This window comes from Oncorhynchus keta, chromosome 22 (assembly GCF_023373465.1).
Source record: "Oncorhynchus keta strain PuntledgeMale-10-30-2019 chromosome 22, Oket_V2, whole genome shotgun sequence".
Lineage (NCBI taxonomy): Eukaryota > Metazoa > Chordata > Actinopteri > Salmoniformes > Salmonidae > Oncorhynchus > Oncorhynchus keta.
Window position 1 is genome coordinate 58,349,985 of NC_068442.1, and position 143,854 is coordinate 58,493,838.

Consider the following 143,854-nt stretch of genomic DNA (forward strand, 5'->3'; position numbering starts at 1 on the left):
AGACAAAAGAGTAGAGATAAAAAGTGTTAAAACGATGTGCAGGTGAAGTAGAATCCCTAAAAGGCTGATATGAAAACCATACCACTAATATAAGTACAAAGAAAGTTAGTTCAACCAGTTAAGCAAAGCATATGAATTATAATTGTACATGAACAAGAAAAACAAGAAAAACCTTGTTTGATTATATGTATGTGTATGCGTACGTGTTTGTGTGAGTCCAAGAGTTAGGCTACATGTTAGGGGATTAGTTTGGTTCATCAAGCTGACTCTGAGTCTTTGCTTAAAGTTCAGAAGGATTATGACATTTTGGCAATGTGAAGATAATAATTCCAGAGTATGGTACCTCTGTATCTGACGGAGAATTGACTATGTGAGGGTGAAGGTTACCACAGTGTCTTGTGTTATATATATGGATTTCAGAATTAACCTGGAAGAATCCATTGAAGGGTTTAGGTAAAGTGGGACCTGGTAGAATCCATTGAAGGGTTTAGGTAAACTGGGACCTGGAAGAATCCATTGAAGGGTTTAGGTAAACTGTCTGGGACCTGGTAGAATCCATTGAAGGGTTTAGGTAAACTGTCTGGGACCTGGTAGAATCCATTGAAGGGTTTAGGTAAACTGGGACCTGGAAGAATCAATTGAAGGGTTTAGGTAAACTGTCTGGGACCTGGTAGAATCCATTGAAGGGTTTAGGTAAACTGGGACCTGGAAGAAGGGTTTAGGTAAACTGTCTGGGACCTGGTAGAATCCATTGAAGGGTTTAGGTAAACTGGGACCTGGTAGAATCCATTGAAGGGTTTAGGTAAACTGGGACCTGGTAGAATCCATTGAAGGGTTTAGGTAAACTGGGACCTGGTAGAATCCATTGAAGGGTTTAGGTAAACTGGGACCTGGTAGAATCCATTGAAGGGTTTAGGTAAACTGGGACCTGGTAGAATCCATTGAAGGGTTTAGGTAAACTGGGACCTGGTAGAATCCATTGAAGGGTTTAGGTAAACTGGGACCTGGTAGAATCCATTGAAGGGTTTAGGTAAACTGGGACCTGGTAGAATCCATTGAAGGGTTTAGGTAAACTGGGACCTGGTAGAATCCATTGAAGGGCTTAGGTAAACTGGGACCTGGTAGAATCCATTGAAGGGTTTAGGTAAACTGGGACCTGGTAGAATCCACTGAAGGGTTTAGGTAAACTGGGACCTGGTAGAATCCATTGAAGGGTTTAGGTACACTGTCTGGGAGGTATGAGTATTGATGAAGTATTGAAGTGCATAACTGGCGTACACTAATGTTGTAAATAGACAAAATATTGAGTTTCTTAAACAAAGGTGCAGATGGAGCCAGGAAATTAGAGGAGGTGGCTAGTCTTGCTAATGTATTTTGTATGATGAGTAGGTACTGACCCATACAACATTACAGTAAATTAGATATGGGTAAATGAAGCTAAAGTATAGAGTTAGGAAGCAAGCTTGATGAAACAAACCGTTAATCTTTCTGATGATACCAACATATTTCATCACTTTGCTACAGACAAATTGAATATGATCTTTCCAGGATAAATGTTAATAAATTAGATTCTACGCCCTCTCATCTTCTCTCTATATGCCAAATCATTCGGCTCCGTCATATCCTCACATGGTCTCTCCTATCATTGCTATGCGGATGACACTGTAGTGCTTTTCTCCTTTCCCCCTTCTGACACCCAGGTGGCGACATGCATCTCTGCGTGCCTGGTAGATATCTCAACTTGGATGTCAGCTCACCACTTCAAGCTCAACCTGGACAAGACGAGCTGCTCTTCCTCCCGGAGAAGGTCTGCCCGCTCAAAGACCTCTCCTTCCCAGTTGACAACACAGATTAGTGTCACCCTCCCAGAGTGCAATGAACCTTGGCATGAGCCTGGACAACATTCTGTTGTTCTCTGCAAACATCAAAGCAGTGACTCGCTCCTGCAGGTTCATGCTCTACAACATCCGTACATCACACAGGAAGTGGCACAGATCCTAATCCAGGCACTTCTCCTCTCCCGTCTGGACTACTGCAACTCGCTGTTGGAAAAAGCCAGCAACCTTCCCACTAGCCATGATTGGCTGAGATAATAGGGGGCTGGACATGCCGAGAGAGGAGTTCGGATTTGTCTGCCATATAGAAGGCTTCTGTCTGTCTATTTGAGCTGGTCAGTCTGTGTTTTTAAAAAACTGTATTGTGTATATGAGCTGCATAAGTGTTACTCTCCACTTTCTGGAGGATCAAGTTTTGAAAACAGTGTAATTATAGTATGATAGCTAAAGAGATGAAGAAAACACCTGTCTCCGGATTACATCTTCAAACTAAGGGCAACCGTGGTATGGCATCCACGACAGAGAGACGCGTCCATCATGCATGATGATGTATACAGGTAAGCTTGTCTAGCATCAGCTAGATACATTTTCAGATGTTTCTAATTTTGACAGAAAGTGGTTTCATTTCAAGCTAAAGTTTACCGTTAGCTCGCTAGCTAACGTTATCTGGCTGGCTCCCTAGCTAACATTACGTGTATGACGTTATTATTTGTATCCCAGAGCCGTTTGCTTTGCTAGTTAAAGCCTAATGTTAGCTAGCTAATGTTGAACCTGGTTGGTTAGCTCCCAGCATATTCATGCAGGGTAGAGAAAGACAGAGCATAATGAAATTGTTGGTTAGGCTGTTTTCATGTTATCCAGAGGTAAACAAATCGTCGGCCAGAGCATCAAGTGTGTGCTCTGAATGCTCCGAGAGCGAAACGAGATGGGTGGGGTTAAAGCTTAAGAGGATGTGAATGATGCTGAATGGGTGTAGACAAAGAAGAGATCTTCACTAGAAACCAAAACATTCAAAGGCCATTTTCTCAAAAGTGAGTACAAGTTTATCAACTTTCAAAGCACAATTACTTTCCCATTGCTCCTCAAAAATGCAGTGTATGATATACCATTTTGTAGTCTACTTTTATTCAATGTAAAAAAACATTATTTCATTTTTTTTCTACATTTTTTTATTTTATTTTTTTATTTCACCTTTATTTAACCAGGTAGGCTAGTTGAGAACAAGTTCTCATTTGAAACTGCGACCTGGACAAGATAAAGCATAGCAGTGTGAACAGACAACACAGAGTTACACATGGAGTAAACAAATTAGCAAGTCAATAACACAGTAGAAAAAATGGGCAGTCTATATACAATGTGTGCAAAAGGCATGAGGAGGTAGGCGAATAATACAATTTTGCAGATCAACACTGGAGTGATAAATGATCAGATGGGCATGTACAGGTAGAGATATTGGTGTGCAAAAGAGCAGAAAAGTAAATAAATAAAAACAGTATAAAAACAGTATGGGAATGAGGTAGGTGAAAAAGGGTGAGCTATTTACCTATAGACTATGTACAGCTGCAGCGATCGGTTAGCTGCTCGGATAGCTGATGTTTGAAGTTGGTGAGGGAGATAAAAGTCTCCAACTTCAGCGATTTTTGCAATTCGTTCCAGTCACAGGCAGCAGAGTACTGGAACGAAAGGCGGCCAAATTAGGTGTTGGCTTTAGGGATGATCAGTGAGATACACCTGCTGGAGCGCGTGCTACGGATGGGTGTTGCCATCGTGACCAGTGAACTGAGATAAGGCGGAGCTTTACCTAGCATGGACTTGTAGATGACCTGGAGCCAGTGGGTCTGGCGACGAATATGTAGTGAGGGCCAGCCGACTAGAGCATACAAGTCGCAGTGGTGGGTGGTATAAGGTGCTTTAGTGACAAAACGGATGGCACTGTGATAGACTGCATCCAGTTTGCTGAGTAGAGTGTTGGAAGCCATTTTGTAGATGACATCGCCGAAGTCGAGGATCGGTAGGATAGTCAGTTTTACTAGGGTAAGCTTGGCAGCGTGAGTGAAGGAGGCTTTGTTGCGGAATAGAAAGCCGACTCTGGATTTGATTTTTGATTGGAGATGTTTGATGTGAGTCTGGAAGGAGAGTTTGCAGTCTAGCCAGACACCTAGGTACTTATAGATGTCCACATATTCAAGGTTGGAACCATCCAGGGTGGTGATGCTAGTCGGGCATGCGGGTGCAGGCAGCGATCGGTTGAAAAGCATGCATTTGGTTTTACTCGCGTTTAAGAGCAGTTGGAGGCCACGGAAGGAGTGCTGTATGGCATTGAAGCTCGTTTGGAGGTTTGATAGCACAGTGTCCAATGACGGGCCGAAAGTATATAGAATGGTGTCGTCTGCGTAGAGGTGGATCAGGGAATCGCCCGCAGCAAGAGCAACATCATTGATATATACAGAGAAAAGAGTCGGCCCGAGAATTGAACCCTGTGGCACCCCCATAGAGACTGCCAGAGGACCGGACAGCATGCCCTCTGATTTGACACACTGAACTCTGTCTGCAAAGTAATTGGTGAACCAGGCAAGGCAGTAATCCGAAAAACCGAGGCTGTTGAGTCTGCCGATAAGAATTTGGTGATTGACAGAGTCGAAAGCCTTGGCGAGGTCGATGAAGACGGCTGCACAGTACTGTCTTTTATCGATGTCGGTTATGATATCATTTAGCACCTTGAGTGTGGCTGAGGTGCACCCGTGACCGGCTCGGAAACCAGATTGCACAGCGGAGAAGGTACGGTGGGATTCGAGATGGTCAGTGACCTGTTTGTTGACTTGGCTTTCGAAGACCTTAGATAGGCAGGGCAGGATGGATATAGGTCTATAACAGTTTGGGTCCAGGGTGTCTCCCCCTTTGAAGAGGGGGATGACTGCGGCAGCTTACCAATCCTTGGGGATCTCAGACGATATGAAAGAGAGGTTGAACAGGCTGGTAATAGGGGTTGCGACAATGGCGGCAGATAGTTTCAGAAATAGAGGGTCCAGATTGTCAAGCCCAGCTGATTTGTACGGGTCCAGGTTTTGCAGCTCTTTCAGAACATCTGCTATCTGGATTTGGGTAAAGGAGAACCTGGAGAGGCTTGGGCGAGGAGCTGCGGGGCGGAGCTGTTGGCCGAGGTTGGAGTAGCCAGGCGGAAGGCATGGCCAGCCGTTGAGAAGTGCTTATTGAAGTTTTCGATAATCATGGATTTATCGGTGGTGACCGTGTTACCTAGCCTCAGTGCAGTGGGCAGCTGGGAGGAGGTGCTCTTGTTCTCCATGGACTTCACAGTGTCCCAGAACTTTTGGAGTTGGAGCTACAGGATGCAAACTTCTGCCTGAAGAAGCTGGCCTTAGCTTTCCTGACTGACTGCGTGTATTGGTTCCTGACTTCCCTGAACAGTTGCATATCACGGGGCTATTCGATGCTATTGCAGTCCGCCACAGGATGTTTTTGTGCTGGTCGAGGGCAGTCAGGTCTGGAGTGAACCAAGGGCTGTATCTGTTCTTGGTTCTGCATTTTTTGAACGGAGCATGCTTATCTAAAATGGTGAGGAAGTTACTTTTAAAGAATGACCAGGCATCCTCAACTGACGGGATGAGGTCAATGTCCTTCCAGGATACACGGGCCAGGTCGATTAGAAAGGCCTGCTCACAGAAGTGTTTTAGGGAGCGTTTGACAGTGATGAGGGTGGTCATTTGACTGCGGCTCCGTGGCGGATACAGGCGATGAGGCAGTGATCGCTGAGATCCTGGTTGAAGACAGCGGAGGTATATTTGGAGGGCCAGTTGGTCAGGATGACGTCTATGAGGGTGCCCTTGTTTACAGAGTTAGGGTTGTACCTGGTGGGTTCCTTGATGATTTGAGTGAGATTGAGGGCATCTAGCTTAGATTGTAGGACTGCCGGGGTGTTAAGCATATCCCAGTTTAGGTCACCTAACAGAACAAACTCTGAAGCTAGATGGGGGGCGATCAATTCACAAATGGTGTCCAGGGCACAGCTGGGAGCTGACGGGGGTCGGTAGCAGGCGGCAACAGTGAGAGACTTGTTTCTGGAGAGAGTAATTTTCAAAATTAGTAGTTCAAACTGTTTGGGTATGGACCTGGAAAGTATGACATTACTTTGCAGGCTATCTCTGCAGTAGACTGCGACTCCGCCCCCTTTGGCAGTTCTATCTTGATGGAAGATGTTATAGTTGGGTATGGAAATCTCTGAATTTTTGGTGGCCTTCCTGAGCCATAGTCATACATAAAACCAAATCCAGGTGGTGAGTCACAAATATAGTTTCTATGCCTGTGATATGTAAAATGTTACAATGTAGAACTCTGAGGAATCTTAATGGATGTGACTTGTTCCATTTCATTCCCACCAATTGGGATTCTGGCTATTTTTTATTTATTTTTTACAATATTTCTCATTCTTACTTGTGAATACAAATGTTGGATATTTGTACATTTAAAGATCATTTGGTTATCTGGACCCATTTAGAAAATGTGGCCATACCTGAATTGGTTTCATTAGTGAATAAAAATTATTGTGTTATAAAATCAACAGCAAAGCAAATAGGAAGTACTGTAGAAGACCCAGCAGTCTGGTTATTGATATAGATCAGTATGGCAGAAGACCCAGCAGTAAGGTTATTGATATAGATTAGTATGGTAGAAGACCTAGCAGGTCATTGATATAGATTAGTATGGTAGAAGACCCAGAAGTAAAGTTATTGATATAGAATAGTAAGGTAGAAGAGCCAGGAGTAAGGACATTGATATAGATTAGTATGGTAGAAGACCCAGCAGTAAAGTTATTGATATAGAATAGTAAGGTAGAAGACCCAGGAGTAAGGTCATTGATATAGATTAGTATGGTAGAAGACCCAGAAGTAAAGTTATTGATATAGAATAGTAAGGTAGAAGACCCAGGAGTAAGGTCATTGATATAGATTAGTATGGTAGAAGACCCAGAAGTAAAGTTATTGATATAGAATAGTAAGGTAGAAGACCCAGCAGCAAGGTCATTGATATAGATTAGTATGGTAGAAGACCCAGCAGCAAGGTCATTGATATAGATTAGTATGGTAGAAGACCCAGCAGCAAGGTCATTGATATAGATGAGGAATAATAAAGGTCCAATTATCCAACCCTGTGGCACACCAGGATATCCTGGTAGATGCACAGCCGTTTGCATAAACACACTGTTGTCTATCGTAAACATAACTAGAACAAATATATTGGTAAAACCCTCACCACTAACCCTCCACTATAAAAACTAGACTGGCTAAACCATGACCACCAACCCTTACCCTCCACTATAAAAACTAGACTGTTTAAACCCTACCCACTAACCCGTACCCTCCACTATAAAAACTAGACTGGTAAAACCCTCACCACTAACCCTTACCCTCCACTGGTTAAACCCTCACCACTAACCCTTACCCTCCACTATAAAAATTAGACTGGTTAAACCCTACCCACTAACCCGTACCCTCCACTATAAAAACTAGACTGGTTAAACCCTACCCACTAACCCGTACCCTCCACTATAAAAACTAGACTGGTTAAACCCTCACCACTAACCCGTACCCTCCACTATAAAAACTAGACTGGTTAAACCCTACCCACTAACCCGTACCCTCCACTATAAAAACTAGACTGGTTAAACCCTCACCACTAACCCGTACCCTCCACTATAAAAACTAGACTGGTTAAACCCTCACCACTAACCCGTACCCTCCACTATAAAAACTAGACTGGTAAAACCCTCACCACTAACCCTTACCCTCTGCTATAAAAACTAGACTGGTTAAACGCTCACCACTAACCCTTACCCTTCACTATAAAAACTAGACTGGTTAAACCCTCACCACTAACCCTTATAGATGAGGGGATACAGATAGATGGAGTATAAAGTATTCAGTCTGTGGGCTTATAGATGAGGGGACACAGATAGATGGAGTATAAAGTATTCCGTCTGTGGGCTTATAGATGAGGGGATACAGATAGATGGAGTATAAAGTATTCCGTCTGTGGGCTTATAGATGAGGGGATACAGATCTTGGAGTATAAAGTATTCAGTCTGTGGGCTTATAGATGAGGGGATACAGATCTTGGAGTATAAAGTATTCCGTCTGTGGGCTTATAGATGAGGGGATACAGATAGATGGAGTATAAAGTATTCAGTCTGTGGGCTTATAGATGAGGGGATACAGATAGATGGAGTATAAAGTACTCAGTCTGTGGGCTTATAGATGAGGGGATACAGATAGATGGAGTATAAAGTATTCAGTCTGTGGGCTTATAGATGAGGGGATACAGATAGATGGAGTATAAAGTATTCAGTCTGTGGGCTTATAGATGAGGGGATACAGATAGATGGAGTATAAAGTATTCAGTCTGTGGGCTTATAGATGAGGGGACACAGATAGATGGAGTATAAAGTACTCAGTCTGTGGGCTTATAGATGAGGGGATACAGATAGATGGAGTATAAAGTATTCAGTCTGTGGGCTTATAAATGAGGGGATACAGATAGATGGAGTATAAAGTATTCAGTCTGTGGGCTTATAGATGAGGGGATACAGATAGATGGAGTATAAAGTATTCAGTCTGTGGGCTTATAAATGAGGGGATACAGATAGATGGAGTATAAAGTATTCAGTCTGTGGGCTTATAGATGAGGGGATACAGATTGTCATGAATCCCGTTTCCTGAGTCTGTTTTTTGCCTGTGTTCTGTCCTGGAGTGTTTTTTCCGGCGTCCTGGAACGCACCCTGTCTGGTTGCCGGGCAATGTAGCCAGTTGGGAGTTGTGATTACCCGCACCTGTATCCCATCAGCTATCTGCACACCTGGTCCTGATCATCATCTCTCCTCTTCATAAGCCCGGACCTGACATCCATTCCCTGCCGGATCGTTAGCCATGAACAGTATGTTGTGCCATAGTATCAGCCTCAAGTTGGATAGAATTTGTTTTGTTGTTTTTTATGTATTGCTTGCCTTAAACCTTCCTCCGTTTGTTCTGTCTTCAGTTACTCACCCGGATCATTTACCCCATTCCCGCCTGGTCGTCGGAGGATTCCGCTACCCCATTGGATCCACCTATTTACTCCCATCAACTCACCACCGCTGCCCGCTACGCCACCTGGATATATCTACCCATTCACATTCACCTGTAAATAAATAATCACCTTCTTCCTACTCTCCTTGTCCTGGTCTGCTTCTGGGTTCGATTTTGAAAGAACGTGACACCGATAGATGAAGTATAAAGTATTCAGTATGTGGGCTTATAGATGAGGGGACACAGATAGATGGAGTATAAAGTATTTAGTCTGTGGGCTTATAGATGAACAGACATAGATAGATGGAGTATAAAGGATTCAGTCTGTGGGCTTATAGATGAGGGGACACAGATAGATGGAGTATAAAGTATTCCGTCTGTGGGCTTATAGATGAGGGGATACAGATAGATGGAGTATAAAGGATTCAGTCTGTGGGCTTATAGATGAGGGGACACAGATAGATGGAGTATAAAGTATTCCGTCTGTGGGCTTATAAATGAGGGGATACAGATAGATGGAGTATAAAGTACTCAGTCTGTGGGCTTATAGATGAGGGGATACAGATAGATGGAGTATAAAGTATTCAGTCTGTGGGCTTATAGATGAGGGGATACAGATAGATGGAGTATAAAGTATTCAGTCTGTGGGCTTATAGATGAGGGGATACAGATAGATGGAGTATAAAGTATTCAGTCTGTGGGCTTATAGATGACACTGTTGCGCTAGAGGACACTAAAGACCAGCGCCACAGGTAACTTCCACAAAGCTGTGAACCATCTAAGAGACAAGGCAAGAAGGGCCTTCCTTCTACTCCATCAAAAGGAACATAAAATGATACCAATTAGGATCTGGCTATAAATACTTGAATCAGTTATAAAACCCATTGCCCTTTATCATTGTGAGGTCTGGGGTCCGCTCACAAACCAAGAACTCACAAAATGGGACAAACACCAAAATGACACTCTACGTGCAGAATTCTGCAAAAATATCCGCAGTGTAGAACGTAAATATCCAAATAATGCATGCAGAGCAGGATTAGGCCGATGCCCACTAATTATATAAATCCAGAAAAGAGACAAATTCTATAGCCACTGACTCCCAAACCTTCCATGAGAAAGCCATCACCTTCAGAGAGATGAACCTGGATAAGAGTAAAGCAAGCTGGTCCTGGGGCTCTGTGGGGTGTGTTTGTGAACAGCAACACAATTAGACCCAACCAAATCACGACAAAACAAAAAGATAATTTCTTGACACATTGGACATTTTTTACTAGAATGCTATTTTGCCCTAAACAGTGAGTACACAGTGGCAGAATACCTGACCACTGTAACTGACCCAAACTTAAGTAAAGCTTTGACTATGTACAGACTCAGTGAGCATAGCCTTGCTATTGAGAGAGGCTGCCGTTGGCAGACCTGGCTCTCAAGAGAAGACAGGCTATGTGGACACTGCCCACACAATGAGGTGGAAACTGAGCTGCATTTCCTAACCTCCTGCCAAATGTACGACCATATTAGAGACACATATCTCACTCAGATTACACAGATCCACAAAGAATTCCAAAACAAATACAATTTTGATAAACTCCCATATCTATTGAGTGAAATACCACAGCGTGCCATCACAGCAGCAATATTTGTGACCTTGAACTGCATTGTTGATTTAGGGCTTGTCAGTCAGCATTTCACTGTAAGGTTGTTGTATGTGACAAATGAAATTAGATTTGATTGGACCTGTTACCACAAGAAAAGGGCAACCAGTGAAGAACAAACACCTATATTTATGTTAATTTTCCCTTTTGTAATTTAACAATTTGCACATCATTACAACACTGTATATAGACATAATATGACATTTGAAACTTTTGTGAGGGTAATGTTTACTGTTAATTTTGTATTGTTTATTATACTTTTGTTTATTATCTATTTAAAATCAAAATATATTATATTTGACACATGAGCCAAATATAACAGGTGTAGGTAGACCTTACAGTGAAATGCTGACTGACAAGCCTTAACCAACAATGCAGTTCTAAGAGAAAAACCAACAAAAAAAGAATAATAATTAAAGAAAACTTGCTTTGGCAATGTAAACATATGTTTCCCATAAAGCCCATTAAATTGAAATTGAGAGAGAGAGCCCTCCTTGGACTAAGTTAACTGAACGAGTTAATTCAGAATACCTAAACTCCAGCTGAGAAATAAAATCTAATCTAATTAAAAAATTAATTTCCCTGGATTAACTCATTTTTTAAGAAGAATCACATAACTAACTCCCACTGAGATTTGTCACAACCAGTATTCCATTCTCAAATTCCACACTAATCACTTTATAGTGCACTACTTTTCACATAGAGCTCTGGTCAAATGTTGTGCGCTCTATTGGGAATAGGGTGCCATAGGGAATAGAGACGCAGCCCCAGAGAGCTGGGTATGAAGTTTTGGCACCACACTGAGAGGTGCTGTAAAGTTAATTTCATTCACGGCAGGGTCCAACAACAGGAGCAACATAGCAGGAAGTGATTTCAATATAAAAATCTATTTATTATGAAATTATATGCAGTAACAATACAGTACAGCTGCCACATTCTTTTCACTTACATTTAAAAAAAAGTTATTTTACACATGATGACATTCCAAAGATTTCATGAACTTTGTCATGTTAATTTTATTTTATTATTAGCCTGTGTTTAACTGCGGAATCCATTGAGATCAGGGTCTCATTTGTAATGGTGCCTCGAGAATAACAGTTCAAGCGTGATCACTACAAAATTACAGTTACAACATTTCAAATAAATTAGGTTGCAAATATATACAATCAATCAAAATAATTGCAGTTCTCATTAGTCACATTTATCAAAGACCAAAATATAGATCACTGCGTCTATGCACTTGTCAAAGCTGTACTCTAAACTTCAACAATCATTCAACAATCATGCTAAAATGATAATTTCACAGAGAGAAGGGGTTCTATGGTTCTGTTTTCCAGTGTTTTATGGGTGAATTCGGATTCCCCACCCTTCCCCCAAAGTGTGTACTTCCACATTTTCTTGCATGTATTAAACAATGGCAGAAACTCTCTCCAGCCAATGCTTAAACCAATTCTATGCTTTTAAATCCACGACGGGGAGTTTACAAGTGCCTGTTTGTCTGCCCTCTGTCCTAAAAGTCTTCATCAGCCTGGAAGGCAGGGTTGTCTCTGGTCTCCTTGTCTCCATTCTCTAATATAGACTTTAGACTTATGGGTGGCCCATGTAGAGGGCCCTTGTCGTTCTCTCCACTGACTGGCTTAGCCCTGATAACATACCTGTAGCAGAGGAATAGGAGACCGCCAAAGATAAGGAAGATCGAAGCACCGACCCCGATCCAGATAGCTCCGCCCACTTCCTGTCTGAGGGGGGCAGGAGGGAGGTGGAACTCTGGGGGGAATGCTACAGTCTGATTAGTCAGGACAGATTTCACGTTCCAGACGAGAGGGACAAGAAAGCTGACCCCTGTCAGGACGTACAGCCCCCCGGCCCCTGAGAAAGTCAGTCTGATAAAGTCATGATTCTTCTGACCAAAATAGATGTTCCTCACTGCGTACGCACCAAGGATGTTTCCCAAGAGTCCAGTTATCACTGCTACCATGATGACCACCTGTGCCACGGAGATCTCCACGGGAACAAACAGGTCGGCAATGCTGATTGGCTGGCAGAACTCTGAGTCGGGTAGAGTGTGGCTGTAGAAACACGCCCGCCACACGCCCACCCAGGCCACGCCAGAGGTTACCACGGAGACGTCCTCTACGTACCACAGCCTCCACTCATTGTGGCCCGCGGTGGCCATCGTCAGGATCCAGCCTACACAGCCAATCACTAGGCCCAGGAACTGCCAGTGAACCGTGTGGGCCAGGTACACCATGACCCTGTCAGAGGGTTGGTCACGTCAATGATCCGGGTTTAAGATGGACTCCTGACTCAGTTCTCCTGCCCAAAGCCGGTCAACTCAAATACCACTGCAGAGTTCTGCAGCGTCTCTGGTCCCATGAAACCTGATGAGAGAAACATATTAGATCCGCATGTAGTGTACAGCATTTCCCACAGTATATCACCAAAGGGGCCGATTCAGACTTAGGAAATGTGTCCTATACACTTCTCAGTAGTTGGTATTCAGACTTACCTTATGCAGGCGCGTAACACGCTCTGCAGGTGGTGCTCCCTTGCACACAATGAATACATTTCATTCAACCTCTGAAAACCCTCCTATTTGCTGGCCAACATATTTTCTTGTGAAGTTTTCATTCAATAGGTTTTCAGTACATTAATCTTAAGACATCCCTTTAAATATGCTGTACCTTTAATCATCATTTTGTCTACAGACACACTAGAATATATCGACAGAACTGGTTTTGAATATTAGGAATCAAAGAAAGAAAGCAATCTATTGTAAATATGTGCATATTTGTCTTAGTTTCCACACCAACTGGTAGATTTAGAATAGATTGTAGATTATTTAGGGTGAGGAAAGTATTTACAAACCCTAAACAGATTTATAGATTTATATGTCTAAGCCTTTATGTACAAAATGTATTGATGAATAAAAAAATACAGTGGTGTGATTCATCCTGAAAGTTGAAGTTCAATCTATTAAATATTTGAAGGTGAAAAAGGTGTACAATAGGGGTTGGACAACAGTCCAATAAATCTACCCTTATCCTCACTAATCACCGAAATGTATGACAACAGTCCATTCGTCATGAACTGTGTGCCAGAATCCAAACAGCTAAGTGTGGTCTGAGTTCCATAATGATTAAAAAGGCTACATGTATGAAATTATTACACAACTTCAACCTAATATGATTCACTATTGCCAGCGACCCTCAGGAACAACTTGTGACCGAGGAAAGAAAGGTAAACGGAATGGATTGGAATGATACAAAATGTAAGCAACAAATTGAAGGAAACTAACATGAGAGTGACAGTTATAATTGTATGTGGGTATTACTGATGGTGGCTAATATTTAACATTATACTAATTATTTTTTTAAACTACAGAAAGCCTGGGCATATAATTAAAACATTCTAGAGAGCATAAATCAACTCGGTGGGTTGAGCACTAGAGAAGCCTATAGCTAGGGTCATCAGATGTAATCCCCGCCATTTATAGCCTAATGTACTTCACTGTGGAGGCAATATATGTCATATAGATATGATTTTCAGTTTCCTTCCACATGACTGGTTTGACATTCGTCTTCAGTAATCATAAGGAAAGGTTGGCCATGTCGGGTGTTTGGAGAATGTCCTGTGCGTCCTGCTTGTTTAAGAAAAATCTTTGTCTAATCCGAGGTGAGTGATCGCTGTCCTGACATCCAGAAGCTATTTTTTGCCGTAAAATACGGTTGCAGAAACATTATGTACAAAATAAGTTACAAATAATGCACACAAAAAACACATAGTAGCACAATTGGTTGGGCGCCCGTAAAACTGCTGCCATTTCTTCCGCCGCCATTTTGAAGTTTGACCAGAACAATGATATTTTACAGTAAACAAATTCACAACAGACTTTCAGCATTTACAGCACTTAAACAAATGACTGATGATTGGCTGAGAGAAATTGATGATAAAATGATTGTGGGGGCTGTCTTGGAAGACGTCAGTGCAGCTTTTGACATTATTGATCATAGTTTGCTGCTGGAAAAACATGTGTTATGGCTTTACACCCCCTGCTATATTGTGGATAAAGAGTTACCTACCTAACAGAACACAGAGGGTGTTATTTAATGGAAGCATGTCCAACATAATCCAGGAAGAATCAGGAAATCCCCATCTTTACTAATGACCTGCCATTGGCTCTGAGTAAAGCCAGTGGGTCTGTGTATGCGGATGACTCAACACTATACACGTCAGCTACCACAGTGACTGAAATACTGCAACACTTAACAAAGATCTGCAGTTACTTTCAGAGTGGGTGGCAAGGAATAAATTCGTCCTAAATATTTCCAAAACTAAAATCATTGTATTTGGGACAAATCATTCAGTAAACCCTAAACCTCAACTAAATCTTGTAATGAATAATGTGAAATTGAGCAAATTGAGGTGACTAAACTGCTTGGAGTAACCCTGCATTGTAAACTGTCATGGTCAAAACATATTGATACAACTGCAGCTAAAATGGGGAGAAGTCTGTCTATAATAAAGCGCTGCTCTGCCTTCTCAACAAGGAAGGTCTACAGGCCATAGGTTTGTCGCACCTGGACTACTGTTCAGTGCCACAAAAAAGGACTTGTAATTGGCTCAGAATTGGCTCAGAACAATTGGCTCAGAACAGGGCAGCACGGCTGGTCCTTGGATATACACAGGGAGAAAATATTAATAATATGCATGTCAATCTCTCCTGGCTCAAAGTGGAGGAGAGATGGACTTCATCACTACTTGTATTTGTGAGAAGTATTAACATCTTGAAAGCACCGAGCTGTCTGTTTAAACTACTTGCACACCCATGCATACCCCACAACACATGCCACCAGAGGTCTCTTCGCAGTCCCCAAGTTCAGAACAGACTGGGAGGCGCACAGTACTACATGGAACTCTATTCCGCATCAAGTAACTCATGCAAGCAGGTAACATTTGATTTAAAAAACAGATAAAAAATACACCCTTTTTTACCTTTACTTAACTAGGAAAGTCAGTTAAGAACAAATTCCTATTTACAATGATGGCCTACACCGGCCAAACCCGGACCAAGTGTATGTCGCCCTATGGGACTCCCAATCACGGCCGGTTGTGATACAGCCTGGAATCGAACCAGGGTCTGTAGTGATGCCTCTAGCACTGAGATGCCTTAGACCGCTGCACCACTCGGCCGTGACGACTACAACAGAGACCGTCCCGAGATGGCCATGGCGACTAGAACAGAGACTGTCCCCGTGATGGGCGTGACAACTACTATACATTGACCAATTATCCAAAGGATTATGATGTTCTGGTAAAAAAAAGTGAAGGTGCAAAAACAAAAGTTTTCACCCCCTATTTTCATTTTCTCCATGGCTCTTTGGCTCATCTCAGTCACGAAGATGAACAACTTGTAGCTGTTTCTGGTAACATTCCAATAAAACTCAGGCCTGAACAAAACGTAGGCTGAAATAATAATGTCATATCATAGGAAATAGGAATAAGAAAAGACAACTCATTCATACAGATTTTCACGAAGCAGTTCGGCTTTGTCACAAGGATTTATATCACCTCCACCTTACCCGTCACCCAGACCCAGAGGTGAAATGAATCCTTGACTAGTCTTTCAAAGCACGTCATGATGACAGATATGAGTGCTACGGGGCGATCATCATTTAGTTCAGTTACCTTTGCCTTCTTGGTTACAGGAAAAATGGTGGCCATCTTGACACATGTGAGGACAGCAGACTGAGGATAACACAGTGCCACCGACGCAACCCGCTACCAAGGACTGTGGGCTCTCCTTCTCCGTGGCCGACGTGAGTAAGCCATTTAAACGTGTTAACCCATGTGCAGACCATCTGGCTGGTGTGTTTACGGACATATTCAGATTGAATGTCAAGTAAGGATTCTCTCAAAGACTATTCCATGGCTATTTAAAACATTACTTAGTTCTTATAGACGAAAATAATGAAACACAATTCTAGCCCGGTTATGGATTGTAATAATACAACAAAAAATACAGCTTTTCTATATAACTTCACATAAAACTAATTGGAACATAAAATCACTAATTCAACATGGTGAAGATAAAAACACAGTAAACAGAAGGCACAGTATGTGTGGATGGTGTGGTGTGTGGTGTGTATGTGTATTTTATGTTTGGGAAAGTGTGGCGTTGAGTGAGAAAGGAAATGGTTGCATATCCCAGAACCAATGTATTGCTGTGACCGGAGGCTTTCAATGTTGTTCAGATGATGGATATACTTTTTATAATGAATTATACAACTTATTTATTTATTTAGTTATTGTCCTATCATGGTGGAATAGTGTTTTAAAATAAATGATACATTTAAATGATTTATTGTCCTTTCATAGGGAACTTCATTTTTTAAATAAATGATATATCTTATTTATTTATGATCCTATATTGACAGAACGGTCCACAGCCCTATACCATAGACACCCACCTGAATGACCCAGATACTAAAGAGAAGTCCTAATGTAATGGTACGGTCCACAACCCTATACCATAGACACCCACCTGAATGACCCAGATACTAAAGAGAAGTCCTAATGTAATGGTACGGTCCACAGCCCTATACCCTAGACACCCACCTGAATGACCCAGATACTAAGTCCTAATGTAATGGTACGGTCCATGACCCTATACCCTAGACACCCACCTGAATGACCCAGATACTAAGTCCTAATGTAATGGTACGGTCCACAACCCTATACCATAGACACCCACCTGAATGACCCAGATACTAAGGAGAAGTCCTAATGTAATGGCACGGTCCACAACCCTATACCCTAGACACCCACCTGAATGACCCAGATACTAAGTCCTAATGTAATGGTACGGTCCATGACCCTATACCCTAGACACCCACCTGAATGACCCAGATACTAAGGAGAAGTCCTAATGTAATGGTACGGTCCACAACCCTATACCATAGACACCCACCTGAATGACCCAGATACTAAAGAGAAGTCCTAATGTAATGGTACGGTCCACAACCCTATACCATAGACACCCACCTGAATGACCCAGATACTAAAGAGAAGTCCTAATGTAATGGTACGGTCCACAGCCCTATACCATAGACACCCACCTGAATGACCCAGATACTAAAGAGAAGTCCTAATGTAATGGTACGGTCCACAGCCCTATACCCTAGACACCCACCTGAATGACCCAGATACTAAAGAGAAGTCCTAATGTAATGGTACGGTCCACAGCCCTATACCATAGACACCCACCTGAATGACCCAGATACTAAGGAGAAGTCCTAATGTAATGGTACGGTCCACAGCCCTATACCCTAGACACCCACCTGAATGACCCAGATACTAAAGAGAAGTCCTAATGTAATGGTACGGTCCACAGCCCTATACCCTAGACACCCACCTGAATGACCCAGATACTAAGGAGAAGTCCTAATGTAATGGTACGGTCCATAACCCTATACCATAGACACCCACCTGAATGACCCAGATACTAAGTCCTAATGTAATGGTACGGTCCACAGCCCTATACCCTAGACACCCACCTGAATGACCCAGATACTAAGTCCTAATGTAATGGTACGGTCCATGACCCTATACCATAGACACCCACCTGAATGACCCAGATACTGAGGAGAAGTCCTAATGTAATGGTACGGTCCACAACCCTATACCATAGACACCCACCTGAATGACCCAGATACTAAAGAGAAGTCCTAATGTAATGGTACGGTCCACAACCCTATACCATAGACACCCACCTGAATGACCCAGATACTAAGTCCTAATGTAATGGTACGGTCCACAGCCCTATACCCTAGACACCCACCTGAATGACCCAGATACTAAAGAGAAGTCCTAATGTAATGGTACGGTCCACAGCCCTATACCATAGACACCCACCTGAATGACCCAGATACTAAGTCCTAATGTAATGGTACGGTCCATGACCCTATACCATAGACACCCACCTGAATGACCCAGATACTAAAGAGAAGTCCTAATGTAATGGTACGGTCCACAACCCTATACCATAGACACCCACCTGAATGACCCAGATACTAAAGAGAAGTCCTAATGTAATGGTACGGTCCACAACCCTATACCATAGACACCCACCTGAATGACCCAGATACTAAAGAGAAGTCCTAATGTAATGGTACGGTCCACAACCCTATACCATAGACACCCACCTGAATGACCCAGATACTAAAGAGAAGTCCTAATGTAATGGTACGGTCCACAACCCTATACCATAGACACCCACCTGAATGACCCAGATACTAAGGAGAAGTCCTAATGTAATGGTACGGTCCACAACCCTATACCATAGACACCCACCTGAATGACCTAGATACTAAGGAGAAGTCCTAATGTAATGGTACGGTCCACAACCCTATACCATAGACACCCACCTGAATGACCCAGATACTAAGTCCTAATGTAATGGAACGGTCCACAGCCCTATACCCTAGACACCCACCTGAATGACCCAGATACTAAGTCCTAATGTAATGGTACGGTCCACAGCCCTATACCATAGACACCCACCTGAATGACCCAGATACTAAGGAGAAGTCCTAATGTAATGGTACGGTCCACAACCCTATACCATAGACACCCACCTGAATGACCCAGATACTAAGTCCTAATGTAATGGTACGGTCCACAACCCTATACCCTAGACACCCACCTGAATGACCCAGATACTAAGTCCTAATGTAATGGTATGGTCCACAGCCCTATACCCTAGACACCCACCTGAATGACCCAGATACTAAGTCCTAATGTAATGGTATGGTCCACAACCCTATACCATAGACACCCACCTGAATGACCCAGATACTAAAGAGAAGTCCTAATGTAATGGTACGGTCCACAACCCTATACCCTAGACACCCACCTGAATGACCCAGATACTAAAGAGAAGTCCTAATGTAATGGTACGGTCCACAGCCCTATACCATAGACACCCACCTGAATGACCCAGATACTAAGGAGAAGTCCTAATGTAATGGTACGGTCCATAACCCTATACCCTAGACACCCACCTGAATGACCCAGATACTAAAGAGAAGTCCTAATGTAATGGTACGGTCCACAGCCCTATACCCTAGACACCCACCTGAATGACCCAGATACTAAAGAGAAGTCCTAATGTAATGGTACGGTCCACAGCCCTATACCATAGACACCCACCTGAATGACCCAGATACTAAGGAGAAGTCCTAATGTAATGGTACGGTTCATAACCCTATACCATAGACACCCACCTGAATGACCCAGATACTAAGTCCTAATGTAATGGTACGGTCCACAGCCCTATACCCTAGACACCCACCTGAATGACCCAGATACTAAATCAAATCAAATCAAATCAAATTTTATTTGTCACATACACATGGTTAGCAGATGTTAAATGCGAGTGTAGCGAAATGCTTGTGCTTCTAGTTCCGACAATGCAGTGATAACCAACAAGTAATCTAACTAACAATTCCAAAACTACTGTCTTATACACAGTGTAAGGGGATAAGGAATATGTACATAAGGATATATGAATGAGTGATGGTACAGAGCAGCATACAGTAGATGGTATCGAGTACAGTATATACATATGAGATGAGTGTGTAGACAAAGTAAACAAAGTGGCATAGTTAAAGTGGCTAGTGATACATGTGTTACATAAGGATGCAGTCGATGATGTAGAGTACAGTATATACATATGCATATGAGATGAATAATGTAGGGTAAGTAACATTATATAAGGTAGCATTGTTTAAAGTGGCTAGTGATATATTTACATAATTCCCATCAATTCCCATTATTAAAATGGCTGGAGTTGGGTCAGTGTCAATGACAGTGTGTTGGCAGCAGCCACTCACACTGTTAGTGGTGGCTGTTTAACAGTCTGATGGCCTTGAGATAGAAGCTGTTTTTCAGTCTCTCGGTCCCAGCTTTGATGCACCTGTACTGACCTCGCCTTCTGGATGATAGCGGGGTGAACAGGCAGTGGTTCGGGTGGTTGATGTCCTTGATGATCTTTATGGCCTTCCTGTAACAACGGGTGGTGTAGGTGTCCTGGAGGGCAGGTAGTTTGCCCCCGGTGATGCGTTGTGCAGTCCTCACTACCCTCTGGAGAGCCTTACGGTTGAGGGCGGAGCAGTTGCCGTACCAGGCGGTGATACAGCCCGCCAGGATGCTCTCGATTGTGCATCTGTAGAAGTTTGTGAGTGCTTTTGGTGACAAGCCGAATTTCTTCAGCCTCCTGAGGTTGAATAGGCGCTGCTGCGCCTTCTTCACGACGCTGTCAGTGTGAGTGGACCAATTCAGTTTGTCTGTGATGTGTATGCCGAGGAACTTAAAACTAGCTACCCTCTCCACTACTGTTCCATCGATGTGGATAGGGGGTGTTCCCTCTGCTGTTTCCTGAAGTCCACAATCATCTCCTTAGTTTTGTTGACGTTGAGTGTGAGGTTATTTTCCTGACACCACACTCCGAGGGCCCTCACCTCCTCCCTGTAGGCCGTCTCGTCGTTGTTGGTAATCAAGCCTACCACTGTTGTGTCGTCCGCAAACTTGATGATTGAGTTGGAGGCGTGCGTGGCCACGCAGTCGTGGGTGAACAGGGAGTACAGGAGAGGGCTCAGAACGCACCCTTGTGGGGCCCCCGTGTTGAGGATCAGCGGGGAGGAGATGTTGTTGCCTACCCTCACCACCTGGGGGCGGCCCGTCAGGAAGTCCAGTACCCAGTTGCACAGGGCGGGGTCGAGACCCAGGGTCTCGAGCTTGATGACGAGCTTGGAGGGTACTATGGTGTTGAATGCCGAGCTGTAGTCGATGAACAGCATTCTCACATAGGTATTCCTCTTGTCCAGGTGGGTTAGGGCAGTGTGCAGTGTGGTTGAGATTGCATCGTCTGTGGACCTATTTGGGCGGTAAGCAAATTGGAGTGGGTCTAGGGTGTCAGGTAGGGTGGAGGTGATATGGTCCTTGACTAGTCTCTCAAAGCACTTCATGATGACGGAAGTGAGTGCTACGGGCGGTAGTCGTTTAGCTCAGTTACCTTAGCTTTCTTGGGAACAGGAACAATGGTGGCCCTCTTGAAGCATGTGGGAACAGCAGACTGGTATAGGGATTGATTGAATATGTCCGTAAACACACCGGCCAGCTGGTCTGCGCATGCTCTGAGGGCGCGGCTGGGGATGCCGTCTGGGCCTGCAGCCTTGCGAGGGTTAACACGTTTAAATGTCTTACTCACCTCGGCTGCAGTGAAGGAGAGACCGCATGTTTCCGTTGCAGGCCGTGTCAGTGGCACTGTATTGTCCTCAAAGCGGGCAAAAAAGTTATTTAGTCTGCCTGGGAGCAAGACATCCTGGTCCGTGACTGGGCTGGATTTCATCTTGTAGTCCGTGATTGACTGTAGACCCTGCCACATGCCTCTTGTGTCTGAGCCGTTGAATTGAGATTCCACTTTGTCTCTGTACTGACGCTTAGCTTGTTTAATAGCCTTGCGGAGGGAATAGCTGCACTGTTTGTATTCAGTCATGTTGCCAGACACCTTGCCCTGATTAAAAGCAGTGGTTCGCGCTTTCAGTTTCACGCGAATGCTGCCATCAATCCACGGTTTCTGGTTAGGGAATGTTTTTATCGTTGCTATGGGAACGACATCTTCGACGCACGTTCTAATGAACTCGCACACCGAATCAGCGTATTCGTCAATACTCCCATCTGACGCAATACGAAACATGTCCCAGTCCACGTGATGGAAGCAGTCTTGGAGTGTAGAGTCAGCTTGGTCTGACCAGCGTTGGACAGACCTCAGCGTGGGAGCCTCTTGTTTTAATTTCTGCCTGTAGGCAGGGATCAGCAAAATGGAGTCGTGGTCAGCTTTTCCGAAAGGGGGGCGGGGCAGGGCCTTATATGCGTCGCGGAAGTTAGAGTAACAATGATCCAAGGTTTTACCACCCCTGGTTGCGCAATCGATATGCTGATAAAATTTAGGGAGTCTTGTTTTCAGATTGGCTTTGTTAAAATCCCCAGCTACAATGAATGCAGCCTCCGGATAAATGGTTTCCAGTTTGCAAAGAGTTAAATAAAGTTCGTTCAGAGCCATCGATGTGTCTGCTTGGGGGGATATATACGGCTGTGATTATAATCGAAGAGAATTCTCTTGGAAGATAATGCGGTCTACATTTGATTGTGAGGAATTCTAAATCAGGTGAACAGAAGGATTTGAGTTCCTGTATGTTTCCTTCATCACACCATGTCCCGTTAGTCATGAGGCATACGCCCCCGCCACTCTTCTTACCAGAGAGATGTTTGTTTCTGTCCGCGCGATGCGTGGAGAAACCCGTTGGCTGTACCGCCCTGGATAGCGTCTTCCCAGTAAGCCATGTTTCCGTAAAGCAAAGAACGTTACAGTCTCTGATGTCCCTCTGGAATGCCACCCTTGCTCGGATTTCATCAACCTTGTTGTCGAGAGACTGGACATTGGCAAGAAGAATACTGGGAAGTGGTGCGCGATGTGCCCTTTTTCGGAGTCTGACCAGAACACCGCCGCGTTTCCCTCTTTTTCGTAGTCGTTTCCTTGGGTCGCTGCAAGCGATCCATTCCGTTGTCCTGTTTGTAAGGCAGAACACAGGATCCGCATCGCGGAAAACATATTCTTGGTCGTACTGATGGTGAGTTGACGCTGATCTTATATTCAGTAGTTCTTCTCGACTGTATGTAATGAAACCTAAGATGACCTGGGGTACTAATGTAAGAAATAACACGTAAAAAAACAAAAAACTGCATAGTTTCCTAGGAACGCGAAGCGAGGCGGCCATCTCAGTCGGCGCCGGAAGTATTATCTAAGTCCTAATGTAATGGTACGGTCCATGACCCTATACCATAGACACCCACCTGAATGACCCAGATACTGAGGAGAAGTCCTAATGTAATGGTACGGTCCACAACCCTATACCATAGACACCCACCTGAATGACCCAGATACTAAAGAGAAGTCCTAATGTAATGGTACGGTCCACAACCCTATACCATAGACACCCACCTGAATGACCCAGATACTAAGTCCTAATGTAATGGTACGGTCCACAGCCCTATACCATAGACACCCACCTGAATGACCCAGATACTAAGTCCTAATGTAATGGTACGGTCCATGACCCTATACCATAGACACCCACCTGAATGACCCAGATACTAAAGAGAAGTCCTAATGTAATGGTACGGTCCACAGCCCTATACCCTAGACACCCACCTGAATGACCCAGATACTAAGGAGAAGTCCTAATGTAATGGTACGGTCCATAACCCTATACCATAGACACCCACCTGAATGACCCAGATACTAAGTCCTAATGTAATGGTACGGTCCACAGCCCTATACCCTAGACACCCACCTGAATGACCCAGATACTAAGTCCTAATGTAATGGTACGGTCCATGACCCTATACCATAGACACCCACCTGAATGACCCAGATACTGAGGAGAAGTCCTAATGTAATGGTACGGTCCACAACCCTATACCATAGACACCCACCTGAATGACCCAGATACTAAAGAGAAGTCCTAATGTAATGGTACGGTCCACAACCCTATACCATAGACACCCACCTGAATGACCCAGATACTAAGTCCTAATGTAATGGTACGGCACACAGCCCTATACCATAGACACCCACCTGAATGACCCAGATACTAAGTCCTAATGTAATGGTACGGTCCATGACCCTATACCATAGACACCCACCTGAATGACCCAGATACTAAAGAGAAGTCCTAATGTAATGGTACGGTCCACAACCCTATACCATAGACACCCACCTGAATGACCCAGATACTAAAGAGAAGTCCTAATGTAATGGTACGGTCCACAACCCTATACCATAGACACCCACCTGAATGACCCAGATACTAAAGAGAAGTCCTAATGTAATGGTACGGTCCACAACCCTATACCATAGACACCCACCTGAATGACCCAGATACTAAGGAGAAGTCCTAATGTAATGGTACGGTCCACAACCCTATACCCTAGACACCCACCTGAATGACCCAGATACTAAGTCCTAATGTAATGGTACGGTCCACAGCCCTATACCATAGACACCCACCTGAATGACCCAGATACTAAGGAGAATTCCTAATGTAATGGTACGGTCCACAACCCTATACCATAGACACCCACCTGAATGACCCAGATACTAAGTCCTAATGTAATGGTACGGTCCACAACCCTATACCCTAGACACCCACCTGAATGACCCAGATACTAAGTCCTAATGTAATGGTATGGTCCACAGCCCTATACCCTAGACACCCACCTGAATGACCCAGATACTAAGTCCTAATGTAATGGTATGGTCCACAACCCTATACCATAGACACCCACCTGAATGACCCAGATACTAAGTCCTAATGTAATGGTACAGTCCACAGCCCTATACCATAGACACCCACCTGAATGACCCAGATACTAAGTCCTAATGTAATGGTATGGTCCACAGCCCTATACCATAGACACCCACCTGAATGACCCAGATACTAAGTCCTAATGTAATGGAACGGTCCACAGCCCTATACCATAGACACCCACCTGAATGACCCAGATACTAAGTCCTAATGTAATGGAACGGTCCACAACCCTATACCATAGACACCCACCTGAATGACCCAGATACTAAGTCCTAATGTAATGGTATGGTCCACAGCCCTACACCATAGACACCCACCTGAATGACCCAGATACTAAAGAGAAGTCCTAATGTAATGGTACGGTCCACAGCCCTATACCATAGACACCCACCTGAATGACCCAGATATTAAGGAGAAGTCCTAATGTAATGGTACGGTCCACAGCCCTATACCATAGACACCCACCTGAATGACCCAGATACTAAGTCCTAATGTAATGGTATGGTCCACAGCCCTATACCATAGACACCCACCTGAATGACCCAGATACTAAAGAGAAGTCCTAATGTAATGGTATGGTCCACAGCCCTATACCATAGACACCCACCTGAATGACCCAAATACTAAAGAGAAGTCCTAATGTAATGGTACGGTCCATAACCCTATACCATAGACACCCACCTGAATGACCCAGATACTAAGTCCTAATGTAATGGTATGGTCCACGACCCTATACCCTAGACACCCACCTGAATGACCCAGATACTAAGGAGAAGTCCTAATGTAATGGTACGGTCCACAGCCCTATACCATAGAAACCCACCTGAATGACCCAGATACTAAAGAGAAGTCCTAATGTAATGGTACGGTCCACAACCCTATACCCTAGACACCCACCTGAATGACCCAGATACTAAAGAGAAGTCCTAATGTAATGGTACGGTCCACAGCCCTATACCATAGACACCCACCTGAATGACCCAGATACTAAAGAGAAGTCCTAATGTAATGGTACGGTCCACAACCCTATACCCTAGACACCCACCTGAATGACCCAGATACTAAAGAGAAGTCCTAATGTAATGGTACGGTCCACAGCCCTATACCATAGACACCCACCTGAATGACCCAGATACTAAAGAGAAGTCCTAATGTAATGGTACGGTCCACAACCCTATACCCTAGACACCCACCTGAATGACCCAGATACTAAAGAGAAGTCCTAATGTAATGGTACGGTCCACAGCCCTATACCCTAGACACCCACCTGAATGACCCAGATAATAAAGAGAAGTCCTAATGTAATGGTACGGTAGACAACCCTATACCCTAGACACCCACCTGAATGACCCAGATACTAAAGAGAAGTCCTAATGTAATGGTACGGTCCACACCCTATACCATAGACACCCACCTGAATGACCCAGATACTAAAGAGAAGTCCTAATGTAATGGTACGGTCCACAACCCTATACCATAGACACCCACCTGAATGACCCAGATACTAAAGAGAAGTCCTAATGTAATGGTACGGTCCACAGCCCTATACCATAGACACCCACCTGAATGACCCAGATACTAAAGAGAAGTCCTAATGTAATGGTACGGTCCACAACCCTATACCATAGACACCCACCTGAATGACCCAGATACTAAAGAGAAGTCCTAATGTAATGGTACGGTAGACAACCCTATACCCTAGACACCCACCTGAATGACCCAGATACTAAAGAGAAGTCCTAATGTAATGGTACGGTCCATAACCCTATACCCTAGACACCCACCTGAATGACCCAGATACTAAAGAGAAGTCCTAATGTAATGGTACGGTCCACAACCCTATACCCTAGACACCCACCTGAATGACCCAGATACTAAGGAGAAGTCCTAATGTAATGGTATGGTCCACAGCCCTATACCCTAGACACCCACCTGAATGACCCAGATACTGAGGAGAAGTCCCTAATGTAATGGTACGGTCCATGACCCTATACCCTAGACACCCACCTGAATGACCCAGATACTAAGGAGAAGTCCTAATGTAATGGTACGGTCCATGACCCTATACCCTAGACACCCACCTGAATGACCCAGATACTAAGGAGAAGTCCTAATGTAATGGTACGGTCCACGACCCTATACCCTAGACACCCACCTGAATGACCCAGATACTAAAGAGAAGTCCTAATGTAATGGTACGGTCCACAACCCTATACCCTAGACACCCACCTGAATGACCCAGATACTAAAGAGAAGTCCTAATGTAATGGTACGGTCCATAACCCTATACCCTAGACACCCACCTGAATGACCCAGATACTAAAGAGAAGTCCTAATGTAATGGTACGGTCCACAACCCTATACCCTAGACACCCACCTGAATGACCCAGATACTAAGGAGAAGTCCTAATGTAACGGTATGGTCCACAGCCCTATACCCTAGACACCCACCTGAATGACCCAGATACTAAGGAGAAGTCCTAATGTAATGGTACGGTCCATGACCCTATACCCTAGAAACCCACCTGAATGACCCAGATACTAAGGAGAAGTCCTAATGTAATGGTACGGTCCATGACCCTATACCCTAGACACCCACCTGAATGACCCAGATACTAAGGAGAAGTCCTAATGTAATGGTACGGTCCATGACCCTATACCCTAGACACCCACCTGAATGACCCAGATATTAAGGAGAAGTCCTAATGTAATGGCACGGTCCACAACCCTATACCCTAGACACCCACCTGAATGACCCAGATATTAAGGAGAAGTCCTAATGTAATGGCACGGTCCACAACCCTATACCCTAGACACCCACCTGAATGACCCAGATACTAAGGAGAAGTCCTAATGTAATGGTACGGTCCATAACCCTATACCCTAGACACCCACCTGAATGACCCAGATACTAAGGAGAAGTCCTAATGTAATGGTACGGTCCATGACCCTATACCCTAGACACCCACCTGAATGACCCAAATACTAAGGAGAAGTCCTAATGTAATGGTACGGTCCATAACCCTATACCCTAGACACCCACCTGAATGACCCAGATACTAAGGAGAAGTCCTAATGTAATGGTACGGTCCATGACCCTATACCCTAGACACCCACCTGAATGACCCAGATATTAAGGAGAAGTCCTAATGTAATGGCACGGTCCACAACCCTATACCCTAGACACCCACCTGAATGACCCAGATATTAAGGAGAAGTCCTAATGTAATGGCACGGTCCACAACCCTATACCCTAGACACCCACCTGAATGACCCAGATACTAAGGAGAAGTCCTAATGTAATGGTACGGTCCATAACCCTATACCCTAGACACCCACCTGAATGACCCAGATACTAAGGAGAAGTCCTAATGTAATGGTACGGTCCATGACCCTATACCCTAGACACCCACCTGAATGACCCAAATACTAAGGAGAAGTCCTAATGTAATGGTACGGTCCATAACCCTATACCCTAGACACCCACCTGAATGACCCAGATACTAAGGAGAAGTCCTAATGTAATGGTACGGGCCATGACCCTATACCCTAGACACCCACCTGAATGACCCAGATACTAAGGAGAAGTCCTAATGTAATGGTACGGTCCATGACCCTATACCCTAGACACCCACCTGAATGACCCAGATACTAAGGAGAAGTCCTAATGTAATGGTACGGTCCATAACCCTATACCCTAGACACCCACCTGAATGACCCAGATACTAAGGAGAAGTCCTAATGTAATGGTACGGTTCATAACCCTATACCCTAGACACCCACCTGAATGACCCAGATACTAAGGAGAAGTCCTAATGTAATGGAACGGTCCACAACCCTATACCCTAGACACCCACCTGAATGACCCAGATACTGAGGAGAAGTCCTAATGTAATGGTACGGTCCATGACCCTATACCCTAGACACCCACCTGAATGACCCAGATATTAAGGAGAAGTCCTAATGTAATGGCACGGTCCACAACCCTATACCCTAGACACCCACCTGAATGACCCAGATATTAAGGAGAAGTCCTAATGTAATGGCACGGTCCACAACCCTATACCCTAGACACCCACCTGAATGACCCAGATACTGAGGAGAAGTCCCTAATGTAATGGTACGGTCCACAACCCTATACCCTAGACACCCACCTGAATGACCCAGATACTAAGGAGAAGTCCTAATGTAATGGTACGGTCCATGACCCTATACCCTAGACACCCACCTGAATGACCCAGATACTAAGGAGAAGTCCTAATGTAATGGTACGGTCCATGACCCTATACCCTAGACACCCACCTGAATGACCCAGACACTAAGGAGAAGTCCTAATGTAATGGTACGGTCCACAACCCTATACCCTAGACACCCACCTGAATGACCCAGATACTAAGGAGAAGTCCTAATGTAATGGTACGGTCCATGACCCTATACCCTAGACACCCACCTGAATGACCCAGATACTAAGGAGAAGTCCTAATGTAATGGAACGGTCCACAACCCTATACCCTAGACACCCACCTGAATGACCCAGATACTAAGGAGAAGTCCTAATGTAATGGTACGGTCCACAACCCTATACCATAGACACCCACCTGAATGACCCAGATACTAAGTCCTAATGTAATGGTACGGTCCACAACCCTATACCCTAGACACCCACCTGAATGACCCAGATACTAAGTCCTAATGTAATGGTATGGTCCACAGCCCTATACCCTAGACACCCACCTGAATGACCCAGATACTAAGTCCTAATGTAATGGTATGGTCCACAACCCTATACCATAGACACCCACCTGAATGACCCAGATACTAAGTCCTAATGTAATGGTACAGTCCACAGCCCTATACCATAGACACCCACCTGAATGACCCAGATACTAAGTCCTAATGTAATGGTATGGTCCACAGCCCTATACCATAGACACCCACCTGAATGACCCAGATACTAAGTCCTAATGTAATGGAACGGTCCACAGCCCTATACCATAGACACCCACCTGAATGACCCAGATACTAAGTCCTAATGTAATGGAACGGTCCACAACCCTATACCATAGACACCCACCTGAATGACCCAGATACTAAGTCCTAATGTAATGGTATGGTCCACAGCCCTACACCATAGACACCCACCTGAATGACCCAGATACTAAAGAGAAGTCCTAATGTAATGGTACGGTCCACAGCCCTATACCATAGACACCCACCTGAATGACCCAGATATTAAGGAGAAGTCCTAATGTAATGGTACGGTCCACAGCCCTATACCATAGACACCCACCTGAATGACCCAGATACTAAAGAGAAGTCCTAATGTAATGGTATGGTCCACAGCCCTATACCATAGACACCCACCTGAATGACCCAGATACTAAAGAGAAGTCCTAATGTAATGGTATGGTCCACAGCCCTATACCATAGACACCCACCTGAATGACCCAAATACTAAAGAGAAGTCCTAATGTAATGGTACGGTCCATAACCCTATACCATAGACACCCACCTGAATGACCCAGATACTAAGTCCTAATGTAATGGTATGGTCCACGACCCCACCTATACCCAGACACCCACCTGAATGACCCAGATACTAAGGAGAAGTCCTAATGTAATGGTACGGTCCACAGCCCTATACCATAGAAACCCACCTGAATGACCCAGATACTAAAGAGAAGTCCTAATGTAATGGTACGGTCCACAACCCTATACCCTAGACACCCACCTGAATGACCCAGATACTAAAGAGAAGTCCTAATGTAATGGTACGGTCCACAGCCCTATACCATAGACACCCACCTGAATGACCCAGATACTAAAGAGAAGTCCTAATGTAATGGTACGGTCCACAACCCTATACCCTAGACACCCACCTGAATGACCCAGATACTAAAGAGAAGTCCTAATGTAATGGTACGGTCCACAGCCCTATACCATAGACACCCACCTGAATGACCCAGATACTAAAGAGAAGTCCTAATGTAATGGTACGGTCCACAACCCTATACCCTAGACACCCACCTGAATGACCCAGATACTAAAGAGAAGTCCTAATGTAATGGTACGGTCCACAGCCCTATACCCTAGACACCCACCTGAATGACCCAGATAATAAAGAGAAGTCCTAATGTAATGGTACGGTAGACAACCCTATACCCTAGACACCCACCTGAATGACCCAGATACTAAAGAGAAGTCCTAATGTAATGGTACGGTCCACACCCTATACCATAGACACCCACCTGAATGACCCAGATACTAAAGAGAAGTCCTAATGTAATGGTACGGTCCACAACCCTATACCATAGACACCCACCTGAATGACCCAGATACTAAAGAGAAGTCCTAATGTAATGGTACGGTCCACAGCCCTATACCATAGACACCCACCTGAATGACCCAGATACTAAAGAGAAGTCCTAATGTAATGGTACGGTCCACAACCCTATACCATAGACACCCACCTGAATGACCCAGATACTAAAGAGAAGTCCTAATGTAATGGTACGGTAGACAACCCTATACCCTAGACACCCACCTGAATGACCCAGATACTAAAGAGAAGTCCTAATGTAATGGTACGGTCCATAACCCTATACCCTAGACACCCACCTGAATGACCCAGATACTAAAGAGAAGTCCTAATGTAATGGTACGGTCCACAACCCTATACCCTAGACACCCACCTGAATGACCCAGATACTAAGGAGAAGTCCTAATGTAATGGTATGGTCCACAGCCCTATACCCTAGACACCCACCTGAATGACCCAGATACTGAGGAGAAGTCCCTAATGTAATGGTACGGTCCATGACCCTATACCCTAGACACCCACCTGAATGACCCAGATACTAAGGAGAAGTCCTAATGTAATGGTACGGTCCATGACCCTATACCCTAGACACCCACCTGAATGACCCAGATACTAAGGAGAAGTCCTAATGTAATGGTACGGTCCACGACCCTATACCCTAGACACCCACCTGAATGACCCAGATACTAAAGAGAAGTCCTAATGTAATGGTACGGTCCACAACCCTATACCCTAGACACCCACCTGAATGACCCAGATACTAAAGAGAAGTCCTAATGTAATGGTACGGTCCATAACCCTATACCCTAGACACCCACCTGAATGACCCAGATACTAAAGAGAAGTCCTAATGTAATGGTACGGTCCACAACCCTATACCCTAGACACCCACCTGAATGACCCAGATACTAAGGAGAAGTCCTAATGTAACGGTATGGTCCACAGCCCTATACCCTAGACACCCACCTGAATGACCCAGATACTAAGGAGAAGTCCTAATGTAATGGTACGGTCCATGACCCTATACCCTAGAAACCCACCTGAATGACCCAGATACTAAGGAGAAGTCCTAATGTAATGGTACGGTCCATGACCCTATACCCTAGACACCCACCTGAATGACCCAGATACTAAGGAGAAGTCCTAATGTAATGGTACGGTCCATGACCCTATACCCTAGACACCCACCTGAATGACCCAGATATTAAGGAGAAGTCCTAATGTAATGGCACGGTCCACAACCCTATACCTTAGACACCCACCTGAATGACCCAGATATTAAGGAGAAGTCCTAATGTAATGGCACGGTCCACAACCCTATACCCTAGACACCCACCTGAATGACCCAGATACTAAGGAGAAGTCCTAATGTAATGGTACGGTCCATAACCCTATACCCTAGACACCCACCTGAATGACCCAGATACTAAGGAGAAGTCCTAATGTAATGGTACGGTCCATGACCCTATACCCTAGACACCCACCTGAATGACCCAAATACTAAGGAGAAGTCCTAATGTAATGGTACGGTCCATAACCCTATACCCTAGACACCCACCTGAATGACCCAGATACTAAGGAGAAGTCCTAATGTAATGGTACGGTCCATGACCCTATACCCTAGACACCCACCTGAATGACCCAGATATTAAGGAGAAGTCCTAATGTAATGGCACGGTCCACAACCCTATACCCTAGACACCCACCTGAATGACCCAGATATTAAGGAGAAGTCCTAATGTAATGGCACGGTCCACAACCCTATACCCTAGACACCCACCTGAATGACCCAGATACTAAGGAGAAGTCCTAATGTAATGGTACGGTCCATAACCCTATACCCTAGACACCCACCTGAATGACCCAGATACTAAGGAGAAGTCCTAATGTAATGGTACGGTCCATGACCCTATACCCTAGACACCCACCTGAATGACCCAAATACTAAGGAGAAGTCCTAATGTAATGGTACGGTCCATAACCCTATACCCTAGACACCCACCTGAATGACCCAGATACTAAGGAGAAGTCCTAATGTAATGGTACGGGCCATGACCCTATACCCTAGACACCCACCTGAATGACCCAGATACTAAGGAGAAGTCCTAATGTAATGGTACGGTCCATGACCCTATACCCTAGACACCCACCTGAATGACCCAGATACTAAGGAGAAGTCCTAATGTAATGGTACGGTCCATAACCCTATACCCTAGACACCCACCTGAATGACCCAGATACTAAGGAGAAGTCCTAATGTAATGGTACGGTTCATAACCCTATACCCTAGACACCCACCTGAATGACCCAGATACTAAGGAGAAGTCCTAATGTAATGGAACGGTCCACAACCCTATACCCTAGACACCCACCTGAATGACCCAGATACTGAGGAGAAGTCCTAATGTAATGGTACGGTCCATGACCCTATACCCTAGACACCCACCTGAATGACCCAGATATTAAGGAGAAGTCCTAATGTAATGGCACGGTCCACAACCCTATACCCTAGACACCCACCTGAATGACCCAGATATTAAGGAGAAGTCCTAATGTAATGGCACGGTCCACAACCCTATACCCTAGACACCCACCTGAATGACCCAGATACTGAGGAGAAGTCCCTAATGTAATGGTACGGTCCACAACCCTATACCCTAGACACCCACCTGAATGACCCAGATACTAAGGAGAAGTCCTAATGTAATGGTACGGTCCATGACCCTATACCCTAGACACCCACCTGAATGACCCAGATACTAAGGAGAAGTCCTAATGTAATGGTACGGTCCATGACCCTATACCCTAGACACCCACCTGAATGACCCAGACACTAAGGAGAAGTCCTAATGTAATGGTACGGTCCACAACCCTATACCCTAGACACCCACCTGAATGACCCAGATACTAAGGAGAAGTCCTAATGTAATGGTACGGTCCATGACCCTATACCCTAGACACCCACCTGAATGACCCAGATACTAAGGAGAAGTCCTAATGTAATGGAACGGTCCACAACCCTATACCCTAGACACCCACCTGAATGACCCAGATACTAAGGAGAAGTCCTAATGTAATGGTACGGTCCATGACCCTATACCCTAGACACCCACCTGAATGACCCAGATACTAAGTCCTAATGTAATGGTACGGTCCACAGCCCTATACCATAGACACCCACCTGAATGACCCAGATACTAAGGAGAAGTCCTAATGTAATGGTACGGTCCACAACCCTATACCATAGACACCCACCTGAATGACCCAGATACTAAGTCCTAATGTAATGGTACGGTCCACAACCCTATACCCTAGACACCCACCTGAATGACCCAGATACTAAGTCCTAATGTAATGGTATGGTCCACAGCCCTATACCCTAGACACCCACCTGAATGACCCAGATACTAAGTCCTAATGTAATGGTATGGTCCACAACCCTATACCATAGACACCCACCTGAATGACCCAGATACTAAGTCCTAATGTAATGGTACAGTCCACAGCCCTATACCATAGACACCCACCTGAATGACCCAGATACTAAGTCCTAATGTAATGGTATGGTCCACAGCCCTATACCATAGACACCCACCTGAATGACCCAGATACTAAGTCCTAATGTAATGGAACGGTCCACAGCCCTATACCATAGACACCCACCTGAATGACCCAGATACTAAGTCCTAATGTAATGGAACGGTCCACAACCCTATACCATAGACACCCACCTGAATGACCCAGATACTAAGTCCTAATGTAATGGTATGGTCCACAGCCCTACACCATAGACACCCACCTGAATGACCCAGATACTAAAGAGAAGTCCTAATGTAATGGTACGGTCCACAGCCCTATACCATAGACACCCACCTGAATGACCCAGATATTAAGGAGAAGTCCTAATGTAATGGTACGGTCCACAGCCCTATACCATAGACACCCACCTGAATGACCCAGATACTAAAGAGAAGTCCTAATGTAATGGTATGGTCCACAGCCCTATACCATAGACACCCACCTGAATGACCCAGATACTAAAGAGAAGTCCTAATGTAATGGTATGGTCCACAGCCCTATACCATAGACACCCACCTGAATGACCCAAATACTAAAGAGAAGTCCTAATGTAATGGTACGGTCCATAACCCTATACCATAGACACCCACCTGAATGACCCAGATACTAAGTCCTAATGTAATGGTATGGTCCACGACCCTATACCCTAGACACCCACCTGAATGACCCAGATACTAAGGAGAAGTCCTAATGTAATGGTACGGTCCACAGCCCTATACCATAGAAACCCACCTGAATGACCCAGATACTAAAGAGAAGTCCTAATGTAATGGTACGGTCCACAACCCTATACCCTAGACACCCACCTGAATGACCCAGATACTAAAGAGAAGTCCTAATGTAATGGTACGGTCCACAGCCCTATACCATAGACACCCACCTGAATGACCCAGATACTAAAGAGAAGTCCTAATGTAATGGTACGGTCCACAACCCTATACCCTAGACACCCACCTGAATGACCCAGATACTAAAGAGAAGTCCTAATGTAATGGTACGGTCCACAGCCCTATACCATAGACACCCACCTGAATGACCCAGATACTAAAGAGAAGTCCTAATGTAATGGTACGGTCCACAACCCTATACCCTAGACACCCACCTGAATGACCCAGATACTAAAGAGAAGTCCTAATGTAATGGTACGGTCCACAGCCCTATACCCTAGACACCCACCTGAATGACCCAGATAATAAAGAGAAGTCCTAATGTAATGGTACGGTAGACAACCCTATACCCTAGACACCCACCTGAATGACCCAGATACTAAAGAGAAGTCCTAATGTAATGGTACGGTCCACACCCTATACCATAGACACCCACCTGAATGACCCAGATACTAAAGAGAAGTCCTAATGTAATGGTACGGTCCACAACCCTATACCATAGACACCCACCTGAATGACCCAGATACTAAAGAGAAGTCCTAATGTAATGGTACGGTCCACAGCCCTATACCATAGACACCCACCTGAATGACCCAGATACTAAAGAGAAGTCCTAATGTAATGGTACGGTCCACAACCCTATACCATAGACACCCACCTGAATGACCCAGATACTAAAGAGAAGTCCTAATGTAATGGTACGGTAGACAACCCTATACCCTAGACACCCACCTGAATGACCCAGATACTAAAGAGAAGTCCTAATGTAATGGTACGGTCCATAACCCTATACCCTAGACACCCACCTGAATGACCCAGATACTAAAGAGAAGTCCTAATGTAATGGTACGGTCCACAACCCTATACCCTAGACACCCACCTGAATGACCCAGATACTAAGGAGAAGTCCTAATGTAATGGTATGGTCCACAGCCCTATACCCTAGACACCCACCTGAATGACCCAGATACTGAGGAGAAGTCCCTAATGTAATGGTACGGTCCATGACCCTATACCCTAGACACCCACCTGAATGACCCAGATACTAAGGAGAAGTCCTAATGTAATGGTACGGTCCATGACCCTATACCCTAGACACCCACCTGAATGACCCAGATACTAAGGAGAAGTCCTAATGTAATGGTACGGTCCACGACCCTATACCCTAGACACCCACCTGAATGACCCAGATACTAAAGAGAAGTCCTAATGTAATGGTACGGTCCACAACCCTATACCCTAGACACCCACCTGAATGACCCAGATACTAAAGAGAAGTCCTAATGTAATGGTACGGTCCATAACCCTATACCCTAGACACCCACCTGAATGACCCAGATACTAAAGAGAAGTCCTAATGTAATGGTACGGTCCACAACCCTATACCCTAGACACCCACCTGAATGACCCAGATACTAAGGAGAAGTCCTAATGTAACGGTATGGTCCACAGCCCTATACCCTAGACACCCACCTGAATGACCCAGATACTAAGGAGAAGTCCTAATGTAATGGTACGGTCCATGACCCTATACCCTAGAAACCCACCTGAATGACCCAGATACTAAGGAGAAGTCCTAATGTAATGGTACGGTCCATGACCCTATACCCTAGACACCCACCTGAATGACCCAGATACTAAGGAGAAGTCCTAATGTAATGGTACGGTCCATGACCCTATACCCTAGACACCCACCTGAATGACCCAGATATTAAGGAGAAGTCCTAATGTAATGGCACGGTCCACAACCCTATACCCTAGACACCCACCTGAATGACCCAGATATTAAGGAGAAGTCCTAATGTAATGGCACGGTCCACAACCCTATACCCTAGACACCCACCTGAATGACCCAGATACTAAGGAGAAGTCCTAATGTAATGGTACGGTCCATAACCCTATACCCTAGACACCCACCTGAATGACCCAGATACTAAGGAGAAGTCCTAATGTAATGGTACGGTCCATGACCCTATACCCTAGACACCCACCTGAATGACCCAAATACTAAGGAGAAGTCCTAATGTAATGGTACGGTCCATAACCCTATACCCTAGACACCCACCTGAATGACCCAGATACTAAGGAGAAGTCCTAATGTAATGGTACGGTCCATGACCCTATACCCTAGACACCCACCTGAATGACCCAGATATTAAGGAGAAGTCCTAATGTAATGGCACGGTCCACAACCCTATACCCTAGACACCCACCTGAATGACCCAGATATTAAGGAGAAGTCCTAATGTAATGGCACGGTCCACAACCCTATACCCTAGACACCCACCTGAATGACCCAGATACTAAGGAGAAGTCCTAATGTAATGGTACGGTCCATAACCCTATACCCTAGACACCCACCTGAATGACCCAGATACTAAGGAGAAGTCCTAATGTAATGGTACGGTCCATGACCCTATACCCTAGACACCCACCTGAATGACCCAAATACTAAGGAGAAGTCCTAATGTAATGGTACGGTCCATAACCCTATACCCTAGACACCCACCTGAATGACCCAGATACTAAGGAGAAGTCCTAATGTAATGGTACGGGCCATGACCCTATACCCTAGACACCCACCTGAATGACCCAGATACTAAGGAGAAGTCCTAATGTAATGGTACGGTCCATGACCCTATACCCTAGACACCCACCTGAATGACCCAGATACTAAGGAGAAGTCCTAATGTAATGGTACGGTCCATAACCCTATACCCTAGACACCCACCTGAATGACCCAGATACTAAGGAGAAGTCCTAATGTAATGGTACGGTTCATAACCCTATACCCTAGACACCCACCTGAATGACCCAGATACTAAGGAGAAGTCCTAATGTAATGGAACGGTCCACAACCCTATACCCTAGACACCCACCTGAATGACCCAGATACTGAGGAGAAGTCCTAATGTAATGGTACGGTCCATGACCCTATACCCTAGACACCCACCTGAATGACCCAGATATTAAGGAGAAGTCCTAATGTAATGGCACGGTCCACAACCCTATACCCTAGACACCCACCTGAATGACCCAGATATTAAGGAGAAGTCCTAATGTAATGGCACGGTCCACAACCCTATACCCTAGACACCCACCTGAATGACCCAGATACTGAGGAGAAGTCCCTAATGTAATGGTACGGTCCACAACCCTATACCCTAGACACCCACCTGAATGACCCAGATACTAAGGAGAAGTCCTAATGTAATGGTACGGTCCATGACCCTATACCCTAGACACCCACCTGAATGACCCAGATACTAAGGAGAAGTCCTAATGTAATGGTACGGTCCATGACCCTATACCCTAGACACCCACCTGAATGACCCAGACACTAAGGAGAAGTCCTAATGTAATGGTACGGTCCACAACCCTATACCCTAGACACCCACCTGAATGACCCAGATACTAAGGAGAAGTCCTAATGTAATGGTACGGTCCATGACCCTATACCCTAGACACCCACCTGAATGACCCAGATACTAAGGAGAAGTCCTAATGTAATGGAACGGTCCACAACCCTATACCCTAGACACCCACCTGAATGACCCAGATACTAAGGAGAAGTCCTAATGTAATGGTACGGTCCATGACCCTATACCCTAGACACCCACCTGAATGACCCAGATACTGAGGAGAAGTCCCTAACTGTTTTATGGGTCTGCTGTAAGCGGTTTGTATGCAGCCAAAATGTGGTCAGAGACCTAGAGCAACAATGCCCCCTCAAGATTCTGAGCCTGCTTGGCAGGGTTGGTCCTGCAAAGCCATAGCCCCCTAAAGGGAGAGCATACTATACAAGGACATTCTCAAAGCTGCTAATGAGAACCTTGATGACCTTGTACCTAGCCGGTGGGGATTCCGGTGGGGTGCCCCCACCTGGCAGTAGCAGTGATGGCAACACGAGCTGCAGTAACCCATAGGGAGGGGGTCACACTCGGACATTCAGAGAGGGGGTATATTATTGTGACCCTGGTGGCACAAAATCAAAAGTCTGACTGCATGAAGATGCTTGGGATTATGGTCAATACGGGGGACCGTGTTCTGGGTGTTTCAGGGAAAAGGTGTACATTTGACCTCCATCATCTAGGACATGACAATGGTGAATAAAATCTCTCAATTTCTTCCCATTTTTCTTGCACAATCTTGCAGGCCTTCTCATACAGCTGCAACTGTATATGCATTCGTAAATCAGGACCTTTCTTGAGTTGGGTTCTGGGATGGTGCAACTGTTGAGAACATGAGCCTATGGTTGTTTGGGGGGAAGAGGGTTGAGTGTGTATGTGGGTGTAAGGGTGTATGTGTGTACGGGTATATGTGTGTATCCCACAACTGTTGCGAGTAAAAGATGTTAGGGACTAATAGGATAATAAATCCTTGTATAATGTAATGGTAATAGCGAGACTGGTGAGAGGTAAAATTATTTGCATAAATTGCCTACATTACTACAAATATTAATAGCAAATTATGGAAAATAAGAAACAGGATTTTCAAAATATATATACATTTTTTGATGGCTATATATAATACAAATCGAGGTGAGGGCGATAGAAATGCATTTGGCGGTTGATCTATTTCTGTTCTGTAAATGGCACTGTGTGCTCTTTTCGAAGGATGGATCCCAGTCTTTTCAGGGCTATGGGATACTGGGGGTCGGGGGTGGTCTGCCGGACATTGGGATGACAACCCAACTCGGGATGAGGAAGGCTTTTAGCGGGTGGAATAGTGGGGACCAATTAGAGTTTTAATTAGTAGCAATGCAAATATGGTACAGTTATACTTCTCCTCTGTTGCACTGGGAATGTAGAGGTTAACCAAGGCCCTGTGTGTCCCCAGGTGCTCTCATTGTTGACTTTTGCAACCGTAATAGCCTTGGTTTCATGCATGTTAACATCAGAAGCCTCCTCCCTAAGTTTGCTTTATTCACTGCTTTTGCACACTCTGCCAACCCTGATGTGCTAGCTACGTCTGAATCCGGGCACCAAAAACTGCTAAAAGGATGTGGAATTGCAATCTACTGTAGAGATAGCCTGCAGAGTTCTGTCATACTATCCAGGTCTGTGCCCAAACAGTTTGAGCTTATACTTTTAAAGATCCATCTCCCCAGAATTAAGTCCCTCACTGTTGCAGCTTGTTATAGACCCCCCTCAGCTCCCAGCTGTGCCCTGGACACCTTATATGAATTGACTGCCCCCCATCTATCGTCAGAGTTTGTACTGCTAGGTGATCTAAATTGGGATATGCTTAAATTATCAAGGAACCTACCAGGTACAACCCAAAATCCGTAAACATGGGCACCCTCATAAGTATCATCCTGACCAACTTTCCCTCGAAATACACCTCTGCTGTTTTCAACCAGGATCTCAGCGATCACCGCCTCATTGCCTGCGTCCGTTATGTGTCCGCGATCTAACGACCACCCCTCATCACTGTTAAATGCTCCCTGAAACAATTCTGCGAGCAGGTCTTTCTAATCGATCCCATCCGTATAGGATACCTGGTTGTTCTTTAAAAGTGCTTTCCTCACCATCTAAAATAAACATGCCTGTCATGTAGAGTAAGCCAGAAGGCTAAACTGAAAAACCTAACCTCTTATCAAATAAAAAGCTGGCGAGCTGCAAAAGTTCTTCTGTGCAAGAGTGTTAATTTACATAGTGATTCCTGGAAGGTAAACAACAGTACTGCCATCAAAAGTATACCTTATGGGGACAGCTTAAAACAATGCTTCCCAATCCACAGCTCAATCCAAAATGCCTTTCCTTTGAACTGAAACAGAGGCTTCTTTTGTAAGGGAAGCCCCTCCCATCAGAACATAATTAACACTAATTAATTAAGCAATTACCTATTCAAAGCCTACATTTTCCATTCAGCTAAACATAATTAATTATATTCACTGCAACATGTTTTTTCAAGACAAAATAGACCAATATAGCATTTACAAAATCACATCACTACTGACATAGTGTCTTTCAATATGCCATTTACATTATCGAGCCATTCGGGACAGGCACTACAAAGTCAGCCCGATTCCCTTAGCTCGGGTCCTTATCCAGCATACCCGGAAGCTACAGCACTGGAGAGAGGAACAGAACCAAACAAACAACGCGCTCATCCATTGATAAGTGTAATAAATGTTGCTTAAAACTTCTTATGGCTGGGGGCTGTATTGAGTAGCTTGGATGAATAAGGTGCCCAGAGTAAACTGCCTGCTACTCAGGTCCAGTTGCTAATATATGCATATTATTATTATAGGATATAAAACACTCTGAAGTTGCTAAAACTGTTTGAATGATGTATGTGAGTCTAACAGAACTCATATGGCAGGCAAAAACATGAGAAAAAAATCCAACCAGGAAGTGGGAAATCTGAGGTTTGTAGTTTTTCAAGTCATTGTCTATCAAATATACAGGGTGAATGAGAGTTGTTTGAGTAAGGGGTCTGCCAGAGTGCATGAGCTGATCACGCCTTCACGTGAGAGCGACCTGAGTTCCATTGCAATTCTAAAGACAAAGGAATTCTCCGCTTGGAACATTATTGAAGATTTATGTTAACAACATCCTAAAGATTGATTCTATACATCGTTTGACATGTTTCTATGAACTGTAATATAACGTTTTAGCTTTGTCTGAACTTTCGACTGGACTTGCACGCACCTAGTGAGTTTGAATTTGTTTACTAAACGCGCTAACAAAAGGAGGTATTTGGAACTGGGATTCCTGGGAGTGCATTCGGATGAAGATCATCAAAGGTAAGTGAATATTTATAATGCTATTTCTGACTTCTGTTGACTCCACAACATGGCGGTGTATCTGTTTGGCTTGTTTTGTTGTCTGAGCGCTGTACTCAGATTATGGCATGGTGTGCTCTTTCCATAAAGTTTTTTTTAAATCTGACACAGCGGTTGCATTAAGGAGCAGTGGATCTAAAATTCCATGCATAACAGTTGTATCTTTTATCACTGTTTATTATGAGTATTTATTTATATTTATGTGGCTCTCTGCAAAATCACTGGATGTTTTGGAACTACTGAACATAACATGCCGATGTAAACTGAGATTTTTGGATATAAATATGAACTTTATCGAACAAAACATACATGTATTGTGTAACACGAAGTCCTATGAGTGTCATCTGATGAAGATCATCAAACGTTATAGATTCATTTGATCTATATTTCTGCTTTTTGTGACTCCTCTCTTTGGCTGGAAAAATGGCTTTATTTTTCTGTGACTAGGCAGTGACAAAACATAACGTTTGGTGTCCATTCGCTGTAAAGCCTTTTTGAAATCGGACACTGTGGTGGGATTAACAACAAGTTTATCTTTAAAAAATGGTGTAAAATACTTGTATTTTTGAGGAATTTTAATTATGAGATTTCTGTTGTTTGAATTTGGCGCCCTGCACTTTCACTGGCTGTTGTCATATCGATTCCGGTAGCGGAATTTCAGCCATAAGAAGTTCAAATAAAAAAGGAACCCTTGTCTGTATATTCCTTTTACAATAACCTGTTGCTGACGGAAGGTAAGTGTGAAATGTATGTACTAAGATAGAGAAGTTAACTTGGGTGTCGGCCCTCGCAGAGCAGGGATGCACGATGAATGTGTGTGTGCGTCAGTGTACCAAACAGACTTTTCCGTCACATTACCTTCCTCCTCTCCAGACGCGACCAAGTTCGGGAGCCGGGATATACTTTTCAGGTAAGTCAGGAACCAATACACACAGTCAGTTAGGAAAGCATTGGCTAGCCTTTTCAAACATAAATTTGCATCCTGCAGCATTAATTCCTAAATGTTTTGGAACACAGTAAAGTCCATGGAGAATAAAATTACCTCCTCCCAGGTGCCGACTGCACTGAGACTAGGAAACACTGTCACACTGAATAATTGAGAATTTCAATAAGCATTTTTCTATGGCTGGCCATGCTTTCCACCTGGCTACCCCAACCCCGGCCAACAGCTCTGCACCCCCCGCAGCAACTGCCCCCCTCTCGCTTCTCAGCTGCAGAATCTGGATCCCTACAAATCAGCTGGGCTAGACAATCTGGAGCCTCTCTTCCTAAAATTATCCACCTCAATTGTTGCAACCCCTATTTCTAGTCTGTTCAACCTCTCTTTCGTATCATCAAAGATTTCTACAAATTAGAAAGTGGCCAATGTCATCTCCCTCTTCAAAGGGGGAGACACTCTAGACCCAAACTGTTATAGACCTATATCCATCCTGCCCTGCTTTTCGAAAGGCTTCGAAAGCCAAGTGAACAAACAGATCACCGACCATTTCGAATCCCACAACCTTCTCGCTATAAAATCCGGTTTCCGAGCTGGTCACCTCAGCCACGCTCACAGTCTTAAACAACATCATAACTGCCATCGATAAAAGACAGTACTGTGCAGCCGTCTTCATTGACCTGGCCAAGACTTTCAACTCTGTCAATCACCGTATTCTTATCGGCAGACTCAACAGCCTTTGTTTCTCTAATGACTGCCTCGCCTGGTTCACTAACTACTTCTCAGATAGAGTTCAGTGTGTCAAATCAGAGGGCCTGTTGTCCGGACCTCTGGCCGTCTCTATGGGGGTGCCACAGTGTTCAATTCTCGGGCCGACTCTTTTCTCTGTATATATCAATGATGTCGCTCTTGCTGCGGGTGATTCTTTAATCCACCTCTATGCAGGCAACACCATTCTGTATACATCTGGCCCTTCTTTGTCAAACCTCCAAATGAGCTTCAATGCCATACAACACTCCTTCTGTGGCCTCCAACTGCTCTTAAATGCTAGTAAAACTAAATTAATGCTCTTCAACCGTTCGCTGCCCGCCCGACTAGCATCACCACTCTGGACGGTTCCGACTTAGAATATGGACACCTATAAATACATTGGTGTCTGGCTATACTGTAAACTCTCCTTCTAGACTGACATTAAGCATCTACAATCCAAAGTTAAATCTAGAATCGGCTTACTATTTCGCAACAAAGCCTCCTTCACTCATGCTGCCAAACATAACCTCGTAAAACTGACTATCCTACCGATCCTTGACTTCTGCGATGTCATTTACAAAATAGCCTCCAACACTCTACTCTGCAAATTAGATGCAGTCTATCACAGTGCCATCCGTTTTGTCACCAAAGCCCCATATACAACCCACCACCGAGACCTGTATGCTCTCGTTGGCTGGTCCTCTACATATTCATCGCCAAACCCACTGGCTCCAGGTCATCTATAAGTCATGCAGGTCATGCTAGGTAAAGCTCCGCCTTATCTCAGCTCACTGGTCACCATAGCAACACCCACCCGTAGCACACGCTCCAGCAGGTATATTTCACTGGTCATTCCCAAAGCCAACACCTCCTTTGGCCGCCTTTCCTTCCAGTTATCTGCTGTTGGAGACTTATATCTCTCTCACTGACTTTAAGCGTCAGCTGTCAGAGCAGCTTACCGATCGCTGCAGCTGTACACAGCCCATCTGTAAATAGCCCATCCAACCAACCAACCAACTACCTCATCCAGGTGCTCTTACAAGCAGGAGTCTCAAAGCTCACGCTACTCTTCCCCATCACACAGACTGCACTTGGACAGCAGGACCGTAATGCACAGTATCAGGAAACGGACAGTAGCTGACATTTGGGAGCTCTTTTAGCACAATAGGTCCAATCCTCTACTGATGACAACAAGAAAAAAACCCATGCAGTGTGTTGATTCATGTGATAATGGAAGTAACAGCAGTTAATGCCTTACTTGACACAGGCTCAGGTACCTCTATTCCAGATCATTTCAGACAGTCTATTTCAGCTTGCGTTCTCGCCCCCCAGTGATCCTAGTCCTCCTAGGCCCCCTAATCCTTCTAGGCCCCTGTCCCACTCGGACCCTCAAGTCCCCTCAGTTCCCCTCTTAGTCCCCCACTGAGTATAGTGACAGTCTGAGTATTGTGAAAGTCTACTAACTGAATATAGTGACAGTCTTCTGAGTATAATGACATTTTCATTCCCCATTCACATGAGTAAAACAACATCTGTGGAACACCGCATCAAAAACGGAAAAACGGGATCAAATTCGACAACATCCGGTGAAATTGGAGCAAATTCAAAATACAAATTCGTAATATTCAACATTCGTGAAAATACAAGTGTCTTACATCGTTTAAAAGCGTAACTTCTTGTTAATCCAGCCGCTTTGTTAGATTTCAAAAAGGCATTACGGCGAAAGCATACCATGCGATTATCTGAGGACAGCGCCCCGCATACAAAAGCATTACAAACATTTTCCAAACTGTAATGCTCCGGGTGTCGTGGGTGTGGAGTCAAACGCAGGAGACAGAGAGTGCAATGCTGTGCGTCTTTAATAGCACCAAGGCACCACAGGGTGCTCACAATGGTAACGGCCCCAAACACAGGGAATGAAAAATGTACAACGGAAAAATCACGATCAGGCACTAACACGTACCTCTACAACAGAGCCGAAGGTTACACTGAAATAATCCCGCACAACAACCAGGCGGGCCGGCTGTCTAATAAAGACAAACTACTTATACATAAACAGGTGCTACCAATAAACATACAAGGAGGGGGAGGAAAGACAATCAGTGGTAGCTAATAGTCACTTCACCCCTACCTACGTGTACAAATCATCTCTAACCTGTACCTCAACACACTGACTCGGTACCCCCTGTATATAGCCTCCACACTGACTCTGTACCGGTACCCCCTGTATATAGCCTCCACATTGACTCTGTACCGGTACCCCCTGTATATAGCCTCCACACTGACTCTGTACCGGTACCCCCTGTATATAGCCTCCACACTGACTCTGTACCGGTACCCCCTGTATATAGCCTCCACACTGACTCTGTACCGGTACCCCCTGTATATAGCCTCCACACTGACTCTGTACCGGTACCCCCTGTATATAGCCTCCACACTGACTCTGTACCGGTACCCCCTGTATATAACCTCCACACTGACTCTGTACCGGTACCCCCTGTATATAGCCTCCACACTGACTCTGTACCGGTACCCCCTGTATATAACCTCCACACTGACTCTGTACCGGTACCCCCTGTATATAGCCTCCACACTGACTCTGTACCGGTACCCCCTGTATATAACCTCCACACTGACTCTGTACCGGTACCCCCTGTATATAGCCTCCACACTGACTCTGTACCGGTACCCCCTGTATATAACCTCCACACTGACTCTGTACCGGTACCCCCTGTATATAGCCTCCACACTGACTCTGTACCGGTACCCCCTGTATATAGCCTCCACACTGACTCTGTACCTGTACCCCCTGTATATAGCCTCCACACTGACTCTGTACCGGTACCCCCTGTATATAACCTCCACACTGACTCTGTACCGGTACCCCCTGTATATAGCCTCCACACTGACTCTGTACCGGTACCCCCTGTATATAGCCTCCACACTGACTCTGTACCTGTACCCCCTGTATATAGCCTCCACACTGACTCTGTACCGGTACCCCCTGTATATAGCCTCCACATTGACTCTGTACCTGTACCCCCTGTATATAACCTCCACACTGACTCTGTACCGGTACCCCCTGTATATAGCCTCCACATTGACTCTGTACCTGTACCCCCTGTATATAACCTCCACACTGACTCAGTACCGGTACCCCCTGTATATAGCCTCCACACTGACTCTGTACCGGTACCCCCTGTATATAGCCTCCACATTGACTCTGTACCTGTACCCCCTGTATATAGCCTTGTTATTGTTATGTTATGGTGTTACTTTTTACTTTTAGTTTATTTGGTAAATATTTTCTTAAGTCTTCTTGAACTGCACTGTTGGTTAAGGGCTTGTCAGTCAGCATTTCACAGTAAGGTCTCCACTTGTATTTGGTGCATGTGAAATACAGTTTGATTTGATATATAAAATGTATATTGATATGTGTGGTCGTAACATGATTTTGTGACAACAATATCATGTGACTTTATCAAGTGTCCACCACATAAATATATGATGCTTGCATCTGTTTATGTACTGTACATGTGCACCTCCCTCAGGTTTCAACTCCGGTTGCATGGCCTTAACTTATGTATGGAATACTAAGTGCATGTGTAACAGTATATAAAGTACGCTAATATACTTGTGTGAAGACATTTGGGCAGTGGTCAAAAGTACTTAAGTAAAACTACTTTAAAGTACTACTTAAGTATTTTGGGGGAGTATCTTTACATTACTTGACTATTTATATTTTTGGCAACTTTTACCTCACTACATTCCGAAAGAAAATAATGTACTTTTTGATCCATACATTTTCCCTGACACCCCAAAATACATGTTGACAGGAAAATTGTCCAATTCACACACTTACCAAATCAAATTGTATTTGTCACATGCACAGTGAAATGCTTACTCACAAGCCCTTAACCAACAATGCAGTTATAAGAAAATCCCCCCCCCCCCAAAAAAAAAAAAAACAGTAAGAGATAAGAATAACAAATAATCAAAGAGCAGCAGGAAATAACAATAGCGAGGCTATTTACAGGTGGTACCGGTGTCGAGGTAATTGAGGTAATATATACATGTAGGGAGAGTTATTATAAAGGGGCTAGGACCATTCCCCCCAGAAATGTCCGGAAACTTGCAGGTGCCTTGGTGGAAGAGTGGAGTAACATTTCACAGCAAGAACGGGCAAATCTGGTGCTGTCCATAAGGAGGAGATTCACTGCAGTACTTAGTGTTACTTTTGATTTTGACCCCCCCTTTGTTCAGGGACACATTATTCTATTTCTGTTAGTCACATGTCTGTGGAACTTGTTCAGTTTATGCCTCAGTTGTTGAATCTTATGTTCATACAAATATTTACACATGTTCAGTTTTCTGAAAATAAACGCAGTTGACAGTGAGAGGACGTTTATTTTTTTCTGAGTTTATACGTATATATGGCCCCCCACTTCTAAAACCAAAGTTGCGCACCTGGTCAGAGGCCGTAAACTTAGAAAGCATTAGCCACTGATGCTATAGTTAGTACCTAAATAGCTACGTTAGCAACCTAGCTAGCTAAGTACCAGTGTTGTACAACTATTCTCAGTGATGTGACGCTACACAAGCAGCACAACAGATATTGCGATGAACGAGATGCAAAACTCAGTGCTCACAGTCACACACCGTATCTGCGCATGTGCACAAGTTCCCTTCCCTAGCTAAAATGTTTGGTGTTTTTGCAAGTGGTTTTACCTAAGTTATTTGAATTCTCCAAGTGTCTGAGACTTTGACAACTTGAGCTCCATTGGTTAGGTGGTAGCTAGCTAATTTAATATTAGCTGGCTAGCTAACTATGTTTAGACATAAGTCTGCCTAACATTACTACAGCCTGTTTTAAGTGTATTTGCAACAGACCACCAAACTTAATGTAGGCATAGGGTGCTACTCAAATTGAGGTTAGAAACGAAGGTACAGTTCGTTTAGAAACTAAGGTTCAGATTACACATAACATTTACAGTGAGATAACAGAGACTGCTGTCAGCATGTTGTGAAGCTAGCCACAATAATGATTAGCCAGCCACAATAGTTGGTTTTACGGTTTGCCTTCAAAATAAAATTCCCTTAGTCAAACTGATGCAAACTGATTCAAATTGTGGCATCGTGCCATATTTCAGCCAAATAATCCTAAACAAGATTGTAATACTATAATATAATTGTGTTTATGTACAGAATGTGAAATGTTTTATTGTGAAATACTATCAATACTCCTCATGCACCTTTTCAGGAACTACTAACACTTTTGCCATCTTATAACAACTGCTCAACTCCAACATTTACCAACAATGAACAACAGTGCCTAGCTTGAGCCCTGGCATTGTTACTTGCAGCTTTAATTGTGATCAAAGTTGAAGAACATGTGAATTAAGAGATTACGCCTGACAATTCAGGTAACACACTAACAGTGTTATAAATAATCTTCCACTAGGAATTGACAGGTGCCCGACCTTATTAATAGATTTGTTACATTTAACATGTTTGTCATTTAGCAGAGGCTCTTACCCAGAGCAACTTGCAATTAGTGCATTCACCTTAAGATGGCTAGGTGAGACAACACATCACAATCGTATCAAGTACATTTTCCCTGAACAAAGTGTTCATCAGCAAAGTCCCACTGACTTGTGGGAAAAGAGAAGGGCCTCAGGGGTGTTGTGAGTTTTTTTTACAATATTGCAGACATGCAGAGAATGCTGGGTTACTACTAAGTAACTCTGGGTTACTCTTAAGTGATCATCTTCGACATTGTGACCTCACATTATAGAGCTTTGAATTGGTGTGAATTGAGGCCTGCCTGTACAGTCTGGAATTATTGACACCGTTGCGAAAAACGAGACATAATGACTATAAAATAAAACATTTTAATACTGAGATTTATTGTATGCAAAAAAAACAAAAGTTTTGTCTGCTTGGACTTAAGAGATAAGTATCGTTGTGTTAATCATTTTGTAGGCAGTTGTGTTCTTTTGTTGAATCCATTTGCAATTTTGACAGTGTAATATACAGTGCCTTCAGAAAGTATTCATACACCTTGACTTATTCCACATTTTGTTGTGTTACAGCCAGCAGTATACCACCCTGCATCCCAATGCTGGCTTGCTTCTGAAGCTAAGCAGGGTTGGTCCTGGATGGGAGACCAAATTCTGATGGAAGTGGTGTTGGAGAGCCAGTGAGAGGCACCCTTTCCTCTGATCCAATTGTTTTTTTATATATATAAAATCGTCCCAACGCCCCATGGCAGTTTTTGGGGACATTGCCCTGTGTAGGGTGCCGTCTTTCGGATGGGACGTTAAAAGGGTGTCCTAACTCTCTGTGATCAATAAAGATCCCATGGTACTTATTGTGGTGTTAACCCCGGTGTCCTGGCTAAATTCCCAATCTGGCCCTCATACCATCACAGTCAGCTAATCATCCCCAGTTTACAATTGGCTCATTCATCCCCTCTCCTCTGTAACTATTCCCCAGGTCATTGCTGTAAATGAGAATGTGTTCTCAGTCAACTTACCTGGTAAAATAACGGTTAAACTATATTAATACAAAAACTCAAAATGAAAGAAAAATCTCACCCATCTCTCTACACACAAAACCCCATGATGACAGAGTAAAAACATGTTTAGAAACTTTTGCAAATTGATAATTGATAATGAAATACAGATTTACAGATCTAATTTACATAACTATTCACACCCCTGAGTCTATATGTTAGAATCACCTTTGGTGAGTCTTTCTAGGTATGTTTCTATTGGTTTTTAAATCAATCCACGATTGTGCACCCAAATACATGTCAGACATGCGTTAAGTTATGTACCCAGTAGGTCCCTCAGGTCCTCTGGCAGTGGCCTTTTAACTCTCCCATAGCCTAGCACCAAGAGGCATGGAGAGGCATCCTTTAGTTACTATGCCCCCAGCCTCTGGAATAGCCTGCCAGAGAACCTGAGAGGGGCCGAAACTGTGGACATTTAAAAAAACATTTTTAGCTTTTCTTTTCCTTCGGGTGATTTTTAGTCATTCAGTTATTGTCACTCTTTTGTTTTTTATCCTCTTATGTTTGTTGTGTAGTAAATATTTCAGTTTTTATTTTATTTTTTGTATTTTCCAGTGAAGCACATTGTGCTACATTCCATGTCTGGAATGTGTTGTACGAACAAATCTTCATTTGAAGAACTTTTCTCACCTGGATTGTACAATATTTGAAAATTATTATTTAAAAAATAGTTTAGAAACTCTGTCAAGTTTGTTGTTTATCATTGCTGGACAGCCATTTAAGTCTTTCCATAGATTTTCGATTTTAAGTCAAAACTATAACTAAGCCACTCAGTAACATTCAATGTTGTCATGGTAAGCAACTCCAGAGGATATTTGGCCTTGTCTTTTAGCTTATTGTCCTGCTGAAAGGTGAATGTGTCCCAGCATCTGTTGGAGTGCAAACTTAAGAAGGCAGAGCATCGCTTTATTATAGACAGATTTCTCCCCATCTTAGCTACTACTGCATCAATATGTTTTGACTATGACAGTTTACAATCTAGGGTTACTCCAAGCCGTTTAGTCATCTCAACTTGCTCAATTTCCACATAATTTACTACAAGATTTAGTTGAGCTTTAGGGTTTAGTGAGTGTTTTGTTCCAAATACAATGCTTTTAGTTTTATTCCTTGCCACCCACTCTGAAACTAACTGATGTTGAGTGTTGCAGTCATTTCAGTCGCTGTAGTAGCTGACGTGTATAGTGTTGAGTCATCCGCATACATAGACACCCAGGCTGTGGCACTTCATGAGTAAACATTTTAAAAAGCAAGAGGGCTAAACAGAAACCCTGAGGAATTCCTGATTCTAACTGGATTATGTTGGAGAGGCGTCCATTAAAGAACACCCTCTGTGTTCTGTTAGACAAGTAACTATTTATCCACATTGTAGCAGGGGGTGTAAACCCATAACACATACGTTTTTCCAGCAGCAGACCATGATCGATAATGTCAAAAGCTGCAATGAAGTCTAACAAGACAGCCTCCACAATCATTTTATCATCAATTTCTCTCAGCCAATCATCAGTCATCTGTGTAAGTGCTGTGCTTGTTGAGTGTCCTTCCCTATAAGCAAGCTGAAAGTCTATTGTCAATTTTTTTATTGTGAAATAGCATTGTATCTGGTCAAACACCATGTTTTCCAGAAGTGTATGAATGGTTGGTAACAGGCTGATTGGTCGGCTATTTGAGCCAGTAAAGGGGGTTTTACTTTTCTTGGGTAGGGGAATGACTTTAGCTTCCTTCAAGATCTGAGGGCACACACTCTCTAGTAGGATTAAATTGAAGATATGTCAAATAGGAGTGGCAATATCATCCACTATTACACTCAGTCATTTTCCACCCAGATCGTCAGACCCTGGTGGCTGGTCATTGTTGATAGACAACAATACATTTTTCACCTCTTCCACACTAACTTTACTGAATTCAAATGTACAATTCTTGTCTTTCATAATTTGGTCCGATATACTTGGGTGTGTAGTGTCAGAATTTGTTGTTGGAATGTCATCCCCAAGTTTGCTTATCTTGCCAATGAAAAAGTCATTAAAGTAGTTGCCAATATCAGTGGACTTTGTGATGAATGAGCCATCTGATTCAACGAATGATGGAGCCGAGTTGGCTTTTTAGTAGCATTATTTATATAATTTCTTTGTTTCATAGCATAGTTTCTCTTTTTATTTAGATTATTCACATGATTTCTTAATTTGCAGTACGTTTGCCAATCAGTTGGGCTGCCAGACTTAATTGCCATACCTTTTGCCTCATCCCTCTCAATAGTTTCTGAAGGCACTGTAGTTTTGATGACTGTATTTACATTGAAAACACATTTACTGTTCTTTTTTCAAAAGGTCAGAGTTCGGTGCTTTGTGAAGTCCGTTTTGAAAATTGACAACGTTCTTTAAAAAATGCTTGTACGCGATTGAGAAAAAGTTAAGGTCAGAATAGACACACTTATGCCACACCTCAATTTCTGTGATATTCACCCCAAACTGTTAGCTGGCTCGCACATGCGTTGCCCCATGCTTCAGTTCAAGGTCAGAATAGAGAAAGGGGGATAAAAAGAGTATTAAGTTCCATTTATGCATCTGAATTCCCCCATAGAAGGATGGTACAACAGACAATAATATCCATTAAGATGAGTTGTACATTGAATACGGTTGCCTTTCCACGTATTAATGTCTTTCTATGATGAATTCTAATAAACAGAGACAACTTAAAAGACCGATTAAAAACTAGAGGCTCCATGAGATACTAGAGATTACACAGTACTGCCTGCCAAACAGAAACCCTCTGCATTTTAACAGGTCCATGCTCTTTGAGCTCTGCAGGATAACATTTATCTGTCAACATCAACAGTAGTCAGCTGATTCAACTACTCATTATATGAACAAAGATAAATGCAACATGAGCTAGAATCATAAATCCCAGAAATGTTCCATATGCACAAAAAGCTTCTTTTGATTTCTGCACAAATGTTTACCTCCCTGTAAGTGAATATTTCTCCTTTATCAAGATAATCCATCCACCTGACAGGTGTTGCATATCAAGAAGCTGATAAAACAGCATGATCACTACACAGGTGCACCTTGTCCCGGGGACAATAAAAGGCCACTAAAATGTGCAGTTTGGTTACATAGCACAATGCCACAGATGTCTAAAGTTGAGCGAGAGTGCAAATGGCATTCTGACTGCAGAAATGTCCACCAGAGAATTGGTTGCCAGAGAATTGAATGTTCATTTATTTACCATAAACCGCTTCCAATGTTGTTTTAGAGAACTTGGCAGTACGTCCAACTGGCCTCACAACATTTTTATTTATATAACCTTTAACCAGGCAATTTTTTTTTTTACTATGATGACCTAGGAACAGTGGGTTAACTGCCTTGTTCAGGGGCAGAACGACAGATGTTTACCTTGTCAGCTCGGGGATTCAATCTAGCAAACTTTCGGTTACTGGCCCAACACTAACTTCTAGGCTACCTGCCGCCCCAGCCAACCACATGTAACCACGCCAGCTCAGGTCCTCCACATCCGGCTTCTTCATCTTCGTCTCAGGGAGGCTCATCTGCGTGCTCGGCGTCCTCATCCGGATATTGACATGACTGCAGTTCAGCATCATCGAGCAGTTTGCTGATGTCAATGTTGTTAACAGAGTGCCCCATGGTGGCGGTGGGGTTATGGGCCATATCCTAAGGCCTATTGTCATGTCATTTATCTGCCTCCGTCACCTCATGTTTCAGCATGATAATGCATGGCCCCATGTCGCAAGGATCTGTACATATTTCTTGGAAGCTGAAAATGTCCCAGTTCTTCCATGGCTTGCATACTCACCAGACATGTCACCCATTGAGCATGTTTGGAACGCTTTGGATCGATGTGTACACCAGTGTGTTTCAGTTCCTGCCCATATCCAGCAGCTTCGCATTGGTTTTGAAGCGGAGTGGGACAACATTCCACAGGTCACAATCAACAGCCTGATCAACTCTATGCGAAGGAGATGTGTCGCTCTACATGAGGCAAATAGTGGTCACACCAGATACTGACTGGTTTTCTGATCCACACCAGATACTGACTGGTTTTCTGATCCACTCCAGATACTGACTGGTTTTCTGATCCACACCAGATACTGACTGGTTTTCTGATCCACACCAGATACTGACTGGTTTTCTGATCCACACCAGATACTGACTGGTTCTGATCCACACCAGATACTGACTGGTTTTCTGATCCACACCAGATACTGACTGGTTTTCTGATCCACCCCAGATACTGACTGGTTTTCTGATCCACACCAGATACTGACTGGTTCTGATCCACACCAGATACTGACTGGTTTTCTGATCCACACCAGATACTGACTGGTTTTCTGATCCACATCCCTACCATTTTTTACAGTATCTGTGACCAACAGATGCATGTCTGTATTCCCAGTCATGTGAAATCCATAGATTTGATCCTAATGAATATTTTTAAATTGACTGATTTCTTTAAAGTGTACCTCAGTAAAATCATTGAAATTGTTGCGTTTATATTGTTGTTCAGTTCAGTGTATAATTGAGTGGAAAACATTCACTAAACTACAACTGACAACAATTGCTGACAGAATCATTTTCTCAGTCTGCGTTTAATGACTGAGTTAAACATTGATATGATAGATATTTACTGTATTGTACCTCAAATGTAAATAAAAACTAAAACTCACACAGGTGATATAAGTCTGCAGTAAGAAACGCTAGGCCTCCTGCAGCTCCTGGATCAAATGACCACAGATGAAACGCTTCACTGCTGCCGTTCAATCACTGTCAACCCCAGTCGGACCTGTTAAATACCTGTTAAACTATAGTCCTAGTGAATGATTGACTAGATATAATCTTTCACCTCACCTGGGAGTGGCTGAGCCATCAATAAAGTCAATCTTTGGTACTTACCTGCTGTAGTCTTCCTGTAGGTCTCCTCATGCACTCTGTAGATAGTGTGTCATAGTGGCAGAGCTATTCTTCAGAATTGTGTCCTGTTAGTAGTGTGAGAAAGAGGCCTTACTGTCTGTCAGGCGTGTCTTTAAGTGCATGATATCAGTCATTATATCTTCCCTCTGGCATTAACCGCATCAGTGGATAGTTAAATATTACACTGGAATGTGTTGTGTATTGGTCACAGACACACACACACGTGGCCCACACACACATGGCCCACACACACGGGGCCCACACATACGTGGCCCACACACACGTGGCCCACACACACGTGGCCCACACATACGTGGCCCACACACACGTGGCCCACACACACGTGGCCCACACATACGTGGCCCACACACACGTGGCCCACACATACGTGGCCCACACATACGTGGCCCACACACACGTGGCCCACACATACGTGGCCCACACACACGTGGCCCACACACACGTGGCCCACACATACGTGGCCCACACACACGTGGCCCACACATACGTGGCCCACACATACGTGGCCCACACACACGTGGCCCACACATACGTGGCCCACACACACGTGGCCCACACACACGTGGCCCACACACACGTGGCCCACACATACGTGGCCCACACACACGTGGCCCACACACACGTGGCCCACACATACGTGGCCCACACACACGTGGCCCACACACACGTGGCCCACACACACGTGGCCCACACATACGTGGCCCACACACACGTGGCCCACACATACGTGGCCCACACATACGTGGCCCACACACACGTGGCCCACACATACGTGGCCCACACACACGTGGCCCACACACACGTGGCCCACACACACGTGGCCCACACATACGTGGCCCACACACACGTGGCCCACACACACGTGGCCCACACATACGTGGCCCACACATACGTGGCCCACACACACGTGGCCCACACACACGTGGCCCACACATACGTGGCCCACACATACGTGGCCCACACATACGTGGCCCACACATACGTGGCCCACACACACGTGGCCCACACACACGTGGCCCACACATACGTGGCCCACACACACGTGGCCCACACATACGTGGCCCACACATACGTGGCCCACACACGTGGCCCACACATACGTGGCCCACACACGTGGCCCACACACACGTGGCCCACACATACGTGGCCCACACACACGTGGCCCACACACACGTGGCCCACACATACGTGGCCCACACACACGTGGCCCACGTGGGCCCACACACACGTGGCCCACACACGTGGCCCACACATACGTGGCCCACACACACGTGGCCCACACATACGTGGCCCACACATACGTGGCCCACACACACGTGGCCCACACACGTGGCCCACACACACGTGGCCCACACACACGTGGCCCACACACGTGGCCCACACATACGTGGCCCACACATACGTGGCCCACACACACGTGGCCCACACACACGTGGCCCACACATACGTGGCCCACACATACGTGGCCCACACATACGTGGCCCACACATACGTGGCCCACACATACGTGGCCCACACATGGCGTGGCCCACACATACGTGGCCCACACATACGTGGGCCCACACATACGTGGCCCACACACACGTGGCCCACACATACGTGGCCCACACATACGTGGCCCACACACACGTGGCCCACACATACGTGGCCCACACATACGTGGCCCACACACACGTGGCCCACACACATGTGGCCCACACATACGTGGCCCACACACACGTGGCCCACACATACGTGGCCCACACATACGTGGCCCACACACACGTGGCCCACACACACGTGGCCCACACATACGTGGCCCACACACACGTGGCCCACACACACGTGGCCCACACACACGTGGCCCACACATACGTGGCCCACACATACGTGGCCCACACACACGTGGCCCACACACACGTGGCCCACACACGTGGCCCACACATACGTGGCCCACACACACGTGGCCCACACACACGTGGCCCACACATACGTGGCCCACACATACGTGGCCCACACACACGTGGCCCACACACACGTGGCCCACACACACGTGGCCCACACATACGTGGCCCACACATACGTGGCCCACACACACGTGGCCCACACACACGTGGCCCACACACACGTGGCCCACACACACGTGGCCCACACACACGTGGCCCACACATACGTGGCCCACACACACGTGGCCCACACACACGTGGCCCACACACACGTTCTATTAATTTGCTCTAAAGCAACAGACAGAGAAGCAGTGTATAGGGCGTAACACTCCTTCAAACTTTTGGAAAATTACCTGAACCTTGATAGTGGCTATGATGTCCTTAATGTTTTGGGGTAATAAAGTTTATTCCTCTAAATGTATCAAACCATACAGTGGGGCAAAAAAGTATTTAGTCAGCCACCAATTGTGCAAGTTCTCCGACTTAAAAAGATGAGAGAGGCCTGTAATTTTCATCATAGGTACACTTCAACTATGACAGACAAAATTAGAAAAAAAATTCAGAAAGTCACATTGTAGAATTTTTAATGAATTTATTTGCAAATTATGGTGGAAAATAAGTATTTGTATAATAGAGACAGTAGATTTAGCTGGTCTGTCATGAAATAATAGAGACAGTTTCTCTAGCTGGTCTGTCATAATATAATAGAGACAGTAGATCTAGCTGGTCTGGGATTGAGCCAAGGACCTCTGAGCTTCGATCCCATTTTATTTGCAGATAAAATGCTATATTAATACAATGTACTTTTTATATACATCACTCCATTCAAACTACAATGAAATGATAGCAGCAATTTTTAATACAAGTATGGACAGTCATCGAACCCATCATGAAAATGATGCAATTGAAGTTGGCAACCATGCCACTTCTGTTCTATAAATGTACGAACAGGGATTGAACACGTTCTTCAGATTACAAGAGCAAATGATTCAGCACATCTCTGTTTCCTGCTGAGAATTTCAACATTCTGGAAAGTTGGAGATGGGTCATTGCAAAAGTTTTAATGGAGAAGCTGGGGATTGAACCCAGGAAGTCATACAAGCGAAGCATGCGCTCTACCACTGAGCTACATACCCTTTCTGGGAATGGAAAAAAAAAATCTTATTTTTTTAATTTCACCTTTATTTAACCAGGTAAGCTAGTTGAGAACAAGTTTTCATTTACAACTGCGACCTGGCCAAGATAAAGCAAAGCAGCGCAACAGAAACAACAACACAGAGTTACAGATGGAATAAACAAGCGTACAGTCAATAACACAATAGAAGAAAAAAAAGAAAGTCTATACAGTGCTTGCAAATGGAGGTAAGGCAATAAATAGGCCATAGTAGCGAAGTATTTACAATTTAGCAAATTAACACTGGAGTGATAGATGAGCAGATGATGATGTGCAAGTAGAAATACTGGTTTGCAAAGAGCATAGGTAGATTGGGTGGGCTATTTACAGATGGGCTTTGTACAGCTGCAGCGATCAGTTAGCTGCTCAGATAGCTGATGTGTAAAGTTAGCAGTGTTGCCAACACCTCAGTAAGGAAAGTAGCTATTGGTTGTCCTAAAAGTCGCTAGAAGTTGCTAAATGATGTCATCACCTAATTTGCATAATTGTCCATGTGCATGTAATTGTGATGGACACTGTAGGTGTGAGGAATAACATCGTGGAAGAGACAAAAAGTGAGTGAAAAACACCCTAAATATGTTTAGAACTACAAATGAACTTTCTTCTGTCGATTCTTGATTTTTTTACGTCACAATTCCAACCCATCTCCTTAATCCCACGGGCTTGGGACCGGAAAAAGTGACCCAAAAGAGATACCTGGCGGAGCTACTTAGTTTTTCATTAAATTTTTTATTTTATTCTTGGTTTTGTGTTTTTCAGTTTAGTTTTCTTAATTTGGTTTGATTTTTAACCTTATGATCCACTTAGGAGCTTACAAGTCACAGTAAAACATTAAACATTTTTAACCTTATGATCCACTTAGGAGCTTACAAGTCACAGTAAAACATTAAACATTTTTAACCTTATGATCCACTTAGGAGCTTACAAGTCACAGTAAAACATTAAACATTTTTAACCTTATGATCCACTTACAATTACATTTACATTTAAGTCATTTAGCAGACGCTCTTATCCAGAGCGACTTACAAATTGGTGCATTCACCTTATGACATCCAGTGGAACAGCCACTTTACAATAGTGCATCTAAATATTTTAAGGGGGGTGAGAAGGATTACTTTATCCTATCCTAGGTATTCCTTAAAGAGGTGGGGTTTCAGGTGTCTCTGGAAGGTGGTGATTGACTCCGCTGTCCTGGCGTCGTGAGGGAGTTTGTTCCACCATTGGGGGGCCAGAGCAGCGAACAGTTTTGACTGGGCTGAGCGGGAACTGTACTTCCTCAGTGGTAGGGAGGCGAGCAGGCCAGAGGTGGATGAACGCAGTGCCCTTGTTTGGGTGTAGGGCCTGATCAGTGCCTGGAGGTACTGAGGTGCCGTTCCCCTCACAGCTCCGTAGGCAAGCACCATGGTCTTGTAGCGAATGCGAGCTTCAACTGGAAGCCAGTGGAGAGAGCGGAGGAGCGGAGTGACGTGAGAGAACTTGGGAAGGTTGAACACCAGACGGGCTGCGGCGTTCTGGATGAGTTGTAGGGGTTTAATGGCACAGGCAGGGAGCCCAGCCAACAGCGAGTTGCAGTAATCCAGACGGGAGATGACAAGTGCCTGGATTAGGACCTGCGCCGCTTCCTGTGTGAGGCAGGGTCGTACTCTGCGGATGTTGTAGAGCATGAACCTACAGGAACGGGCCACCGCCTTGATGTTAGTTGAGAACGACAGGGTGTTGTCCAGGATCACGCCAAGGTTCTTAGCGCTCTGGGAGGAGGACACAATGGAGTTGTCAACCGTGATGGCGAGATCATGGAACGGGCAGTCCTTCCCCGGGAGGAAGAGCAGCTCTGTCTTGCCGAGGTTCAGCTTGAGGTGGTGATCCGTCATCCACACTGATATGTCTGCCAGACATGCAGAGATGCGATTCGCCACCTGGTCATCAGAAGGGGGAAAGGAGAAGATTAATTGTGTGTCGTCTGCATAGCAATGATAGGAGAGACCATGTGAGGTTATGACAGAGCCAAGTGACTTGGTGTATAGCGAGAATAGGAGAGGGCCTAGAACAGAGCCCTGGGGGACACCAGTGGTGAGAGCGCGTGGTGAGGAGACAGATTCTCGCCACGCCACCTGGTAGGAGCGACCTGTCAGGTAGGACGCAATCCAAGCGTGGGCCGCGCCGGAGATGCCCAACTCGGAGAGGGTGGAGAGGAGGATCTGATGGTTCACAGTATCGAAGGCAGCTGATAGGTCTAGAAGGATGAGAGCAGAGGAGAGAGAGTTAGCTTTAGCAGTGCGGAGCGCCTCCGTGATACAGAGAAGAGCAGTCTCAGTTGAATGACTCAAGAAGGTCATTCTGAGAGAGATAGCGGGAGAGCTGGCCAAGGACGGCACGTTCAAGAGTTTTGGAGAGAAAAGAAAGAAGGGATACTGGTCTGTAGTTGTTGACATCGGAGGGATCGAGTGTAGGTTTTTTCAGAAGGGGTGCAACTCTCGCTCTCTTGAAGACGGAAGGGACGTAGCCCGCGGTCAGGGATGAGTTGATGAGCGAGGTGAGGTAAGGGAGAAGGTCTCCGGAAATGGTCTGGAGAAGAGAGGAGGGGATAGGGTTAAGCGGGCAGGTTGTTGGGCGGCCGGCCGTCACAAGACGCGAGATTTCATCTGGAGAGAGAGGAGAGAAAGAGGTCAGAGAACAGGGTAGGGCAGTGTGAGCAGAACCAGCGGTGTCGTTTGACTTAGCAAACGAGGATCGGATGTCGTCGACCTTCTTTTCAAAATGGTTGACGAAGTCATCTGCAGAGAGGGAGGAGGGGGGGGGGGAGGAGGATTCAGGAGGGAGGAGAAGGTGGCAAAGAGCTTCCTAGGGTTAGAGGCAGATGCTTGGAATTTAGAGTGGTAGAAAGTGGCTTTAGCAGCAGAGACAGAGGAGGAAAATGTAGAGAGGAGGGAGTGAAAGGATGCCAGGTCCGCAGGGAGGCGAGTTTTCCTCCATTTCCGCTCGGCTGCCCGGAGCCCTGTTCTGTGAGCTCGCAATGAGTCGTCGAGCCACGGAGCGGGAGGGGAGGACCGAGCCGGCCTGGAGGATAGGGGACATAGAGAGTCAAAGGATGCAGAAAGGGAGGAGAGGAGGGTTGAGGAGGCAGAATCAGGAGATAGGTTGGAGAAGGTTTGAGCAGAGGGAAGAGATGATAGGATGGAAGAGGAGAGAGTAGCGGGGGAGAGAGAGCGAAGGTTGGGACGGCGCGATACCATCCGAGTAGGGACAGTGTGGGAAGTGTTGGATGAGAGCGAGAGGGAAAAGGATACAAGGTAGTGGTCGGAGACTTGGAGGGGAGTTGCAATGAGGTTAGTGGAAGAACAGCATCTAGTAAAGATGAGGTCGAGCGTATTGCCTGCCTTGTGAGTAGGGGGAAGGTGAGAGGGTGAGGTCAAAAGAGGAGAGGAGTGGAAAGAAGGAGGCAGAGAGGAATGAGTCAAAGGTAGACGTGGGGAGGTTAAAGTCGCCCAGAACTGTGAGAGGTGAGCCGTCCTCAGGAAAGGAGCTTATCAAGGCATCAAGCTCATTGATGAACTCTCCGAGGAACCTGGAGGGCGATAAATGATAAGGATGTTAAGCTTGAAAGGGCTGGTAACTGTGACAGCATGGAATTCAAAGGAGGCGATAGACAGATGGGTAAGGGAGAAAGAGAGAATGACCACTTGGGAGAGATGAGGATCCTGGTGCCACCACCCCGCTGACCAGAAGCTCTCGGGGTGTGCGAGAACACGTGGGCGGACGAAGAGAGAGCAGTAGGAGTAGCAGTGTTATCTGTGGTGATCCATGTTTCCGTCAGTGCCAAGAAGTCGAGGGACTGGAGGGAGGCATAGGCTGAGATGAACTCTGACTTGTTGACCGCAGATCGGCAGTTCCAGAGGCTACCGGAGACCTGGAACTCCACGTGGGTCATGCGCGCTGGGACCACCAGATTAGGGTGGCGCCCACGCGGTGTGGAGCGTTTGTATGGTCTGTGCAGAGAGGAGAAACAGGGATAGACAGACACATAGTTGACAGGCTACAGAAGAGGCTACGCTAATGCAAGGAGATTGGAATGACAAGTGGACTACACGTCTCGAATGTTCAGAAAGTTAAGCTTACGTAGCAAGAATCTTATTGACTAAAATGATTCAAATGATACAGTACTGCTGAAGTAGGCTAGCTGGCAGTGGCTGCGTTGTTGACTTTGTAGGCTAGCTGGCAGTGGCTGCATTGTTGACACTACACTAATCAAGTCGTTCCGTTGAGTGTAATAGTTTCTACAGTGCTGCTATTCGGGGGCTAGCTGGCTAGCTAGCAGTGTTGATTACGTTACGTTGCGTTAAAAGAACGACAATAGCTGGCTAGCTAACCTAGAAAATCGCACTAGACTACACAATTATCTTTGATACAAAGACGGCTATGTAGCTAGCTATGTAGCTAGCTACGATCAAACAAATCAAACCGGTGTGCTGTAATGAAATGAAAATGTGATACTACCTGTGGAGCGAAGCGGAATGCGACCGGGTTGTTGAGTGGGAAGTTCTATTCGGTAGACGTTGGCTAGCTGTTGGCTAGCTAGCAGTGTCTCCTACGTTAAGGACGACAAATAGCTGGCTAGCTAACCTCGGTAAATTAAGATAATCACTCTAAGACTACACACTCTAAACTACACAATTATCTTGGATACGAAGACAGCAAAGACAACTATGTAGCCAGCTAACACTACACTAATCAAGTCGTTCAGTTGAGTGTAATAGTTTCTACAGTGCTGCTATTCGGTAGACGGTGGACGTTTGCTAGCTGGCTAGCTGCTGGGCAGATAGCAGTGTAGACTACGTTAGGACGACGAAATACGATAATTACGCAATTATCTTTGATACAACGACGGCTGTGTAGCTAGCTAAGAAGAAATGCTAAGATTAGACAAATCAAACCGTTGTACTATAATGAAATGTAATGAAATGTAATGAAAAGTTATACTACCTGCGGACCGAAGTGCGAATGCGACCGCTCGCTCCAACCCGGAAGTGAAGATACGACAGTTTTAGTTTGGCACTTCCTCTTTTAGGTTTTTCCTTTCCTTTAACAATAAAACCATTTAAATGCACAATATGGCATTTATGTTCACATTTAACAACACTATGGTTGAATGAATCTCTCACCACATCGACTTCTGCACTGCCACCCAGAAAAAGAGGCAACTTGGAGCTTACCTCAGTTTAATTTATGATCCCAGGAGGACATCTACGGGCCTTTTTAAATACTACACCTATTATATTAGATCATCAGAAATGGGAGGGATAAACAGGAGATAGGCCTGTGCACCGTAAAACTAACTAGTTGAAACGAAACACAATTATATTTAAAACTTAACCCTAACCCTAAACCTGACCCTAACCTCTACCTTCTCCGCTATGCAATCTGGTTTCCGAGCCGGTCACGGGTGCACCTCAGCCACACTCAAGTTACTAAACGACATCATAACCGCCATCGATAAAAGACAGTACTGTGCAACCGTCTTCATCGACCTTGCCAAGGCTTTCGACTCTGTCAATCACCATATTCTTATCGGCAGACTCAGTAGCCTCGGTTTTTCGGATGACTGCCTTGCCTGGTTCACCAATTACTTTGCAGACAGAGTTCAGTGTGTCAAATCGGAGGGCATGCTGTCCGGTCCTCTGGCAGTCTCTATGGGGGTGCCACAGGGTTCAATTCTCGGGCCGACTCTTTTCTCTGTATATATCAATGATTTTGCTCTTGCTGCGGGCGATTCCCTGATCCACCTCTACGCAGACGACACCATTCTATATACTTTCGGCCCGTCATTGGACACTGTGCTATCTAACCTCCAAACAAGCTTCAATGCCATACAACACTCCTTCCGTGGCCTCCAACTGCTCTTAAACGCTAGTAAAACCAAATGCATGCTTTTCAACCGATCGCTGCCTGCACCCGCATGCCCGACTAGCATCACCACACTGGATGGTTCCGACCTTGAATATGTGGACACCTATAAGTACCTAGGTGTCTGGCTAGACTGCAAACTCTCCTTCCAGACCCATATCAAACATCTCCAATCGAAAATCAAATCAAGAGTCGGCTTTCTATTCCGCAACAAAGCCTCCTTCACTCACGCTGCCAAGCTTACCCTAGTAAAACTGACTCTCCTACCGATCCTCGACTTCGGCGATGTCATCTACAAAATTGCTTCCAACACTCTACTCAGCAAACTGGATGCAGTTTATCACAGTGCCATCCGTTTTGTCACTAAAGCACCTTATACTACCCACCACTGCGACTTGTATGCTCTAGTCGGCTGGCCCTCGCTACATATTCGTCGCCAGACCCACTGGCTCCAGGTCATCTACAAGGCCATGCTAGGTAAAGCTCCGCCTTATCTCAGTTCACTGGTCACGATGGCAACACCCATCCGTAGCACGCGCTCCAGCAGGTGTATCTCACTGATCATCCCTAAAGCCAACACCTCATTCGGCCGCCTTTCGTTCCAGTACTCTGCTGCCTGTGACTGGAACGAATTGCAAAAATCGCTGAATCAAATCAAATCAAAATCAAATCAAATTTATTTATATAGCCCTTCGTACATCAGCTGATATCTCAAAGTGCTGTACAGAAACCCAGCCTAAAACCCCAAACAGCAAACAATGCAGGTGTAAAAGCACGGTGGCTAGGAAAAACTCCCTAGAAAGGCCAAAACCTAGGAAGAAACCTAGAGAGGAACTGGGCTATGTGGGGTGGCCAGTCCTCTTCTGGCTGTGCCGGGTAGAGATTATAACAGAACATGACCAAGATGTTCAAATGTTCATAAATGACCAGCATGGTCGAATAATAATAAGGCAGAACAGTTGAAACTGGAGCAGCAGCACAGTCAGGTGGACTGGGGACAGCAAGGAGCCATCATGTCAGGTAGTCCTGGGGCACGGTCCTAGGGCTCAGGTCCTCCGAGAGAGAGAGAGAAAGAGAGAATTAGAGAGAGCATATGTGGGGTGGCCAGTCCTCTTCTGGCTGTGCCGGGTGGAGATTATAACAGAACGTGGCCAAGATGTTCAAATGTTCATAAATGACCAGCATGGTTGAATAATAGTAAGGCAGAACAGTTGAAACTGGAGCAGGAGCATGGCCAGGTGGACTGGGGACAGCAAGGAGTCCTCATGTCAGGTAGTCCTGGGACATGGTCCTAGGGCCCATGCCAGTTGAAACTGGAGCAGCAGCATGGCCAGGTGGACTGGGGACAGCAAGGAGTCATCATGTCAGGTAGTCCTGGGGCATGGTCCTAGGGCTCAGATCCTCCGAGAGAGAGAAAGAAAGAGAGAAGGAGAGAATTAGAGAACGCACACTTAGATTCACACAGGACACCGAATAGGACAGGAGAAGTACTCCAGATATAACAAACTGACCCTAGCCCCCCGACACATAAACTACTGCAGCATAAATACTGGAGGCTGAGACAGGAGGGGTCAGGAGACACTGTGGCCCCATCCGAGGACACCCCGGACAGGGCCAAACAGGAAGGATATAACCCCACCCACTTTGCCAAAGCACAGCCCCCACACCACTAGAGGGATATCTTCAACCACCAACTTACCATCCTGAGACAAGGCCGAGTATAGCCCACAAAGATCTCCGCCACGATACAACCCAAGGGGGTGGGGGGGGGCAACCCAGACAGGCCGACCACAACAGTGAATCAACCCACCCAGGTGACGCACCCCCCCCCAGGGACGGCATGAGAGAGCCCCAGCAAGCCAGTGACTCAGCCCCCGTAACAGGGTTAGAGGCAGAGAATCCCAGTGGAAAGAGGGGAACCGGCCAGGCAGAGACAGCAAGGGCGGTTCGTTGCTCCAGAGCCTTTCCGTTCACCTTCCCACTCCTGGGCCAGACTACACTCAATCATATGACCCACTGAAGAGATGAGTCTTCAGTAAAGACTTAAAGGTTGAGACCGAGTTTGCGTCTCTGACATGGGTAGGCAGACCGTTCCATAAAAATGGAGCTCTATAGGAGAAAGCCCTGCCTCCAGCTGTTTGCTTAGAAATTCTAGGGACAATTAGGAGGCCTGCGTCTTGTGACCGTAGCGTACGTGTAGGTATGTACGGCAGGACCAAATCAGAGAGGTAGGTAGGAGCAAGCCCATGTAATGCTTTGTAGGTTAGCAGTAAAACCTTGAAATCAGCCCTTGCTTTGACAGGAAGCCCTTGCTTTGACAGGAAGTGTAGAGGCTAGCACTGGAGTAATATGATCAAATGTTTTGGTTCTAGTCAGGATTCTAGCAGCCGTATTTAGCACTAACTGAAGTTTATTTAGTGCTTTATCCGGGTAGCCGGAAAATAGAGCATTGCAGTAGTCTAACCTAGAAGTGACAAAAGCATGGATTAATTTTTCTGCATCATTTTTGGACAGAAAGTTTCTGATTTTTGCAATGTTACGTAGATGGAAAAAAGCTGTCCTCGAAATGGTCTTGATATGTTCTTCAAAAGAGAGATCAGGGTCCAGAGTAACGCCGAGGTCCTTCACAGTTTTATTTGAGACGACTGTACAACCATTAAGATTAATTGTCAGATTCAACAGAAGATCTCTTTGTTTCTTGGGACCTAGAACAAGCATCTCTGTTTTGTCCGAGTTTAATAGTAGAAAGTTTGCAGCCATCCACTTCCTTATGTCTGAAACACATGCTTCTAGCGAGGGCAATTTTGGGGCTTCACCATGTTTCATTGAAATGTACAGCTGTGTGTCATCCGCATAGCAGTGAAAGTTTACATTATGTTTTCGAATAACATCCCCAAGAGGTAAAATATATAGTGAAAACAATAGTGGTCCTAAAACAGAACCTTGAGGAACACCGAAATGTACAGTTGATTTGTCAGAGGACAAACCATTCACAGAGACAAACTGATATCTTTCCGACAGATAAGACCTAAACCAGGCCAGAACATGTCCGTGTAGACCAATTTGGGTTTCCAATCTCTCCAAAAGAATGTGGTGATCGATGGTATCAAAAGCAGCACTAAGGTCTAGGAGCACGAGGACAGATGCAGAGCCTCAGTCCGATGCCATTAAAATGTCATTTATCACCTTCACAAGTGCTGAAGGATTGCTTTCCAGGCATCTTTGCCCTCTCGCAGAGCCTTTTTGCAGAGGTTCTTTGCGATTTTTACTGCGGACTCCGCCTTCACATTAGCTTTTGGGTGTAGTGACGTGCTCGAATTCCCATTCTGCAGCAAATTTTTGGAACTCAACTCCGGAGAATTGGGGTCCATTGTCTGAAATTACCCTATCTGGTCTCTGATTTCTATAAGGTACTGGTCCGTAACATTGAGGTAGTCAGCCTGGTTGATGTGTTCAACATCCACTTGCTCTGTTTGTAAGCTGCACACTGCGTGTTGTTCATGCATGGAGCGTGTGTGAGTGCCTGATGCAGTAGCCCTGCTGAGCGTGTCACTCACATACATCTCTGGCCCTGGCTTATACACCACCTTGAGGTTGCAGTTTTGTAGGGCCAGTAGCATGCTCTGCAGTCGTTTTGGGGCATTCAGAAGAGGGTTAGGGTTAGGGTTAGGGTTAGGGTTAGGGTTAGGGTTAGTGTTAGGGTTAGGGGTTGGGGGTTAGGGTTAGGGGTTAGGGGTGAGGGTTAGGGTTAGGGTTAGGGTTAGGGTTAGGGTTAGGGGTTAGGGTTAGGGGTGAGGGTTAGGGTTAGGGTTAGGGTTAGGAGAAAATTGCCCTTCAAGAGGACCATATACACGGGCACCTGCTCTCTAATTCTATTGCTCCTAAGGATACCTAATTGTTCTACTGGAAATTGGGAGGTATTCCCCAAGAGCAGGGGTTATGGTTCATACCGGAAGGAAAGCCATTGAAATTAACCTTTTCCTCCAAGAGGATAACCCCCCAGGCAATGCATCGATCCCTGCTCCCTAATTCCCAGGCTCTACAGGATGCCTCTTTATGGAGCCCGAGTTCCAGTTTAAGAATCTGGTTTAGGGTTAGGCTGGTTAATCTCTATCAGGCCTGAAGGGATTCCTTGTGGTAGCAGAATCAGAATCCTTTAGGTAACATTTATTTAAAAAATGTCGTATTCATTTTCTAAGTATGCTTATGTGGGAAAATAAACTTTTCCCATTGGGGAGAGGTTAGGCCTGTCTTCTTATGGGAATGTGTCTAACTATTTACATGTCCCCTCTGAGGTTGCCCTTATCTTGATTTAGTATATGGCCTAGGAGGCTCACTGTCTCCGTGAGATGGGATGGGAGTATCTAAAATGACAATTGATATATACCATTGGATGATGTAATGTCTTGGTCCTAAGTGGTACCAGGAATGAGATAAGAGCTTCGTTTAGGAGACCAAACTGAACGATAATTTATAGCTAAATACTGTCTGGCGATGGGATGCTCCTCTCTCAAGTAAAATTCTTCCTTTGTGCAGTTTTCCTAAGACCTGTGGTTTGTCATGTCGACTAGGATCTCAGTTGCCATTATGTTGACACTCTCAGAGAATTCATTTATAGACACTGAATTGATCTGAGAGTCACAGGGCTATGGTGAAGCTCATATTTATTAAAGATGGACTTTATGATAACTCTGACTTGTGTGTGGTTTGCTCTCTCATGATTTGGTAATATAGGAAATTTCCACGACATGATGCAACCGATCAGGATGCTCTCGATGTTGCAGCTGTAGAACCTTTTGAAGATCTCAGGACCCATGCCAAATCATTTTAGTTTCCTGGGGGGAATAGGTTTGGTCATGCCGTCTTCATGACTGTCATGATGTGCTTGGACCATTCTAGTTTGTTGGTGATGTGGACACCAAGGAACTTGAAGCTCTCAACCTGCTCCACTACAGCCCTGTCGATGAGAATGGGGACGTGCTCGGTGCTCCTTTTCCTGTAGTCCACAATCATCTACTTAGTCTTGGTTACGTTGAGGGATAGGTTGTTATTCTGGCACCACCCGGCCAGGTCTCTGACCTCCTCCCTATAGGCTGTCTCGTCGTTGTCGGTGATCAGGCCTACCACTGTTGTGTCATCTGCAAACTTAATGATGGTGTTGGAGTCGTGCCTGGCCATGCCTTGTTCAGGTACAGAACGATGGCGCTCTTGCTGCAGGTGATTCCCTGATCCACGTATACAGAATGGTGTCGTCTGCGTAGACATCTGGCCCTTCTTTGGACACAGTGTTAACAAACCTCCAAACGAGCTTCAATGCCATACAACACTCCTTCCGTGGCCTCCGTGCTCTTAAACACTAGCAAAACTAAATGCATGCTTCCCGCCCACACCCGCCTGACTAGCATCACTACTGTGGACGGTTATGACTTAAAATATGTGGACAACTACAAATATCTAGTTGTCTGGCTAGCCAGTAAACTCTTGGTTACTAGTCCAACGCTCTAACCGCTAGGCTACTCTCCTGCCGCCCCAATAAACGGAATAAACGTGGTGAGTGAAGAACTTGATGAAATAGTCTACTCCCTACCCGGTATCTTATTCTGCCACTATAAAACTTTGTAAGCGTTGTTTGTTGGCAACCTTGTTATTTCCGAAGATTTTGGAACAGATTCCCTTTGGATCATTCTACAAATTATACCACCCTGGTAGTGGTGGAGTAGGGGCCTGAGGGCACACAGTGTGTTGTAATGTTTTAAAATGGTATAAACTACCTTCATTTTGCTGGACCCCAAGAAGAGTAGCTGCTGCTTTGGCAGCAGCTAATGGGGATACATAATAAATACAAATATTAAATGTACAGGCTACAATGTGGGGATCTCATGCACAGTGATGCCAACTTAACCATTTTGTTGATTTAGTAACTTTTCAGAGTACCCTGGCAACTTTTCTTTCAAACAGCACCTAGCAACAAATTTAGCTACTTTTAAAATGTATTTGGAACTTTTGAAAGTGACTCAAACGCTAAAATGCATTCTCCCTCTAAATAACACGAAACCGATTTTCTCTGTCACATACTCCATCACAACACATGTGTCTGGCTGCAAAAGTGCAGTGTGAGTTACATGCAGCAGGCACTCAGCTCCTGCACAGGCAGCAGCAATTTCAGCAAATTGCAAATCATTGTTGGCTGACAGCAGCAGCAGTAGTACGAGTTCGACGAGACAAATGTTTGATCTAGAACAGAACTTACAACATCAATCAACATTTCTCAATCAAAATTGTACAGCCAGAAGTACAGAAAAGAGTGTGAGTCTGTACCTTTAAAGGGTGTCTGAAGCCAGTAATTGGGGATGATTGTCGGCATACTGTGCCTACTGCAGATCAGATCTGCTTGCAACAATGTATGACATCAAAAAACATTGCAAACATTTAAATAAATCAAAACCGTACAACCCTGCACCACAGTCGACATTACCACAGTCTACATTACCACAGTCTACATTACCACAGTCGACATTACCACAGTCAACATTACCACAGTCTACATTACCACAGTCTACATTACCACAGTCTACATTACCACAGGCCACATTATCACAGTCGACATTACCACAGTCGACATTACCACAGTCTACATTACCACAGTCTACATTACCACCATCAACATTACCACAGTCGACATTACCACAGTCGACATTACCACAGTCTACATTACCACCGCCCACATTACCACAGTCTACATTACCACAGTCTACATTACCACAGTCGACATTACCACAGTCTACATTACCACAGTCGACATTACCACAGTCGACATTACCACAGCTGGTTATTAAGAAAGTGGATAACTGCAAAAGCGCAGAAGCTACTATATGCCATTGCAGAGCATTGTTCGCTGCTAGCATGCCACCATTTAGGTATGGCTTGCAAAGCTGCCTTTTCAGATTCTGTGGCAGCAACAAACTTCCATATGCACCGCACCAAGTGCACAGAAATGATTAGGGGAGTACTGGCTCCTTATTTTCTCCAAAGGGTAACATCAGATGTGGGAGATGAGAAGTTCAGTCTCCTTTTGGATGAGTCCGCTGATCAATACCTGGGTGTGGTGATTCGGTATTTCAGTGCTAAAAAAAGAACCGTTGTGTCCACATTTCTCGGGCTGGTTGAATTGGAGGGGGCGATGCCAGATCAATAGCAAAGGCGGTAGTTGAGTTTCTTGAGAAGTGTAACCTTGAAAAAGAGAATCTTCAGGGTTTTAAAGGAAGAATGTGCATTGCCCAATTTGGTTCTCATCCACTGTGTGTGCTATTCTTTACAATTGGCTGTCAGTGCAGCATCCAAAAGAAACCATCCCTAGGAGTGTTGAGTACTTAATCAGGGAAACCTACAACTGGTTTTCGATTTCCTCAAAACGGCATGAGGCGTACAAAGCAGTGTATGCCACCATGAATTGTGGCCAGAAACCCCTGCAGATCACAAGTGTGTGTCACACGTTGGCTATCGATTGAGCCTGCAGTAACTCGTATATTGAGCCAGTGGGAAGAACTGAAACTCCACTTTGAGTTGACGTACAAGTTGCAGTGATGTCATTTGAGGGAGATCAAACAGATCCTGTCAAGCTTTTGGACAATCTGGTACATCTCTTAACATCAATTTGCAGCAGAGTAGTCAACCCTACGGCAAAAATGGATGTCCTGAAGGATCCCATTGATGGACATCTCAGCCCATCACCATACCTTGGGTAAGTTTTTGAGAGCATGTTGTACCAACTCAGTCTCGCGCCAGAGGACAAAAAGGTCATTCGGAGATGGTGCAGCAACTACATTGTTGCTTTAAGCAAGGAGCTGCAAGCAAGGCTCCCAGACAACATAGAAGCCTTGCGAAACATGGCCTTGTTCAGTGGTAAGGAAATGCCAAAGCACAAAGGCACCACTGAAATTATTAAAGTAGTTGAGCTACTGGGATACCAGCCCCAAACAATTTATAAAATTGTTTCCCAATTGAGAAACATCCATCTGTTTAGGTGGAACTCAACTGAAAATACAGTTGAGTTTTGGAGTGAAGTCAATAACTACACAGACTCTTCCGGGTCAAATCCATTTGAAGAACTGTGCAAAGCTGCACTCGCTGCCCTCTCCTTGCCACACTCAAATGCGGAGTTTGAACGGCTGTTCAGCCAAATGAGTGTGGTCAAGTCAAAGTTAAGAAATAGAATGTCACACTCTCAACTCCATACTCCTGGTGCGGTATGGACTGAAGCTGGCTGGTGATACCTGTTACCAGCATAAACTACCAAGTGAAGTTCTGCAGCAGTTTGGCACCACAGCAGCGTACAGCTTCAAGGCCTCTCCATCCTCCTGCTGGTTCCAGCTCCGTCACAATGCAGTTGGACAGTGAAGATGAAGAGGATTTCCTTGGCAATCTATGATTCATCATATTATCCTCTTACAGGAAATGGGAGGATAAGTGGCAGCACGGGCCCTCCATTTGGAGTGGTTCCAATTTTAACAAGAACGACGGTGTTGCCATTTTAATCAAGACCCCACAGGTGGTGATGAAGGGGAGCACGGTGGTGGTAGGCGGGCGTGCTGTTTTAGCCAATTGTACTTTTATGGGGAGGGATTTTAACGTGCTAAATGTGTATGGTTTTAACAATAAACATGACCGGTGCACACTTTTAGAAGACCTGCAGTCCCACATGCTAGGGAGGGATCCTCTAGTGGTGGGTGGGGATTTTAACTGTGTTTTTAGTAGAGCAGACAGGAGAGGGGCAGGAAAAGATTTTAAGGTGGACAGGTCAAGTGTTTTATTGCAAGGGCTGTGCAGGGATTTTAAACTGACTGACTGTTTTAAAACCCTGCATCCAAGAGAGGAGGGCTTCACCTGGACCAGTGGTGACGGCACCAGAGCCTCTCGCATTGATTATCTGTTTACCCGGGACTGTCCCCCAACTGATGCTAGAATAACCCCTGCTTTCTTCTCAGATCACGTAATGCTGACGTGCACCCTTTCACTAACTTCGGGTGTGACTGTGGGAAGAGGGCCCTGGAAATTGAACTGCTCCCTTTTAGTAGTTAGTCAGTACACGGAGCAGTTCATCCAGTGGCAGACGCTACAGGACTTCTTTAGAGAGATAGGAACCCTTTTAATAATAATATAATAATAATAATAATAATAATAATATTATATAGAAGATGTAGAAGATGATAGAGTAGTTAGTCAGTACACGGAGCAGTTCATCCAGTGGCAGACGCTACAGGACTTCTTTAGAGAGATAGGAACCCTTTTAGAAGATGATAGAGTAGTTAGTCAGTACACGGAGCAGTTCAGCCAGTGGCAGACGCTACATGACTTCTTTGACACACGAGCACAGTGGTGGGAAATGGTGAAGGGAAGGACGAGGACCTTCTTTAGCATTTTAGGGAGTTTTATTCCTCTGCTGGTAGCGTGACTACAGCTCAAGCTCATTACCATAACGCACAATGCGCAAAAATATTCCTAAAAATATTTAACCTCCACACATTAACAAGTAAAATAGCTCAAATGAAAGATAAACAAGTTGTTTATCTAGCCAGCAAGTCAGATTTCTAAAATGTTTTACGGCGAAAACATAGCACATATTTATGTCAAACCACCACCGCAGACATATCTCATTAGCATAGCCAAGTAGGAAAAAATATGCAATCAACAAACGCAGGATTAAAAAAAAATCATTTCACTAACCTTTTGAAATCTTCATCAGATGACAGTAATATAACATGTTACACAGTACATTCATTTTTTTCAATAATATGCTATATATATCCATAAATCTCTGTTTACAATTACGCATCGTTCAAAAAATGCTACTAAAATGTGAGGAGAAATTAAATAGCTCCGGCAGATAACGTCAGCTAACAAGGAATACACATCATAAACTTTGACTAAATATGCATGTTTTACATATGTATAGGAAGATACACTTATTCTAAATGCAATCGCTGTGTTACATGTATTTTTAATGTTACAGGTAGAGTTCACTAGGCTAAACTAGGAGTCGGCGCTCCAAAAGTACCATTCTGGCTCCTCTACCTTGGAGACGACAGAAACCCAAAATTAACACATAAATATTTCCTTACCTTTGCTGTTCTTCCATCAACAGAACTGGAAGGGATTATACTCACCAAACCAGCGTTTAGTTTTCAAGTCTGCGTCTTTCGGTTCTCAAAATACACGCATTTCGGTCAAAATGTAGGCAAAAATTGAAGTGGATGCGCACCAAAAGGTCGAAATTATATATTATATGTCGAGTTAACTTGTCAAACTAACTTCATAATCAAGCTTTAACATGTTATAAAGGTGTACAGCAATTTTGAGAACAAACAGAAACACAGGCACCGTTCAATCGATCTTGGAAAAAAGAGAGGACTTGACCATTGCGCACAGAAAAATGACAGTTTTTTTTGAGTGACTGAGAGCTTACCGCGTGCTCAAACTCTCGCGAGCGGGCGATTCTCACAATGAGAAACCCCATTGAAAGCTGAGATCACGCTGAACACGTGGAGACTGTTCCTGGCGCTGTAACTGTTTGGGGAGGGTGTTTGCGATGACGTCAAATGTGAGCCAACTTTTCAGATGAGAAGAGATAGTTTGGGAGAATGCAGATTTTGAGAGTTCTGCTTTACATAGAGACAAAATTTAAACGGTTTTAGAAGCTTTAGAGTGTTTTCTATTCGATAATATTTTTTATTTGCATATATTAGCAACTTTTGACAAAAATGTATCATGTTTTATATGGGTACCCAAATCCTCCAGAAGGGGCAGTAAACCGTGGTATCCTGAACAGGAGATAGGAAAGAAAAAAGCAGAAACAAAGATAGATGCATGGTGGGACTGCAAAAGCGACTGAAAAGGTATTTTAACCTATGCCAACAGGGCCTTGATTTTAACCAAGAAATTAAAGAAGGAAATTGCACTTTTAGCAGAACAGAAAAGCAAGGGGGTTATTTTAAGAAGTAAAGAAAGGGAATTAGAAGAGGGGGAGAAGTGCACTAAGTACTTTTTTAAGAAAATAGTTAGTAAGGGTAGGTTAATGACTGGTTTAAAAAATAAAGATGGGGTTTTAAAACAGATAGAGGGAATAAAATAAGTAGTCAAGGATTTTTATGGGGAACTGTTTGGGGTAAAAGATGTATGTGAAGAGACCATGGGGGACGTTTTAACCTACATCGACAAGACCCTACCCAACACAGACGACCTGATAAAAGACCTGACGAGGACAGAAATTGACCAAGGACTGAAACATTTTAAGAGGGGTAAATCAAAGGGGTAGGACGGCCTCCCTTTGGAGTTTTATTTGACCTTTTGGGATGTTTTAGCCAACGAACTTCTGACTGTTTTTACTGACTTTGAACATCTTGACAGACTACCTGACAGTTTTAGAGCGGGGATCGTGACTCTTTTATATAAGAAAAATGACAGGACGGACCTGAAGAACTGGAGACCGATAACCCTTTTAAACTTTGATTGTACACTTTTTACCAAGGTTTTAACACAGAATGTCTTCTGTTTTAGAGGAGGTGATCCACCCGGATCAAACCTGTGCCGTTCCCGGAAGGAAGATCCCGGACAGCCTGATACTGATCCGAGATGCCATCTGTTATGCGAGAGACAGAAACATGCGGCTTGTAGTCCTAAATTTAGATTTTGAAAAAGCCTTTGATTGGGTCTCGCACCAGTACCTCTTTAAGGTACTGCAAAAAATGGGTTTCCCGGACAGGTTCTTAGTTTGGGTGGGAATGCTGTACGGGGACATCACCAGCAAAATCCTTGTAAATGGGCATCTGTCAAAAGCAGTGGGAGTACACTGCGGCGTCCGTCAGGGCTGTCCGTTATCTCCTCTTCTGTTCGTGGCCTGTATTGAACCACTGGCACAGGTCTTGAGAAGGGACCAAGGGATCAGTGGGGTGGGTATCCCGGGGAGTGGGGGGATGACCGCCAAGTGCGTCTTTTACATGGACGACGTCAACATTTTATGTACCGACCTTTTATCCGTCAGGACTCTGGACTCTGACTGGTACAGACAGCTCAGTTGGTAGAGCATGCTTGTACGCCAGGGTAGTGGGTTCGATCCCCGGGACCAGACGTAGAATGTATGCACACATGACTGTAAGGGGATAAAGACTGAAAGGCATATATTATATTATTATTATATAGACAAGACAGAGGACAAGACAGAGGCCCAATTTTTCGGACCGTGGGCAGACCCAGAGTTGACCAGACTGCCTCTGACAGTTAAACTGACAGACATAAGGGTACTGGGGGTAAAGTTTGACCGGGAGGGAGGAGGGAGCGGTAACTGGAGTGGGATCCTGGGGACTGTAAGACAGAGACTGGGTTTTTGGGGACTACGACAGCTGACTTTTGAGGGCAAGGTTTTAATCATTAAAGCTGTGATTTTACCTGTGCGTTTATTAATCAGTTCTGTTTTTATTCCCCCTCAAAGGAGTATTTTAGACCTGGAGCGGATGCTTTTTTACTTCCTGTGGGGAGGCAAGTGGGACAGGCTGAGGAGGGAGGTGGTCAAGAGGCCCAGGTCCAAGGGGGGGAAGGCTTTCCTGACCTCTACTTGTTCCTGGGCAGCCGCTACACAGCGTTACATCTGACTCTTGCCACCTCCCCGGTCAACAACAAGACTCAGGCCCTCGCACGGTTCTGGCTGGGATCCTACCTCAGGACTCTGATGCTGATCCCAGTCGACCTGCGAGCCCCAGTCTCTTTCCTGCTACCCCCGCACTATAGGCCCTCGCACGGTTCTAATGAACATTGACACTGGTTCAATAATAATAATAATAATATATGCCATTTAGCAGACGCTTTTATCCAAAGCGACTTACAGTCATGTGTGCATACATTCTACGTATGGGTGGTCCCAGGGATTGAACCCACTACCCTGGCGTTACAAGCGCCATGCTCTACCAACTGAGCTACAGAAGGACCACCTTGAATAATGTTTTTACGTTAACAATTAAATAAAGTTTAAACAATTAATACAAATTAAATGAATCAACATATAATTTCAAAATGTACAAATTAGATAACTTGTTTATAATTGTTAGACATCTTAGTAAGTAGGCTGTTATTACATAAGCATCATTTTGGGAAAACAAATATATCCATACCAGAGGTGGAACCTTGATCCCTGATCTACTGGGTGTGCAGACTTCTATTCCAGCAATAATACACATTATAATCAACCCATTATGTTGGATAAATTGAGCAGACTTCTACTTGTACACTACTAGTCCCCTACTGTGGTCCCCTACTCTGCTAGTCCCCTACTGTGGTCCCCTACTCTGCTAGTCCCCTACCCCTACTGGGGTCCTCTACTCTGCTAGTCCCCTACTGGGGTCCCCTACTCTGCTTAGTCCCCTACTGTGGTCCCCTACTCTGCTAGTCCCCTACTCTACTAGTCCCCTACTGGGGTCCCCTACTCTGCTAGTCCCCTACTGGGGTCCCCTACTCTGCTAGTCCCCTACTGGGGTCCCCTACTCTGCTAGTCCCCTACTGGGGTCCTCTACTCTGCTAGTCCCCTACTGGGGTCCCCTACTCTGCTAGTCCCCTACTGTGGTCCCCTACTCTGCTAGTTCCCTACTCTGCTAGTTCCCTACTCTGCTAGTCCCCTACTCTGCTAGTTCCCTACTCTGCTAGTTCCCTACTCTGCTAGTCCTCTACTCTGCTAGTCCCCTACTGTGGTCCCCTACTCTGCTAGTCCCCTACTGTGGTCCCCTACTCTGCTAGTTCCCTACTCTGCTAGTTCCCTACTCTGCTAGTCCCCTACTCTACTAGTCCCCTACCGTGGTCCCCTACTCTGCTAGTCCCCTACTCTGCTAGTCCCCTACTCTGCTAATCCCCTACTCTGCTAGTCCCCTACTGTGGTCCCATACTCTGCTAGTCCCCTACTGTGGTTCCCTACTCTGCTAGTCCCCTACTCTGCTAGTCCCCTACTGTGGTCTCCTACTCTGCTGGTCCCCTACTCTGCTGGTCCCCTACTCTACTAGTCCCCTACTCTGCTAGTCCCCTACTGTGGTCCCCTACTCTGCTAGTTTCCTACTCTGCTAGTCCCCTACTCTGCTAGCCCCCTACTGTGGTCCCCTACTCTGCTAGTCCCCTACTCTGCTAGTCCCCTACTGTGGTCCCCTACTCTGCTAGTCCCCTACTCTGCTAGTCCCCTACTGTGGTCCCCTACTCTGCTAGTCCCCTACTCTACTAGTCCCCTACTCTGCTACTCCCCTACTGTGGTCCCCTATACATTATTATCAACTCATTAGGTTGGATAAATTGAGCATACTTCTATTCCAGCAATAATACACATTACAATCAACCCATTATGTTGGATAAATTGAGCAGACTTTTACTTGTACACTACTAGACCCTACTGTGGTCCCGTACTCTGCTTTAGTCCCCTACTGTGGTCCCCTACTCTGCTAGTCCCCTACTGGGGTCCTCTACTCTGCTAGTCCCCTACTGGGGTCCCCTACTCTGCTAGTCCCCTACTGTGGTCCCCTACTCTGCTAGTCCCATACTGTGGTCCCCTACTCTGCTAGTTCCCTACTCTGCTAGTTCCCTACTCTGCTAGTCCCCTACTCTGCTAGTCCCCTACTCTACTAGTCCCCTACTGTGGTCCCCTACTCTGCTAGTCCCCTACTCTGCTAGTCCCCTACTCTGCTAATCCCCTACTCTGCTAGTCCCCTACTGTGGTCCCCTACTGTGCTAGTTCCCTACTCTGCTAGTCCCCTACTGTGGTCCCATACTCTGCTAGTCCCCTACTGTGGTTCCCTACTCTGCTAGTCCCCTACTCTGCCAGTCCCCTACTGTAGTCTCCTACTCTGCTAGTCCCCTACTCTGCTAGTCCCCTACTGTGGTCCCCTACTCTGCTAGTTTCCTACTCTGCTAGTCCCCTACTCTGCTAGTTCCCTACTCTGCTAGTTCCCTACTCTGCTAGTCCCCTACTGTGGTCCCCTACTCTGCTAGTTTCCTACTCTGCTAGTCCCCTACTCTGCTAGTTCCCTACTCTGCTAGCCCCCTACTGTGGTCCCCTACTCTGCTAGTCCCCTACTCTGCTAGTCCCCTACTGTGGTCCCCTACTCTGCTAGTCCCCTAACTGTCTGTCCCCCCTTAACTGTCTGTCTCGTCTCTCTGGTAACTAACCGTCTTTCTTGTCTCTCTGGTAACTAAACTTCTGTCATCTCTCTGGTAACTAACCTTCTGTCGTCTCTCTGGTAACTAACCTTCTGTCGTCTTTCTGGTAACTAACCGTCTTTCTTGTCTCTCTGGTAACTAATCTTCTGTCATCTCTCTGGTAACTAACCGTCTGTCGTCTCTCTGGTAACTAACCTTCTGTCGTCTTTCTGGTAACTGACCTTCTGTCGTCTCTCTGGTAACTAACCTTCTGTCGTCTCTCTGGTAACTTAACCGTCTGTCTCGTCTCTCTGGTAACTAACCTTCTGTCGTCTCTCTGGTAACTAACCTTCTGGCGTCTCTCTGGTAACTGACCTTCTGTCGTCTCTGGTAACTGACCTTCTGTCGTCTCTCTGGTAACTAACCTTCTGGCGTCTCTCTGGTAACTGACCTTCTGTCGTATCTGGTAACTGACCTTCTGTCATGTCTCTCTGGTAACTGACCTTCTGTCGTGTCTCTCTGGTAACTGACCTTCTGTCATGTCTCTCTGGTAACTGACCTTCTGTCATGTCTCTCTGGTAACTAACCTTCTGTCGTGTCTCTCTGGTAACTAACCTTCTGTCGTGTCTCTCTGGTAACTGACCTTCTGTCGTGTCTCTCTGGTAACTGACCTTCTGTCGTGTCTCTCTGGTAACTAACCTTCTGTCGTGTCTCTCTGGTAACTAACCTTCTGTCGTGTCTCTCTGGTAACTAACCTTCTGTCGTGTCTCTCTGGTAACTGACCTTCTGTCGTGTCTCTCTGGTAACTGACCTTCTGTCGTGTCTCTCTGATAACTAACCTTCTGTCGTCTCTGGTAACTAACCTTCTGTCGTCTCTCTGGTAACTAACCTTCTGTCGTCTCTCTGGCAACTAACCTTCTGTCGTCTCTCTGGCAACTAACCTTCTGTCGTCTCTCTGGTAACTAACCTTCTGTCGTCTCTCTGGTAACTTAACCATATGTCTCGTCTCTCTGGTAACTTAACCGTCTGTCTCGTCTCTCTGGTAACTAACCGTCTTTCTCGTCTCTCTGGTAACTAACCTTCTGTCGTCTCTCTGGTAACTAACCTTCTGGCGTCTCTCTGGTAACTGACCTTCTGTCGTCTCTGGTAACTGACCTTCTGTCGTCTCTCTGGTAACTAACCTTCTGGCGTCTCTCTGGTAACTGACCTTCTGTCGTATCTGGTAACTGACCTTCTGTCATGTCTCTCTGGTAACTGACCTTCTGTCGTGTCTCTCTGGTAACTGACCTTCTGTCATGTCTCTCTGGTAACTGACCTTCTGTCGTGTCTCTCTGGTAACTAACCTTCTGTCGTGTCTCTCTGGTAACTAACCTTCTGTCGTGTCTCTCTGGTAACTGACCTTCTGTCGTGTCTCTCTGGTAACTGACCTTCTGTCGTGTCTCTCTGGTAACTAACCTTCTGTCGTGTCTCTCTGGTAACTAACCTTCTGTCGTGTCTCTCTGGTAACTAACCTTCTGTCGTGTCTCTCTGGTAACTGACCTTCTGTCGTGTCTCTCTGGTAACTGACCTTCTGTCGTGTCTCTCGGATAACTAACCTTCTGTCGTCTCTGGTAACTAACCTTCTGTCGTCTCTCTGGTAACTAACCTGACCTCTACTTGTTCCTGGGCAGCCGCTACACAGCGTTACATCTGACTCTTGCCACCTCCCCGGTCAACAACAAGACTCAGGCCCTCGCACGGTTCTGGCTGGGATCTTACCTCAGGACTCTGAGGCTGATCCCAGTCGACCTACGAGCCCCAGTCTCTTTCCTGCTACCCCCGCACTACGTCCAGCTCCAGAAGTTTTTAAGACATTTTAAACTGGAAAAAGAAACAGTCCCAGTTTTAACTAAACACCGCTCTCTTCTCTCTCTTGTGCAGGATCGGAAACCAGTGTGTCCAGTGCGCGGGCTCGCTCTAGGCGAGCCCACAACGGTCTGGCGCAACGTGGCCCATCCTGCTCTCCTGAATCGGCATCGGGACCTGTCCTGGATGGTCGCCCACGAGATCCTCCCGGTCAGGGCCGTTATGCACTCACGGGGCATGGCGAGGACATCCGCGTGCCCCCGACCAGGCTGCGGCCAAGAAGAGTCGGTGAGGCACATGCTCTGGGAGTGCAGAGCTGCCAGGGACCTGTGGAAGGAAGCAGGCCTCCTGATCACCCTGTGTCTGCCAGCAGGGGAGGACCTAACACCTCAGCTCGTGCTGTATGGGGTGGGCCGAAGGTCTATTCCATCAAAGGCCTTCACAAAGTTCTGGCCCACCCTCACGTGCCTGAAGGAAGAACTGTGGTCCTCACGCAACCTGCTAGTAGGGAAAAGCGTAGAGACCACACCCCAGGCAGTGGCCATGGTAGCCATGGAAGCACTGGGATGGTACGGAAGGAAGAGGGCCTCGACCCCAGGCGAAGGGTCCCCCACAACACCCTAGGTCCCGGCGGCCACGGCCTGACAGCGCTGCAGCGCCTAGGGCGATGCGCCTAGGGGAGGGATCTCCTCTGGGCCCCGACGGAAGGGATGGTAATTTATTCAGAGGAGCAGGATGAGGTGAGTTAGATAAGGACCCACCCCGTTCCTGTACAAGGGACCGAAGACAGACTTTTAACAAAGTGACTTTTTAACATGTTTTTCATGTCTTAAAAATGTTTGACCCTTGTTAGATCATTAGTACACATTTTAAATGGCTTTTACATATTTGATGTTTTTACAAGGAAAGTACTTTTATTCATGGTTGTTTTCATTGGTTTTAACAACATGTACTTTTTAACAAATTTAAATGTAACTTTCAAATGCTGTGTTTTATGCCTTTATTGACGTTTTTATGTGTATAAATGATGTAAAAAATGTATGAGCTGTTTTTAAAGGAATTGTGTAAATAAAACTTTTCCGGAAAAAAAAATCTGTTCTTATCAGTTTAATATCTGATACGTCCCCTATCTGGGGACCATATATTAAATTGATTTTTGGAATAGGGAGATGGAATAGGGGCTTTCTCCGTCCACTCCACGCATCGACCTGGTATTGCAGTACTTCCAGGAACGGTGCACCCCCTTTCATTGTAAAGAGAAATCAGACAGAGGAAACAGAGTTGCTTCGTTGGTTTATATTGTATTTTCACATTGAGCAACTTCATTTCAATATCAATGATGGCTCGATAGTGCTGGTCAAATCGGTCACCGTTTTATTGACTACGATAGCTGTTGGGAATGGGGTGCGTTCATCTTCCAATCAAAGATTTTTCGTCACGTGCACGGGATACTTACTTGCAAACTTTCCTCAACAGTGCATGATCAAAAATATATACACATAGCTAAGTAATAAAGTAGTTAAACATTTTTTTTTTATGATTGGAAATCTATACAGTAGAAGACTATACAGAATAAACTATGAAATGTGCTAAAGTAATGTACTGGTAACATGGACATGTCTGTTAGAGTTGCGTAAATTCAAATCTGGTATCACGATAAATATAACAATGAGTCACCGATTTTATACTATGTATTTTTTATTAGCTAAGTAATAAATGGCAAATGCAACTTTCGTATATACGGGCTCACTGTAATACCACGCAGGGCAGAACAGAGAACTGACAGGATGTATGTAAACAGTATTCTTTATACTGTGATAGACAGTTCCAACCCGTCTGTTGGCCTATCACAGTAGAGACTGGGCGTGGTTTAAACTTGCTCAGCCTATTGCAGGCGCTCAGGCGGGTCCCCGCCTCTTGGCGCTTCTGTTGATAGATGTAACTTGCTTGTGAAGAACATCCAGGCTCTCATGCTCCATACCGTTATCTCGCACCTGGCTCCTGTTATCTAACAAAAGACCGCTTGTTCTCGCAACACCCCGCTCTGAATGTGCCCCCCTCCCAACTCATTTGAACAGTTCCTGCCTTCATGCTTCTCTGTATTTTGTTTCAAGTCAGCTATGTTGCATAACACATACATACATCCACACAAGCCAACAGCAGATAATATTCAATCATATATATGGTAATGGCTATAATGTAAAATACAGGATCCAACATGTCTCACAAGCAACTGTCTGTATGTATTAGTTTCTCTCAATCACATAAAAGGATTTCTTTGGAACAATGTTGTCGATTTTCAAAACAGAGTCCACAAGACACACAACTTTTGCAAAACAGTAAATGCATTTCGAAAATGTTTTTTAAACACATAAAAACATGAAGAAAAAATATGTTGTACCGTCAAAATTGAAAATACATTCATCAAAATAACAACTGTAAGCAAAAATGGGTCTCCGTACTACTTACTATAGCTGACCCTGTAAAACAACTAACTGGTGTGTGACAGTAAACTTTTATATATACGTTTTATTTGATTTGATTAATTCCTGTCTTACTTTGGGGTGATTTGTGTGTATCGTTTTGTACTGCAAGGTTTTACTGTATGGAAGGAACATGCACTGTTGGCTCTAGGAACATAAGCGCGATAACAACTGCAAAATACGTGCACGCGGTTCGCGACCAAAATGTTCTCGTCGGATTTGTTTGTCTCTAAATAGTTCACTCTGCCACTTCTCGCGATGTTAGAGAGAGGACGTACTTCCGGGTGAGGCACACAGATCACCTCGTGGAACACATTCCGGTTGGAACTGCGACTAGCGAAGCCTTTCTAGGATATAAGTTTGTTTCGGGCTTAAACTTGGTGAAAAGGCGTCAGAGATGCTTGTTTTATTTGAAACCGCTGCTGGTTATGCAATATTTACAGTGAGTATTTAGCTAAAGTTATATTCTAAATTCTAATAATTTTAGATGGGTGCATGACAATTTTCAATCATTGAACCGGGTTCGCGGTGTAGCTAGCTAAATACGTTGTTTTCCTGGAGTAGCTAGATATTGTATTAAAATACAAAGTATTTCAATGTCAAGACCTGTTTAACATTGTTTATAGTATACATGGCTTCTCTATTTAGGTCGTCGTGGTAGTTCTCGCATGCAAACCTTTACCGCAACGAGGCCTTCTCATTCAACACGCTGCAGTTAAGCAACCACGTTGCATGTGGCAAGTTACCTAGATCTGCTGGATATACAGATACTTTGCTACCTTGGACCTGGCTTTAGTAATTATGCAACTATTTGAACCCGTTCTATTTTCGAAGTTAAATAATTTATTTGTTGCCAATGTTTACCCAACATTTCAAATAGGCTTCTCTTCCATTACTTATCCTAGGATAGGATAAGTAATCCTTCTCACCCCCCCCCCCCTAAAAGATTTAGATGCACTATTGTAAAGTGGCTATTCCACTGGATGTCATAAGGTGAATGCACCAATTTGTAAGTCGCTCTGGATAAGAGCGTCTGCTAAATGACTTAAATGTAAATGTAAGTCAGCATAACTGGTGCGTGGTACTTTGGAGGGACCGCGTGCTGGCTTTCTTGTCACACATTACTGACGGGTTTTAATGACAACACATGTAAACCGAGTTGAGTTCATGCAATTAATGTATGGTATGCCCGTGTACTTGATAGAACTTTAAACCTTTTTTGTTTCAGGTCCTCGATGAGTCAAAGCTCCAAGAGGTGGACAGTTTATGGAAGGAGTTCGAAACTCCGGAGAAGGCCAGGAGAAGGCCAACAAAGTGTGAGTTATGTCCCCATGTCTGGAGAGAGGAGTGTTTAGATTCGAGGGGAATACGTTGTCAATGAACAGTAGTATTACACATTATCAGCATAAGGAACATGTTTCTGGAGTTGACAAATAACATGTCGCCACCATTTCTCCTTCCAGAGTGACGTTGAAGCACTTTGAGAAATTCCAGGACACAACAGAGGCCTTGGCAGGTAGACAGAATACTTTAACCTCCTGTTGTTGCTCACTATAGTTTACCAGTTAGTGCACACGGGCTGTCAGTCAAGGCTTCTGCATGCTTCAGCTAGGTGAACCAACAGTGTGTTTGCATACTAAGCAGCAATAGTAGTGTTTGTCCAACTTGAGAAGCCATAGCCAGTATACACTTCCTCAAACTAGTCAGAAATAATTGAAGATGGCTCAAGAAATGGCATGTTTTTTTCCTTTTATTTTTACAATTTTAAATCTACGTAAGCTGTTTGGTGCAGTATTTATGAAGTTTGAAAATGTGCATGGAAAACGAGTATCGTTTTAAGTTTTTTATTTTTATTTTTACCTTTATTTAACCAGACAAGTCGGTTAAGAACAAATTCTTATTTTCAATGACGGCCTAGGAACAGTTCAGGGGCAGAACGACAGATTTGTACCTTGTCAGTTCGGGGGTTTGAACTTGCAACCTTCCGGTTACTGAGACCGCAGCTAACCTTAACCATCATAACAAACACTGACAGCAGTTGGTTGTTGAACTCACCCCCTAACAATGTTGAGTCTATGAATAAATACATATTACTAATGTCCCGTGTCTAAATGTTGGAACTATAACAGTCCTTTGTATATGTAGTGTATGTGGACACACTGTCAAATTAGTGGATTCGGCTATTTTAGCCATATCCGTTGCTGACAGGTTTATAAAATCGAGCACACAACCATGCAATCTCCATAGACAAACATTGCCGTCAGAGCAGCTCACAGATCACTGCACCTGATCATAGCCCATCTGTAAACAGCTACCTACCTCATCCCCATACTGTATTTATCTTGCTCCTTTGCACCCCAGTATCTCTAATTGCACATTCATCTTCTGCACATCCACCATTCCAGTGTTTAATCGCTATATTGTAATTGCTTTGCCACCATGGCCCATTTATTGCCGTAACTCCCTTATCTTACCTCATTGCACTCACTGTATATATACTTTTTCTATTGACTGTTTTGTTTATTCCATGTGTAACTCTGTTGTGTCAAATTGCTATTCTTTATCTTGGCCAGGTCACAGTTGCAAATGAGAACTTGTTCTCAACTGGCCTACCTGGTTTAATAGAAGTGAAATATATATATTTTTTATATTGGCAATAGAATGGCCTTACTGAAGAGCTCAGTCACTTCCAATGTGGCACCGTCATAGGATGCCACCATTCCAACAAGTCTGTCTACCACGTTTCTGCCTTACTAGAGTTGCCCCTTTTATTGTGAAGTGGAAACGTCTAGGAGCAACAACGGCTCGGCTGCAACGTGGTAGACCATCAGGACACAGATGGAGTCCATGATCACTGGGCTGCCCCCTGGGAGATCAGCGCCATGTCTCTGGGACTGGCTCACAGGTAGGGTGGAACACAGACAACGCTTGGTGTTTTGGATTTATTAGGATCCCATTAAATGACGCCAACTAGTCTTATAACAAAAGACATTACAAACACTTTATAATTTACTCACATCAATATGTAGTGTGTGTTGCCGATGATTATATCATGCTGTCTGAAACCTGGTGTGGATTTCCTCAGCATTCGTCACTACCCCTGAGGCAGCACCTCCCTCTGTCGTATTCATAGAAGACCTGAAAGGCTGCTATGGCAGATCCTGACCTGTTTCTGTTTCCTCAGTCTGTCCCGCTACAAGCTGAAGTTCAGCCCTGACAAAGTGGATACCATGATCGTTCAAGCTATCTGTAAGTACCTCCTCTTAGACCAGGGATGGGCATCTTTGATGGGGGTGGGGGCCACAAAAACCTCACGAGGGGCCGCAACACATCTCACATCATTACCCCCCACCTTGCAAGCAAAACATTTTAGCGGCCCCCTCACGTGACAGTGAAGAGAATTTAACTTTTAGCGTTCATTTCCTACAATTCTACTATAGACTGTAGGCACATTAGTGCAGTTTTTAAGATGACTGATCAATGGGCCCTGGTCGGTAATTCGACTACTGTGATTGGTAAATTAGTCGAGCGGGTTAACTTATCAATTACACAACAAAACGCTGACAGGCCAATGAGATGAGTTCTCTCCCCAGTACAGGGATGTGGGTCCGCGGGCCTACAGGAGGTGGGCCAGTGGAAGCCTGTTGCTCATCCCTGTCTTACTCTGTCCATGTAAAGGGACAACATAAAACAAGGATACTGTTATACAGACAAAGGAAACGCATAAAACACTTGATTATCTGTAGACAGGTGACTAGTATTATGGGCTGTAGGCAGGTGTGACTAGTATTATGGGCTGTAGGCAGGTGTGACTAGTATTATGGGCTGTAGACAGGTGTGACTAGTATTATGGGCTGTAGACAGGTGTGACTAGTATTATGGGCTGTAGACAGGTGTGACTAGTATTATGGGCTGTAGACAGGTGTGACTAGTATTATGGGCTGTAGACAGGTGTGACTAGTATTATGGGCTGTAGACAGGTGTGACTAGTATTATGGGCTGTAGACAGGTGTGACTAGTATTATGGGCTGTAGACAGGTGTGACTAGTATTATGGGCTGTAGACAGGTGTGACTAGTATTATGGGCTGTAGACAGGTGTGACTAGTATTATGGGCTGTAGACAGGTGTGACTAGTATTATGGGCTGTAGACAGGTGTGACTAGTATTATGGGCTGTAGACAGGTGTGACTAGTATTATGGGCTGTAGACAGGTGTGACTAGTATTATGGGCTGTAGCTCAGTAACAGGTGTAATTAGTGTTTTGATCTGTGCAGCTCTGCTGGATGACCTGGACAAGGAGCTCAACAACTACATCATGCGCTGTAGGGAGTGGTACGGCTGGCACTTCCCTGAGGTGGGGAAGATCATCACTGACAACCTGGCCTACTGCAAGAGTGTCCGGAAGATAGGCGCTCGTACCAACGTGGCAACCACCGACCTGTCTGAGCATCTCCCCGAGGAGGTGGAGGCAGAGGTCAAACTGGCTGCAGAGATCTCCATGGGAACGGAGGTGTCCGAGGAGGACATCGGCAACATCATGCACCTGTGTGACCAGGTGATAGAGATTACAGAGTACCGCACCGAACTGTACGACTATCTGAAGAACAGGATGATGGCTATCGCTCCCAACCTGACTGTCATGGTAGGGGAACTGGTAGGGGAACACGGCTCATCTCGCACGCTGGTGAGTCATGATCTAACGGCCAATCACACAGCAGGAATCATTCACAACACAAAACAAGCGGTGATTAATATGACTATATGTCACAATCCTGATACCTGATGCTTTTCAGTCACTACCTCATCTGAGCTTGAATTAAAACCTTTTACCTAGACACTTGTAATAGGCAGCTGGAAACGCCCAAACTGCTCCTAAATGCTCTGGTTCTCTCTGACAGGGTCCCTGTTGAACCTGGCCAAGCACCCGGCCTCCACAGTCCAGATCCTGGGAGCAGAGAAGGCCCTGTTCAGAGCCCTGAAGACGTGCAGAGACACGCCCAAATATGGTCTCATCTACCACGCCTCTCTGGTGGGACAGACCTCGGCCAAGAACAAGGGCAAGGTGAGGCTTTTGTTCCAGCCATCACTAGAAGTAGAATGTCTCTCCACACTACAGTACTGCTGTCATGTTCCAGGTGTGATCTAGTTCTAATCAGAATGTCTCCACTCTACAGTACTGCTGTCGTGTTCCAGGTGTGATCTAGTTCTAATCAGAATGTCTCTCCACACTATAGTACTGCTGTCATGTTCCAGGTGTGATCTAGTTCTAATCAGAATGTCTCTCCACACTACAGTACTGCTGTCATGTTCCAGGTGTGATCTAGTTCTAATCAGAATGTCTCTCCACTCTACAGTACTGCTGTCATGTTCCAGGTGTGATCTAGTTCTAATCAGAATGTCTCTCCACACTACAGTACTGCTGTCATGTTCCAGGTGTGATCTAGTTCTAATCAGAATGTCTCTCCACACTACAGTACTGCTGTCATGTTCCAGGTGTGATCTAGTTCTAATCAGAATGTCTCTCCACACTACAGTACTGCTGTCATGTTCCAGGTGTGATCTAGTTCTAATCAGAATGTCTCTCCACACTACAGTACTGCTGTCATGTTCCAGGTGTGATCTAGTTCTAATCAGAATGTCTCTCCACACTACAGTACTGCTGTCGCGTTCCAGGTGTGATCTAGTTCTAATCAGAATGTCTCTCCACTCTACAGTACTGCTGTCATGTTCCAGGTGTGATCTAGTTCTAATCAGAATGTCTCTCCACACTACAGTACTGCTGTCATGTTCCAGGTGTGATCTAGTTCTAATCAGAATGTCTCTCCACACTACAGTACTGTTGTCATGTTCCAGGTGTGATCTAGTTCTAATCTGAATGTCTCTCCACTCCACAGTACTGTTGTCATGTTCCAGGTGTGATCTAGTTCTAATCAGAATGTCTCTCCACTCTACAGTACTGCTGTCATGTTCCAGGTGTGATCTAGTTCTAATCAGAATGTCTCTCCACACTATAGTACTGTTATGTTCCAGGTGTGATCTAGTTCTAATCTGAATGTCTCTCCACAGTACTGCTTTCATTTTCCAGGTGTGATCTAGTTCTAATCTGAATGTCTCTCCACAGTACTGCTGTCATGTTCCAGGTGTGATCTAGTTCTAATCAGAATGTCTCTCCACACTGTAGTACTGCTGTCGCGTTCCAGGTGTGATCTAGTTCTAATCAGAATGTCTCTCCACTCTACAGTACTGTTGTCATGTTCCAGGTGTGATCTAGTTCTAATCAGAATGTCTCTCCACACTATAGTACTGTTATGTTCCAGGTGTGATCTAGTTCTAATCTGAATGTCTCTCCACACTACAGTACTGTTGTCGTGTTCCAGGTGTGATCTTGTTCTAATCTGAATGTCTCTCCACACTATAGTACTGTTATGTTCCAGGTGTGATCTAGTTCTAATCAGAATGTCTCTCCACTCTACAGTACTGTTGTCGTGTTCCAGGTGTGATCTTGTTCTAATCAGAATGTCTCTCCACACTATAGTACTGTTATGTTCCAGGTGTGATCTAGTTCTAATCTGAATGTCTCTCCACAGTACTGCTTTCATGTTCCAGGTGTGATCTAGTTCTAATCTGAATGTCTCTCCACAGTACTGCTGTCATGTTCCAGGTGTGAGCTTTGGATAAAAGCGTCTGCCAAATGGCATATATTATTATTATTATTATTATTATCTAGTTCTAATCTGAATGTCTCTCCACAGTACTGCTGTCGTGTTCCAGGTGTGATCTAGTTCTAATCAGAATGTCTCTCCACTCTACAGTACTGTTGTCATGTTCCAGGTGTGATCTAGTTCTAATCAGAATGTCTCTCCACACTACAGTACTGTTGTCGTGTTCCAGGTGTGATCTAGTTCTAATCAGAATGTCTCTCCACACTACAGTACTGTTGTCGTGTTCCAGGTGTGATCTAGTTCTAATCAGAATGTCTCTCCACTCTACAGTACTGTTGTCATGTTCCAGGTGTGATCTAGTTCTAATCAGAATGTCTCTCCACACTACAGTACTGTTGTCATGTTCCAGGTGTGATCTAGTTCTAATCAGAATGTCCAGGTGTGACTTGTTTTCTAATCAGAATGTCTCTCCACTGTACTGCTGTCATGTTCCAGGTGTGATCTAGTTCTAATCTGAATGTCTCTCCACAGTACTGCTTTCATGTTCCAGGTGTGATCTAGTTCTAATCTGAATGTCTCTCCACAGTACTGCTGTCATGTTCCAGGTGTGATCTAGTTCTAATCTGAATGTCTCTCCACTCCACAGTACTGCTGTCGTGTTCCAGGTGTAATCTAGTTCTAATCAGAATGTCTCTCCACACTACAGTACTGCTGTCATGTTCTAGTCAAGCTTCTTTCTCTCCTCTCAGATCTCCAGGATGCTGGCAGCCAAAGCATCTCTGGCGATCCGCTACGATGCCCTGGGAGAGGACACAAACGTGTGAGAGTTCCGTGCCAGGAATGCTGGAGGCCAGACTACGCCACCTAGAGGAGAAGGGAGTAAGTAGCTCTCTCTCTGCCCCTTACTTCTAGAGGCCCAAAACAACCAGCCCACATGAGATGCCAATCAGTGATGATGACTAATGTCAACAGTCCTGAAACTACCTGATGCTTTTCAGTCACTACCTCATCTGAGCTTGCATTAATAACCTCACTGGTGTACGTTGGACGCTAGCGTCCCACCTGGCCAACATCCAGGGAAATTGCAGAGCGCCAAATTCAAAAACAGAAATACTCATTATTTTAAAAATCTGAAAACATACAAGTGTTATACATAGTTTTAAATATGAACTTCTTGTGAATCCAACCACTGTCAGATTTCAAAAAGTCTTTACGGCGAAAGCATACCAATGTGATTATTTGAGAACATCGCCCAGCAGACAAATCATTACAAAACAGTCACCAGCTAAGCAGAGTTACACAAGTCAGAAATGGAGAGAAAATGAATCCCTTACCTTAGTGAAACCATGTGAAGATAATCAAAGACTTTAATTTATTCAATAAATGTTCCTTTTGTTCGATAGTCTCTATATCCAAAAACCTCAGTTTTTGTTTTCTTCAGTAATCCACGGCTCAAACAGTTACAACAGGCAGACAAAATATCCCAATTGTATCCGTCAAGTTCATAGAAACATGTCAAACAATGTTTTATATTCAATCCTCAGTTTGTTTTTAGCCTAAATCGATAATATTTCAACCGGACAATAACGTTGTCAATATAAAAGGTAAAGCAGAAAGGCTCTCGGGATTGAGCATTAAAAATCTCTGACACTGTAGGGTCCAGTCATTCAGACTGCTCTTACTCCTGCTCTCGGGATTGAGCATGAAAAAGCTCTGACACTGTAGGGTCCAGTCATTCAGGCTGCTCTTACTCCTGCATTTTTCAGAATAACAAACCTGAAACCATTTCTAAATACTGCTGACATCTCGTGGAAGGCATAGGGACTGCATAGCAACAGTCATAAGTCAACGGATACTGTAATGGCATTGTATAGAGAACTATACAACCAAAAATCTACTTCCAGGATGGATTTTTCTCAGGTTTTCGCCTGCCAAATCAGTTCTGCTATACTCAGACATTATTTGAACCACTTTGGAAACTTTTGAGGGTTTTCTATCCAAATCTATGCATATCCTAACTTCTGGGAATGAGTAGCAGGCAGTTTAGTTTGGGCACGCCTTTAATCCAAAATTCCCGAATGTTGCCCCCTACCCTAGTGAAGTTAAACAGTGCTATTCTGCTAGTCCCCTACTCATCTCCTACTCTACCGGTCCCCTAATATTGTGCTGACCCTGGTTTATCCCTTCAAATCAGAAGAATCAGTGGAACAGGCAAAGCCATGGTGAAGTCTGACAAATACCAACACAAGAGGTGAGTTAACCCTGGAGACTACTGTATTGGGTAACTAACCTTCTGTCGCGTCTCTCTGGTAACTAACCTTCTGTCGCGTCTCTCTGGTAACTGACCGACTGTTGCGTCTCTCTGGTAACCAACCATCTGTCGTCTCTGGTAACTAACCATCTGTCGCGTCTCTCTGGTAACTAACCATCTGTCGCATCTCTCTGGTAACTAACCTTCTGTCGCGTCTCTCTGGTAACTAACCATCTGTCGCGTCTCTGGTAACTAACCATCTGTCGCGTCTCTGGTAACTAACCATCTGTCACGTCTCTCTGGTAACTAACCATCTGTCACGTCTCTCTGGTAACTAACCATCTGTCGCGTCTCTCTGGTAACTAACCTGTAACTGACCAAAAATCCTTCTGTCGCGTCTCTCTGGTAACTAACCTTCTGTCGCGTCTCTCTGGTAACTAACCTTCTGTCGCGTCTCTCTGGTAACCAAAAATCTGTCATCTCTCTGGTAACCAACCATCTGTCGTCTCTCTGGTAACTGACCATCTGTCGTCTCTCTGGTAACTGACCATCTGTCGTCTCTCTGGTAACTGACCATCTGTCGCGTCTCTCTGGTAACCAAAAATCTGTCATCTCTCTGGTAACCGACCATCTGTCGTCTCTCTGGTAACCGACCATCTGTCGTCTCTCTGGTAACCGACCATCTGTCGTCTCTCTGGTAACCGACCATCTGTCGTCTCTCTGGTAACCGACCATCTGTCGTCTCTCTGGTAACTGACCATCTGTCGTCTCTCTGGTAACTGACCATCTGTCGTCTCTCTGGTAACTGACCATCTGTCGTCTCTCTGGTAACTGACCATCTGTCGTCTCTCTGGTAACTGACCATCTGTCGTCTCTCTGGTAACTGACCATCTGTCGTCTCTCTGGTAACTGACCATCTGTCGTCTCTCTGGTAACTGACCATCTGTCGTCTCTCTGGTAACTGACCATCTGTCGTCTCTCTGGTAACTGACCATCTGTCGTCTCTCTGGTAACTGACCATCTGTCGTCTCTCTGGTAACTGACCATCTGTCGTCTCTCTGGTAACTGACCATCTGTCGTCTCTCTGGTAACTGACCATCTGTCGTCTCTCTGGTAACTGACCATCTGTCGTCTCTGGTAACTGACCATCTGTCGCCTCTGGTAACTGACCATCTGTCGCGCCTCTCTGGTAACGTCGCCGTCTGTCGCGCCTCTCTGGTAACGTCGCCGTCTGTCGCGTCTCTCTGGTAACTAACCATCTGTCGTCTCTGGTAACTGACCGTCTGTCGCGCCTCTCTGGTAACGTCGCCGTCTGTCGCGCCTCTCTGGTAACGTCGCCGTCTGTCGCGTCTCTCTGGTAACTAACCATCTGTCGTCTCTGGTAACTGACCGTCTGTCGCGCCTCTCTGGTAACTAACCGACTGTCGCGTCTCTCTGGTAACTAACCGTCTGTCGCGTCTCTCTGGTAACTAACCGTCTGTCGCGTCTCTCTGGTAACGTCGCCGTCTGTCGCGCCTCGTCACCGTTTGTTATGTGATTAAACTGATTAATCATGTAACTGTAATTACTTAAGGAAGTCAGGGCACTAAGGAAAATATCTGATCATTCTGATTAATGAATTATTAAATTGTAAATAGTTGGTTATCTGCACGAACCCAGTCTTCACTGAGTCATCCATACATCAATTGTCTTAAAATAATTTATTTACTAAGTAATTCACAGAAATGCATCACACAAACAAACAAAATAGATATATTTACAAAGAAATGATACAATACAGGGCATGTGCCCTAGTGGGCTAAGTAGTTTTCCACTTTAATTTTGAGTGGGACTCCAAATCCAGACTTTTAGATTAACTAACTTCAAAGTAATGACTCGGGACGTCGGGTTTGATACGAAAGCTTCTTTTAGTAAGAATACTTGTTTACGTTACATTTAACAACAATTGTTTTGGTACAGAGCAATGCAGGTAAGATGCTGTCGGAAAGTCAGCCACAATCACTCGCACCTGCACATAATTGGCGCGTTATCACTCATTCCTCTCGCAAGGCATTCTGGGACTTGCAGTCAAAAAGCGCAATTCAACACAACCCAATACAATTACATATGCAAATAAATCCAAAGAAATATCTCTAGCCACAGCTCAAAGAATAAACTTAAACATTGACTCCAACACATTAAAGTTAAAACACAGACTTCCATGGTTTGACAAATTTGATTTCCATTGATAATTTGTGTGATTTTTGTTGTCAGCACATTCAACAATGTAAAGAAAAGTATTTTAATAAGAATATTTAATTCATTCAGATCTAGGATGTGTTATTTTAGTGTTCCCTTTATTTTTTTGAGCAGTATATTTACAAAGAAAGGATGTGCCCTAATGGCAGCTTGTTAGACAGTGATAATTATAACAATTGAAATGCTAATCCTTCGCATATGAACGCTCACTCATTCGGGAACAATTGCAATCAATATATATTTACGCTCCGTGTGTCGTCGGTATCTCTGTTGAAACGTTTGTTTCTGTTGGAGAGTTTGTCCGCTCTCTGTCGTGGTTAGAATGGCTGGTTCAGTGACATTCATTCATGTCGTTATAGGATAGATATTTTGGCTGTTGGTTTTCGCGTTCAATGATCCGAATTCCTACCTGCAGACTAGTAATTAATATCAAAGACTTGTTCTATTCTGTCGGTATCGATAGTCTTAAGAGTTTAACCACGTGGTATGGTTAAAAGATTCAGCCATCTACTCAAACCTTAGGTTTATGGTCTCTACTCAAACCTGGGCCCTCTTGTGGTAAGCTGGTCTGCAACCTTTAGCCATCTTGTAATTGAGGTGAGCTGGTCTGGTGATTGAAAACCTAGGTTTTATTCGGAAGAGCAGAAAAGGGCCTGTCCCAGGACACCAGACCATAACTGTGCTCATGGGCGGTCCTCTGATTTAGTTAAACTCCAAAGGGAATTGGAGTTTCCTTCATTAAACAGTCCAAAATCACATTACACAATTTCACAGTATCATCCTCTTTCATCTTATACAACAATTAGCCTCATATCTGAAGCTGTTGTATAAACATTTATGGTAATGTGGCCGTATTGTCTCCCATGAGTTTCACAAAATATTACCCAACGGACCAGTTCGTAGCTGGATTCTTCACTGATCTTTTATACATTCTCCAGAACATAAATGTTGTTCGGTTCTCCAGTTCTGTGAGGTGGAAGAAATTCCTTTGTTCTCTCTATGAAAACTCACTCTCTATATACTGTGGCCATGAGGAGATAATCTCCTGGAATTTACGACCTCTCTGACCACAGCAGCCTGGTTTTAGGAGACTGGGGGGATGGTGCTCGCTGTACCCAAAGAGGGTCTTGACAACCGATAGTTGTCGGTTCTTTCGACCAAGGACTGGTTAAATTTAAAATGTGTCTTTTTTCACGGACATCGTTTGTTGGAGTCAAATCAACTACATGCGCTAAGCTCCCGAACCCCATATGTGCTAAGCTGTTAGATGAAATAATACATAAATGACTGGAGGGAGCCAGAGATCAAGATGTTAACCTGACCATCCTCTGGTCCTGCTGGCTTTCTCTGATTCTGGCATTACTCTCCTGAAGGTGGTGGTAAATGGGCAACACGAGGAGTCTGCAACCTTTCATGTGGATTTTATCTTAGGCTGTCATTTCTACTGATCTGCAGTTATCGCTTTCATATGCACCTTTTTGGGTAATAAAATGTATTTTCAATCATTCATGTGGTTAATCAAAATGATATCTAAGTGAAAGTGATACAAACCTAAAAAGTAACTTCTATTGCAAATGTGTAAAAATGTCCTAAAGCAAACAAATAAAACATTGTGGCCTGCAGGTATAAAATATCCTGAAATTATCATATGAATCACACATGGCCTGTCTGCATTGAACTATGTATCTACTTGGTCTGGGGGGGAGGCCCTATGTATCTACTTGGGGGAGCATGGCCCTATGTATCTACTTGGGGGGGAGGCCCTATGTATCTACTTGGTCTGGGGGAGGCCCTATGTATCTACTTGGTCTGGGGGAGGCCCTATGTATCTACTTGGTCTGGGGGAGGCCCTATGTATCTACTTGGTCTGGGGGGCTCTATGCTCGCAACTTGGTCTGGGGGCCCTATGTATCAACTTGGTCTGGGGGGGCCCTATGTATCAACTTGGTCTGGGGGAGGCCCTATGTATCAACTTGGTCTGGGGGAGGCCCATATCTACTTGGTCTGGGGGGCCCTATGCTCGCAACTTGGTCTGGGGGGCCCTATGTATCTATGGTCTGGGGGGCCCTATGCTACCATAACCAACTTGGTCTGGGGGGCCCTATGCTAAACTTGGTCTGGGGGCCCTATGCTCGCAATGTGGTCTGGGGATCTATGCTAATGGGGAACTTGGTCTGGGGGCCCTATGTCAAACGCAAACTTGGTCTGGGGGAGGCCCTATGTATCAACTTGGTCTGGGGGAGGCCCTAAAATCAACTTGGTCTGGGGGGAGGCCCTATGTATCAACTTGGTCTGGGGGGAGGCCCTATGTATCAACTTGGTCTGGGGGGGGGGGCCCAATGCTCGCAACTTGGTCTGGGGGAGGCCCTATGCTCTCATTTGTTTCCCCTGCCTGTGAGCTCGGGACAGACAGCTGTAGGCTATTTGATCAAGAGATGGGAAGTAATCAGGTAGCCCTATTTTATGACGTTTCCATTGGATCCGAGCATGACATGAGTGGTCAAAAAGGAGAGAGCTGGGAATATTTTTCAAATACATTGAGGAACTTTTGTAATTCTCAATGGATGGTAAAACGGTATGTTTGCTTGCTGTTTTGAGGTGACAAAGCATCCTTCTGTAGCTCAGTTGGTAGAGCATGGCGCTTGTAACGCCAGGGTAGTGGGTTCGATTCCCGGGACCACCCATACGTAGAATGTATGCACACATGACTGTAAGTCGCTTTGGATAAAAGTGTCTGCTAAATGGCATATTATTATTATTATTATTATTATTACTTTGAGAAGCTCCACAGGTCATTATTAGTGGTGCGTTAAGCCCATCAGAAATACTAATGTAAGCATACATTCGCGCGCAGGCGAGGCAGCATATAGGTCTACTTCTATGCGTTTGCGTTCTTACTCAACATTGACAGGAGCGCTGCCAAACAAAATAAGGACTAAATTAACTGGTAAATGAAATGCTAGAAACAGTTTCTCTCACAAGTGTAGCATAGGTTGTGCACTGCAAACAATGTGTCCACTCCAACAATGAGAATGCTGAAAGACTAATATATTGAATGCATTAACTGAAATTACCATAACCAAACAAGCATTGTAGATTGTAAATGATAGGAATGAAGGGTAAATGTAGTACTGGTGATGTATGTAATGGGGAATTGATATACACTAATAATCAAACGCAAACAATTCACTGAGATGGTCGTGAATCAGAAAGGTGTCTCGTGTGCCATAAATTGACTTGCTACTGCTCGACTAAAACATCTTGGTCGACCAACAGCCTTTAAACTAATCAATCGACCGTCGGCTAATTACCAACTGTGCTGTTAACTAACGTTCTGTCATGTCTCCGTAGTGACGTGAAGGTGTACGACCCCCTCCGGAGACTCCACCCTCCCCCCTGTTTCCAAGAAGAGGAAGTTTGAGGAGGTGGAGGAGGAAGAGGTGGCCACACCGGTGAGTCAAAACCAACAAACCCAAGAAAGAACCTGTGGAAGGTCAGTTGATGAACTCTTAGCCATAATCCTGTTGTATAACACAACCCATAACATGATACCATAATACACCATCCATCCTGTTATATAACACAACCCATAATACACCATCCATCCTGTTATATAACACAACCCATAACATGAGACCATAATACACCATCCATCCTGTTATATAACACAACCCATAATACACCATCCATCCTGTTATATAACACAACCCATAACATGAGACCATAATACACCATCCATCCTGTTATATAACACAACCCATAATACACCATCCATCCTGTTATATAACACAACCCATAATACACCATCCATCCTGTTATATAACACAACCCATAATACACCATCCATCCTGTTATATAACACAACCCATAATACACCATCCATCCTGTTATATAACACAACCCATAATACACCATCCATCCTGTTCTATAACACAACCCATAATACACCATCCATCCTGTTCTATAACACAACCATAATACACCATCCATCCTGTTATATAACACAACCATAATACACCATCCATCCTGTTATATAACACAACCCATAATACACCATCCATCCTGTTATATAACACAACCCATAATACACCATCATCCTGTTATATAACACAACCCATAATACACCATCCATCCTGTTATATAACACAACCCATAATACACCATCCATCCTGTTATATAACACAACCCATAATACACCATCCATCCTGTTATATAACACAACCCATAACATGATACCATAATACACCATCCATCCTGTTATATAACACAACCCATAATACACCATCCATCCTGTTCTATAACACAACCCATAATACACCATCCATCCTGTTCTATAACACAACCCATAATACACCATCCATCCTGTTCTATAACACAACCCATAATACACCATCCATCCTGTTATATAACACAACCCATAATACACCATCCATCCTGTTCTATAACACAACCCATAATACACCATCCATCCTGTTATATAACACGATACCATAATACACCATCCATCCTGTTATATAACACAACCCATAATACACCATCCATCCTGTTATATAACAACCCATAATACACCATCCATCCTGTTATATAACAACCCATAATACACCATCCATCCAGTTATATAACACAACCCATAATACACCATCCATCCTGTTATATAACACAACATCACCATCCATGTTATATAACACACCATCACCATCCATCCTGTTATATAACACAACCCATAATACACCATCCATCCTGTTATATAACACAACCCATAATACACCATCCATCCTGTTATATAACACACCCATAATACACCATCCATCCTGTTATATAACACAACCCATAATACACCATCCATCCTGTTATATAACACAACCCATAATACACCATCCATCCTGTTATATAACACCATCCATCCTGTTATATAACACAACCCATAATACACCATCCATCCTGTTATATAACACAACCCATAATACACCATCCATCCTGTTATATAACACAACCCATAATACACCATCCATCCTGTTATATAACACAACCCATAATACACCATCCATCCTGTTCTATAACACAACCCATAATACACCATCCATCCTGTTCTATAACACAACCCATAATACACCATCCATCCTGTTATATAACACAACCCATAATACACCATCCATCCTGTTATATAACACAACCCATAATACACCATCCATCCTGTTATATAACACAACCCATAATACACCATCCATCCTGTTATATAACACATCCATCCTGTTATATAACCCATAATACACCATCCATCCTGTTATATAACACAACCCATAAATACACCATCCATCCTGTTATATAATCTGTGGCTCAGTAACACAACCCATGGTAGAGCATCCATCCTGTTCTATATAATACACCATAGTGGGTATAATACATTTCCATCCTGTTACCACCATCCATCCTGTTATATAACACACCCATAATACATCTGTTCTATAGTCAACCATCCATCCTGTTATATAAAAACCCATAATACACCATCCATCCTGTTAATAACACAATTATTATTATTCCATCCTATTATTTACACCATCCATCCTGTTCTATAACACAACCCATAATACACCATCCATCCTGTTATATAACACAACCCATAATACACCATCCATCCTGTTATATAACACAACCCATAATACACCATCCATCCTGTTATATAACACAACCCATAATACACCATCCATCCTGTTATATAACACAACCCATAATACACCATCCATCCTGTTATATAACACAACCCATAATACACCATCCATCCTGTTATATAACACAACCCATAATACACCATCCATCCTGTTATATAACACAACCCATAATACACCATCCATCCTGTTATATAACACAACCCATAATACACCATCCATCCTGTTATATAACACAACCCATAATACACCATCCATCCTGTTATATAACACAACCCATAATACACCATCCATCCTGTTATATAACACAACCCATAATACACCATCCATCCTGTTATATAACACAACCCATAATACACCATCCATCCTGTTATATAACACAACCCATAATACACCATCCATCCTGTTATATAACACAACCCATAATACACCATCCATCCTGTTATATAACACAACCCATAATACACCATCCATCCTGTTATATAATACACCATCCATCCTGTTATATAATACACCATCCATCCTGTTATATAACACAACCCATAATACACCATCCATCCTGTTATATAACACAACCCATAATACACCATCCATCCTGTTATATAACACAACCCATAATACACCATCCATCCTGTTATATAACACAACCCATACACCATCCATCCTGTTATATAACACCCATCCCATCCATCCTGTTATAAACCATAATACACCATCCATCCTGTTATATAACACAACCCATAATACACCATCCATCCTGTTCTATAACACAACCCATAATACACCATCCATCCTGTTTCTATAATACACCATCCATCCTGTTATATAATACACATCCATCCTGTTCTATAACGCAAGGGTAGTAATATACCATCCATCCTGTTATATACCACAACCCATAATATGTCCATCCTGTTCATAACACATGACTGTAATCCATCCTGTTAATAACACAACCCATAATACACCATCCATCCTGTTATATAACACACCATCCATCCTGTTATATAACACAATCCATATCATGAGACCGGTTCTCAGCCGTCTGTTAAGTGCTATTGTCTCACGGTGCTTTCTGTTTTCATTCAGAACCAGAGGCTTCAACGGCAGCAGAAGAAACTCCCAAGAAGAAGAAAAAGAAGTCTAAGAAAGCCGAGGAGGAGGCGATGGACGTAAAGGAAGAGGAGGCGACCGTCTCTCCCACAGAGGAAGTACGTAGCTGATGGGGACATGCCTCCAGAATATATACATTCCTGCTCATCTAAGCCGTTCTGCCTGAACGAACATACTAATTTGTTATTTCTTGTGATTTACAGTCGTCAAAGAAGAAGAAAAAGAAGAAAAAGGTCAAGGAGGAAGAGGGAGATTAATCTGGTTGGGGAGAAACTGTATTATATTAGAACTTTTAGTTGTCGTTGTATCTACCAGGGCCAGACTGACTCGTGTATCTGACCGTTTAAAGACTAGAGAACTGGAGACGGAGGTTATTTCAGAATGACCAGCAGCTCATCTGTTATGAGACTTGATGATGGTGTATAAATCCTCCTGTGGATTTGAGTTTCAGATGAACCTTTAGTTTACTGTAACCTTATTATTACTAATCAACTAAAGACCCAATAGACTGTCTACAATATCAATGTCCATGTTAAAACACTTCCTTCCTCCACTGGTTTAACGATGTGCCTTTTTTAAAGATGGGTTTTATCTGCTGTGTTTGTCCATAAGTGATTAAATCCATTTTCTCAGTCAGCGGTATTTCCTTTCATTCCAGCTATGGTGGATTCAGACCCCTTGACTTTGTCCACCTTTTGTTACGTTACAGCCTTATTCTAACATGATTCAATAGTTTTTTCCCATCAATTTACACACGATACCCCCCCAATGACAAAGCTAAACAAGTTTAGAAATGTGTTTACATTTATTCAAAATACAAAACTAACATAATTTAGTCACTTCACCCCTTCCTACATGTGCAAATTACCGCAACTAACCTGTACCCCGCACACTGACTCAGTACCTGTACCCCCTGTATATAGACTCCACACTGACTCAGTACCGGTGCCCCCTGTATATAGACTCCACACTGACTCAGTACCGGTACCCCCTGTATATATCCTCCACACTGACTCGGTACCGGTACCCCCGGTATATAGCCTCCACACTGACTCAGTACCTGTACCCCCTGTATATAGACTCCACATTGACTCTGACTACCCCTGTATATAGACTCCACATTGACTCTGTACCGGTACCCCCTGTATATAGCCTCCACATAGACTCTGTACTGGTACCCCCTGTATATAGCCACCACACTGACTCAGTACCTGTACCCCCTGTATATATAGACTCCACATTGACTCTACCAGTACCCCCTGTATATAGACTCCACATTGACTCTGTACCGGTACCCCCTGTATATAGACTCCACACTGACTCAGTACCGGTACCCCCTGTATATAGACTCCACACTGACTCAGTACCGGTACCCCCTGTATATAGCCTCCACACTGACTCGGTACCGGTACCCCCGGTATATAGCCTCCACACTGACTCAGTACCTGTACCCCCTGTATATATAGACTCCACATTGACTCTGTACCGGTACCCCCTGTATATAGCCTCCACATTGACTCTGTACCAGTACCCCCTGTATATAGACTCCACATTGACTCTGTACCGGTACCCCCTGTATATAGCCACCACACTGACTCAGTACCTGTACCCCCTGTATATATAGACTCCACATTGACTCTACCAGTACCCCCTGTATATAGACTCCACACTGACTCTGTACCGGTACCCCATGTATATAGACTCGTTAGTGTTACATTTTATATTTCAGTTTATTTGGTAAATATTTTATTACTGTCATTGAACTGCACTGTTGCTTAAGGGCTTGTCAGTCAGCATTTCACAGTAAGGTCTACACTTGTATTTGGTGCATGTGACAAAGTTTGATATAAGTATTCAGACCCTCTACTCAGTACTTTGTTGAAGCACCTTTGGCAGTGATTACAGCCTTGAGTCTTCTTGGGTATGATGCTACAAGCTTGGCTCACCTGTATTTGGGTAGTTTCTGCGTACAACTTCAAGGCCTCTCCATCCTCCTGCTGGTTCCAGCTCCGTCACAATGCAGTTGGACAGTGAAGATGAAGAGGATTTCCTTGCCAATCTATGATTCATCATATGTACAGTACGTACGCAAGGAGTGGACTTTCTGGAACTGGTGGAGAGACACAGCTGATGGTGGCAGTGTGAGCGAGAACAGTGGCAATATCTGGAGGAAACCATGGAGCAGCTAGCCTGCCAAGCAGCACAACAACCTGGAGAGAGATGCCTAGCACACACATTATTTGAGTTAAGCTGCTTGTTCACTAAGATAGCATATATACCTTGTTATTAGCTTGTATTTATAATTGTTGATCAGTTAGGTAGCATGTTTACTACCAATACACTGCTTAAAACTATAATTGTTGAGAATGTGTTGGTTTACTAGTTAAGAAAATAAATAAAATTGAATTGTTCAGTAATGTGTAAATGTATAATAAACACAGTCCTAAAACCTAGAAAAAGGAAAATGGACAACCCACCCAACTCATGCCCTGACCATACTAAAACAAATACATAACAAATGATCTCAGGTCAGAAGGTGACACATGCAGGACAAGCAAACGGGGGAGCACTTTGATGTCTTGTTCGCAAAAGCAGCTGCTATGGCAACAAAGTTGGACCAACAACCTATTCAGATGCCTCACATCCGCAAACTTTCAAAACGTTACACCGGTCAGGCTGCAGCCCAGTGAATACTCAGCCCACATCCATCCTGATGCCCAGTCTTTGTACAGAGCCCAGTTCTACAACACCTTGGACACAGTGAATACTCAGCCCACATCCATCCTGATGCCCAGTCTTTGTACAGAGCCCAGTTCTACAACACCTTGGACACAGTGAATACTCAGCCCACATCCATCCTGATGCCCAGTCTTTGTACAGAGCCCAGTTCTACAACACCTTGGACACAGTGAATACTCAGCCCACATCCATCCTGATGCCCAGTCTTTGTACAGAGCCCAGTTCTACAACACCTTGGACACAGTGAATACTCAGCCCACATCCATCCTGATGCCCAGTCTTTGTACAGAGCCCAGTTCTACAACACCTTGGACACAGTGAATACTCAGCCCACATCCATCCTGATGCCCAGTCTTTGTACAGAGCCCAGTTCTACAACACCTTGGACACAGTGAATACTCAGCCCATATCCATCCAGAATTGAATTCAAGACTTCTGCAGGTGCAGCTGGCCATGTTTGGGACTAATTATACATATCAAACGAGCTCAGATGTTGCTGGCATTATTGGGGAAATGGTGCCAGAGGTGAAAGGTCTCTTCAGTCAGGTGGAAGCTTTAGTAAGGCGTCTGCTGGTCGTCCCTGCCTCCTCTGTCGAGGCTGAGAGGAGTTTTAGTGCCCTGGGGAGGCTTAAGACATGGCTTAGATCATCCATGAGTCAAACAAGGCTGAATAATGTGGCCATGTGGTACGTGCACTAGCAGAAAGTGGACAGACTGGACCTGGACAGGTTTAATGGAAGCCTTCACTTAGATCCAGTGGTGAACCGTGACTATAGGACCTGGGCTTTCAGAGGGACCAAAAATCTTCCAATACGTTGTGTCAAACTATAAAATCATAAAAATAACAGAAAACATAGCATCACTTAATGCGCCCGACATTATATAGTCTGTAGTCGGGCCGTTCTAGTGAAGGAGGAGCTTTTTGATGACATTGTGAACGATGACATTCACTCCAGTCGGCCCCATGAAGTCAGAACAATACAATAGCACAACTATTTCATTAACAAAATTAAATGAACAAACCAGCTATTACTTCCCATTGCAAAAATATATCACCGATTAGTGTGGTGAACGTCATAAATTATAGTTACAACACAATGTTTCATTGTCATGTGAGGTCCTGGTGGACCTAATGGATAACAGTACAATAATTTGTGCTTCGGCTCATTAAATGTGGTTAATGTAGGGCTCATTAAATGGGGTTAATGTAGGGCTCATTAAATGTGGTTAATGTAGGGCTCATTAAATGTGGTTAATGTAGGGCTCATTAAATGTGGTTAATGTAGGGCTCATTAAATGTGGTTAATGTAGGGCTCATTAAATGTGGTTAATGTAGGGTTCATTAAATGTGGTTAATGTAGGGTTCATTAAATGTGGTTAATGTAGGGCTCATTAAATGTGGTTAATATTGGTCTCATCAGGCTCAGGTAGCATCAGATTAGAATGTTCATGCTGAATCAAACTCATCAAATCCAGACATTTATATGCGTTATAATGCTTTTCAATGACACTTCCAAGTTTTGGTGGAAACTACCAGGTGACCCGGGAGAAAAGTGATTTATTATCGTATAATACCGGGGAAATATTCAACCTTAATGCGCATACAGGTGGATTCACAAGACACCAATCAAGTAACTTACATATACAGTATCTTCATTAGGCCTAATGGCATTTTATGAAGTTAGTTATAGTGACTGAGTAAGTCAAATTCTAAAAGTAAGCCTCCAAAGTGCCATGTTTCTTAGTTTATTATGTGGAGGAAACATTTAGGCAGCCAGGACCATCCGCTCCTCTCTTACTGCAGTCCAGTGCCATAGACATCTTTGAAGTTTGGCCTCTCGTAATTTAGGAGGGACACTTTATGAAGGCCTTCTCACAATGGACTTATCATACAAGGCTCTACAGACAGATACAAAAAAAGACAGGCTATTTTTATTGTTCACGTTATTTTCGTTGACGATGTCTTGAAGTCAAATCGTTCAACATTGAAATGCAGTTTTCTGTACCACACAGGACAACCAGGAAAAAGTGACGGTCGGTGGAACTCTGGCGCCACCAAGTGGCCAATTGCTTCAGTTCGTTTGTGGCAGCAATGCTACCAGATATACTTTATACAAGATCAAATATTATGTCAATATTATTATCTCCAAATTGCCCCCCATCCCCCCCTCCCCACACGTAATATATTATTATTCCAATTTAGCTGTTGATCAGGTTAACGTGTTCTCTCATTTCTGATTGGAGGGCGGATGACCACGTGATCTTAGAGCCTACAAATGTGTTACTTTGTAACAGTCAAACGTGGTTATTGCTGGCGTTGATCAACTCCACATCCATGCCACCATTTATTTAAAGCCTTATATTTTTTTTATGGAAAACAAAAAGCATACAGTGCTCATTTTGGTGTAACCATAATCGAATTTGACGTGTCGGAGAACGGCCACTTCGTCCCGAAATCATTGCAGGTATCGCTTCTCGGCCTTTTGGCTAAGATCAAGTGTAGTATCTGTTCTTATCAGTTTAATATCTGATACGTCCCCTATCTGGGGACCATATATTAAATTGATTTTTGGAATAGGGAGATGGAATAGGGGCTTGCTCCGTCCACTCCACGCATCGACCTGGTATTGCAGTACCTCCAGGAACGGTGCACCCCCTTTCATTGTAAAGAGAAAACAGACAGAGGAACTAGAGTTGCTTCGTTGGTCTATATTGTATTTTCACCCTGAGCAACTGTTTGAACGTTCAGTTAAATGACGAGATATAGGCATTGATGCGAGTGACCAACACATCCGGGTATCTCAAGCACCCCAGTAAAACACAAGAGTTGCAGTAATGAACATTTACCAACAGATGGCATCACTGTGCCATCTTACACCCATAACATTTTCCATTTAATAAAATAGGACAGGTGTCAATTCACTAACAAAACAAACCTAGTAACAATTTCCAGCATTAACAGTTTAGTATCATTTATTTATTTTTCTCAGGTAACAATAACACATTTTGATATTCTTTTCACTTGTATCTCTGTCTGTCAACAATCCCTGATGGGAACCTTACAGATTAAGTCTTTTTGGTGGCTGGCCCAGACGCCCGCAGCGTGAAAAGACAGGGGGCTTGTCTGCGAGGACTGCGGGTTCCCGCACAGGTGTGTCACCTGAAGGTCTAAGGGGAGAATTGGAACTTAGGTTAGGCCAGGGGTTAGGTTAGGGTTAGGCCAGGTTAGGGTGAGGGGTTAGGGGTTTAGGGGTTAGGCCAGAGGGCCAGGGTTAGGCCAGGCCAGGCTAGGCCAGGCCAGGGGTTAGGCCAGGCCAGGCTAGGCCAGGGCCAGGCCAGGGGGCCAGGCCAGGGCCAGGGAGGGCCAGGCCAGGCCAGGCCAGGGCCAGGCCAGGCCAGGCCAGGGCCAGGCCAGTTGAATAGGCCAGGCCAGGCCAGGCCAGGCCAGGGGGCCAGGCCAGGCCAGGCTAGGGCCAGGCCAGGGGCCAGGCCAGGCCAGGGAGGCCAGGGGCCAGGGGTTTCAGGGCCAGGCCAGGCCAGGCCAGGCCAGGCCAGGAGGCCAGGGCCAGGCCAGGGCCAGGGGGAATCAGGCCAGGGCCAGGGTGGCCAGGGAAAGGGGTTAGGTTAGGTCAGGCCAGGCCAGGGCCAGGCCAGGCCAGGCCAGGCCAGGGCCAGGCCAGGCCAGGCCAGGCCAGGGCCAGGCCAGGCCAGGCCAGGCCAGGCCAGGCCAGGCCAGGGGCCAGGCCAGGCCAGGCCAGGCCAGGCCAGGCTAGGGCCAGGCCAGGCCAGGCCAGGCCAGGCCAGGCCAGGCCAGGCCAGGCCAGGCCAGGCCAGGCCAGGCCAGGCCAGGTCAGGCCAGGCCAGGTCAGGCCAGGCCAGGGTCAGGCCAGGCCAGGCCAGGCCAGGGCCAGGCCAGGCCAGGCCAGGCCAGGCCAGGGCCAGGCCAGGCCAGGCCAGGCCAGGCCAGGCCAGGCCAGGCCAGGCCAGGCCAGGCCAGGCCAGGCCAGGCCAGGCCAGGCCAGGCCAGGGCCAGGCCAGGCCAGGGCCAGGCCAGGCCAGGCCAGGCCAGGCCAGGGTCAGGGCCAGGCCAGGCCAGGCCAGGCCAGGCCAGGGCCAGGCCAGGGCCAGGGCCAGGCCAGGGCCAGGCCAGGCCAGGCCAGGTTGCCAGGCCAGGCCAGGCCAGGCCAGGGCCAGGCCAGGCCAGGCCAGGCCAGGCCAGGCCAGGGCCAGGCCAGGCCAGGCCAGGGGCCAGGCCAGGCCAGGCCAGGCCAGGCCAGGCCAGGCCAGGCCAGGCCAGGCCAGGGCCAGGCCAGGCCAGGCCAGGGCCAGGCCAGGCCAGGCCAGGCCAGGCCAGGCCAGGCCAGGCCAGGCCAGGCCAGGGCCAGGCCAGGCCAGGCTCAGGCCAGGCCAGGTTGGTAGGGGCCAGGCCAGGCCAGGGCCAGGCTAGGCCAGGCCAGGGGGCCAGGCCAGGCCAGGCCAGGCCAGGCCAGGGCCAGGCCAGGGCCAGGCCAGGCCAGGCCAGGCTCAGGCCAGGCCAGGCCAGGCCAGGCCAGGCCAGGCCAGGGCAGGCAGGCCAGGCCAGGCCAGGCCAGGCCAGGCCAGGCCAGGCCAGGCCAGGCCAGGCCAGGCCAGGCCAGGCCAGGCCAGGCCAGGCCAGGCCAGGCCCTGAGGCCAGGCCAGGCCAGGCCAGGCCAGGCCAGGCCAGGCCAGGCCAGGCCAGGCCAGGCCAGGCCAGGCCAGGCCAGGGCCAGGCCAGGCCAGGCCAGGCCAGGCCAGGCCAGGCCAGGCCAGGCCAGGCCAGGCCAGGCCAGGCCAGGCCAGGCCAGGCCAGGCCAGGCCAGGCCAGGCCAGGCCAGGCCAGGCCAGGCCAGGCCAGGCCAGGCCAGCCAGGCCAGGCCAGGCCAGGCCAGGCCAGGCCAGGCCAGGCCAGGCCAGGCCAGGCCAGGCCAGGCCAGGCCAGGCCAGGCCAGGCCAGGCCAGGCCAGGCCAGGCCAGGCCAGGCCAGGCCAGGCCAGGCCAGGCCAGGCCAGGCCAGGCCAGGCCAGGCCAGGCCAGGCCAGGCCAGGCCAGGCCAGGCCAGGCCAGGCCAGGCCAGGCCAGGCCAGGCCAGGCCAGGCCAGGCCAGGCCAGGCCAGGGCCAGGCCAGGCCAGGCCAGGCCAGGCCAGGCCAGGCCAGGCCAGGCCAGGCCAGGCCAGGCCAGGCCAGGCCAGGCCAGGCCAGGGCCAGGCCAGGCCAGGCCAGGCCAGGCCAGGCCAGGCCAGGCCAGGCCAGGCCAGGCCAGGCCAGGCCAGGCCAGGCCAGGCCAGGCCAGGCCAGGCCAGGCCAGGCCAGGCCAGGCCAGGGGCCAGGCCAGGCCAGGCCAGGCCAGGCCAGGCCAGGCCAGGCCAGGCCAGGCCAGGCCAGGGCCAGGCCAGGCCAGGCCAGGCCAGGCCAGGCCAGGCCAGGCCAGGCCAGGCCAGGCCAGGGGCCAGGGCCAGGCCAGGCCAGGCCAGGGCCAGGCCAGGCCAGGCCAGGCCAGGCCAGGCCAGGCCAGGCCAGGCCAGGCCAGGCCAGGCCAGGCCAGGGCCAGGCCAGGCCAGGCCAGGCCAGGCCAGGCCAGGCCAGGCCAGGCCAGGCCAGGCCAGGGCCAGGCCAGGCCAGGCCAGGCCAGGCCAGGCCAGGCCAGGCCAGGCCAGGCCAGGCCAGGCCAGGCCAGGCCAGGCCAGGCCAGGCCAGGCCAGGCCAGGCCAGGCCAGGCCAGGCCAGGCCAGGCCAGGCCAGGCCAGGCCAGGCCAGGCCAGGCCAGGCCAGGCCAGGCCAGGCCAGGCCAGGCCAGGCCAGGCCAGGCCAGGCCAGGCCAGGCCAGGCCAGGCCAGGCCAGGCCAGGCCAGGCCAGGGCCAGGCCAGGCCAGGCCAGGCCAGGCCAGGCCAGGCCAGGCCAGGCCAGGCCAGGCCAGGCCAGGCCAGGGCCAGGCCAGGCCAGGGGCCAGGCCAGGCCAGGCCAGGCCAGGCCAGGCCAGGCCAGGCCAGGCCAGGCCAGGCCAGGCCAGGCCAGGCCAGGCCAGGCCAGGCCAGGCCAGGCCAGGCCAGGCCAGGCCAGGGCCAGGCCAGGCCAGGGCCAGGCCAGGCCAGGCCAGGCCAGGCCAGGCCAGGCCAGGCCAGGCCAGGCCAGGCCAGGCCAGGCCAGGCCAGGCCAGGCCAGGCCAGGCCAGGCCAGGCCAGGGCCAGGCCAGGCCAGGCCAGGGCCAGGCCAGGCCAGGCCAGGCCAGGCCAGGCCAGGCCAGGCCAGGCCAGGCCAGGCCAGGCCAGGCCAGGCCAGGCCAGGCCAGGCCAGGCCAGGCCAGGCCAGGCCAGGCCAGGCCAGGCCAGGGCCAGGCCAGGCCAGGCCAGGCCAGGCCAGGCCAGGCCAGGCCAGGCCAGCCAGGCCAGGCCAGGCCAGGCCAGGCCAGGCCAGGCCAGGCCAGGCCAGGCCAGGCCAGGCCAGGCCAGGCCAGGCCAGGCCAGGCCAGGCCAGGCCAGGCCAGGCCAGGCCAGGCCAGGCCAGGCCAGGCCAGGCCAGGCCAGGCCAGGCCAGGCCAGGCCAGGCCAGGCCAGGCCAGGCCAGGCCAGGGCCAGGCCAGGCCAGGCCAGGCCAGGCCAGGCCAGGCCAGGCCAGGCCAGGCCAGGCCAGGCCAGGCCAGGCCAGGCCAGGCCAGGCCAGGCCAGGCCAGGCCAGGCCAGGCCAGGCCAGGCCAGGCCAGGCCAGGCCAGGCCAGGCCAGGCCAGGCCAGGCCAGGCCAGGCCAGGCCAGGCCAGGCCAGGCCAGGCCAGGCCAGGCCAGGCCAGGCCAGGCCAGGCCAGGCCAGGGCCAGGCCAGGCCAGGCCAGGCCAGGCCAGGCCAGGCCAGGCCAGGCCAGGCCAGGCCAGGCCAGGCCAGGCCAGGCCAGGCCAGGCCAGGCCAGGCCAGGCCAGGCCAGGCCAGGCCAGGGCCAGGCCAGGCCAGGCCAGGCCAGGCCAGGCCAGGCCAGGGCCAGGCCAGGCCAGGCCAGGCCAGGCCAGGCCAGGCCAGGCCAGGCCAGGCCAGGCCAGGCCAGGCCAGGCCAGGCCAGGCCAGGCCAGGCCAGGCCAGGCCAGGCCAGGCCAGGCCAGGCCAGGCCAGGCCAGGGCCAGGCCAGGCCAGGCCAGGCCAGGGCCAGGCCAGGCCAGGCCAGGCCAGGGGCCAGGCCAGGCCAGGCCAGGCCAGGCCAGGCCAGGCCAGGCCAGGCCAGGCCAGGCCAGGCCAGGCCAGGCCAGGGCCAGGCCAGGCCAGGCCAGGCCAGGCCAGGCCAGGCCAGGAAATCAGGCCAGGCCAGGGCCAGGCCAGGCCAGGCCAGGCCAGGCCAGGCCAGGCCAGGCCAGGCCAGGCCAGGCCAGGCCAGGCCAGGCCAGGCCAGGCCAGGCCAGGCCAGGCCAGGCCAGGCCAGGCCAGGCCAGGCCAGGCCAGGCCAGGCCAGGCCAGGCCAGGCCAGGCCAGGCCAGGCCAGGCCAGGCCAGGCCAGGCCAGGCCAGGCCAGGCCAGGCCAGGCCAGGCCAGGCCAGGCCAGGCCAGGCCAGGCCAGGCCAGGCCAGGCCAGGCCAGGCCAGGCCAGGCCAGGCCAGGCCAGGCCAGGCCAGGCCAGGCCAGGCCAGGCCAGGCCAGGGGCCAGGCCAGGCCAGGCCAGGCCAGGCCAGGCCAGGCCAGGCCAGGCCAGGCCAGGCCAGGCCAGGCCAGGCCAGGCCAGGCCAGGCCAGGCCAGGCCAGGCCAGGCCAGGCCAGGCCAGGCCAGGCCAGGCCAGGCCAGGCCAGGCCAGGCCAGGCCAGGCCAGGCCAGGCCAGGCCAGGCCAGGCCAGGCCAGGCCAGGCCAGGCCAGGCCAGGCCAGGCCAGGCCAGGCCAGGCCAGGCCAGGCCAGGCCAGGCCAGGCCAGGCCAGGGCCAGGCCAGGCCAGGCCAGGCCAGGCCAGGCCAGGCCAGGCCAGGCCAGGCCAGGCCAGGCCAGGCCAGGCCAGGCCAGGCCAGGCCAGGCCAGGCCAGGCCAGGCCAGGCCAGGCCAGGCCAGGCCAGGCCAGGCCAGGCCAGGCCAGGCCAGGCCAGGCCAGGCCAGGCCAGGCCAGGGCCAGGCCAGGCCAGGCCAGGCCAGGCCAGGCCAGGCCAGGCCAGGCCAGGGCCAGGCCAGGCCAGGCCAGGCCAGGCCAGGCCAGGCCAGGCCAGGCCAGGCCAGGCCAGGCCAGGCCAGGCCAGGCCAGGCCAGGCCAGGCCAGGCCAGGCCAGGCCAGGCCAGGCCAGGCCAGGCCAGGCCAGGCCAGGCCAGGCCAGGCCAGGCCAGGCCAGGGCCAGGGCCAGGCCAGGCCAGGCCAGGCCAGGCCAGGCCAGGCCAGGCCAGGCCAGGCCAGGCCAGGCCAGGCCAGGCCAGGCCAGGCCAGGCCAGGCCAGGCCAGGCCAGGCCAGGCCAGGCCAGGCCAGGCCAGGCCAGGCCAGGGCCAGGCCAGGCCAGGCCAGGCCAGGCCAGGCCAGGGCCAGGCCAGGCCAGGCCAGGCCAGGCCAGGCCAGGCCAGGCCAGGCCAGGCCAGGCCAGGCCAGGCCAGGCCAGGCCAGGCCAGGCCAGGCCAGGCCAGGCCAGGCCAGGCCAGGCCAGGCCAGGCCAGGCCAGGCCAGGCCAGGCCAGGCCAGGCCAGGCCAGGCCAGGCCAGGCCAGGCCAGGCCAGGCCAGGCCAGGCCAGGGCCAGGCCAGGCCAGGCCAGGCCAGGCCAGGCCAGGCCAGGCCAGGCCAGGGCCAGGCCAGGGCCAGGCCAGGCCAGGCCAGGCCAGGCCAGGCCAGGCCAGGCCAGGCCAGGCCAGGCCAGGCCAGGCCAGGCCAGGCCAGGCCAGGCCAGGCCAGGCCAGGCCAGGCCAGGCCAGGCCAGGCCAGGCCAGGCCAGGCCAGGCCAGGCCAGGGCCAGGCCAGGCCAGGCCAGGCCAGGCCAGGCCAGGCCAGGCCAGGCCAGGCCAGGCCAGGCCAGGCCAGGCCAGGCCAGGCCAGGCCAGGCCAGGCCAGGCCAGGCCAGGCCAGGCCAGGGGCCAGGCCAGGCCAGGCCAGGCCAGGCCAGGCCAGGCCAGGCCAGGCCAGGCCAGGCCAGGCCAGGCCAGGCCAGGCCAGGGCCAGGCCAGGCCAGGCCAGGCCAGGCCAGGCCAGGGCCAGGCCAGGCCAGGCCAGGCCAGGCCAGGCCAGGCCAGGCCAGGCCAGGCCAGGCCAGGCCAGGCCAGGCCAGGCCAGGCCAGGCCAGGCCAGGCCAGGCCAGGCCAGGCCAGGCCAGGCCAGGCCAGGCCAGGCCAGGCCAGGCCAGGCCAGGCCAGGCCAGGCCAGGCCAGGCCAGGCCAGGCCAGGCCAGGCCAGGCCAGGCCAGGCCAGGGCCAGGCCAGGGGCCAGGCCAGGCCAGGCCAGGCCAGGCCAGGCCAGGCCAGGCCAGGCCAGGCCAGGCCAGGCCAGGCCAGGCCAGGCCAGGCCAGGCCAGGCCAGGCCAGGCCAGGCCAGGCCAGGCCAGGCCAGGCCAGGCCAGGCCAGGCCAGGCCAGGCCAGGCCAGGCCAGGCCAGGCCAGGCCAGGCCAGGCCAGGCCAGGCCAGGCCAGGGCCAGGCCAGGCCAGGGCCAGGCCAGGCCAGGCCAGGCCAGGCCAGGCCAGGCCAGGCCAGGGCCAGGCCAGGCCAGGCCAGGCCAGGCCAGGGGCCAGGCCAGGCCAGGCCAGGCCAGGCCAGGCCAGGCCAGGCCAGGGCCAGGCCAGGCCAGGCCAGGCCAGGCCAGGCCAGGCCAGGCCAGGCCAGGCCAGGCCAGGCCAGGCCAGGCCAGGCCAGGCCAGGCCAGGCCAGGCCAGGCCAGGCCAGGCCAGGCCAGGCCAGGCCAGGCCAGGCCAGGCCAGGCCAGGCCAGGCCAGGCCAGGCCAGGCCAGGCCAGGCCAGGCCAGGCCAGGCCAGGCCAGGCCAGGCCAGGCCAGGCCAGGCCAGGCCAGGCCAGGCCAGGCCAGGCCAGGCCAGGCCAGGCCAGGCCAGGCCAGGCCAGGCCAGGCCAGGCCAGGCCAGGCCAGGCCAGGGCCAGGCCAGGCCAGGCCAGGCCAGGCCAGGGCCAGGCCAGGCCAGGCCAGGCCAGGCCAGGCCAGGCCAGGCCAGGGCCAGGCCAGGCCAGGCCAGGCCAGGCCAGGCCAGGCCAGGCCAGGCCAGGCCAGGCCAGGCCAGGCCAGGCCAGGCCAGGCCAGGCCAGGCCAGGCCAGGCCAGGCCAGGCCAGGCCAGGCCAGGGGCCAGGCCAGGCCAGGCCAGGCCAGGGCCAGGCCAGGCCAGGCCAGGCCAGGCCAGGCCAGGCCAGGCCAGGCCAGGCCAGGCCAGGCCAGGCCAGGCCAGGCCAGGCCAGGCCAGGCCAGGCCAGGCCAGGCCAGGCCAGGCCAGGCCAGGCCAGGCCAGGCCAGGCCAGGCCAGGCCAGGCCAGGCCAGGCCAGGCCAGGCCAGGCCAGGCCAGGCCAGGGCCAGGCCAGGCCAGGGCCAGGCCAGGCCAGGCCAGGCCAGGCCAGGCCAGGCCAGGCCAGGGCCAGGCCAGGCCAGGCCAGGCCAGGCCAGGCCAGGCCAGGCCAGGCCAGGCCAGGCCAGGCCAGGCCAGGCCAGGCCAGGCCAGGGCCAGGCCAGGCCAGGCCAGGCCAGGCCAGGCCAGGCCAGGCCAGGCCAGGCCAGGCCAGGCCAGGCCAGGCCAGGCCAGGCCAGGCCAGGCCAGGCCAGGCCAGGCCAGGCCAGGCCAGGCCAGGCCAGGCCAGGCCAGGCCAGGCCAGGCCAGGCCAGGCCAGGCCAGGCCAGGCCAGGCCAGGCCAGGCCAGGCCAGGCCAGGCCAGGCCAGGCCAGGGCCAGGCCAGGCCAGGCCAGGCCAGGCCAGGGGCCAGGCCAGGCCAGGCCAGGCCAGGCCAGGCCAGGCCAGGCCAGGCCAGGCCAGGGCCAGGCCAGGCCAGGCCAGGCCAGGCTAGGCCAGGCCAGGCCAGGCCAGGCCAGGCCAGGCCAGGCCAGGCCAGGCCAGGCCAGGCCAGGCCAGGCCAGGCCAGGCCAGGCAGGCCAGGCCAGGCCAGGCCAGGCCAGGCCAGGCCAGGCCAGGCCAGGCCAGGCCAGGCCAGGCCAGGCCAGGCCAGGCCAGGCCAGGCCAGGCCAGGCCAGGCCAGGGCCAGGCCAGGCCAGGCCAGGCCAGGCCAGGCCAGGCCAGGCCAGGCCAGGCCAGGCCAGGCCAGGCCAGGCCAGGCCAGGCCAGGCCAGGCCAGGCCAGGCCAGGCCAGGGCCAGGCCAGGCCAGGCCAGGCCAGGCCAGGGCCAGGCCAGGGCCAGGCCAGGCCAGGCCAGGCCAGGCCAGGCCAGGCCAGGCCAGGCCAGGCCAGGCCAGGCCAGGCCAGGCCAGGCCAGGCCAGGGCCAGGCCAGGCCAGGCCAGGCCAGGCCAGGCCAGGCCAGGCCAGGCCAGGCCAGGCCAGGCCAGGCCAGGGCCAGGGCCAGGCCAGGGCCAGGCCAGGCCAGGGCCAGGCCAGGCCAGGCCAGGCCAGGCCAGGCCAGGGCCAGGCCAGGCCAGGCCAGGCCAGGCCAGGCCAGGCCAGGCCAGGCCAGGCCAGGCCAGGCCAGGCCAGGCCAGGCCAGGCCAGGCCAGGGCCAGGCCAGGGCCAGGCCAGGCCAGGCCAGGCCAGGCCAGGCCAGGCCAGGCCAGGCCAGGCCAGGCCAGGCCAGGCCAGGCCAGGCCAGGCCAGGCCAGGCCAGGCCAGGCCAGGCCAGGCCAGGCCAGGCCAGGCCAGGCCAGGCCAGGCCAGGCCAGGCCAGGCCAGGGCCAGGCCAGGCCAGGCCAGGCCAGGCCAGGCCAGGCCAGGCCAGGCCAGGCCAGGCCAGGCCAGGCCAGGCCAGGCCAGGCCAGGCCAGGCCAGGCCAGGCCAGGCCAGGCCAGGCCAGGCCAGGCCAGGCCAGGCCAGGCCAGGCCAGGGCCAGGCCAGGCCAGGCCAGGCCAGGCCAGGCCAGGCCAGGCCAGGCCAGGCCAGGCCAGGCCAGGCCAGGCCAGGCCAGGCCAGGCCAGGCCAGGCCAGGCCAGGCCAGGCCAGGCCAGGCCAGGCCAGGCCAGGCCAGGGGCCAGGCCAGGCCAGGCCAGGCCAGGCCAGGCCAGGCCAGGCCAGGCCAGGCCAGGCCAGGCCAGGCCAGGCCAGGCCAGGCCAGGCCAGGCCAGGCCAGGCCAGGCCAGGCCAGGCCAGGCCAGGCCAGGCCAGGCCAGGCCAGGGCCAGGCCAGGCCAGGCCAGGCCAGGCCAGGCCAGGCCAGGGCCAGGCCAGGCCAGGCCAGGCCAGGCCAGGCCAGGGCCAGGCCAGGCCAGGCCAGGCCAGGCCAGGCCAGGCCAGGCCAGGCCAGGCCAGGCCAGGCCAGGCCAGGCCAGGCCAGGCCAGGCCAGGCCAGGCCAGGCCAGGCCAGGCCAGGCCAGGCCAGGCCAGGCCAGGCCAGGCCAGGCCAGGGCCAGGGCCAGGGCCAGGCCAGGCCAGGCCAGGCCAGGCCAGGCCAGGCCAGGCCAGGCCAGGCCAGGCCAGGCCAGGCCAGGCCAGGCCAGGCCAGGCCAGGCCAGGCCAGGCCAGGCCAGGCCAGGCCAGGCCAGGGCCAGGCCAGGCCAGGCCAGGCCAGGCCAGGCCAGGCCAGGCCAGGCCAGGCCAGGGCCAGGCCAGGCCAGGCCAGGGCCAGGCCAGGCCAGGCCAGGCCAGGCCAGGGCCAGGGGCCAGGCCAGGCCAGGGCCAGGCCAGGCCAGGCCAGGCCAGGCCAGGCCAGGCCAGGCCAGGCCAGGCCAGGCCAGGCCAGGCCAGGCCAGGCCAGGCCAGGCCAGGCCAGGCCAGGCCAGGCCAGGCCAGGCCAGGCCAGGCCAGGCCAGGCCAGGCCAGGCCAGGCCAGGCCAGGCCAGGGCCAGGCCAGGCCAGGGCCAGGCCAGGCCAGGCCAGGCCAGGCCAGGCCAGGCCAGGCCAGGCCAGGCCAGGCCAGGCCAGGCCAGGCCAGGCCAGGCCAGGCCAGGCCAGGCCAGGCCAGGCCAGGCCAGGCCAGGCCAGGCCAGGCCAGGCCAGGCCAGGGCCAGCCAGGCCAGGCCAGGCCAGGCCAGGCCAGGCCAGGCCAGGCCAGGCCAGGCCAGGCCAGGCCAGGCCAGGCCAGGCCAGGCCAGGCCAGGGCCAGGCCAGGCCAGGCCAGGCCAGGCCAGGCCAGGCCAGGCCAGGCCAGGCCAGGCCAGGCCAGGCCAGGCCAGGCCAGGCCAGGCCAGGCCAGGCCAGGCCAGGCCAGGCCAGGCCAGGCCAGGCCAGGCCAGGCCAGGCCAGGCCAGGCCAGGCCAGGCCAGGCCAGGCCAGGCCAGGCCAGGCCAGGCCAGGCCAGGCCAGGCCAGGCCAGGCCAGGCCAGGCCAGGCCAGGCCAGGCCAGGCCAGGCCAGGGCCAGGCCAGGCCAGGCCAGGCCAGGCCAGGCCAGGCCAGGCCAGGCCAGGCCAGGCCAGGCCAGGCCAGGCCAGGCCAGGCCAGGCCAGGCCAGGCCAGGCCAGGCCAGGCCAGGCCAGGCCAGGCCAGGCCAGGCCAGGGCCAGGCCAGGCCAGGCCAGGCCAGGGCCAGGCCAGGCCAGGCCAGGCCAGGCCAGGCCAGGCCAGGCCAGGCCAGGCCAGGCCAGGCCAGGCCAGGCCAGGCCAGGCCAGGCCAGGCCAGGCCAGGCCAGGCCAGGCCAGGCCAGGCCAGGCCAGGCCAGGCCAGGCCAGGCCAGGCCAGGCCAGGCCAGGCCAGGCCAGGCCAGGCCAGGCCAGGCCAGGCCAGGCCAGGCCAGGCCAGGCCAGGCCAGGCCAGGCCAGGCCAGGCCAGGCCAGGGGCCAGGCCAGGCCAGGCCAGGCCAGGCCAGGCCAGGCCAGGCCAGGCCAGGCCAGGCCAGGCCAGGCCAGGCCAGGCCAGGCCAGGCCAGGCCAGGCCAGGCCAGGGCCAGGCCAGGCCAGGGCCAGGCCAGGCCAGGGCCAGGCCAGGCCAGGCCAGGCCAGGCCAGGCCAGGCCAGGCCAGGCCAGGCCAGGCCAGGCCAGGCCAGGCCAGGGGCCAGGCCAGGCCAGGCCAGGCCAGGGCCAGGCCAGGGCCAGGCCAGGCCAGGCCAGGCCAGGCCAGGCCAGGCCAGGCCAGGCCAGGCCAGGCCAGGCCAGGCCAGGCCAGGCCAGGCCAGGCCAGGCCAGGCCAGGCCAGGCCAGGCCAGGCCAGGCCAGGCCAGGCCAGGCCAGGCCAGGCCAGGCCAGGCCAGGCCAGGCCAGGCCAGGCCAGGCCAGGCCAGGCCAGGCCAGGCCAGGCCAGGCCAGGCCAGGCCAGGCCAGGCCAGGCCAGGCCAGGCCAGGCCAGGCCAGGCCAGGCCAGGCCAGGGCCAGGCCAGGCCAGGCCAGGCCAGGCCAGGCCAGGCCAGGCCAGGCCAGGCCAGGCCAGGCCAGGCCAGGCCAGGGCCAGGCCAGGCCAGGCCAGGCCAGGGCCAGGCCAGGCCAGGCCAGGCCAGGCCAGGCCAGGCCAGGCCAGGCCAGGCCAGGCCAGGCCAGGCCAGGCCAGGCCAGGCCAGGCCAGGCCAGGCCAGGCCAGGCCAGGCCAGGCCAGGCCAGGCCAGGCCAGGCCAGGCCAGGCCAGGCCAGGCCAGGCCAGGCCAGGCCAGGCCAGGCCAGGCCAGGCCAGGCCAGGCCAGGCCAGGCCAGGCCAGGCCAGGCCAGGCCAGGCCAGGCCAGGCCAGGCCAGGCCAGGGCCAGGCCAGGCCAGGCCAGGCCAGGCCAGGCCAGGCCAGGCCAGGCCAGGCCAGGCCAGGCCAGGCCAGGCCAGGCCAGGCCAGGCCAGGCCAGGGGCCAGGCCAGGCCAGGGCCAGGCCAGGCCAGGCCAGGCCAGGCCAGGCCAGGCCAGGCCAGGCCAGGCCAGGCCAGGCCAGGCCAGGCCAGGCCAGGCCAGGCCAGGCCAGGCCAGGCCAGGCCAGGCCAGGCCAGGCCAGGCCAGGCCAGGGCCAGGCCAGGGCCAGGCCAGGCCAGGCCAGGCCAGGCCAGGCCAGGCCAGGCCAGGCCAGGCCAGGCCAGGCCAGGCCAGGGCCAGGCCAGGCCAGGGCCAGGCCAGGCCAGGCCAGGCCAGGCCAGGCCAGGCCAGGCCAGGCCAGGCCAGGCCAGGCCAGGCCAGGCCAGGCCAGGCCAGGGCCAGGCCAGGCCAGGCCAGGCCAGGCCAGGCCAGGCCAGGCCAGGCCAGGCCAGGCCAGGCCAGGCCAGGCCAGGCCAGGCCAGGCCAGGCCAGGCCAGGCCAGGCCAGGCCAGGCCAGGCCAGGCCAGGGCCAGGCCAGGCCAGGCCAGGCCAGGGCCAGGGCCAGGGCCAGGCCAGGCCAGGCCAGGCCAGGCCAGGCCAGGCCAGGCCAGGCCAGGCCAGGCCAGGCCAGGCCAGGCCAGGCCAGGCCAGGCCAGGCCAGGCCAGGCCAGGCCAGGCCAGGCCAGGCCAGGCCAGGCCAGGCCAGGCCAGGCCAGGCCAGGCCAGGCCAGGCCAGGCCAGGCCAGGCCAGGCCAGGGCCAGGCCAGGCCAGGCCAGGCCAGGCCAGGCCAGGCCAGGCCAGGCCAGGCCAGGCCAGGCCAGGCCAGGCCAGGCCAGGCCAGGCCAGGGCCAGGCCAGGCCAGGCCAGGGCCAGGCCAGGCCAGGCCAGGCCAGGCCAGGCCAGGCCAGGCCAGGCCAGGCCAGGCCAGGCCAGGCCAGGCCAGGCCAGGCCAGGCCAGGCCAGGCCAGGCCAGGCCAGGCCAGGCCAGGCCAGGCCAGGCCAGGCCAGGCCAGGCCAGGGCCAGGCCAGGCCAGGCCAGGCCAGGCCAGGCCAGGCCAGGCCAGGCCAGGCCAGGCCAGGCCAGGCCAGGCCAGGCCAGGCCAGGCCAGGCCAGGCCAGGCCAGGCCAGGGGCCAGGCCAGGCCAGGCCAGGCCAGGCCAGGCCAGGCCAGGCCAGGCCAGGCCAGGCCAGGCCAGGCCAGGCCAGGCCAGGCCAGGCCAGGCCAGGGCCAGGCCAGGCCAGGCCAGGCCAGGCCAGGCCAGGCCAGGCCAGGCCAGGCCAGGCCAGGCCAGGCCAGGCCAGGCCAGGCCAGGCCAGGGCCAGGGGCCAGGCCAGGCCAGGCCAGGCCAGGCCAGGCCAGGCCAGGCCAGGCCAGGGTCAGGCCAGGCCAGGCCAGGCCAGGCCAGGCCAGGGCCAGGCCAGGCCAGGGCCAGGCCAGGCCAGGCCAGGCCAGGCCAGGCCAGGCCAGGCCAGGCCAGGGCCAGGCCAGGCCAGGCCAGGCCAGGGCCAGGCCAGGCCAGGCCAGGCCAGGCCAGGCCAGGGCCAGGCCAGGCCAGGCCAGGCCAGGCCAGGCCAGGCCAGGGCCAGGCCAGGCCAGGCCAGGCCAGGCCAGGCCAGGGCCAGGCCAGGCCAGGCCAGGCCAGGCCAGGCCAGGCCAGGCCAGGCCAGGCCAGGCCAGGCCAGGCCAGGCCAGGCCAGGCCAGGCCAGGCCAGGGCCAGGCCAGGCCAGGGCCAGGCCAGGCCAGGCCAGGCCAGGCCAGGCCAGGCCAGGCCAGGCCAGGCCAGGCCAGGCCAGGCCAGGCCAGGCCAGGGCCAGGCCAGGCCAGGCCAGGCCAGGCCAGGCCAGGCCAGGCCAGGCCAGGCCAGGCCAGGCCAGGCCAGGCCAGGCCAGGCCAGGCCAGGCCAGGCCAGGCCAGGCCAGGCCAGGCCAGGCCAGGCCAGGCCAGGCCAGGCCAGGCCAGGGCCAGGCCAGGCCAGGCCAGGCCAGGCCAGGCCAGGCCAGGCCAGGCCAGGCCAGGCCAGGCCAGGCCAGGGCCAGGCCAGGCCAGGCCAGGCCAGGCCAGGCCAGGCCAGGCCAGGCCAGGCCAGGCCAGGGGGCCAGGCCAGGCCAGGGCCAGGCCAGGCCAGGCCAGGCCAGGCCAGGCCAGGCCAGGCCAGGCCAGGCCAGGCCAGGCCAGGCCAGGCCAGGCCAGGCCAGGCCAGGCCAGGCCAGGCCAGGCCAGGCCAGGCCAGGGCCAGGCCAGGCCAGGCCAGGCCAGGGCCAGCAGGCCAGGCCAGGCTCAGGCCAGGCCAGGCCAGGCCAGGCCAGGCCAGGCCAGGGCCAGGCCAGGCCAGGCCAGGCCAGGCCAGGCCAGGCCAGGCCAGGCCAGGCCAGGGCCAGGCCAGGCCAGGCCAGGGGCCAGGGCCAGGCCAGGCCAGGCCAGGCCAGGCCAGGCCAGGCCAGGCCAGGCCAGGCCAGGCCAGGCCAGGCCAGGCCAGGCCAGGCCAGGCCAGGCCAGGCCAGGCCAGGCCAGGCCAGGCCAGGCCAGGGCCAGGGCCAGGGCCAGGCCAGGGCCAGGGCCAGGCCAGGCCAGGCCAGGCCAGGCCAGGCCAGGCCAGGCCAGGCCAGGCCAGGCCAGGCCAGGCCAGGCCAGGCCAGGCCAGGCCAGGCCAGGCCAGGCCAGGCCAGGCCAGGGGCCAGGCCAGGCCAGGCCAGGCCAGGCCAGGCCAGGGCCAGGGGCCAGGGCCAGGGCCAGGCCAGGCCAGGCCAGGCCAGGCCAGGCCAGGCCAGGCCAGGCCAGGGGCCAGGCCAGGCCAGGCCAGGCCAGGCCAGGCCAGGCCAGGCCAGGGGCCAGGCCAGGCCAGGCCAGGCCAGGCCAGGCCAGGCCAGGCCAGGCCAGGCCAGGCCAGGCCAGGCCAGGCCAGGCCAGGCCAGGCCAGGCCAGGGCCAGGCCAGGCCAGGCCAGGCCAGGCCAGGCCAGGCCAGGGTCAGGCCAGGCCAGGCCAGGCCAGGCCAGGCCAGGCCAGGCCAGGCCAGGCCAGGCCAGGCCAGGCCAGGCCAGGGCCAGGCCAGGCCAGGCCAGGCCAGGGCCAGGCCAGGCCAGGCCAGGCCAGGTCAGGCCAGGCCAGGCCAGGCCAGGCCAGGCCAGGCCAGGCCAGGCCAGGCCAGGCCAGGCCAGGCCAGGTCAGGCCAGGCCAGGCCAGGCCAGGCCAGGCCAGGCCAGGCCAGGGGCCAGGCCAGGCCAGGCCAGGCCAGGCCAGGCCAGGCCAGGCCAGGCCAGGCCAGGCCAGGCCAGGCCAGGCCAGGCCAGGCCAGGCCAGGCCAGGCCAGGCCAGGCCAGGCCAGGGCCAGGCCAGGCCAGGGCCAGGCCAGGCCAGGCCAGGCCAGGCCAGGCCAGGCCAGGCCAGGCCAGGCCAGGCCAGGGCCAGGCCAGGGCCAGGCCAGGCCAGGCCAGGCCAGGCCAGGCCAGGCCAGGCCAGGCCAGGGGCCAGGCCAGGCCAGGCCAGGCCAGGGCCAGGGCCAGGCCAGGCCAGGCCAGGCCAGGCCAGGGCCAGGCCAGGCCAGGCCAGGCCAGGCCAGGCCAGGCCAGGCCAGGCCAGGCCAGGCCAGGCCAGGCCAGGCCAGGCCAGGCCAGGCCAGGGCCAGGCCAGGCCAGGCCAGGCCAGGCCAGGGCCAGGCCAGGGCCAGGCCAGGCCAGGGCCAGGCCAGGCCAGGCCAGGCCAGGCCAGGCCAGGCCAGGCCAGGCCAGGCCAGGCCAGGCCAGGGCCAGGGCCAGGCCAGGGCCAGGCCAGGGCCAGGCCAGGCCAGGCCAGGGCCAGGCCAGGCCAGGCCAGGCCAGGGCCAGGCCAGGCCAGGCCAGGCCAGGCCAGGCCAGGCCAGGCCAGGCCAGGCCAGGCCAGGCCAGGCCAGGCCAGGCCAGGCCAGGCCAGGCCAGGCCAGGCCAGGCCAGGCCAGGCCAGGCCAGGCCAGGCCAGGGCCAGGCCAGGCCAGGCCAGGGCCAGGCCAGGCCAGGCCAGGCCAGGCCAGGCCAGGCCAGGCCAGGCCAGGGCCAGGCCAGGCCAGGCCAGGGCCAGGCCAGGCCAGGCCAGGGCCAGGCCAGGCCAGGCCAGGCCAGGCCAGGCCAGGCCAGGGCCAGGCCAGGCCAGGCCAGGGCCAGGCCAGGGGCCAGGCCAGGCCAGGGCCAGGCCAGGCCAGGGCCAGGCCAGGCCAGGCCAGGCCAGGGCCAGGGCCAGGCCAGGCCAGGCCAGGGCCAGGGGGCCAGGCCAGGCCAGGCCAGGCCAGGCCAGGCCAGGCCAGGCCAGGCCAGGCCAGGGGCCAGGCCAGGCCAGGCCAGGCCAGGCCAGGCCAGGCCAGGGCCAGGCCAGGCCAGGCCAGGCCAGGCCAGGCCAGGCCAGGCTCAGGCCAGGCCAGGCCAGGCCAGGGCCAGGCCAGGCCAGGCCAGGCCAGGCCAGGGCCAGGCCAGGCCAGGCCAGGCCAGGCCAGGCCAGGCCAGGCCAGGCCAGGCCAGGCCAGGCCAGGCCAGGCCAGGCCAGGCCAGGCCAGGCCAGGCCAGGCCAGGGCCAGGCCAGGCCAGGCCAGGCCAGGCCAGGCCAGGCCAGGCCAGGCCAGGCCAGGCCAGGCCAGGCCAGGCCAGGCCAGGGCCAGGCCAGGCCAGGCCAGGCCAGGGGCCAGGGCCAGGCCAGGCCAGGCCAGGCCAGGCCAGGCCAGGCCAGGCCAGGCCAGGGCCAGGCCAGGCCAGGCCAGGCCAGGCCAGGCCAGGCCAGGCCAGGCCAGGGCCAGGCCAGGCCAGGCCAGGCCAGGCCAGGCCAGGGGCCAGGCCAGGGCCAGGCCAGGCCAGGCCAGGCCAGGCCAGGCCAGGCCAGGCCAGGCCAGGCCAGGCCAGGCCAGGCCAGGCCAGGCCAGGCCAGGCCAGGCCAGGCCAGGCCAGGCCAGGCCAGGCCAGGCCAGGCCAGGCCAGGCCAGGCCAGGCCAGGCCAGGCCAGGCCAGGCCAGGCCAGGCCAGGCCAGGCCAGGCCAGGCCAGGCCAGGCCAGGCCAGGCCAGGCCAGGGCCAGGCCAGGCCAGGCCAGGCCAGGCCAGGCCAGGCCAGGCCAGGCCAGGCCAGGCCAGGCCAGGCCAGGCCAGGCCAGGCCAGGCCAGGCCAGGCCAGGCCAGGCCAGGCCAGGGGCCAGGCCAGGCCAGGCCAGGCCAGGCCAGGCCAGGCCAGGCCAGGGCCAGGGCCAGGGCCAGGGCCAGGCCAGGCCAGGCCAGGCCAGGCCAGGCCAGGCCAGGCCAGGCCAGGCCAGGCCAGGCCAGGCCAGGCCAGGCCAGGCCAGGCCAGGCCAGGCCAGGGCCAGGGGCCAGGCCAGGCCAGGCCAGGCCAGGCCAGGCCAGGGCCAGGCCAGGCCAGGCCAGGCCAGGCCAGGCCAGGCCAGGCCAGGCCAGGCCAGGCCAGGCCAGGCCAGGCCAGGCCAGGCCAGGGGCCAGGCCAGGCCAGGCCAGGCCAGGCCAGGCCAGGCCAGGCCAGGCCAGGCCAGGCCAGGGCCAGGCCAGGCCAGGCCAGGCCAGGCCAGGCCAGGCCAGGCCAGGGCCAGGCCAGGCCAGGCCAGGCCAGGCCAGGCCAGGGCCAGGCCAGGCAGGGCCAGGCCAGGCCAGGCCAGGCCAGGCCAGGCCAGGCCAGGCCAGGCCAGGCCAGGCCAGGCCAGGCCAGGGCCAGGCCAGGCCAGGCCAGGCCAGGCCAGGCCAGGCCAGGCCAGGCCAGGCCAGGCCAGGCCAGGGCCAGGCCAGGCCAGGCCAGGCCAGGCCAGGCCAGGCCAGGCCAGGCCAGGCCAGGCCAGGCCAGGCCAGGCCAGGCCAGGCCAGGCCAGGCCAGGCCAGGCCAGGCCAGGCCAGGCCAGGCCAGGCCAGGCCAGGCCAGGCCAGGGCCAGGCCAGGGCCAGGGCCAGGCCAGGCCAGGCCAGGCCAGGCCAGGCCAGGCCAGGCCAGGCCAGGGCCAGGCCAGGCCAGGCCAGGGCCAGGCCAGGCCAGGCCAGGGCCAGGCCAGGCCAGGGCCAGGGGCCAGGGCCAGGCCAGGCCAGGGCCAGGCCAGGCCAGGCCAGGCCAGGCCAGGCCAGGCCAGGCCAGGCCAGGGCCAGGGCCAGGCCAGGCCAGGCCAGGCCAGGCCAGGCCAGGGCCAGGGCCAGGCCAGGCCAGGGCCAGGGCCAGGCCAGGGCCAGGCCAGGCCAGGCCAGGGGCCAGGCCAGGCCAGGCCAGGCCAGGCCAGGCCAGGCCAGGCCAGGCCAGGCCAGGGCCAGGCCAGGCCAGGCCAGGCCAGGCCAGGGCCAGGGGGCCAGGGCCAGGCCAGGGCCAGGGCCAGGCCAGGCCAGGCCAGGCCAGGCCAGGCCAGGCCAGGCCAGGCCAGCCAGGGCCAGGGCCAGGCCAGGCTCAGGCCAGGCCAGGCCAGGCCAGGCCAGGCCAGGCCAGGCCAGGCCAGGCCAGGCCAGGGCCAGGCCAGGCCAGGCCAGGCCAGGGCCAGGCCAGGCCAGGCCAGGCCAGGCCAGGCCAGGCCAGGCCAGGCCAGGCCAGGCCAGGCCAGGCCAGGCCAGGCCAGGCCAGGCCAGGCCAGGCCAGGCCAGGCCAGGCCAGGCCAGGCCAGGCCAGGGGCCAGGCCAGGCCAGGCCAGGCCAGGCCAGGCCAGGGCCAGGCCAGGCCAGGCCAGGCCAGGCCAGGCCAGGCCAGGCCAGGCCAGGCCAGGCCAGGCCAGGCCAGGGCCAGGCCAGGCCAGGCCAGGCCAGGCCAGGCCAGGCCAGGCCAGGCCAGGCCAGGCCAGGCCAGGCCAGGCCAGGCCAGGCCAGGCCAGGCCAGGGCCAGGCCAGGCCAGGCCAGGGCCAGGCCAGGCCAGGCCAGGGCCAGGCCAGGCCAGGCCAGGCCAGGCCAGGCCAGGCCAGGCCAGGCCAGGCCAGGCCAGGCCAGGCCAGGCCAGGCCAGGCCAGGCCAGGCCAGGCCAGGCCAGGCCAGGCCAGGCCAGGGCCAGGCCAGGCCAGGCCAGGCCAGGCCAGGGCCAGGCCAGGCCAGGCCAGGCCAGGCCAGGCCAGGCCAGGCCAGGCCAGGCCAGGGCCAGGCCAGGCCAGGCCAGGCCAGGCCAGGCCAGGCCAGGCCAGGCCAGGCCAGGCCAGGCCAGGCCAGGCCAGGCCAGGCCAGGCCAGGCCAGGCCAGGCCAGGGCCAGGCCAGGCCAGGCCAGGCCAGGCCAGGCCAGGCCAGGCCAGGCCAGGCCAGGCCAGGGCCAGGCCAGGCCAGGCCAGGGCCAGGCCAGGCCAGGGCCAGGCCAGGCCAGGGCCAGGGCCAGGCCAGGGCCAGGCCAGGCCAGGCCAGGCCAGGCCAGGCCAGGCCAGGCCAGGCCAGGCCAGGCCAGGCCAGGGGCCAGGCCAGGCCAGGCCAGGCCAGGCCAGGCCAGGCCAGGCCAGGCCAGGCCAGGCCAGGCCAGGCCAGGCCAGGCCAGGCCAGGCCAGGGCCAGGCCAGGCCAGGCCAGGCCAGGCCAGGCCAGGCCAGGCCAGGCCAGGCCAGGCCAGGCCAGGCCAGGCCAGGCCAGGCCAGGCCAGGCCAGGCCAGGCCAGGCCAGGCCAGGCCAGGCCAGGCCAGGGGCCAGGCCAGGCCAGGCCAGGCCAGGCCAGGCCAGGCCAGGCCAGGCCAGGCCAGGGCCAGGCCAGGCCAGGCCAGGGCCAGGCCAGGCCAGGCCAGGCCAGGCCAGGCCAGGCCAGGCCAGGCCAGGCCAGGCCAGGCCAGGCCAGGCCAGGCCAGGCCAGGCCAGGCCAGGCCAGGCCAGGCCAGGCCAGGCCAGGGCCAGGCCAGGCCAGGCCAGGCCAGGCCAGGGCCAGGCCAGGCCAGCCAGGCCAGGCCAGGCCAGGCCAGGCCAGGCCAGGCCAGGCCAGGCCAGGCCAGGCCAGGCCAGGCCAGGCCAGGCCAGGCCAGGCCAGGCCAGGCCAGGCCAGGCCAGGCCAGGCCAGGCCAGGCCAGGCCAGGCCAGGCCAGGGCCAGGCCAGGCCAGGCCAGGCCAGGCCAGGCCAGGCCAGGCCAGGCCAGGCCAGGCCAGGCCAGGCCAGGCCAGGCCAGGCCAGGCCAGGCCAGGCCAGGCCAGGCCAGGCCAGGCCAGGCCAGGCCAGGCCAGGCCAGGGCCAGGCCAGGCCAGGCCAGGCCAGGCCAGGGCCAGGCCAGGCCAGGCCAGGCCAGGCCAGGCCAGGCCAGGCCAGGCCAGGCCAGGCCAGGCCAGGCCAGGCCAGGCCAGGCCAGGCCAGGCCAGGCCAGGCCAGGCCAGGGCCAGGGCCAGGCCAGGCCAGGCCAGGCCAGGCCAGGCCAGGCCAGGCCAGGCCAGGCCAGGCCAGGCCAGGGCCAGGCCAGGCCAGGCCAGGCCAGGCCAGGCCAGGCCAGGCCAGGGCCAGGCCAGGCCAGGCCAGGGCCAGGCCAGGGCCAGGCCAGGCCAGGGCCAGGGCCAGGCCAGGGCCAGGCCAGGCCAGGCCAGGCCAGGCCAGGCCAGGCCAGGCCAGGCCAGGGGCCAGGGCCAGGCCAGGAAATCAGGCCAGGGGTCAGGGCCAGGGCCAGGCCAGGCCAGGCCAGGCCAGGGCCAGGGCCAGGCCAGGCCAGGCCAGGTCAGGCTCAGGCCAGGCCAGGCCAGGCCAGGCCAGGCCAGGCCAGGCCAGGCCAGGCCAGGCCAGGCCAGGCCAGGCCAGGGCCAGGCCAGGCCAGGCCAGGCCAGGGCCAGGCCAGGGCCAGGCCAGGCCAGGCCAGGGCCAGGCCAGGCCAGGCCAGGCCAGGCCAGGCCAGGCCAGGGCCAGGCCAGGCCAGGCCAGGCCAGGCCAGGCCAGGCCAGGCCAGGCCAGGCCAGGCCAGGCCAGGCCAGGCCAGGGCCAGGCCAGGCCAGGCCAGGCCAGGCCAGGCCAGGGCCAGGCCAGGCCAGGCCAGGGCCAGGGGCCAGGCCAGGCCAGGCCAGGCCAGGCCAGGCCAGGCCAGGCCAGGCCAGGCCAGGCCAGGGCCAGGCCAGGCCAGGCCAGGCCAGGCCAGGCCAGGCCAGGCCAGGCCAGGCCAGGCCAGGCCAGGCCAGGCCAGGCCAGGCCAGGCCAGGCCAGGGCCAGGGCCAGGCCAGGCCAGGCCAGGCCAGGCCAGGCCAGGCCAGGCCAGGCCAGGCCAGGCCAGGCCAGGCCAGGGCCAGGCCAGGCCAGGCCAGGGCCAGGCCAGGCCAGGCCAGGCCAGGCCAGGGCCAGGCCAGGCCAGGCCAGGCCAGGCCAGGCCAGGCCAGGCCAGGGCCAGGCCAGGCCAGGCCAGGCCAGGCCAGGCCAGGCCAGGCCAGGGCCAGGCCAGGCCAGGCCAGGCCAGGCCAGGCCAGGGCCAGGCCAGGCCAGGCCAGGGCCAGGCCAGGCCAGGGCCAGGCCAGGGCCAGGGGCCAGGCCAGGCCAGGCCAGGCCAGGCCAGGCCAGGCCAGGCCAGGCCAGGCCAGGCCAGGCCAGGCCAGGCCAGGCCAGGCCAGGCCAGGCCAGGGCCAGGCCAGGCCAGGGCCAGGCCAGGCCAGGGCCAGGCCAGGCTAGGCCAGGGCCAGGCCAGCCAGGGCCAGGCCAGGCCAGGCCAGGCCAGGCCAGGCCAGGCCAGGCCAGGCCAGGCCAGGCCAGGCCAGGCCAGGCCAGGCCAGGCCAGGCCAGGCCAGGCCAGGCCAGGCCAGGCCAGGCCAGGCCAGGGCCAGGCCAGGCCAGGCCAGGCCAGAAAATAGGCCAGGCCAGGCCAGGCCAGGCCAGGCCAGGCCAGGCCAGGCCAGGGCCAGGCCAGGCCAGGCCAGGGCCAGGCCAGGCCAGGCCAGGCCAGGCCAGGGCCAGGCCAGGCCAGGCCAGGCCAGGCCAGGCCAGGCCAGGCCAGGGCCAGGCCAGGCCAGGCCAGGCCAGGGGCCAGGGCCAGGCCAGGCCAGGCCAGGCCAGGCCAGGCCAGGCCAGGCCAGGCCAGGCCAGGCCAGGCCAGGCCAGGCCAGGCCAGGCCAGGCCAGGCCAGGCCAGGCCAGGCCAGGCCAGGCCAGGCCAGGCCAGGCCAGGCCAGGCCAGGCCAGGCCAGGGGCCAGGCCAGGCCAGGCCAGGCCAGGCCAGGCCAGGCCAGGGCCAGGCCAGGCCAGGGGCCAGGGCCAGGGCCAGGCCAGGCCAGGCCAGGGCCAGGCCAGGCCAGGCCAGGCCAGGCCAGGCCAGGGCCAGGCCAGGCCAGGCCAGGCCAGGGCCAGGCCAGGCCAGGCCAGGCCAGGCCAGGCCAGGCCAGGCCAGGCCAGGCCAGGCCAGGCCAGGCCAGGCCAGGCCAGGGAATAGGCCAGGCCAGGCCAGGCCAGGCCAGGCCAGGCCAGGCCAGGCCAGGCCAGGCCAGGCCAGGCCAGGCCAGGCCAGGCCAGGCCAGGCCCAGGCCAGGCCAGGCCAGGCCAGGCCAGGCCAGGGCCAGGCCAGGCCAGGGCCAGGCCAGGCCAGGCCAGGCCAGGCCAGGCCAGGCCAGGCCAGGGGCCAGGCCAGGCCAGGCCAGGCCAGGCCAGGCCAGGCCAGGCCAGGCCAGGCCAGGCCAGGCCAGGCCAGGCCAGGCCAGGCCAGGGCCAGGCCAGGCCAGGGCCAGGCCAGGGGCCAGGCCAGGCCAGGCCAGGCCAGGCCAGGCCAGGGGCCAGGCCAGGCCAGGCCAGGCCAGGCCAGGCCAGGCCAGGCCAGGCCAGGCCAGGGGCCAGGCCAGCCAGGCCAGGCCAGGCCAGGCCAGGCCAGGCCAGGCCAGGCCAGGCCAGGCCAGGCCCAGGCCAGGCCAGGGCCAGGCCAGGCCAGGCCAGGCCAGGCCAGGCCAGGGCCAGGCCAGGGCCAGGCCAGGGCCAGGCCAGGCCAGGCCAGGGCCAGGCCAGGGCCAGGCCAGGGCCAGGCCAGGCCAGGCCAGGGCCAGGCCAGGGCCAGGCCAGGCCAGGCCAGGGGCCAGGCCAGGCCAGGCCAGGCCAGGCCAGGGGCCAGGCCAGGCCAGGCCAGGCCAGGCCAGGCCAGGCCAGGCCAGGGCCAGGCCAGGCCAGGGGCAGGCCAGGCCAGGGCCAGGGCCAGGCCAGGCCAGGCCAGGCCAGGGCCAGGGCCAGGCCAGGCCAGGCCAGGCCAGGGGCCAGGGCCAGGCCAGGCCAGGCCAGGCCAGGGCCAGGGCCAGGCCAGGCCAGGCCAGGGGCCAGGGCCAGGCCAGGCCAGGCCAGGCCCAGCCAGTCAGGCCAGGCCAGCCAGGCCAGGCCAGGCCAGGCCAGGCCAGGCCAGGCCAGGCCAGGCCAGGCCAGGCCAGGCCAGGTTTGAAAGGCCAGGCCAGGGCCAGGCCAGGGCCAGGCCAGGCCAGGCCAGGCCAGGCCAGGCTCAGGCCAGGCCAGGCCAGGCCAGGCCAGGCCAGGCCAGGCCAGGCCAGGCCAGGGCCAGGCCAGGGCCAGGGCCAGGCTGAAATAGGCCAGGCCAGGCCAGGCCAGGCCAGGCCAGGCCAGGCCAGGGCCAGGCCAGGCCAGGCCAGGCCAGGCCAGGGCCAGGCCAGGGGCCAGGCCAGGCCAGGGCCAGGCCAGGCCAGGCCAGGCCAGGCCAGGCCAGGCCAGGCCAGGGGTCAGGCCAGGCCAGGCCAGGGCCAGGGCCAGGCCAGGCCAGGGCCAGGCCAGGCCAGGCCAGGCCAGGCCAGGCCAGGCCAGGCTCAGGCCAGGTCAGGCCAGGCCAGGCCAGGGCCAGGCCAGGCCAGGCCAGGCCAGGCCAGGCTCAGGCCAGGGCCAGGCCAGGCCAGGCCAGGCCAGGCTCAGGCCAGGGTCAGCCAGGCCAGGCCAGGGCCAGGCCAGGCCAGGCCAGGCCAGGGCCAGGGGTCAGGCCAGGGCCAGGGCCAGGGCCAGGCCAGGCCAGGCCAGGCCAGGGCCAGGCCAGGTCAGGCCAGGCCAATAGGCCAGGCCAGGCCAGGCCAGGCCAGGCCAGGCCAGGCCAGGGCCAGGCCAGGCCAGGCCAGGGCCAGGCCAGGGGCCAGGCCAGGCCAGGCCAGGCCAGGCCAGGCCAGGCCAGGCCAGGCCAGGGCCAGGGCCAGGGCCAGGCCAGGCCAGGCCAGGCCAGGCCAGGCCAGGGCCAGGCCAGGCCAGGCCAGGCCAGGCCAGCCAGGCCAGGCCAGGCCAGGCCAGGCCAGGCCAGGCCAGGCCAGGCCAGGCCAGGCCAGGCCAGGCCAGGCCAGGCCAGGCCAGGGCCAGGCCAGGGCCAGGCCAGGGGCCAGGCCAGGCCAGGCCAGGCCAGGCCAGGGCCAGGCCAGGGCCAGGCCAGGCCAGCGTCAGGCCAGGCCAGGCCAGGCCAGGCCAGCTCAGGCCAGGCCAGGCCAGGCCAGGGCCAGGCCAGGTCAGGCCAGGCCAGGGCCAGGCCAGGCCAGCTCAGGCCAGCCAGGGCCAGGCCAGGCCAGGCCAGGCCAGGCCAGGCCAGGCCAGGCCAGGCCAGGCTGGCCAGGCCAGGCCAGGCCAGGCCAGGCCAGGCCAAAATAGGCCAGGCCAGGCCAGGCCAGGCCAGGCCAGGCCAGGCCAGGCCAGGCCAGGCCAGGCCAGGCCAGGGGCCAGGCCAGGCCAGGCCAGGCCAGGCTCAGGCCAGGCCAGGCCAGGCCAGCCAGGCTGAAATCAGGCCAGGCCAGGCCAGGCCAGGCCAGGCCAGGCCAGGCCAGGCCAGGCCAGGCCAGGCCAGGCCAGGCCAGGCCAGGCCAGGCCAGGCCAGGCCAGGCCAGGCCAGGCCAGGCCAGGCCAGGCCAGGCCAGGCCAGGCCAGGCCAGGCCAGGCCAGGGTCAGGCCAGGGCCAGGCCAGGCCAGGGCCAGGGCCAGGCCAGGCTCAGGCCAGGCCAGGCCAGGCCAGGCCAAGGCCAAAATAAAATAGGCCAGGCCAGGCCAGGCCAGGCCAGGCCAGGCCAGGCTCAGGCCAGGCCAGGCCAGGCCAGGCCAGGCCAGGCCAGGCCAGGCTAGGCCAGGCCAGGCCAGGGCCAGGGCCAGGGCCAGGGCCAGGCCAGGGTCAGGCCAGGGCCAGGAAGAAATGTCAGGGCCAGGTCAGGCCAGGCCAGGGCCAGGGGCCAGGTCAGGCCAGGCCAGGCCAGGCCAGGCCAGGCCAGGCCAGGCTCAGGCCAGGCCAGGCCAGGCCAGGCCAGGCCAGGCCAGGCCAGGCCAGGCCAGGCCAGGGCCAGGCTCAGGCCAGGCCAGGCCAGGCCAGGCCAGGCCAGGCCAGGGCCAGAAATAGGCCAGGGCCAGGCCAGGCCAGGCCAGGCCAGGCCAGGCCAGGCCAGGCCAGGCCAGGCCAGGCCAGGGCCAGGCCAGGCCAGGGCCAGGCCAGGCCAGGCCAGGCCAGGCCAGGCCAGGCCAGGCCAGGCCAGGCCAGGCCAGGCCAGGCCAGGCCAGGGCCAGGGCCAGGCCAGGGCCAGGCCAGGCCAGGCCAGGCCAGGCTCAGGCCAGCCAGGCCAGGCCAGGCCAGGCCACAGGCTCAGGCCAGGCCAGGCCAGGCCAGGCCAGGGCCAGGCCAGGCCAGGCCAGGCCAGGCCAGGCCAGGGCCAGGCCAGGCCAGGCCAGGCCAGGCCAGGCCAGGGCCAGGCCAGAAAGGCCAGGCCAGGCCAGGCCAGGCCAGGCCAGGCCAGGCCAGGCCAGGCCAGGCCAGGCCAGGCCAGGCCAGGCCAGGCCAGGCCAGGGCCAGGCCAGGCCAGGCCAGGCCAGGCCAGGGCCAGGCTCAGGCCAGGCCAGGCCAGGCCAGGGCCAGGGCCAGGCTCAGGGCCAGGCCAGGCCAGGCCAGGCCAGGCCAGGCCAGGCCAGGCCAGGTCAGGCCAGGCCAGGCCAGGCCAGGGCCAGGCCAGGCCAGGCCAGGCCAGGCCAGGCCAGGCCAGGCCAGGCCAGGGCCAGGCCAGCCAGGCCAGGCCAGGGGCCAGGGCCAGGCCAGGCCAGGCCAGGCCAGGCCAGGCCAGGCCAGGCCAGGCCAGGCCAGGCCAGGCCAGCCAGGCCAGGGCCAGGCCAGGCCAGGCCAGGCCAGGCTCAGGCCAGGCCAGGCCAGGGCCAGGCCAGGCCGGGCCAGGCCAGGCCAGGCCAGGCCAGGCCAGGCCAGGGCCAGGCCAGGCCAGGCCAGCCAGGCCAGGCCAGGGCCAGGGCCAGGCCAGGCCAGGTCAGGCCAGGCCAGGCCAGGCCAGGCCAGGCCAGGCCAGGCCAGGCCAGGGCCAGGCCAGGGGCCAGGGCCAGGCCAGGCCAGGGCCAGGTCAGGCCAGGCCAGGAATAGGCCAGGCCAGGCCAGGCCAGGCCAGGCCAGGCTTGAAAATAGGCCAGGCCAGGGCCAGGCCAGGCCAGGCCAGGCCAGGCCAGGGGCCAGGCCAGGCCAGGCCAGGCCAGGCCAGCCAGGCCAGGGGCCAGGCCAGGCCAGGCCAGGGCCAGGGCCAGGCCAGGCCAGGCCAGGCCAGGCCAGGGCGAGGAAAGGCCAGGCCAGTCAGGCCAGGGCCAGAACCAGGCCAGGCCAGGCCAGGCCAGGCCAGGGGCCAGGCCAGGCTCAGGCCAGGCCAGGCCAGGCCAGGCCAGGCCAGGCCAGGCCAGGCCAGGCCAGGCCAAGGCCAGGCCAGGCCAGGCCAGGGCCAGGCCAGGCCAGGCCAGGCTCAGGCCAGGCCAGGCTAGCTAAAGCAGCTCAGGCCAGGCCAGGCCAGGCCAGCCAGGCCAGGCCAGGAAGAAAGCCAGGCCAGGCCAGGCCAGGCCAGGCCAGGCCAGGCCAGGCCAGGCCAGGCCAGGCCAGGCCAGGCCAGGCCAGGCCAGGCCAGGCCAGGGCAGGCCAGGCCAGGCATTGTGGCTAGGGGCCAGGCAAACAGGCCAGGGCCAGGCCAGGGGCCAGGCCAGGCCAGGCCAGGCCAGGCCAGGCCAGGTCAGCTGAGGCCAGGCCAGGCCAGGCCAGGGCCAGGCCAGGCCAGGCCAGGCTCAGGCCAGCCAGGCCAGGCCAGGCCAGGCCAGGGGGCCAGGCCAGGGGCCAGGCCAGGCCAGGCCAGGCCAGGCCAGGCCAGGCCAGGCCAGGCCAGGCCAGGCCAGGCCAGGCCAGGGCCAGGGCCAGGCCAGGCCAGGCCAGGCCAGGCCAGGGCCAGGCCAGGCCAAAAATAGGGCCAGGCTCAGGTCAGCCAGGCCAGGCCAGGCCATAGGCCAGGCCAGGCCAGCCAGGCCAGGGCCAGGCCAGGCCAGGCCAGCCAGGCCAGGGCCAGGCCAGGGCCAGGGCCAGGTCAGGGCCAGGCCAGGCCAGGCCAGGCCAGGCCAGGCCAGGCCAGGCCAGGTCAGGCTCAGGGCCAGGCCAGGCCAGGCCAGGCCAGGCCAGGCCAGGCCAGGCCAGGCCAGGCCAGGCCAGGCCAGGGCCAGGCCAGCCAGGCCAGGCCAGGCCAGGCCAGGCCAGGCCAGGCCAGGCCAGGGCCAGGCCAGGCCAGGCCAGCCAGGCTCAGGCCAGGCCAGGCCAGGGCCAGGCCAGGCCAGGCCAGGCCAGGCCAGGCCAGGCCAGGCCAGGCCAGGCCAGGCCAGGCCAGGCCAGGCCAGGCCAGGCCAGGCCAGAAAAGGCCAGGCCAGGCCAGGCCAGGCCAGGGCCAGGCCAGGGGCCAGGCCAGGCCAGGCCAGGCCAGGCCAGGCCAGGCCAGGCCAGGCCAGGCCAGGCCAGGCCAGGCCAGCTCAGGCCAGGCCAGGCTTAGAGTCAGGCCAGGGCCAGCTTGTGGCCAGGCCAGGCCAGGCCAGGCCAGGCCAGGCCAGGCCAGGCCAGGCCAGGCCAGGCCAGGGCCAGGCCAGGCCAGGCCAGGCCAGGGCCAGGCCAGGTCAGGCCAGGCCAGGCCAGGCCAGGCCAGGCCAGGCCAGGCCAGGCCAGGCTCAGTGAAGAAATAGGCCAGGCCAGGGCCAGGCCAGGCCAGGCCAGGCCAGGCCAGGCCAGGCCAGGCCAGGCCAGGCCAGGCTCAGGCCAGGCCAGGCTCAGGCCAGGCCAGGCCAGGCCAGGCCAGGCCAGGCCAGGCCAGGGCCAGGGCCAGCTCAGGGCCAGGCCAGGCCAGGCCAGGCTCAGGCCAGGCCAGGCCAGGCCGAATAGGCCAGGCCAGGCCAGGCCAGGCCAGGCCAGAAATAGGCCAGGGCCAGGCCAGGCCAGGCCAGGCCAGGGCCAGGCCAGGCCAGGCCAGGCCAGGCCAGGCCAGGCCAGGGGCCAGGCCAGGCCAGGCCAGGCCAGGCCAGGCCAGGCCAGGCCAGGCCAGGCCAGGCCAGGCCAGGCCAGGCCAGGCTCAGGCCAGGTCAGGCCAGGCCAGGCCAGGCCAGGCCAGGCCAGGCCAGGCCAGGCCAGGCCAGGCCAGGGCCAGGCCAGGCCAGGCCAGGCCAGGCCAGGAAATAGCCAGGCCAGGCTCAGGCCAGGCCAGGCCAGGCCAGGCCAGGCCAGGCCAGGCCAGGCCAGGCCAGGCCAGGGCCAGGCCAGGCCAGGCCAGGCCAGGCCAGGCCAGGGCCAGGCCAGGCCAGGCCAGGCCAGGCCAGGCCAGGCCAGGGCCAGGGCCAGGCCAGGCCAGGCCAGGCCAGGCCAGGCCAGGCCAGGCCAAATAGGCCAGGCCAGGCCAGGCCAGGTCAGGCCAGGCCAGGGCCAGGGCCAGGGCCAGGGCCAGGCCAGGCCAGGCCAGGCCAGGCTCAGGCCAGCTCAGGCCAGGCCAGGCCAGGGGCCAGGCCAGGCCAGGCCAGGCCAGCCAGGCCAGGCCAGGCCAGGCCAGGCCAGGCCAGGCCAGGCCAGGCCAGGCCAGGGCCAGGCCAGGCCAGGCCAGGCCAGGCCAGGCCAGGCCAGGCCAGGCCAGGGCCAGGGCTAGGCCAGGCCAGGAAATAGGCCAGGCCAGGGGCCAGGCCAGGGCCAGGGCCAGGCCAGGCCAGGCTCAGGCCAGGCCAGCCAGGCCAGGCCAGGCCAGGCCAGGCCAGGCCAGGGCCAGGGCCAGGGCCAGGGCCAGGGCCAGGCCAGGCCAGGCCAGGCCAGGGCCAGGGATAGGCCAGGCTCAGGCCAGGCCAGGCCAGGCCAGGCCAGGCCAGGCCAGGCCAGGCCAGGCCAGGCCAGGGGCTCAGGCCAGGGCCAGGCCAGGCCAGGGCCAGGCCAGGGCCAGGCCAGGCCAGGCCAGGCCAGGCCAGGGCCAGGCCAGGCCAGGGCCAGGCCAGGCCGAGGTCAGGGCCAGGCCAGGCCAGGCCAGGCCAGGCCAGGCCAGGCCAGGCCAGGCTCAGGCCAGGCCAGGCCAGGCCAGCCAGGGGCCAGGCCAGGCCAGGCCAGGCCAGGCCAGGCCAGGGCCAGGCCAGGTCAGGCCAGGCCAGGCCAGGCCAGCCAGGCCAGGCCAGGCCAGGGCCAGGCCGGCTCAGGCCAGGCCAGGCCAGGCTCAGGCCAGGCCAGGCCAGGCTAGGGCCAGGCCAGGCCAGGCCAGGAAAGGCCAGGCCAGGCCAGAAAAGGCCAGGCCAGGCCAGGCCAGGCCAGCCAGGCCAGGGCCAAGGCCAGGCCAGGTCAGGCCAGGCCAGGCCAGGCCAGGCCAGGCCAGGCCAGGCCAGGCCAGGGCCAGGGCCAGCCAGGGCCAGGCCAGGCCAGGCCAGGCCAGGCCAGGCCAGGCCAGGCCAGGCCAGGCCAGGCCAGGCCAGGGCCAGGCCAGGCCAGGCCACAGGGCCAGGCCAGGCCAGGGGTCAGGCCAGGGCCAGGCCAGGCCAGGCCAGGCCAGGCCAGGCCAGGCCAGGCCAGGCCAGGCCAGGCCAGGCCAGGCCAGGCCAGGCCAGGCCAGGGCCAGGCCAGGGCCAGGGTCAGGGCCAGGCCAGGGCCAGGGCCAGGCCAGGCCAGGCCAGGCCAGGCCAGGCCAGGCCAGGCCAGGCCAGGCCAGGCCAGGCCAGGCAGGGCCAGGCCAGGCCAGGGCCAGGCCAGGCCAGGCCAGGCCAGGCCAGGCCAGGCCAGGGCCAGGGGCCAGGGCCAGGCCAGGGCCAGGGCCAGGCCAGGCCAGGGCCAGGCCAGGCCAGGCCAGGCCAGCCAGGCCAGGCCAGGCCAGGGCCAGGCCAGGCTCAGGCCAGGCCAGGCCAGGGCCAGGCCAGGCCAGGGCCAGGCCAGGCCAGGGCCAGGCCAGGCCAGGCCAGGCCAGGCCAGCTCAGGGCCAGGTCAGGGGCCAGGCCAGGCCAGGGCCAGGCCAGGCCAGGCCAGGCCAGGCCAGGCCAGGCCAGGCCAGGCCAGGGCCAGGCCAGGCCAGGGCCAGGGCCAGGCCAGGCCAGGGCCAGGCCAGGGCCAGGCCAGGGCCAGGCCAGGGGGCCAGGGCCAGGCCAGGCCAGGCCAGGGCCAGGCCAGGGCCAGGCCAGGCCAGGCCAGGGCCAGGCCAGGCCAGGCCAGGCCAGGCCAGGGGCCAGGCCAGGCCAGGCCAGCGCCAGGCTCAGGCCAGGCCAGGCCAGGCCAGGCCAGGGGCCAGGCCAGGCCAGGCCAGGCCAGGGCCAGGCCAGGCCAGGCCAGGGCCAGGCCAGGCCAGGGCCAGGCCAGGGCCAGGGCCAGGGCCAGGCCAGGGCCAGGCCAGGCCAGGCCAGGCCAGGCCAGGCCAGGCCAGGCCAGGCCAGGCCAGGGCCAGGCCAGGCCAGGCCAGGCCAGGCCAGGGCCAGGCCAGGCCAGGGCCAGGCCAGGCCAGGGCCAGGGCCAGGGCCAGGCCAGGCCAGGCCAGGCCAGGCCAGGCCAGGCCAGGCCAGGCCAGGCCAGGCCAGGCCAGGCCAGGCCAGGCCAGGCCAGGCCAGGCCAGGCCAGGCCAGGCCAGGCCAGGCCAGGCCAGGCCAGGCCAGGGCCAGGCCAAGAAAATAGGCCAGGCCAGGCCAGGGCCAGGCCAGGCCAGGGCCAGGGCCAGGCCAGGGCCAGGGCCAGGCCAGGCCAGGCCAGGCCAGGCCAGGCCAGGGCCAGGGGCCAGGGCCAGGCCAGGCCAGGCCAGGCCAGGGCCAGGCCAGGCCAGGGCCAGGGCCAGGCCAGGCTCAGGCCAGGGCCAGGGCCAGGGGCTCAGGCCAGGCCAGGGCCAGGTCAGGCCAGGCCAGGCCAGGGCCAGGCCAGGGCCAGGCCAGGCCAGGCCAGGCCAGGCCAGGCTCAGGGCCAGGCCAATAGGCCAGGCCAGGCCAGGGCCAGGCCAGGCCAGGCCAGGCCAGGCCAGGGCCAGGGCCAGGAAGAAATAGGCCAGGCCAGGCCAGGCCAGGCCAGGCCCAGGCCAGGGCCAGGCCAGGCCAGGCCAGGCCAGGCCAGGCCAGGCCAGGCCAGGCCAGGCCAGGCCAGGGCCAGGCCAGGCCAGGCCAGGCCAGGGCCAGGCCAGGCCAGGCCAGGCCAGGGCCAGGGGCCAGGCCAGGCCAGGCCAGGGGCCAGGCCAGGCCAGGCCAGGCCAGGCCAGGGCCAGGCCAGGCCAGGGGCCAGGCCAGGGCCAGGGCCAGGCCAGGGCCAGGCCAGGCCAGGCCAGGCCAGGCCAGGCCAGGCCAGGCCAGGCCAGGGCCAGGCCAGGGCCAGGCCAGGCCAGGCCAGGCCAGGCCAGGCCAGGGCCAGGCCAGGCCAGGCCAGGCCAGGCCAGGGCCAGGCCAGGCCAGGCCAGGCCAGGCCAGGGCCAGGCCAGGCCAGGGGCCAGGCCAGGCTCAGGCCAGGGCCAGGCCAGGGCCAGGCCAGGCCAGGCCAGGCCAGGCCAGGCCAGGCCAGGCCAGGCCAGGCCAGGCCAGGCCAGGCCAGGGCCAGGCCAGGCCAGGCCAGGCCAGGCCAGGCCAGGCCAGGCTCAGGCCAGGCCAGGCCAGGCCAGGCCAGGCCAGGGCCAGGCCAGGCCAGGCCAGGGCAGGCCAGGCCAGGGCACAGGCCAGGCTAGGCCAGGCCAGGGCCAGGCCAGGCCAGGAAGGCCAGGCCAGGGCCAGGCCAGGCCAGGCCAGGGGCCAGGCCAGGCCAGGCCAGGGCCAGCCAGGCCAGGGCCAGGGCCAGGCCAGGGCCAGGCCAGGCCAGGCCAGGCCAGGCCAGGCCAGCCAGGCCAGGCCAGGCCAGGCCAGGCCAGGCTGGCCAGGCCAGGCCAGGCCAGGCCAGGCCAGGCCAGGGCCAGGGCCAGGCCAGGCCAGGCCAGGCCAGGGCCAGGCCAGGGCTCAGGCCAGGCCAGGGCCAGGGCCAGGCCAGGCCAGGCCAGGCCAGCCAGGCCAGGCCAGGCCAGCCAGGTCAGGCCAGGCCAGGCCAGGCCAGGCCAGGGCTCAGGCCAGGCCAGGCCAGGCCAGGCCAGGCCAGGGCCAGGCCAGGCCAGGCCAGGCCAGGGGCCAGGCCAGGCCAGGCCAGGCCAGGCCAGGCCAGGCCAGGGCCAGGCCAGGCCAGGCCAGGCCAGGCTCAGGCCAGGGCCAGGCCAGGCCAGGGCCAGGGCCAGGCCAGGCTCAGGCCAGGCCAGGCCAGGCCAGGCCAGGCCAGGGCCAGGGCCAGGGCTCAGGCCAGGCCAGGGCCAGGCCAGGCCAGCCAGGCCAGGCCAGGCCAGGCCAGGCCAGGGCCAGGCCAGGCCAGGCCAGGCCAGGCCAGGCCAGGCCAGGGCCAGGGCCAGGCCAGGCCAGGCCAGCCAGGGCCAGGCCAGGCCAGGCCAGGCCAGGCCAGGCCAGGCCAGGCCAGGCCAGGCCAGGCCAGGCCAGGCCAGGCCAGGCCAGGCCAGGCCAGGCCAGGCCAGGCCAGGCCAGGCCAGGCCAGGCCAGGCCAGGCCAGGCCAGGCCAGGCCAGGCCAGGCCAGGCCAGGCCAGGCCAGGGCCAGGCCAGGCCAGGCCAGGGCCAGGCCAGGCCAGGCCAGGCCAGGCCAGGCCAGGCCAGGCCAGGCCAGGCCAGGCCAGGCCAGGCCAGGCCAGGCCAGGCCAGGCCAGGCCAGGCCAGGCCAGGGCCAGGCCAGGCCAGGCCAGGCCAGGCCAGGCCAGGCCAGGCCAGGGCCAGGCCAGGGCCAGGCCAGGCCAGGCCAGGCCAGGCCAGGCCAGGGCCAGGCCAGGCCAGGCCAGGCCAGGCCAGGCCAGGCCAGGCCAGGCCAGGCCAGGCCAGGGCCAGGCCAGGCCAGGGCCAGGCCAGGCCAGGCCAGGCCAGGCCAGGCCAGGCCAGGCCAGGCCAGGCCAGGCCAGGCCAGGCCAGGCCAGGCCAGGCCAGGCCAGGCCAGGCCAGGCCAGGCCAGGCCAGGCCAGGCCAGGCCAGGCCAGGCCAGGCCAGGCCAGGCCAGGCCAGGCCAGGCCAGGCCAGGCCAGGCCAGGCCAGGCCAGGCCAGGCCAGGCCAGGCCAGGCCAGGCCAGGCCAGGCCAGGGCCAGGCCAGGCCAGGCCAGGGCCAGGCCAGGCCAGGCCAGGCCAGGCCAGGCCAGGCCAGGCCAGGCCAGGCCAGGCCAGGCCAGGCCAGGCCAGGCCAGGGCCAGGCCAGGCCAGGCCAGGCCAGGCCAGGCCAGGCCAGGCCAGGCCAGGCCAGGCCAGGCCAGGCCAGGCCAGGCCAGGCCAGGCCAGGCCAGGCCAGGCCAGGCCAGGCCAGGCCAGGCCAGGCCAGGCCAGGCCAGGCCAGGCCAGGCCAGGCCAGGCCAGGCCAGGCCAGGCCAGGCCAGGGCCAGGCCAGGCCAGGCCAGGCCAGGCCAGGCCAGGCCAGGCCAGGCCAGGCCAGGCCAGGCCAGGCCAGGCCAGGCCAGGCCAGGCCAGGCCAGGCCAGGCCAGGCCAGGCCAGGCCAGGCCAGGCCAGGCCAGGCCAGGCCAGGCCAGGCCAGGCCAGGCCAGGCCAGGCCAGGCCAGGCCAGGCCAGGCCAGGCCAGGCCAGGCCAGGCCAGGCCAGGCCAGGCCAGGGCCAGGCCAGGCCAGGCCAGGCCAGGCCAGGCCAGGCCAGGCCAGGCCAGGCCAGGCCAGGCCAGGGCCAGGCCAGGCCAGGCCAGGCCAGGCCAGGCCAGGCCAGGCCAGGCCAGGCCAGGCCAGGCCAGGCCAGGCCAGGCCAGGCCAGGCCAGGCCAGGCCAGGCCAGGCCAGGCCAGGCCAGGGGCCAGGCCAGGCCAGGCCAGGCCAGGCCAGGCCAGGCCAGGCCAGGCCAGGCCAGGCCAGGCCAGGCCAGGCCAGGCCAGGCCAGGGCCAGGCCAGGCCAGGCCAGGGCCAGGCCAGGCCAGGCCAGGGCCAGGCCAGGCCAGGCCAGGCCAGGCCAGGCCAGGCCAGGCCAGGCCAGGCCAGGCCAGGCCAGGCCAGGCCAGGCCAGGCCAGGCCAGGCCAGGCCAGGCCAGGCCAGGCCAGGCCAGGCCAGGCCAGGCCAGGCCAGGCCAGGCCAGGCCAGGCCAGGCCAGGCCAGGCCAGGCCAGGCCAGGCCAGGCCAGGCCAGGCCAGGGCCAGGCCAGGCCAGGCCAGGCCAGGCCAGGCCAGGCCAGGCCAGGCCAGGCCAGGCCAGGGCCAGGCCAGGCCAGGCCAGGCCAGGCCAGGGCCAGGCCAGGCCAGGCCAGGCCAGGCCAGGCCAGGCCAGGCCAGGCCAGGCCAGGCCAGGCCAGGGCCAGGGCCAGGCCAGGCCAGGCCAGGGCCAGGCCAGGCCAGGCCAGGCCAGGCCAGGCCAGGCCAGGCCAGGCCAGGCCAGGGCCAGGCCAGGCCAGGCCAGGCCAGGCCAGGCCAGGCCAGGCCAGGCCAGGCCAGGCCAGGCCAGGCCAGGCCAGGCCAGGCCAGGCCAGGCCAGGCCAGGCCAGGCCAGGGCCAGGCCAGGCCAGGCCAGGCCAGGCCAGGCCAGGCCAGGCCAGGCCAGGGCCAGGCCAGGCCAGGCCAGGCCAGGCCAGGCCAGGCCAGGCCAGGCCAGGCCAGGCCAGGCCAGGGCCAGGCCAGGCCAGGCCAGGCCAGGCCAGGCCAGGCCAGGCCAGGCCAGGCCAGGCCAGGCCAGGCCAGGCCAGGCCAGGCCAGGCCAGGCCAGGCCAGGCCAGGCCAGGCCAGGCCAGGCCAGGCCAGGCCAGGCCAGGCCAGGCCAGGCCAGGCCAGGCCAGGCCAGGCCAGGCCAGGCCAGGCCAGGCCAGGCCAGGCCAGGCCAGGCCAGGCCAGGCCAGGCCAGGCCAGGCCAGGCCAGGCCAGGCCAGGCCAGGCCAGGCCAGGCCAGGCCAGGCCAGGCCAGGCCAGGCCAGGCCAGGCCAGGCCAGGCCAGGCCAGGCCAGGCCAGGCCAGGGCCAGGCCAGGCCAGGCCAGGCCAGGCCAGGCCAGGCCAGGCCAGGCCAGGCCAGGCCAGGCCAGGCCAGGCCAGGCCAGGCCAGGCCAGGCCAGGCCAGGCCAGGCCAGGCCAGGCCAGGGCCAGGCCAGGCCAGGCCAGGCCAGGCCAGGCCAGGCCAGGCCAGGCCAGGCCAGGCCAGGCCAGGCCAGGCCAGGCCAGGCCAGGCCAGGCCAGGCCAGGCCAGGCCAGGCCAGGCCAGGCCAGGCCAGGCCAGGCCAGGCCAGGCCAGGCCAGGCCAGGCCAGGGCCAGGCCAGGCCAGGCCAGGCCAGGCCAGGCCAGGCCAGGCCAGGGCCAGGCCAGGCCAGGCCAGGCCAGGCCAGGCCAGGCCAGGCCAGGCCAGGCCAGGCCAGGCCAGGCCAGGCCAGGCCAGGCCAGGCCAGGCCAGGCCAGGCCAGGCCAGGCCAGGCCAGGCCAGGCCAGGCCAGGCCAGGCCAGGCCAGGCCAGGCCAGGCCAGGCCAGGCCAGGCCAGGCCAGGCCAGGGCCAGGCCAGGCCAGGCCAGGCCAGGCCAGGCCAGGCCAGGCCAGGCCAGGCCAGGCCAGGCCAGGCCAGGCCAGGCCAGGCCAGGCCAGGCCAGGCCAGGCCAGGCCAGGCCAGGCCAGGCCAGGCCAGGCCAGGCCAGGCCAGGCCAGGCCAGGCCAGGCCAGGCCAGGCCAGGCCAGGCCAGGCCAGGCCAGGCCAGGGCCAGGCCAGGCCAGGCCAGGCCAGGCCAGGGCCAGGGCCAGGCCAGGCCAGGCCAGGCCAGGCCAGGCCAGGCCAGGCCAGGCCAGGCCAGGCCAGGCCAGGCCAGGCCAGGCCAGGCCAGGCCAGGCCAGGCCAGGCCAGGCCAGGCCAGGCCAGGCCAGGCCAGGCCAGGCCAGGCCAGGCCAGGCCAGGCCAGGCCAGGCCAGGCCAGGCCAGGCCAGGCCAGGCCAGGCCAGGCCAGGCCAGGCCAGGCCAGGCCAGGCCAGGCCAGGCCAGGCCAGGCCAGGCCAGGCCAGGCCAGGCCAGGGCCAGGCCAGGCCAGGGCCAGGCCAGGCCAGGCCAGGCCAGGCCAGGCCAGGCCAGGCCAGGCCAGGCCAGGGCCAGGCCAGGCCAGGCCAGGGCCAGGCCA

At 53.2% G+C, this 143,854-nt stretch overlaps 2 protein-coding genes, 1 long non-coding RNA gene, 2 other non-coding genes and 2 pseudogenes across 7 annotated transcripts; 6 read left to right on the forward strand and 1 right to left on the reverse strand.

Annotated features, from left to right (window-relative positions):
- Positions 1-10,179: 10,179 nt before the first annotated feature.
- LOC118381231 (claudin-34-like) lies at positions 10,180-55,632 on the reverse strand. Its single transcript, XM_052475794.1, has 2 exons — positions 55,510-55,632; positions 10,180-12,944 (listed from the first exon to the last, which is right to left on the reverse strand). Exon 2 carries the CDS (start codon positions 12,812-12,814, stop codon positions 12,074-12,076), a length of 741 nt encoding a protein of 246 aa, XP_052331754.1. The 5' UTR covers positions 12,815-12,944; positions 55,510-55,632; the 3' UTR covers positions 10,180-12,073.
- Positions 55,633-55,991: 359 nt separating this feature from the next.
- Positions 55,992-73,171, forward strand: LOC127910822 (histidine-rich glycoprotein-like). Its single transcript, XM_052475821.1, has 2 exons — positions 55,992-56,846; positions 73,034-73,171. The coding sequence occupies exons 1-2, from the start codon at positions 55,992-55,994 to the stop codon at positions 73,169-73,171; spliced, it is 993 nt and encodes a 330-aa protein (XP_052331781.1).
- Positions 73,172-82,488: 9,317 nt separating this feature from the next.
- Positions 82,489-102,831, forward strand: LOC127910823 (nucleolar protein 58-like; annotated as a pseudogene).
- LOC118381689 (uncharacterized) lies at positions 82,849-83,023 on the forward strand (annotated as a pseudogene).
- Positions 88,999-89,078, forward strand: LOC127910839 (small nucleolar RNA SNORD11B). The gene has a single exon (XR_008076304.1). It is a non-coding gene; the product is annotated as a small nucleolar RNA SNORD11B (small nucleolar RNA).
- On the forward strand, positions 89,479-91,583 carry LOC127910807 (uncharacterized). Of its 3 annotated transcripts, XR_008076266.1 has the most exons (5): positions 89,479-90,115; positions 90,176-90,402; positions 90,463-90,579; positions 90,814-90,923; positions 91,420-91,583. It is a non-coding gene; the product is annotated as an uncharacterized LOC127910807 (long non-coding RNA). The 3 variants fall into 3 exon arrangements; XR_008076265.1 differs by lacking the exon at positions 90,814-90,923; XR_008076267.1 differs by lacking the exons at positions 90,463-90,579; positions 90,814-90,923 and having other exon boundaries at positions 90,176-90,292.
- A 4,570-nt stretch (positions 102,832-107,401) lies between the features above and the next one.
- LOC127910840 (U2 spliceosomal RNA) lies at positions 107,402-107,592 on the forward strand. Its single transcript, XR_008076305.1, has one exon. It is a non-coding gene; the product is annotated as a U2 spliceosomal RNA (small nuclear RNA).
- Positions 107,593-143,854: the final 36,262 nt, after the last annotated feature.

Excerpts from the sequence above, each read along its gene's own strand:
- LOC127910822 (XM_052475821.1), top strand. The coding sequence starts at position 55,992 with ATGGCCCACACACACGGGGCCCACACATACGTGGCCCACACACACGTG. Across the intron at positions 56,847-73,033 it reads CATACGTGGCCCACACATAC|CTGGCTGGTGATACCTGTTA; the intron begins GTGGCCCACACA and ends TATGGACTGAAG.
- LOC118381231 (XM_052475794.1), bottom strand. The coding sequence starts at position 12,814 with ATGGTGTACCTGGCCCACACGGTTCACTGGCAGTTCCTGGGCCTAGTG.